At 32.6% G+C, this 116,177-nt stretch overlaps 3 protein-coding genes across 4 annotated transcripts; 1 reads left to right on the top strand and 2 right to left on the bottom strand.

Annotated features, from left to right (window-relative positions):
• Nucleotides 1-3,379: 3,379 nt before the first annotated feature.
• Nucleotides 3,380-41,892, bottom strand: LOC134274742 (uncharacterized). The gene is made up of 22 exons (XM_062756979.1): nucleotides 41,744-41,892; nucleotides 40,635-40,844; nucleotides 40,306-40,449; nucleotides 38,565-38,648; nucleotides 38,251-38,357; nucleotides 36,298-36,484; nucleotides 35,608-35,675; nucleotides 23,138-23,232; nucleotides 21,963-22,191; nucleotides 18,981-19,111; nucleotides 11,262-11,329; nucleotides 10,991-11,123; nucleotides 10,805-10,891; nucleotides 10,502-10,585; nucleotides 8,063-8,184; nucleotides 7,360-7,537; nucleotides 7,152-7,229; nucleotides 6,899-7,003; nucleotides 6,691-6,782; nucleotides 5,579-6,506; nucleotides 3,916-3,993; nucleotides 3,380-3,823 (listed from the first exon to the last, which is right to left on the bottom strand). The coding sequence occupies exons 1-22, from the start codon at nucleotides 41,783-41,785 to the stop codon at nucleotides 3,531-3,533; spliced, it is 3,543 nt and encodes a 1,180-aa protein (XP_062612963.1). The 5' UTR covers nucleotides 41,786-41,892; the 3' UTR covers nucleotides 3,380-3,530.
• Nucleotides 41,893-42,033: 141 nt separating this feature from the next.
• Nucleotides 42,034-63,806, top strand: LOC134274741 (E3 ubiquitin-protein ligase Rnf220-like). Of its 2 annotated transcripts, XM_062756978.1 has the most exons (15): nucleotides 42,034-42,153; nucleotides 42,863-43,408; nucleotides 52,676-52,802; nucleotides 53,485-53,527; nucleotides 55,111-55,188; nucleotides 59,132-59,174; nucleotides 59,692-59,807; nucleotides 61,503-61,617; nucleotides 61,893-61,989; nucleotides 62,308-62,394; nucleotides 62,683-62,714; nucleotides 62,907-62,967; nucleotides 63,206-63,317; nucleotides 63,430-63,504; nucleotides 63,709-63,806. In XM_062756978.1, exons 2-15 carry the CDS (start codon nucleotides 42,880-42,882, stop codon nucleotides 63,778-63,780), a joined length of 1,587 nt encoding a protein of 528 aa, XP_062612962.1. In that variant the 5' UTR covers nucleotides 42,034-42,153; nucleotides 42,863-42,879; the 3' UTR covers nucleotides 63,781-63,806. The 2 variants fall into 2 exon arrangements, with proteins under 2 accessions (XP_062612962.1, XP_062612961.1); XM_062756977.1 differs by lacking the exon at nucleotides 42,034-42,153 and having other exon boundaries at nucleotides 42,699-43,408.
• A 2,716-nt stretch (nucleotides 63,807-66,522) lies between these two features.
• LOC134274732 (ankyrin repeat domain-containing protein 66-like) lies at nucleotides 66,523-69,199 on the bottom strand. Its single transcript, XM_062756966.1, has 4 exons — nucleotides 69,046-69,199; nucleotides 67,481-67,644; nucleotides 66,851-67,079; nucleotides 66,523-66,607 (listed from the first exon to the last, which is right to left on the bottom strand). Exons 2-4 carry the CDS (start codon nucleotides 67,626-67,628, stop codon nucleotides 66,526-66,528), a joined length of 459 nt encoding a protein of 152 aa, XP_062612950.1. The 5' UTR covers nucleotides 67,629-67,644; nucleotides 69,046-69,199; the 3' UTR covers nucleotides 66,523-66,525.
• Nucleotides 69,200-116,177: the final 46,978 nt, after the last annotated feature.

The raw sequence follows: 116,177 nt of genomic DNA on the forward strand, positions 1-116,177 counted from the left end.
TGAACTCCTAATGATTAAAAATGAATTTCAAACACAAATTAAAATGGCCAATGTTTGAACCTCCTCCCTCTTAAATGAAAAAGGTGGGGGTTCAAAATTTTATTGAATGTTTTCAATATATTACAGAAAAAGTGAACCCGGGTTAAGCTGCATATTTCCAATCTTGCCAGTTTCAATATATCACAGAGAAAAATAGAAATGTACACCGGTAATAAACAGTTCAGCATGAGAATAACAGGGAAAAAATAATATGTGGCACAGTAAAAGTTGCTGACTGAAGGCAATTTTGTCTGATAGAACTGCATTTTTGCTTTGAAGTCATATGAAAGTACTCACTGACAGATGGAGTTCTGAAAAAAGTAAGCTTGATGTGCATAACTGACCAGAAGAAGAAAATCTGTCCTGCCCAATTATGGCATTATCTGGAAGAGATATGTGGCAGAATTCTCTCTCAATGCTTTAGTTGTTGGGCCATAGATATGTATATTAAAGTTATTTATAAAAGCAATCACTGTCTTTAGACAGTGAATCTTTATACATGACCGTATATATATGCTTATTAAGCCGTCTTAGCTGCTGACATTTTGCTTGACAATATTTACATTCAGGTTGGATTATCAAGAAATTAACTCTCCTTTCAAAGAGTTATCCCAGACAAAACAAATAGAAATGTAAATGCTAAATATTAATAGTGTTTCAAATATTTCAAACAATTGAAAGAAGAGAAGAGGTATATGTAAGTTTCAGCAAAACCCCGTTGTTTTGTACCTCAGATTACAAGGTTGACCAGAAATAACAAGGACTCGCTTGTATTTTACAACATTTTATTAAAAATACAAATAAATATCGAAATTTGTTTCTCATTATAAACAATATACATGTCGCATCTACTTACTGAGATACACTTTGATAAATACCGTCATCTCATGTCTTCTACAAATAATACCCGGTATACCTTTTGATTTTATTAAACTTTACCCAAATCATCTTTTCAATGGATACATTAATTTACAAAAAGCACTTCGAACAAAGTTTTCTTATAAATTAATTGCGTCTTCTATTATCAATCATGTAATACTTAAATCAATATGTCTACCTGTTTGTATGCCACTTGTATGATTTATATATACACTTATTTACTGGATTTGAATTGGCACCAAATTAGAAACTAAATTTTATGAGATTTGCATTGCAAAATCTTTTCCCCAAGTATGGCTGCCATTGCAAAAAAAGCCTTAAATATAGTTATTTTTTTTTTTAGAAAAAAAAACAAACATTTTAAGTACCTACACAATAATATCATATATAAATGCGTGAATTTTATTATGATTCTTACAACTGAATGTACTCAAAATAACACATATCATTCCTAAATATCTATGTCCCGTCTCAGTGGGGAACATAATCTTATAACAAAGTAAATTCAACAACCGAATTACAACATTAATTCACTAAGACGGATTCCAATCAATGAAATTGCACAATGGATAAATGAAAGAAACACTTAATGAAACAAGAGGCCCGTGGGCCTTATAGGTTACCTGAGTATCATACCGTAACAACTTTCCAACAATTGATTTTGGTTCGGGTTTTAAACCAAAGGCCATGAAATTTACAATTTCTAAAGAGGCACCATCGCTAATCATAACTATACAGGTAGCATGCTTAGTACGGTTACTTAATACCCTTCGGCAGGGAACGAATAATGCATTTCAACCAAGTAATAATCAGTAGTACTCCTACCCCACAGGAATCCCTGACCCTGGGGCCATCATTTCACAATTTTGGAAAAGGCACCATTATTTATGTTTGATTAATATCAAAGAGCAGATTTCAAAGCATTAATTCATTTTCATATATAATCATGACCCCCCTCCCCCTGCCGTGTACCCCGGTCCATTCAAAATTCTGAAAGAAGGACACTCGCTCATCATAACATGTAGGAAGTTCATATGCTTAATACCTGGGAACAGAGAAGATTTTGAAACAAATAATGCCATTTCACCATATAATCTATATAGCCAAATCATAACTATGTATGTAGTTACCCGGGAGCAGAGAAGATTTTTTCAAGAAATAATGCAATTTCACTATATAATTAATATAGCCCAACCCTAGCACTAGAATCCCTGGATAATGAATTTCATAATTTTGGTAAAGGACTCAATGCTTAATACAATCTTGACAACAGTTTGACTGCTTGATGTGTGGCCATGAAATTCACAAATGTCCCCCTTCACGCATATATGTCATATGCTAAAATTGGCTAAATGTGTTCAGAGAGGAAGCTGAAAATATTCAAATGTTTACGCACGACGACGGACGAAAACGGATAGCAATAGCTCACCTGAGAAACACAGGTGACCTAATAATACGAGAACTAATTTCTGGGATCGTTTTACAACATGCTAAAATTCAAATTTCTTCACAAGACACTTTTACATAAATAAGTACAATGTTTTATAACACAAAAAATAATATGGTATAACAACATTTGAGATGAACTTTGACACAAACTTCCCAATATCTTTCCACAAAATTTTGGCCAATCCATAAATCAAGTATAAAAGGAAATGAGAAAAATCATTACTTTTTCTCTGGGCATGTCAGCGCAGGAGGAATTTTCCCCAGCTTTAAAGAATGGGAACGTAAAAGGCAATAACAGTCCCCGTTTTGTTGCAAAATTTTTGCAAGCACATTAAAGTACATGGAAAAAAAGTTATAATGCCATATACAGTTTATTATATATATATATATATATATATATATATATATATATATATATATATATATATATATATATATATATATAAAATTAAATATGAAATGGTCGTCCCCATTCCATGCACATTAATGAATGCAATACTAAGTATCTGTTTTATCATTTCAGGGAAATAGCAACAATTTACTTTTTTTTCCAACATTACCTTTACTATAAGAAATGTTCAGTGAAAATTGGCCCCCCCCCCCCCCCCCACTTTTTACCATAGTATAGTGGTATAGTGATATCAAGGAATTGTAGGTAAATGTAGGGAAAACATGGAAAGAGAAAGAGTGAAAGTAACTTCGCAATGAAAAAGCAGCAGCCACCCCCCCCCCCCCCCCCCCCCCCCCGAAATAGGATTTTGAGGTTGGCCAAATTTTAATTCCCTTTTTTTTTTTCTTCTTTTTTTTCCAAAAACGATGCTACGTGCCTGCATTTTATGTTTGAAAAATGGAGACTGTACCTATTCTACGTGAAAATCGCAGGAACATTTCTGAAAATTTGTAATCTTCAACAAATTCTCTTTTATAAACAAACTGAAAAGAAATACTAAGTATACTGATTTTTTTTCTTTTTTGAACACTTAAGGATTACCATAAACTTTTAAAATAGAGAAATATCCTCTCAGATTGAGCAGTTGTCTTTGCTTGTACGTATCCATTCTTTACATCAGACAATTTTCCTCAACAGGGAATTTTAAAAAATCGGATTATAACGGGGAAAAACATGAACAATAAATTAAAGAATATATGTGAAGTCTTCAAAATCAATTGGTTGTGGGTGGGGGAGGGCGAAGATCCCGCGTCATCGGTGGACTAGGGGTATTCCACGGAGGGGGAGTTGTGCCCCTCATTTCGTGAAACATCCACGACGGGGTAGTTGTCGACCACATGCCATTAGATCTGCCCATTTCTGGATAGCCGCCACCCATGCTTGTAGATCCACCCATTGCATTGTCAGTGCAGGTGTCCTTGCAATGGCACGTGGCTATAACTTTGTGTGTAAAGACTTGCTGTATTGGATTGTGTGCACCTTTCATTATTTTACCATCGTCGTTTACTAAAAGTAAAAATATGGACGAATAAGTCAAAGTACTATATACCTTTTCATTTCTCAGGGTAATGAAATGAAGATTCTTTGATTGAACTCACCCATAAAATGTTCAAGAGGTGCATCATATGGCTCAAAGGGACTTCGCCTGCAATTTTTCGGAATCTTCTTCAAATCATCTGCAATAATTTATTAAGCCATCAACAGCCTCAATTTAGGACAGAGAAAAATTTAATCGACGGACAACGTTAAAATGGGAACAAATTTACATGCAGTTGTCTGTGATTATTGTGAAAATACCGATCTTGTAGTGTAGGCTTCCCCCCTAAAATCTTTCCCCCCGAAAAACTGGCTCTGGAGTAGAATCCCCCCCCCCGGAAAAGTAGCTTTATAGTAGGATTTCCCCCCCCCCCCGGAAAACTGGCTCTAGAGTAGGATTTCCCCTAGGATATCCCACACCAGAGTCAATTTTCTAAGGGGAAATCTTACTCTGTATAGTAGTTACAGAGTGCGATTTCCCCCAGTGCCAATTTTCCCCCCAGAGAAATATAATTGCTCTTCTTATGTTTTCAGAATGAGAATTATTAATTAAATATCGATATAAAACTTGTAATTTTCATTCCATAATTAAATACTTTTTCGTTCAAACTCTGCTGAAAAAAAAATAATTTAATTTTCATAAAAAGTTTCACAATAATGGGATCTAAGGAGATTTTATCTGACAAAAAAAAATGTATAGATTAATGAGGATGGTTACAGAAAGGTTTGAACACCATAGTTTACAATTTCTTTATATTTTAGAAAGTTTATCATTTACAACCAAAATAGGTCCAAAAATAAATACCAATCCAAACATCCATTTTTGTTTGTTTCATCATATTTTGAGAATACTTACATTTTTTGAATGCTACCAGGTATATTTTGGCTAAGATTCCATAAGAATATTGCGTCTGTGGTTTATATTGACTTTATAACAAAAGGGAAATTCTACTCTGAGAAAGAAAGAGGGGAAATTTGGTTCTGGTGTAAGATTTCCCCTCGGGGGGAAATCCTAGTCTAGAGTACGATTTCCGGGGGGAAAGCTGGCTATGGGGGAAATCCTACTCTACAACACCGGTCTACAAATCAGAAACAAACATAATGCAACTGACAGGTACAAAGTTTAATCCCTAGTAGCAGACCTTAATATCAATACCAGTGTATCGATATACTATTATTAATCCTGTTGTCTGTCAAGCAAAGGATTCTAAAGGTACTTCGTGGTTAACTTCTTCCTATCTCCAGTTTAACTTTTGACCTTGTGACTTAAAAATCAATAGGGATAATCTAATTTTAAGGAAAACCAATGTACAAAGTTTGATGTTAATCAAGCAAAAGTTTTTCAAGACAGCAAATAGACATATTCCTTTATGATTTTGACCATGACATTTGGCCTTGTGATCTCAAAATCAAGAAAAGTCATCTTCTGTTTGGGGGTACTGTACCAATTTGATATGAAAAAATTATATGACTTGACTCAATTTTAAACTGACAAGGGTCAAAATTCAACACCTTTGGTCTCTGTATTAGGCTTTGAAAAATGACCCACCCCCCTTTCAGGTCTCTTCTCCATCCGAGTCAAAATTCTACATTACACCGACCAGCAGGTGCAAAGCAATAATTAACCTGTATCCTTGTTTTCATGGATGACGGGCATAAAAAGAGTACCAGTGTACTATTAAGATATATTAATCAGTACGTATAAAAATGTTATTTCAGACGTACCAAGTTTCATCCCTTTTTCCATAAGAGATTTACGGAGAAGCGCTTTCCTGACTACTCTATGGCCACCTTTAAGCAAGAAGACTCGAAGCATGTTACCGCTGCACATGCCCATTTTAAGTTTCTCTTTCATTTGCATCGCCTGTTTCATCTCCTCGCCGTCCCATCCATTGGCAAACATCAGGATAGCCTTGGATACTATGCTGACCTGCTGGTCAAAAGGACAAGATGACATCTGCCAAAAACTGCTTCCTGTGTCATTAGACATGGATTCCATTTGCTTGTTCATCAGGTATTTTGTCATCTTTACTAAGGGCTTGGCTACATTTTCAGGTAGAATGTTTTTCATGTGAAGGTAAAAAGTTAGAATCTGAACCGCTTTGGCATACTTTAATACCTCCATACCGTACGTAGTAGTTAACATTGGATACATTTCACCCATATGGTTCATCTGTGCAAGACCTCTCAGCATCTGACCGTACATTAAACGTGTCGTATTTGCAGGAAACTGTTCATTCAATATCTGGGATTTCAATAACAATAAGTTGATACTTTGAATCATAGCCAGCCCAGTATAAGCTCCCATAATGAGTGATTTGTTGACTGGGTCTGACTCAGAATCCCCCCACATCTGCAAGGATTCCATTTCAGAACCCACATCTTGGTAAGTTCCCATTGCATTCATTATCCTTTGTAATCTGTTCTCAAGTCCTTCCATAGGCCTGGGCTCTGGTACCATCATTTTCTGTAGTTTCATCATAGTATCTTTTTCTGCTCGGCCAACAAACATACAAAGTCCCTCGTTTGATTGTGAGTAGAGTCCCAACAGATGGCTCTGCATGAGTTGAGACATTCCAGCATTTACCAGTTCTTTTCTAGTTTCCATGTCCATCATACGCAATTCAGTCCCCTTCCATTCATCGTCCATGCTCTTAGAAAATAATACAATGGGAATGAAACATTAATAAGCAGTGGCACCAATTTACTGAACACAATACAGTAATTTTTTTATTTTTATAAAAAATATGCAAAGTTATGCAAAGGGAAAAATCGGCAAGGTTTATTGATTTACATCAACTTCACAAGAATGTCACGTTGATTAACTTAGTACTCACATTATACTCGTAGAATGTCATGTTGCTAAATAATGCCCATGTTTTAGTATCGACGGGATTCGGACACAACACGCAGTTATCCATTTTGACATCTAAATAAAGAAATCAATTTTAATTTCATGTAAAGACGATGAAGACAACTTTCATTTTGTTTGTTTGTTTTACTCTTTTTTATTTTGCTCAATTTTTATGCTTTTGGTTCTCTTACTACTTGAGCACGTGACATAAACTGGCACTGTTGTAAAATCGTTGCATTCATCAACGTCGTTGTTTATCTTTAGAGGGTCGTAAAAAATGACCAATTCTGCGTCTCCTGTAGACAAACGTCAGAAACAAAATTAGCAGTGTACAGGAGTTTCAAATAAAAGAATAACATTTTAAGACCCCCCCTCCCAAAAAAAAAATAATAATAATAAGTAAACATTTAAAATTTTAAGGCCAAAAAAAAAAAAAATAATCACCGCAGACTGAGGTTTTTTCCGGAATATAATGTCCATGTAAGTGAGGAACTATGTTAAATTCTTCTCCCGGCTTAATTCCTGAAAGGCAATTTGCGAGAAATGTTTAAAATGAAACAAAATTTTATTTTAATTCTGTTCAAAATTAAAATTAAACAAATTTAGATTAGATCAAATTATTTTAAACGAAAGGAGTGTTCGTTTTGTTTACCATCTGTAATGGCAATATGGCCGATGAGTTGGTCGATGATTGTGTAGGTAGGCACCAAGCATTTCCCGCCCTGGTCATGCATCATCTGTTTTTGAGTTGTGAGATAGACAGCTACCATGTGAGGGGTCTCCATTGTCGCATTAGGTAACATTCTGTTTCCAAGGTTACGAAGAACTGCCTAAAATACAAAAATTAGTAAATTTTATAGCTACAGTGTACGCAATAAAATACGATATTCATACTCTTTGGTTACGGGTTTGGCGATAATTTTTATACTCTGCTTTGAACTAACAAACTTTGATCATCCTGAGAAATGATATGATTTTCTAGTTGCTTCGTTACAAAATAATGTATTAACAAAAGATCATTCATTAAACCTAGTGAGTGTGACCTCATCAAAATAATCCGTTGCAGGTTTTTTATTTATCCTCTGAATTTAATGACAAAAATATCTTTATAATTTTTCTCAAACCAATGACCTTGACCAAGTTGTTTCCACTTTGGGTCAAGATAAAAAACAAATTTGCAAGTCGCAGCAACCTTTATTATATGCCAGTTAATACACTGCAGAGTACGATTCTCAAACAAATAAACTTAATAATGTAGTGAATATACCCCGGGATCTTTCGATCCAGGGGCATAAAAACTATGTGTGCCACATATATTCACAGAATACTGGGCTTTAAATGAATGCTATAATTACTTTGTTGAAGTCCATGTACTGTGAAAGCTGCGACAGAAGATCGTTGGAGTACTTCCCGGTGTACAGCTGTGGTTTCACCGGAGTCTTCATTGTGGCATTAATATGGAGACTTATATCTATGTCTGCAACATCAAGCAAGATTTATAAATTTACAGACAAGGTTAAATAGATCTAAATGAATTTTCTAAACTTGTTTTGGAATTGAGATTTTGCAAATAGTTACACAAATGGGACGTGTTCAGAACAGAAACCTATATAATCTTCTCGATTGATCATGTCTTGAAAGTAATGTCACTTTTGAAAGTAATGTCACTTTTTAATTCGTTATTAATATCAAATATACATTTATTTACAGGTTTGCAAGTGCATACAGACACTTCTGAGGAATGATCATTACAGGTTACCGCAAAACACTCTAGAGATCATGTTCGTACTTGCAAGATACCGGGTAGTTCACCTCAACTAGTCAGTTCCATAATGAAATTTAATGCAAAAGAAAGGCATAAAAGTGACAACTCCATGGAAAAAAATATCAGTTATAACTTATAAATTAATATTCTGAAACCGTGATGCTTTTTTGTGTGTATTTATGAATATGATTGATATACATTGTTGCCTAATCACATACAGGGATATCTAATGTTTTCATAGAAATTAACAAGATGTGTTTGTGAAACACTGATGCCCCCGTATGGCGTGGGTTAAAGTTATTTAAAGTAAAGTCAAACTCCAAAGGTCAAGGTCAAAATTGTTTGTACCATACACCTGTAAAATTTGCAAGCCCTAGTGCTTTAACTGTTCAAAAGGTATGGCCAAGGTAAAGCGAGTCAAACTTTAAGGTCAAGATTAAAAGGTAAAAGTATGTGTACCCAATGAAAGGTCTTGTCACAATGAATAAATCTGGGAAATATGAATCCCATAGTCCCACCTACTCAAAAGTTATGAGCAGTGTTCAAGTTTTTACAAACAAACAGACAGACAGGCAGGCAGACAGACGGACAGAGCAAACATGTATACTCCCGAATCTTCGATAATGGGGGCATAAAAACCTTTTCTTCGTCAAATGCCTCAAGTATTTTAATACTAGAGGCCCACAGGCTTTAACGGTCACCTGAGTATAATGTATAACGATCCATAGATTGAAACAAAATGAGCTGAAAAATAAAGCTATGTTGCCCAACAGCAAGAGAAATGGGATCAGCAAAATATTAATTTGTCCTCAAAAACAAGTCTTTAAGTTGAACTTTTTATTTGCCTGTATTTTAACCTAAAATAGGATCGATGCATATGGCTTTATGGAAAAAAAATGTTTAAATTAACAATATCATTGTGTTAGTAGAAATATAGCCTATATATATAACAAAGAAAGACATTTTATTGTTTACATTTATACCTGTATAAAAAAAATTCGAAGTTAAATTGAAAATGAATATTGTACTATAGATGTCATTGTACGCATAAATGATGGAACCGCCATAGTTCAAGAAATCTATGCAGGGGGCTTGCTTAGTGTCGTTTATGACTGATTAACGGCAATGGTCTTTAAAACAAATAAAGGAAATAATATTCAGAGGATGTAAATATGTCATCTTGAATTTCTTAAAAGAATGGAGGCGTACAAGGCGAGGATAATCCCCCGCTCTGAAAAAAACATTTTTCAATTCTAAAAGGAGTATTTTTTCAAAATTTTCTGGTTTATATCATCTTTTACATATCATTGTTTTGATAATCTTTTAATAGTTTATTTTTTACTCATGTTTTTAAGGCATTTGAAAACAAAAAAAAAAAAGAAAAAAGCTTCGTGTATGACTCGAACTCTCTCCATAGCGCAGGTTTGGTCCAAGACCGACTGCTTTAACCACTTTGCTACGAAGTATATGAATTATCGACGTCAGTCAGTGTGATTTAAATGGACGGATTTGTTGAAACATACATTTTTTCAGAAATTTTTGATTTTCATATAGAATGGGTTCAGATTCCAATTTTTGGACAAATGAAATAGATTTCACATTTACATTTCCATCATTTAAGCGTTCAGGAAGAATGGACACTTGACCCATTCATGTTCAAAATTCGTTTTTTGTAGTTCTGTTAAACCCATTTTCCACTAAATATGCTTAACTATCAACTTTGAAAATAAAGATTATCAAATGATAAGTCGTTCAGTAAAATAATATGATAAAACGTTTTGAAGATGACATTACTGAGACCATGATTTTAGAAAAATATAACTTTTTTGTGAATTTTGAAAATTGAGACACATTTTGTCTCAGAGGGGGGATTGTACGAGTACACGCCTTATACGCCCTCTTTCTTTAAATTCATCTCTTGATTCTCTTCAAAGACAGCCAAAAATAAACTTCGAAGAACACCTTACGACTACTGGATACTCAATCAAAATTTATCTGTGCCATCTACGGTATGTACATGTGTAGTTACCTGAGTTGTCACACACTCTTATCGCCCTCTCGTACTCTGTTGCAATAACCTTCCCATAGTTCTGCACCTGAGCTCTGAGGTATCCTGTAAAGTAAAAAAAAACGTGAATAGATAATCATCAGAAAAACAAAAATATTTATACAGTTCATTCACCAAAAAGAAAAAAAAAGATTTTTAGCCGTCATTTTAGGGACTTCATATTCGCCAATCTAAGTACAATTTGGTGAAATAATGGTTGATTATTTATGCATTTGAGATACTCTGTCACATGAAAAAGGGATGTATTCAATGATCAGTTCTCACCACTTCCGCATGGCAAATGAGCATTATCTATCACCATGGAAACTTCTGATGGTTCCCACGTTGTATTTTTTGAATATCCACCAATAGCTATCGTAAAAAACGAGAAATTAACTAAACAACTGTCCGAATATTCATAAATATTTGAACACTGACAGAAAAATAACCAAGGTTAAAAAAAACACTTACTAAATTTCATGAGCATCGATTCGTTGCTTTTACTCATAGCAGTAGTGTTTTCCAGAAAGCAGATTGTGATTTCCGCCATGTTCAGGTCATCGTCCGCGACCATTGACAGTTCTGGACTGTCGCCACAGATTTTCTTGCAAAAAAAAGTGTGTTTGTCAGTGTTGTGGGCTTGTAGAATATTCATGTACAACTTTATTTCAAATAAATAATACAATGCAATTCCAAACAAATTTTTTTTTACAATTTATACGAGCAATATTCATAATATTACCATTATGTCGTAGCCATTTTCAACTGTAGCAGCACCATCATTACCCTGACAGCTAAATGTTAAATTAACTGGAAAAAGAATATCTTATAATTATTGATTTCTTATGTTTACGTATGTGGGGATTCATTTAATAACCTAAAAATTGAATACGAGCTCTCTTCTGTAAAGTGAGATGTACTTTACTTGGTTCTTTACTGTTATAATGAATACATGCTACAAAATCACGAGAAAAGGGTATATTGTACTTTTTCAGAGAGCATATTATATTTGTTTTGGGGTTTTTTTTGTCCAAGGTTACACAGTTTTTTTAATTACACAAAGATAGCGCTAACAGCAGATGTAATGTGCGTAATTGAAAAGTGAAAATTTGATCGACGTGTCACATGAAATTTTATAATTTTTTTAATTTATCGGGTTCCGGTGCAACAGGAAAGGAAAATATTTTCCCGAAATTGAGCTTTGATTTACTAAAAAATAACTTGAAAATTTGCCAGATCAGACATTTGGTACAAAATGGTACATTTTTCTAAAAATGTCCATAATTTTGAAACGTTATTTGTGTGTTACACAAAGACGGTACTTTTTCCCAAAAAAATCCAAATGTGTAATTTTTGTCCTTTTTAAATCATCTAAATTTTTTTTAAAGGTTTATAAAAGAAGTGCAAACAACCATTTATTTTGTCAGTTTCGTTCTGATGTATTAAAATTGCACAAAGATAGCGAAATCTATCTTCTACTATAATGTACATGGTGTGCATTAAATATTTTAGGTGTTTATTTTTTGTAAAATTATGTTATACTATAGTACCCCTAAAAAAATAGATGTTACAATATTACATGGTCTTTCAAACTAATTGAAAAAAAAAACTTATGGACGTGTTTGTGAGCTAAGCCAACCAAATCATGGACACTTAAACCATAAATGTTTCGTAAAAATGATTCCTGCAGATCACACGCCAAATGCACCCATCTTCTTTTGAAAAAAAAAACTAGAGGTACTGTGAGCAATGAGCTCACTAAATGATACCCAACCCCCATGCCTCACATATGAATATAATGGCAATGTCCATGTTTTGCTCTGGGAAACCCAAAATATGTGTCGGATCAAAAAGTAAAATAGAAAGTGCACAATGGCAATAAGTAGTAAAGATTCTGTGAAAGTTTCATCAAATTTCATTCAGTGGTATGAGAGGAGTTGTGGATAAAAGATGGGTACCCCAAAGCGTAACAGATCGACGGACGGATGGACAGACGGACGGACATACCGATTACTATCTACCCTCCCGCTTTTCAAGCGGGGGGTCGGGGGGAATAAAAAATCAAAACACGGGAATTAAAGAAAGTGTTACAATTTTCGACTCTGAATACAGAGTCTACATTACGTTGAAAAATCCCCCGAATTCGGGAGTTTGTCTTAATCACCCCCAAAGGAAGTGTGGTATTCCAGCTAAATTACTGCTCATCAGAAATTGTCCAAACTAGACAATTCTATTTCGGGGATGGTGGGGGTGTGACTAGGTGGAATGTTCTTCACATTCATTTAGGTATTACCCTGTTATTTGCCAATAACATTAAGTTCCACATATTAGAACAAACTTTAGTCCGAGAGTCATGTGGCAACATTCATACCCACATTGCCCTGATTTGAATATTCTGCCACTAAAGTTTAAGATCTTCAACAGTAAATCGTTTGGAAAAATATGCCCAACCCTCAGTCCTATCTTGATACAATGTGTCAGTATTCTGATCCATCAAAACATGTTCTATATACCCAAATACATAATTATCTTTGAACTGTGTAGATCATTCGGAGGACGATTCGAATAACTTCCTTTACTTATTAAAGCATATATAAATATTTGGTAGAAAATATATCAACCATCCACTGTCTCGAATAATTAAGTATGGTTGATTTATTCAGAATTAACATGAGGAAAGCAAAATTAAAGAAACGTATAAAAAGGTTGTGCCAAGTTTATGTTGGAAAAATACGATTCGTAGACGAAAAACATTCTTGGATCATCATATTTTTACTAGATTTTCCTTGGATGCATTGATTCTGTATCTAATAATTAAGGTGAAAAGAAAGAACCGACGGATAATCCAGAAATTAAAATCGATTTTGCAGTAGCTGTAACAGTTATTCAATTCTCAGGTCATTATGTGGGATCTCCATTTTGCAGTAGCTGTTAAAGTTATTTGATTCTCAGGTCATTATTTGGGATCTTCATTTTACAGTAGCTGTTAAAGTTATTTGATTCTCAGGTCATTATTTGGGATCTTCATTTTACAGTAGCTGTTCAAGTTATTTGATTTTCAGGTCATTATTTGGGATCTTCATTTTACAGTAGCTGTTACAATTATTTAATTCTCAGGTCATTATTTGGGATCTTCGTTTTGCAGTAGCTGCATGTAAGAGTTATTTGATTTTCAGGTCATTATTTGAGATCCTCATTTTGTAGTAGCTGTATGTTACAGTTATTTAATTCTCAGGTCATTATTTGGGATCTTCATTTTGCAGTAGCTGTAACAGTTATTCAATTCTCAGGTCATTAGTTGGGATCTTCATTTTGCAGTAGCTGTTAAAGTTATTTGATTCTCGGGTCATTATTTGGGATCTTCATTTTACAGTAGCTGTTCAAGTTATTTAATTCTCAGGTCATTATTTGGGATCTTCATTCTACAGTAGCTGTTACAGTTATGTAATTCTCAGGTCATTATTTGGGATCTTCGTTTTGCAGTAGCTGCATGTAAGAGTTATTTAATTTTCAGGTCATTATTTGAGATCCTCATTTTGCAGTAGCTGCATGTTACAGTTATTTAATTCTCAGGTCATTATTAGGGATCTTTATTTCGCAGTAGCTGTTACAGTTATTCAATTCTCAGGTCATTATTTGGGATCTTCATTTTACAATAGCTGTTAAAGTTATTTAATTCTCAGGTCATTATTTGGGATCTTCATTTTGCAGTAGCTGCATGCTACAGCTATTTAATTTTCAGGTCATTATTAGGGATCTTCATTTTGCAGTAGCTGCATGTTACAGCTATTTAATTTTCAGGTCATTATTTGGGATCTTCATTTTGCAGTAGCTGTTACCGTTATTTAATTCTCAGGTCATTATTTGGAATCTTCATTTTACAATAGCTGTTAAAGTTATTTGATTCTCAGGTCATTATTTGGGATCTTCATTTTGCAGTAGCTGCATGCTACAGTTATTTAATTTTCAGGTCATTATTTGGAATCTTCATTTTGCAGTAGCTGCATGCTACAGCTATTTAATTTTCAGGTCATTATTTGGGATCTTCATTTTGCAGTAGCTGTTACCGTTATTTAATTTTCAGGTCATTATTTGGGATCTTCATTTTGCAGTAGCTGCATGCTACAGTTATTTAATTTTCAGGTCATTATTTGGAATCTTCATTTTGCAGTAGCTGTTACAGTTATTTAATTTTCAGGTCATTATTTGGAATCTTCATTTTGCAGTAGCTGCATGCTACAGTTATTTAATTTTCAGGTCATTATTTGGGATTTCCATTTTGCAGTAGCTGTTATACAATTATTTATTTTTCATGTCATTTTTGGGAAGTTCTAAGTTTTTTAATTCTTTGGTCATTGTCTAGAAATCACCTATGTATTTTTGTCCTTTTAATTTTCAAAATTATGCATGTTCTGTCATATGATACACCATGCTGGTGATTTATACAATATAATACACATTTAACACGATACTAACAAATTTTATTAAATATCATCCTTATACAATGTGTTTGTGCAAGAGTGATATAAGTACTTTTGAAGGTTTTACGAAAAACAGTCATTAAACTTTTATGCTTAAAGAACATACTGCACATGGATAATGTGCAAATGTACTTTTTTAAACCGATTTTGATAAAAGTTTAATAAGAATAAAAACAAATATCAGATTTAAGCTGATAAAAGGTAAAAATATCAGATGTCTTTTTCTTAAATGTATAAAAAACATAAAATTATTTTATCACAAGTGCCCATCTAATATCACCCCAATGTATAACATAGTCTGGAATATCTGATGTTTTTCAGATTTTTTTTTTACGATTTTGATATTTTAGTGCCTGGCACGTTAAATATCAAAACCGTAAAAAGGCCTGGAAAACTTCAGATATTTCGAACTATGTATAACCCACCCACCTCCTTTGCTGACCTTCCGAGGTAAATCTTTCAAATGTACCATCCTGGTCACGGCACCAAATGTAAAGGGAGAAAATGTTACAGACCATACCAAAACTCTTCCATGACATATCTTTCAATTGTAAGTTGTAACATTATATCTAGACAAATGCTCTACAAAGTACTACCAGAATATGAGTTAAAAGGTTGGTAGCTCCATTTTGAACTACCTATCGAAACCGTTTCGCCTATAATTTTAAACTCTGAAAACTAGTATGCGAGTTCCATTCGCCCCGCCAACTTTATTACCTTGCTCACACCATATTAACTCTCAGTTCAGTGATACTATTAGGAGGAGCCTAAGTTGTTATCTCTGTGGAAAGGGGAGATCTTTAAAGAGGTAGGTATGTAGCGTCAAATGAGTTCGATCGCCAGTGCGATTTGTCTTTTTTCGTGAAGATGCAAATCAGACTCACCCATGGTAATCTTTCAATTGCAACATCCTGGTCACGGCACCAAATATAAAAGGAAGGGAGAAAATGTTACAGGCCATACCAAAACTCTTCCACGACAGATTTTTTAAGGTCATGACACCAAATGCAACAGGGAGGGAGAAAATCTAGACAGGTGTTCTACCAATGTACCAACCGCTAGGTTTCCTGAACTCTCTGGCTACCGGTGAACAAAGCTGCCAGAACGCAAAACTCTCTCCCCCTCCCTTTATGGTCCTGGATCATTATGCATGTATTGCTTACCGTGTTTTCTAGTAAAATATAATGTTGATATCCACCAACTCAAAAAAGGAGTCATTTCATACAATCAAATTTTACATATACTCTATGTTAAAAAATTTCTGCCAGCACTGTGATTTCTCTCTCATATCATAATGATTTTGTGATTATGGTCAGCTGTTACAATAGTAGCATGTAAAGACTCATTGGTTCAATAAATTGAAACTAAAGGTTTTTTTTTTAAATTGTTTACCGGTAAGTGACTGTTTTATTACAGACAGATAAACATTATCATTACTTCAGTTATCTTCAGTTAATCTATATTTTACATCTGTAAACCATAATTAACGCGATAATCTAGGAGAACCGGAGTTGAAGTACGTTAAAGGTAAAAAAAAAGGTGTATGCTTTGTGAAAAATGTAGAATTCGAGAACAGAACTGTTCGGTGTATAAAACTTACAAAAATGAAAGATCATAGCTTTGGACAGTAGAGTAATGATGAATTCGTGGCAAAGTAGCTGATACAAGAAATATACTGTATGTAAAAAAGAGACGTTTCCAAAGGTTGAATTAGACAATTATTGAATAAAATAAATCTTTAATTATAAGAAAAAAAAATACACGCTGTTTTCCCTATAATAAGTTGTGTACATTCATATCTGGATTATTTAACAAATTACGTAACAGTGAATTAAAACACTATAGTCCTGCTTACAACTAGATTGTGTTAAATATACGTTGAATATTATAAAACAACTTAAAGCATATTCAAATTCTTGTGTACCGATAGAATTATATTGAAAATACGTGTTTAATATTTAGATTTAATATTCTGCTTCACACAAAGTGCCATGAGGAGGCTCTGTAGAATTGATAAAGACTTTTCAATATAAAACTTGAAATCGGAAACCTGTTGCACGATCTTTTATCAATTAGCACAATTGTTAACAAGTATTTGATGTATTCCTATTCTTGCAAAAGGGTATGGAAAAAATCAAATGGTTTCCCGAGAAAAATTGTTATTTTAATTTTAAAGAAGAAAAATTAACATTTTTTCTCACCTTGCAATCCATTTGAATATACAAAGAATCCCCAAACCAAGATAAGATGCGGGATGAAATGAATTTCTCTCTTCATCGTCCTTTCGCAGTTGTTTTGACTAATTTTCCATACCTGTAGAAAGCAAGTTCTTGTCAGGTGCTATACCGGTATCTGTCGCCATGACAACCGGAGACTGACAGCCAAGCCCATTTGACCAGCATGCAGTAGCCGGCTGATATTGATCAGTAGACTTGACAGTAGTTACAGTACATACAATAGAGTAGACACGTATAAGTAAAAAAACATTGTACAGGTAATAACCTTGGAATTAAAGCTTTGTAGTATAGTATCCTCTTGCAGAAAAAATCAAAAAAAAAAAAAAAACAAAACAAAAAACAAAAAACAAAACAAAAACAAAAAACAACAAAAAAAAAAACTGGAGAGAAAGACAAATAAGGCGTCTATTCTACATATTGGATAAACACTCTGTGTAGGGTTCAGTACATCATACATGTATTTTATTTTAAAAAGCAAAATATTGTGCTTTTTTTTGAATATCTCACTTTTCCTTGTCAGCATAAAATATCTTGGTGAAATCAATTGGAAGGAAATAATTTTTACGTTGGTATTCTGTACTTTATATAATAATGAATCCTTCGCTCTGCTCTGTTACATAAAATCTGTAAAATTCTAACAAAATGCTTCTTTTAAAGATTTTTTTTTACATAATACCGTTATATGTGTAGACTACATTTGGATACTATGAATATGACTAGACCACGTACGTCTTTCCGTCGCGTTTTGCGCTTAGCTCAGTTCAAAGCTTACTTTCAAAGAAAATATATCTAAGCTATTTTTATCAAACTTTATAAGCTGATACAAATTGATGAGGGGTTTTCAACTGCATCACATTTTAAAACTTGTTTTCAAGTGATCCTGACCTGTTTTTATAAATTGGTGTTTAACTGTTTTTAATAAACCATTGGAGATTTTCACACTTCAAATGCTGATACAAACGGATGTAAACTTTTCAACTGCATTTAACACTTTTTGACCTTGACATTTCGTTTTACCTTCACCTCACTTTTCTTAAAACTAGTATTTAGTCCAATTTCATTGAAATCATTCAAAATACTGTTTTCAAACTTCATATATTAATATATACTGATGTAAACTACTAGTAATCAACATACTAGTACCTTTACCCTTTTTTTTTTACCTAGACCTCAATTTTTAGTGAGTGTTTAACCCAGTTTTATACTGGTGTAAGCTTTACAACTGCTTCAAAATGTTCACTTTGACCTTTCATTTTACCTTGACCTCACTTTTCTTAAATTTGGTTTAGCTCTTATCACTGAAAGGTATGAAATTACGACAATCAAATTTTTTCTGCAGAAAATTCTTTCATCAAAAATCATTCTGAATAAAAAAAATCATAAATTGTTCTCTATGGGTTTGAACCCATGTCCTGAGGATTAGAGTTTCAGTTTTACTCAGAGACTAACTACTACACTATACAGCTCATGATAATAGCGGCATTTTCTTGTGGTAAAAGTGTTGTGTGCAGTGAGTAGCCTTTGAAATTAGCCCTTCATAATAACTTATGTGTAACAATTTCATGTGCTTTCTCATTTCTTTATTCACATATCAGCTGTAAAAAAAAAAACATTTTCTGTCATAAAAACATTGATTTTCTCCTTAAAAATAAAATGACTTTTCATGAATATGCTGCATCATTCACATAAATAGGTTTCAGTCACATCAAGTTTTGTGCTTCTTTTCTTTCATCGTCTGCTTACTGTTTTCTCGTCTTCTTTTTGTGAGGGGATTACGAGGGTCGTAGATCTCATAACGATCAAGTTCTTGTACGTTGGCATCTATCACTTTTTTCTTTCTTTCTTCATCTTCAAAAATTAACTTGTGAGTCATCCTGAAAGAACAAATTAGATGCAGAATTAAAATTGCTTTCCCTGATCAGATATGATTCTTTGCCAGATCAAAAATACAGTAGAACTTGTATAACATTGATATTGTATAAACTGAAATCTTGTCTTTCACAATGAAAACTTTTATTTTCTTTTATTGAATTTCATCCTATAAAATGGTGTTTAAATAATATGGAATGCTTTCTGTTTGGAATCTGAACAAAAGAAAATTCACTGTATACAGTGCATTTATTTTTCTTCCCATTGATTAATTTTAAAATTTCTTAAATGAATCTTCTCTTACTGACAAAATAAACCATTTTCTGAAACCTTAAGTAATAAGAAAATAAAATTTGTTTTCTAAAAAATCTTTAATCATGATATGTGTACAGGTAGTCACCTTGATTAGACATTAAATACTATTGGTAGCAAACATCCTGTACTGTTTTATCTTTGCAGATAAAATGGCTGATTCGTGTTCTTACTATAAAAACCAGAAGTCTCTGTCGAGACTGAAGCTCTACTGGTTTGTACTTATAGCAAAAGAAGAGAAAGGTACTTAGGCAGTTGGGAATTGAAACTTTTCAACAGCAATTAATAGAAAAATGATCCTTGATTAAGTCTCTTTATGTTTTAGTGTAGTCTACTTGCATGCCACATTACATTATAATCAGACTAAAACTGTATTTGGAGTAGCATTTTGAGAGTATTAAACAGAAATTTCTATTTTTAGTAACCGTGGCAACACCGTTCATTGAAGTGAAAAACTATACACAGAATTATGTACCTTAGTGTAGTCTACTTGTGTGCCAAGTTATACTGAAATCAGACCAAAACTGTAGGAGGTGTAGCATTTTGAAATAATTTCAAAGAAATTTCTATTTTTAGTAACCACGGCAACACCGTTCACCGAAATCAAAAACCGATATACAGAATTATGTATCTTAGTGTAGTCTACTTGTGTGCCAAGTTACATTGAAATCAGACCAAAACTGTAGGAGGAGTAGCATTTTGAAAGAATTTCACAGAAATTTCTATTTTAGAACCACGTCAACACAGTTCAACGAAATCAAAAACTGATAAATAGATTTATGTACCTTAGTGTGTTCTACTTGTGTGTCAAGTTATATTGAAATCAGACCAAAACTGTAGGAGGAGTAGCATTTTGAAAGAATTTCACAGAAATTTCTATTTTTAGTAACCACGGCAACACCGTTCATCGAAATCAAAAACCGATATACAGAATTATGTACCTTAGTGTAGTCTACTTGTGTGCCAAGTTATATTGAAATCAGACCAAAACTGTAGGAGGAGTAGCATTTTGAAAGAATTTCACAGAAATTTCTATTTTTAGTAACCACGGCAACACCGTTCATCGAAATCAAAAACCGATATATAGAATTATGTATCTTAGTGTAGTCTAATTGTGTGCCAAGTTAAATTGAAATCAGACCAAAACTGTAGGAGGAGTAGCATTTTGAAAGAATTTCACAGAAATTTCTATTTTTAGTAACCACGGCAACACCGTTCATCGAAATCAAAAACCGATATACAGAATTATGTATCTTAGTGTAGTCTACTTGTGTGCCAAGTTACATTGAAATCAGACCAAAACTGTAGGAGGAGTAGCATTTTGAAAGAATTTCACAGAAATTTCTATTTTTAGTAACCACGGCAACACCGTTCATCGAAATCAAAAACCGATATGTAGAATTATGTATCTTAGTGTAGTCTACTTGTGTGCCAAGTTAAATTGAAATCAGACCAAAACTGTAGGAGGAGTAGCATTTTGAAAGAATTTCACAGAAATTTCTATTTTTAGTAACCACGGCAACACCGTTCATCGAAATCAAAAACCGATATACAGAATTATGTATCTTAGTGTAGTTTACTTGTGTGCCAAGTTATACCTATGTTTTTGTGATGAAAATCAGCGCAATCATTTATAAACACCGATAATTGCTTTATTCAGTTGTTCTAAATTTCAAGCGAAAGTCTCATTACGTCACGCGTGAACTGTCATGGCTGCTGAAGTAAACTAGCAGGAAACATGCAGAGTTATTTTACAAGTTTTTCGCATTTAACGGGGTCTGTTGTTGACAGTGAATAAAAATTTCGTCTTATTAGAAGTAAGTTGAATGTAAAAATAATTTATTTTGCCTGCAGTCGCTCCTATTAAAAAAAAATATTTGCACCATTACGGAGATGCTATGGAATTGTAGCCCTCTCCAGAAAATATCAGATAAAAAAAATCGGAGAGGGCTACATTATTGCAGCTATCTACTTGTGTGCCAAGTTATATTGAAATCAGACCAAAACTGTAGGAGGAGTAGCATTTTGAAAAATTGTTTACAGACGGACAGACAGACAGACGGACGGACGACGGACGCATTACTATCGCATAAGCTCTTCTGGTCTCTGACCAGTAGAGCTAAAAACCCACTAGTATCTTATTACACAGAATACACTGAAACTATGTCAGCATTTTTCAGGTCACTGCTAGTCTTCATTAGAAATATATGTATACAGTATCAGTTGATTTGCTCTTAGGTCAATGATGTGAACTACTTAAAAACTGAACTTGTTCTGTTTTGTTATTTAAAGTCACATTAGTTTATAGTTGAACAACAATGACTTTTTTTTTAAAAAATAAAAACTTGTTAGTTCAGGTCTATAACAAACACTTTTGAATGTTCATCAGCATACAACAATCTAAAGTGGGAGAAAATATGATTATTGAAATTAAGCTAAACAAATTCAAAATTCTATAAAAAATTCCCTTGCCTTTAGTGCTTCCATGAAGTACATTTTACAGTGTAAAATGATGAGTACTGAAGAAATTTTACAGTTATTTACCATGACATATCCCCTGGGGCCTCTGCAGTTTCAGTCTCCCCTTCTGGGGCCTCTTCCTCATCACTGTAGTCACCTGAGATTCTTTTGACAGAGTCCAGCTTGGACTGGAACTTTGCCAGCAGGGCGAGTGTAGCTTCCTCCCTGCCACTCCCTTTCTTTACTTTCGCTTTCTTGTATTTTTCTCGCTCTGCCTTGTAGGCTGTTATGACCTCATTCTTTTCCTCTGGTTCTAAAATGTCAATTTTCTCCTGGTTATAAGTACATGTATCTCTGATTAATCAAACAGGTTTTTAATCAGCTATTCATTTCAAATTTATGACTGGCTTTCATCAAAGACAATAATGTTTCTGCTGATCATGTTTCTAATTTTTTTCCCTTCTCTTTTGCAATTTTGTTTCTAACACAAATTAGGCCAAATGATTTCCTCCTGATTTTTCAAGGTAGACGAAAATCAAGGTAACCAATTCTTTTCAGATTCAAGAAAGAAAAAACCAATAAAATAAGCATATGTTACATAGTCCCCTGAAAATTACACGAAGACAAACCACTTTGCTTTTCAGTACCAAATAAAATCCCTTATATGGGGAGTGCAAATTGACTTTTCATTGTGATTTTGAAGACTGCCTTAAAACTCAAAGAAACATATAAATTTAACTTTGTTGAGATAAGTGTGCATGGAATTTGAAATCCTGATCTTGGCCTAAGTTTATAGTGCTCAAAATTTACAAGTGCAAATCTGTGCTCAGGTAGTGATTTGCATTTCTGTGCATAGCTTGATGGCAAGTTCGATTAAAAAAAAAAAAGATGTTTGGGTGCAAAAACTGACATTCTCCAGCTTCTTACAGCCTAAATATAAACACAATCAACTTTCTGACCTACTAGCAATGAATGAAGGAATACAATCATGTTTTTATCATAAAATATAATAAGTTTATTCTGGTGCAATAATATCAAGAGAAAATGGTGGACTGCTTAATTTTTCATGAATGACCAAAATTAGATAACGGTGGTTATAACTGGAAATCTGATTTTTTTGTCAGGCCTGGGGGCCATAAAACTTAGATGAGCTCACTTTGATCCAAGTCTCACTTTTCCACTATATATTCCTTTGGAAAAAGTGAGACATCAATATTTTTTGTGGTTTTGTCACTCAGGAAAACTTGAATTAAATTTACCTTCTTTAACTGTGTTCTCTTCACTTTGTTTCTTGTCTGTTTTCATCTCTCTCAGGTCTCTCTTTAATCGCTTTGCCTCTTGTCGCAATTCTTCACTACAAGCATAATTAATGGGGAGTTCTCTCATATAACATTTTACACGATAAAGTCTTTCACAATTAAGTCACTAAGGACAGCCCTAGATTTCTTACTTTCCTAAGATCACCAACACTTTCATAACTATCTCACTCATAGCAAAAAATGGATTCTACATGTGAATTCATTGTGAAGATGTTTTAAATAACCTCAAAACTTTCCATTCCAGAGCAAAGTTTGGAAAAAAAAATTAAGAGGTGTGAACTGATATTTAATGTTGTTTTGTGAACTGCTTTGTAAAACTTTATCTTTGATTCGGAATATGAAATGTATTTGTATTTATGATAACAAAATTATTAATTATTAAGGAACTTCACATATTTTTCAATGACATCTTTCTTATTTTGACTTATTATGTACTTGGTAAACCTGTGATGATGCAAAAATGTATTCAGTGGAAACTATAGCGTTTGTTGGTAGATCTGAGAAAACAAGTACAGAATAATTGACATCTCTTTATCACTTTTACAGTGAATGATGTAGTAAATAATTGCATCGCCCCTTTTTATCAAATATTACCTACAGGTAATCAATATTTGTTGTTATAGCGATAGCAGATACAAATATTCCTGTTCCATAAAGCATATATAATTAAATCATGCGAATTTTCTCAAAATGTACATTTACGTGTATATTTGGCTAAACTGGTTTATTTTTGTTTTCCTGTTCAGTGTATCTATGTATGTCTACGGGGGCAAATTAAGGAATGAATTAATAGCTACCCAAATTATACTGTACAATCTGGGTTGGGACCATCATGATTTTTACGCAATCTACAGTATCATTGTTTATGACATATTAGTCCAAAGGTTTGTGAGGAGTGTAGCAGATCATAAACCCTGGGCTATAATTAAAATCACTTTTTATTTGTGAAAACTTTATTTTGCACAATTATGCAAGAATTCTGCTCGTAAAAATTTCAGTTTTACATATAGTTCAACTATTTCAGATTATATAGAGCAATAATCAAAATTTGTAAAAAAAAAAAAAAAAAAAAAAAAAAAACACACCAGTCTAGGTAAAAGAAATTTCATAGAGCTTTAAAAAAAAATTGTGAATACATTTGAATTTTTTTTTTCTTATAAATATCAAACAATAATCTAACAAGGTGTCATGAAAATTTATTAACCTACTAAACAACTGTGTATTTAATATATGGAATATAAGAAAGAGATGTGTTTGTTGAAGTTTCTCAAAAGTCAGACTCCAGAGGTCATGTTCAAAATTGTTGTTACCCGAAAGAAGGTCTTGTCACAAGCAATATATCTGTGAAATATGAAACCTTATTACATTTTTACCCGTGAAATACTGTAATTTATTCATTGAATAAAAATGATATCCTGTCACAGTGTGAAAGGATATCAAAATGATATCCTGTCACAGTGTGACGAATATCAGAAGTGCGGGAAAACTCTCGATTTCCCTTCCCATAACGAAGATTGCTGTAAAAAATCTTCCTTGACCTAATATAAGACAGATGGAAATAAATAAACCATTCTGATAGCGAATAAAACTGTCAAAATTACCAAAAATATGTTGCTAAATCCATGTTTACAGTGTTTTCACCTCACTTAGCTATGACGTCTCAACCGCTCAACTTAGCTGCAATAATGTAGCCCTCTCCGATTTTTTTTATCTGATATTTTCTGGAGAGGCCAAAAAAAAAAAAAAAAAAAAAAAAAAAATCGGAGAGGGCTACATTATTGCAGCTACCGCTCAACTATGACGTCACGAGCCTATGACTGTATTACAAAAAGAAAGAGGCAAAGGAAAAATCAAAGAATTTTTTTTAAAAATGTGATAAACAGAAAATTCAATGTTTTGTAGTTGAATATGGAATTTATTTCACTCGTGAGACAGGATTTTTTGATATTTTCACTCGTGCTTCGCACTCGTGAAAATATCAAAATCCTGTCCCACTCATGAAATAAATTCCATATTCAACTACAAAACATTGAATATCCTCTATCTATTTCTAAATGTTCAAAAGTTATGCCAATACAAGAGGCCCATGGGCCACATCGCTCACCCGAGCATTGTGGCTAGGAAAAAGTAGTAATTGGTTTACTATTGAAAAGTTTGAATCCAAAAGTTTGGCCCCGCCCTACCCCCGGGGGTCATGATTTGAACAGACTTGAATCTACACTACCTGAGGATGCTTCCATATAAATATGAGCAATTATGGCTTTGCTATTCTTCAGAAGAAGATTTTTAAAGAATTTTCCTATATATTTCTATATAAAACTTTGGTCGGCCATTGTGGCCCCGCCCTACCCCCGGGGGTCACAATTTGAACAAACTTGAATCTACACTACCTGGGGATGCTTCCATATAAATATGAGCAATTCTGGCTTTGCTGTTCTTGAGAAGAAGGTTTTTAAAGAATCTTCCTATATATTTCTATATAAAACTTTGGTCAGCCATTGTGGCCCCGCCCTACCCCCGGGGGTCATGATTTGAACAAATTTGAATTTACACTACCTGGGGATGCTTCCAAATAAATATGAGCAATTATGGCTTTGCTGTTCTTGAGAAGAAGATTTTTAAAGAATTTTCCTATATATTTCTATGTAAAACTTTGGTCGGCCATTGTGGCCCCGCCCTACCCCCAAGGGTCACAATTTGAACAAACTTAAATCTACACTACCTGGGGATGCTTCCATATAAATATGAGCAATTATGGCTTTGCTGTTCTTGAGAAGAAGATTTTTAAAGAATTTTCCTATATATTTCTATGTAAAACTTTGGTCGGCCATTGTGGTCCCCCCCTACCCCCGGGGGTCATGATTTTAACAAATTTGAATTTACACTACCTGGGGATGCTTCCATATAAATATGAGCAATTATGGCTTTGCTGTTCTTGAGAAGAAGATTTTTAAAGAATTTTCCTATATATTTATCGTGTAAAACTTTGGTCGGCCATTGTGGCCCCGCCCTACCCCCAAGGGTCACAATTTGAACAAACTTAAATCTACACTACCTGGGGATGCTTCCATATAAATATGAGCAATTATGGCTTTGCTGTTCTTGAGAAGAAGATTTTTAAAGAATTTTCCTATATATTTCTATGTAAAACTTTGGTCGGCCATTGTGGTCCCCCCCTACCCCCGGGGGTCATGATTTTAACAAATTTGAATTTACACTACCTGGGGATGCTTCCATATAAATATGAGCAATTATGGCTTTGCTGTTCTTGAGAAGAAGATTTTTAAAGAATTTTCCTATATATTTCTATATAAAACTTTGGTCGGCCATTGTGGCCCCGCCCTACCCCCGGGGGTTATGATTTTAACAAATTTGAATTTACACTACCTGGGGATGCTTCCATATGAATATGAGCAATTATGGCTTTGCTGTTCTTGAGAAGAAGATTTTTAAAGAATTTTCCTATATATTTCTATGTAAAACTTTGGTTGGCCATTGTGGTCCCGCCCTACCCCCGGGGGTCATGATTTGAACAAACTTGAATCTATACTACCTGAGGATGCTTCCATATGAATATGAGCAATTATGGCTCTGCTGTTCTTGAGAAGAAGATTTTTAAAGAATTTTCCTATACATTTCTATATAAAACTTTGTCGGCCATTGTGGCCCCGCCCTACCCCCGGGGGACATGATTTGAACAAACTTGAATCTACACTACCTGAGGATGTTTCCCTATAAGTTTCAACTTTCCTGGCACAGTGGTTCTTAAGAAGAAGATTTTTAAAACATACCACCAAATTTTCACTAATTCTCAATTATCTCCCCTTGAATAAGGGCATGGCCCTTTATTTGAACAAAGTTGAATTCCCTTCACCCAAGGATGCTTTGTGGCAAGTTTGGTCAAAATTGGCCCAGCAGTTCTTGAGAAGAAGTCGAAAATGTGAAAAGTTTACGGACAGACAGACAGACAGACGGACGCCGGACAAAATGTGATCAGAAAAGCTCACTTGAGCCTTCGGCTCAGGTGAGCTAATAAAAATTTTAAAAGTGGGTCAAACACTAAGGTCAAGGTCAATAAGTCAAAATATTTATAACCACTGAAAGATCCTATTGCAATGAATACATATGTGAAGTATGAAAGCCCTAGCACCAACAGTGTAAAAGTTATGGCCATAGTTAAAGCTTGGGATTTTTTTGTTTGTTAAATGTAGGTCAAACTCAAAGTCAAGGTCAAGAAGTCAAATTTGGTGGTACCAAAAGAAAGGTCTTGTCACAAGGATTACACCTGTGAAAAATGAAAGCCATAGTCCCTTCCCCTTAAAAGTTATGATCAAGGTTAAAGTTCTTGCAGACAAACAGACAGCTAGAATATGGAAGGACATAGCTGGACCCCTGAATCTGCTATTGTGGGGGCATAAAAAGGGTTTTAGTGCATTAGGGTTGGGACAATATATCGAGATATCGATATATCGTGATATATGTAAGGACGATACGCATATCGATACATGAAGAAATATCGAAATATTGCCCATGAAAATCTGACTACTATTTTTCTTTGTTTATTTAACATTTTGGTTTTAATATATAAAATAGATAAGAATTAACACGCATTCTCTGTAAGCACCAACGAATTTACTATAGGGCTTGGAAACGACATGTCTCAGATTTTGATGAAATTTTTACCATAGGTGTGTCTTGGTACAAAACTAGTAAATATGATGTCGGAAGTTCCACACGTGCACTTGGTTGCCATGGAGACGGATCCATTGAATTCGGCCATTTTTTACCCATTTTGACTATATGAAAACATGAAAATTGAGGAAATGTAAATGAATATTTATCGGTATCTAATACACTTTAACAAAAATCATTAGATCATATGATAACATGACCTTTTAAGGTACACAGAGCATATAATCGTTTATTCTAGAAATATTCTTCCTGTAAGAAAAAGGTCATGCAAACTGACATGGTTTCTAAAAAATTGAAAAATGGGGAAATTGTAATTTTTTGAGATCTTTGAGGCTAAATAAGAAAAATTGTCCGCGGAAATTTCCCAAATCTTACGTGGGTTATTATACTTGGGAATAAGTAGTGTCATTTCATGAAAAAACATAAGTGGGCTTTTGCTCCTATTTTTAGTAACATGCATCTATAAATAGATATATTTTAGAAAAATGTGAAAAATCAAATTTTGGCAAAGTTTTCATTGTCATTACTGCATAATTAGAACGTATGTCGTAAAAATTGATATTCTAATGACAAGAGCTGGACACCACTAGCTGGTATGGACAACGGTTGATGGGAATTTCCATTTCTATTTTTAGTAACAGGTGGCTATATATAGATATGTCTCTGAATATTAGGAAAAATGGCATTTTTGTTCTAATTGGAAGCTTCATATAAAAAGTCCTAACAAAGATAAAGCTTTCTACAATATGCTTTCAGAATGTACAAATGTTTGTTCAAAAATTGCTCCAATATTGAGGATGGACTCTTGTCTCATTTAATGGCAACAACGGTCTAAAAATAGATTACTCGAATAATGAAGAAAATGTAGATTATTGCACCTTTTCAGGCAAATTTTGGATGTAGTTGCTGCATAATTAGGAAATATTTTGTAAAATTTTAGATGTAAATGACAGGATCTGGATATCACAAGCAGGTATGGTTAATTGATGAGGGGAATTCCCATTTCTATTTTTAGTATCAGGTGGCTAAATATAGATATGTCTCTGAATATTAGGAAAAATTGCATTTTTGTTCTAATTGGAAGCTTCATATAAAAAGTCCTAACAAATATAAAGCTTTCTACAATATGTTTTCAGAATGTACATGTGTTTGTACAATAATTTCCACAATATTGAGGATGAACTCTTGTTTCATTTCATATCAACAATGGTCTAAAAATAGATTATTCGAATAATGGAGAAAATGTAGATTACTGCACCTTATACCACTTTATAGATGTCATTGCTGATTACTTAGGAAGTATATTATAAAATTTTAGATGTTAATGACAACATTTAGCAGGTGTGGACAATGGTTGAGGGGGTTTCCCATTTCTATTTTTAGTATCACGTGGCGTAATATAGATATGAAGTACTCTTAATATTAGGGAAAATTGCAGTTTTATGCTAATTTGAATCTTCGTACAAAATGTCTTTATAAATATAATGCTTCCTACAATATGCCTACAGAATGAACACTTGTTTGTACAATAATTGCTACAATATTGAGGATGAACTCTTGTTTCTTTTTAAAGCAACAATGGTCTAAAAATAGACTCCTGGAATAATCGAGAAAATGTACATTATTGCACTTTTTTCTGGCACTTTCTAGATGTCATAGCTGCATAATTAGGAAGTATATTGTAAAATTTGGGATGTTATTGACAGTAGCTGGCCACAACTAGCTAGTGTGGACAAAAGTTGAGGGGGGTTCCTATTACTATTTTTAGTGTCACGTGGCGAAATATAGATATTTAGGCAATTTATAGGAAAACTTTAAAAATCTTTTCAATTGTTCTGTAAAATAATTCCTGATTGTCCTAATTCTAGTCTTTTACAATGTACCTGTATTTTCATCTACAAGTTTATTTTGTCCAAAGACTTTTAATTTTTTTAGACGAAGACTCAAAGAGCATATTCTATATGGCAGTTTCTGTGGTCTGCATTTTTTTTTTTTGATAGTCACCATATTTCAAGAACCTTTTGTCATTTTTTGTCAAAATTGTCAAAGAGAATCTAAGGATTTTTGTTAATACATGTACCAAACATAGGGATTTTCTCTTTAAACAAGAGGAGAAACTAGGGAATCTAATCTCTAATAACAAGACCTTGTTAAAATGCCGTTTCACCGATCTGTTACAGGGTTACTCTCATGACTGTTGATGCCCTCTGGTCTCTTTTATAAGAAGGTACGGTTTGAGCTTTATTGTCCCCTAAAAATTTAATGTTCTTAAAAAGATTTGAAATTGGCTTTAACAATCATTGAGTAGATGAATATGATAGATCATTAAAGAATATGACACGAAGGGGGGTCGTTCAGGATATATGACGTCATTAATTTGTTTTAAGTTTAATGCAGAAAAGCCTCAAAATGACTCATTTCTGTGCTGAATTTCCTTTAGCCACCGTCGCCCTCTTTAATTTTTGGATTATGTAAACTGCTATGAAAAATTACATATCGGTTATCTAAAAATCTCTCTGGGCGAGAGTGGCAGAGTATGTCTTCTGAAAGAAAATATTCCACTGAAAATTGATGTCTCCTGCAACTTTTTAAGAAAATACGGGAAAATACACAAGTTAATGACGTCACAATTAGCATTTAGGAGGTCATACAAGAAAAACGACTTGTGTATTTTTACTGCAGGGAATTCTTATGATTCAGAAAGAGTGAATTTTGATTTCCTATATCACTTTCATATATTAGAAAAATATAGAGCTTTAAATATTTTGTATTGAAACTGTACCTTGTTCTTTGTTTTTATAAATAGAACTGGAAGTCCTCATTGATTTCGCATATTTCAAATATAATAGGAACTGAATATCATCATTGTTTTTATGCTTGTTAGTTAACGGTAACTACCGATATTACATATAGTTTATACTTATCAGCCACATGATTATTTTGTCCCCCGCTTTCGCGAAAGCGAGGGGACATTAAATCTCATTCGTCTGTCCGTCAGTCTGTCCGTCACAAAAACTTTAACCTTGCCCATAACTTTTGATTTAGTGAAGCTATGACTTTCATATTACACATGTGTATTCCTTGTGACAAGACCTTTCTTTGGGTGCCACCAAATTTGACCTTTTGACCTTGACCTTGGAGTTTAACCCACTTTTACACAATAATTCCAAACTTTTACTTTGACGATAACTTTTGCATGGTAGATACCAGGACTTTCATATTTCACATATGTATTCTTTGTGACAAGACCTTTCATTGGATACCAACAACCTTGACCTTTTGACCTTGACCATGGAGTTTCACGTACTTATGAAAAAACTTTAAACTTGACCATAACTTTTGAACGGTGAGGACTAAGGCTTTTGTACTTCATATATGTAATCCTTTTGAAAAGACCTTCCATTGGATACGAACAACTTTCACCCTTTGATCTTGACCTTGGAGTTTTAACTACTTTTTAAACTTTAACCTTAGTCACAACTTTTAAACAGTAGCTACTAGGTCTTTTATATTTCACATATGTATTCTTTGTGGCAAGACTTTTCATTGGATACCAACAACCTTTACCTTTTGACCTTTGAGATTTACGTACTTATGAATAAACTTTAACCTTGACCATAACTTTTGAACGGTGAGAGCAAGGACTTTCGTACTTCAAATATGTAATCCTTATGAGAAGACCTTTCATTGGATACCAACAACTTTCACCCTTTGACCTTGACATTGGAGTTTTAACTACTTTTAAGAAGCTTTAACTTTGGTCACAACTTTTGAACGATAGATACTAGGACTCTCATATTTCACATACATATTCTTTGTGGCAGGACCTTTAATTGGATATCAACAACTTTGACCTTTTGACCTTGACCTTAAAGATTTACATACTTATGAAAAAACTTTAACCTTGACCATAACTTTTGAACGATAAGGGCTAGGACTTTCATACTTCATATATGTAATCCTTGTGAGAAGACCTTTCATTAGATTTAGCAACTTTGACCCTTTGATCTTGACCTTGGAGTTGACCTACTTTTAAAAAACCTTTCACTTTGGCCATAAGTTTTTAACGGTCAGGATTAGGGTTTTCATCCTTCAAAACAATCAACTTCAATGATAATTTCTAAATAAATGACATATGGTAGGGTGTTCATATTAGACACAATATGTCATAAAAAATAACATCTCACTCACAAAGACACCGAAAGCGGGGGACCACAATTCTTTGAGTTTGCTTGTTACTTTGAAAACTTTATTATACTCATGACATATTGAACATGTTGAATACAGCAGTTTATTATTTTTCTGTATTGTTCCAGCTATCTGTTTGGCTCAAACTGGATCACATGATCAAGTATAAAAAGTGTGACAGACTCGATGTTCATATTTTAAAAATTCATAAACCTGTCGTTTCTAAAATTGGAAACGTTCTTCTGTGAAGCAACAATAGTGCTGACGTCACAATAGTCTTTATAGACTGGATGTTTCTAAAAACAGGATACTGTAGCTGGTTTTTATTACTGTGACATCATAATGCAATGACATAACAATGCCTTGTATGAGAAGGTACTGAGTATTAGAAAGAAGGATTTTAAGACATTTCTTATTAACTGATAAAAAAATAATAAAACAATTGTAGCCTTTTGATTCGGTACAATCCCTCAATATATAAACCTTAGAGAAAGCATATCGACCTCGCACTTCGTGCTCGGTCGATATGCTTTCTCTAAGGTCTATATATCTAGGGATTGACCTCATCAAAAGGCTATAATTGTATAATATTTCGTAAATATGTTATCAATGAAGCTTCTTTAATCCTTTGTCATTTTTCTTCTTCTGCTGAGAAGTTGCTACATATAAGTGGATGTGCTATAAATAGAAAAGAGAGCCCCACGTACAGATAGTGTGCATTTGACTAAATAGATTGGAATTATTTGTCAGTCACACAACGTCTACTGTAAATCTGGAAATTTTTACGTCGTTTTTATTTTGCGAATTCAGGTCAAAATGGTGCTTATTAATTTTTACGTATCAAAATTTTGCGAATAACCACTGCTTTGTTAACATTTTCTTATTTGTTATTTATTTTTAAGAAAAATATTTTTGCAAATGCAATGAACTCGCAAATTTGCTAAAAATTTACCTACAGCAAAAATTTCCAGACTAACGGTATAACATTGATTTTTCTTTCCAACATTGCCTGAAAAGGTACAATAACCCATATTTTCTCGATTATTCTAGGAATCTTTTTAGACCATTGTTGATATAAAAAAAAGGGTCAGTCCTAAATATTGTAGCAATTCCTGTACAAACAAGTGTTCATTTCGAAGGCATATTGTAGAAAGTTTTATGTTTAAGACATTTTCTAGCAAAACTGCCATTTTCCCTAATATTTAGAGACAAATCTATATTTCGCCATTTGATACTAAAAATAGAATTGGGAAACCCCCTCAACCATTGTCCACACCGACTAATGGTGTCCAGCTTTTGTCATTAACATCTCAAATTTTACAATATACTTCCTAATTAAGCAGCAATGGCATCTATAAAGTGCCTAAAAAAGGTGCAATAATCTACATTTTCTCAATTATTCAAGTAATCTATGTTTAGACCATTGTTGCTATAAAATGAAGCAAGAGTCCATCCTCAATATTGTAGCATTATTGTACAGACATGTGCATTCTGAAAGCATATTGTAGAAATGAAAGCATATTGTAGAAAGCTTTATATTTGTTAGGACTTTTTATATGAAGCTTCCAATTAGAACAAAAATGCCATTTTTCCTAATATTCAGAGACATATCTATATTGAGCCACCTGATACTAAAAATAGAAATGGGAATTCCCTTCAACAATTATCCATACCACCTAGTGGTATCCAGATCTTGTCATTAACATCTAAAATTTTACAAAATATTTCCTAATTATGCAGCAACTACATCCAAAAATTGCCTTTAAATGAGACAAGAGTCCATCCTCAATATTGTAGCAATTTTTGAACAAACACATGTACATTCTGAAAGCATATTGTAGAAAGCTTTATATTTGTTAGGACTTTTTATATGAAGCTTCCAATTAGAACAAAAATGTCATTTTTCCTAATATTCATAGACATCTCTATATTTAGCCACCTGATACTAAAAATAGAAATGGGAATTCCCCTCATCAATTATCCATACCTGCTAGTGGTATCCAGATCCTGTCATTTACATCTAAAATTTTACAAAATATTTCCTAATTATGCAGCAACTACATCTAAAAATTGCCTGAAAAGGTGCAATAATCTACATTTTCTTAATTATTCGAGTAATCTATTTTTAGACCATTGTTGCCATTAAATGAGACAAGAGTCCATCCTCAATATTGTAGCAATTTTTGAACAAACACATGTACATTCTGAAAGCATATTGTAGAAAGCTTTATATTTGTTAGGACTTTTTATATGAAGCTTCCAATTAGAACAAAAATGCCATTTTTCCTAATATTCAGATACATATCTATATTTAGCCACCTGTTACTACAAATAAAAATGGGAATTCCCCTCAACCGTTGTCCATACCAGCTAGTAGTGTCCAGCTCTTGTCATCAAAATTTCAAATTTTACAACATACGTTCTAATTATGCAGTAATGACAATTTAAACTTTGCCAAAATTTGATTTTTCACATTTTTCTAAAATATATCTATTTATAGATGCATGTTACTAAAAATAGGAGCAAAAGCCCACTTATGTTTTTTCTTGAAATGACACTACTTATCCCCAAGTATAATAACACATATAAGATTTGGGAAATTTCCGCGGACAATTTTTCTTATTTAGCCTCAAAGATCTCAAAAAATTCCAATTTCCCCATTTTTCAAATTTTTAGAAACCATGTAATTTTGCATGACCTTTTTCTTACAGGAGGAATATTTCTAGAATAAACAATTATATGCCCTGTGTACCTTAAAATGTCATGTTATCATATGATCCAATGATTTTTGTTAGAGTGTATTAGATACCGATAAATATTCATTCACATTTCCTCGATTTTCATGTTTTCATTTAGTCAAAATGGGCCAAAAATGGCCGAATTCAATGGATCCGTCTCCATGGCAACCAAGTGCACGTGTGGAACTTCCGACACCATATTTACTAGTTTTGCACCAAGACACACCTATGGTGAAAATTTCATCAAAATCCGAGACATGTCGTTTCCAAGTTATTACAAATAAAACACAATTAATTTTTTGGTGCTTACAGAGAATGCGTGTTAACACCATTTTAGTAAAATATTTTTGTTTTACAACATATGAACAACTATTTTAAATAAACTCTTCTTATTTGCAAAAAAATAATTTGTTTATTTTGCTGAGTGCTTTTTGAATACTTAGGAACCAGATTGGGCAAAAGAGAGAGAAATTCTACTCCATAGAAGTAATATGACACAGAAAAGATGGATCAATTTCTGCAGCCAATTACCGTATAAGTTGAAATTTTAGCGAGACGCAAATTTAGCGATTTGTCCTTAAAAACTAGTATTTTATATTTAGCAAGATGTAATTTTAGCAATTTTAAAATGCTCACTAAAAAGTTATTACAAATAAAACACAATTAATTTTAGCGATATTCAATCTTAGCGATCTCGGCACCCTCGCTAAAAATGCCAAAATTCAATCCTCGCTAAAAATTTTGCTCAGACGGTATATTGGAGACCACGTAATGAAATAATTTTGTACTTACGTTCTACTTACTCTCTCTTGCTCCTCTTTCTGGTCTTTGTCTGGTGACGGGGATTTCCTCTTTTTCTCCTTAAACAAAAAAAGTAAAAATTAAATTTCGAAAGAAAAGGAGGAAAGAGAGAAAAAAAACATTTTAAAAAATTCTAAATGTAAATATGTTTTGACTGGAATGCATTCTCTAATGCAGAAAATAATATAACACATTAGAGGCACTCCTAAGCATCCTCTCCGAAAGAGCATATCTAGGAATCAAGGCATCATTCAGCACTGATCCCACTGCAAATTATGTCACTCTTGTTTTCACACTGGACAAACTTACACACAAACACATTACTATACGCTACCCTTCCAACCCCAACAAGAGACAGCAACATATCTATTGCTGAATTATTTTGACTTTTTTTCCAGTTTTTGCTTGAAATGCTGTGCATAATTTTAAGATTCCCAACCAAAAAAGGTACAGTGGATTTTCTCAATAATCCACTTTTAGTTTTCTCATCAAACATTTTGTAAATCACAAAGAAAAAAAAATGAAGTCACATTAAATTTTCATCCATTATGTTCTGTTTAAATTATTGAATTTTAGCTATAACTCTTCTACCCAGTAATCCCACAAAAATAGGATGTGGCAAATTATAAAACTTCATATAGATTTGGAAATTTTGTTGCCAAAAAAAGGGTTTTGCCAAACCTTTGGTGGCTGTGCTAGTCTCTGTCTGACTTCCTCCTGGTCTATCTCTGTGGTTTCTGTACTGAGGGAAGGGTCATCTATAAGGTCATGGCTACTTTTACTCTTCCCTTTGGAGTCCTTGGATACCAGATCTACTTCCTCTTCCTGTTCTTCTGCTTCATCTCCAAACGACAGCAATTTGTAATTTCTGAGAGGGGGGAAAAAGTCAATCACAGTTTAGTACATTTCAGAGCAGAACTTAGAAAATTATTAATTTGCATTACAGAGAAACTGCCGAAAATGGCTGTCTTCTGGACAAACAAAAACAGACACTCCTTCCAGACTGTTATGGGTCAGAATAACCCTAAATGCCAGCAAAGATCAATCACACAGTTTAAACTTAACAATAATTTATTTACAGTAATATACAAATCATTAAGTACAAACTTAGCAAAAATCTAAAAATACATACATCAGAGTGTCCGTTGCTGCACACAATGTCCCAGTGAAATTATATCCCAGTAATACCTCAATGATGCTTATACGACAATGTATTGTCCATGCATCGAATTGACAGGGTATTTATATAGTATCATAAATCTAGAATATTCTAGAAATTATTAAAACATGATATTACTGGAACAATCTGGACATACACAAAATTTAAGAATGTTCTAGAAAAAATGACCAAACATATTGACCACTCTGGAATGCTCAAGAAACTTAATGTTACTAATAATATACAAGATGAAACAATACACATCTCACAACACAGACCAGACCAAAGATTAGAAAGGTGGCTGCTTTTCTGAGGTTTACAAATCACTGACAGGGTCTTTTTATCAAAAGCCTGAAAGGCTTCAATGGCATCGAACAAGAAAAACAATTTCAAAAGATTTGCAAATAGGTCAAGTGAGTAACTCCAGTAACATAATAATAAAATTTAAAAAAAGTCTTAACACAAATACAGTATAGGGCCTGATAGCCTTGTGTCCTGGTCCGAATGAGTCAGGGTTCGAATTGACCAGACATCGTCAGAAATGTCCATCCTCTATATCAATCTAATTTCTTTTCAGTCAATCGAAGACATATGAAGGGTTTCATAAATTATTTTAATTAATTGCCATTGTCAGAGTGTTGTTCTGTTGTATAGTGATTGCATCTTAACTACAACCATGACTCTAATGTTACAAGTACGATCGACTTACGATAAGGTGCGGTAAACAAATGGAGGAAATGGATAAATACAGTAATACTGGCATTACTGGTCAATATCGTAGGTTGTTCGGCTAAAATTGGATTGAAGATCGTGAAAGTAAAGCTAAGATTAAGAAATTCAATCTTTATAGTCTTGTTGTATTCGTGTTTATTTTGTAATTATTTTACAGTATTTAAGATTGTTTGTATTACAGTAATCGGTCCCAAAATGTGATTCATGTCATTCGACGCACCCTATGTGTAGAAATTCATCCGCAACAACCATAACGTTTTTCTTGCGTAAAAATTAAACATAATATCGTTGTTTTGTAGTAGTATTAATTGAAGATACAATTGATTTAATTTTATATTCAAGCTTTCATTGTGAACGTTTTAAAAGAAATTGGTTTACAGCTGTTGCTATTTTCTATTGCGGATGCATCCACTGACACGTGCGGTCGCGTAAACCTGACTGATCGCTAGATGACGATCGGGCAAGCCCGACGCCATAATAATGATAGATTTGGAGGGAGTTTTCAGTGTGACAGTTTTGAGATGTTTCACTACATGTATATTTACTTCCAAAGAATATAAAAGATATAATAAACATTTCACTACTGATGATGATGATGATAAACATATCAAAAGAGAAAAGTATGTTGATTGTTTTATTAGAATTGCCTCAAGATGGGTAGTGATGAAATAGGATTTATCTCCCTTACACTACAAAATGCTACTCTGCAATTTTGTTAGATTGCATGTAAACTGATAGCATACTTTGTGGCTTTTGACTTGCTCTTCACTTTGTCTTCTTTTGATTCTTTAGATTTTCTTTCATGTGCAGATACTCTTGGAATAATGTCATCAAATGGGTTTGATAAAATCTGGAGTAAAATGTGTGAAAAAAAAAATTGAATTGTGTAATCACACTTATTTGCCGGTACATTCTGATGATCAATCAAAAAACAATACACCTCCTGCCCACCCCCTCCCAAAAAAGTGTGTGTGGACTTTCAATATTATTCAAACTATTGGTTTAATATTTTTCTTACTCCCATAGAATATGAAGCTTTATTTGATGGGGTACTTACATGTGTAGTTTTGAGAGGGTCGTAATCATGTTGAACCTCCACTTCCTGTAATTTTCCTAAGTTATACTGCGTGTTCCCTGTTATCTGGTAATAAAGAATATTGAATTATTTATGAATCATTCGTAAAACCAAATTTGAAAAACATAGCATCATACTTAACATCAAAGTTTATCACAGAAACATTTGCCTGTTGATTTTGCTCTCTGAAGAAAGAAAACCTTTTGAGTAAAAATCACATGTATAAGGTATGGAAAAAAGTTTACTGTCAGACACATTAACAGATATGAAAAAAGAAAATAAACTCTTTTCTTCTGATTCAGTTAAAGTTATAATAGGCCATTTCTACCTTGTATCATCAAGTAAAAAATAAAACCCATTAGGCCAAAGTTTTTATTTTTTTTGTTTACGATTTTTTGACACAAAAATATGCGTTGGGCAGTCGAAAAATAAAAATAAAAATAATTTGGAACCTTGACATATTTTTTTTTCTCCAGTAGCATTGAAATGTATTCAGATGCCTGTTTTCATTCTTCTGACTTTCAAGTCCAAGTTTTCATAATAGACACATTGCACGGGTAAAATTAAGTGAATCTGCTATTCTCTGGTCAACCTTTCCACATACGAAAAAGTTTTTGGAAACTCTGAAAGTCATGGACTGCTTTCACAACAAACTTTTACCTTTATTATACGTGTGTCCTTGACCAATAACCCAGACCCAGAATTTAAGGAGACATTTCTCCATCAAAGAAATTTAGGGAGAAGTTTTGAAATTTAGGGAGACTTCTTGGAGCGTATCACGGTATGTGGCACACATTAATTGTTATAAAACTATTTCATTGTTTATAAATTACAAACATTTCAATAATTTTTTCTGTATAAACATTGTATTTAAAACGATTTAATAAGACAAAAAGAATCTTAGAAGAAATTTCCCCAAATTACAAGGTATATAAATATCTAGAAAAAATTAATAGAACAACATTGACATTAAATAAAATTTACTACTACGTGAACTAAAATTAAAATGTAAAAGTTTCTTATCAGATTAATTGTTTATCAAACATTTTTTTTTTCATTTCTTACATAGTAGCACAACCTTAAACTTCTAAAATTTCTCTTCTCATTAGACTTCCAGACTTTTGGCATAGTCATAATTTTGTTAATTTCTCTTCAAGCTTTGTTTTAAATATAAAATTCATTTTCTAATAAAAGTTTTGACGCACTTCTGCATACCGATTAAACTACACTTATGTTTATATCCGATGTGTGACTTCATGTAAGAAGTTAATAACTTCACAATTTAACAGTAAAATATGTCTGTATTCACAGCATGAATTAATTATTTGACAATAAAAAGATCTAAAATCTTCTCCAACATCTTTGGCATGACATCGATAGCCGTCCAGCTGTTTTGCGTCTTGTGTATAACTTGCACGATGGACTTTTTCATACCCGGAAGTGTAAAATCTAGAGGAGTTCCGACGGAGTATTTGATGCATTGGTCATTAGTATAGAAACAGTCTGTAAGCGAGTCGCCCCCTAAGTTGGTCTTGCGCTGTCCCGCCATGTGGTTTGACAATCTGTGTTGTAAATTATAAAAACTGTCGTTTGGTCGAGAAAATTTTGGATTAAGAGTCCAGTTTCTAGAGTCAAACACATTATTTTTATTTTTGTAAATAGGGAAAAATAGGGTCGGTGGAATCGTAAACCAAGAGAAAAAAAAACTTTGGCCTTAAAATACCTTTCCAAATATTGTATGTTCCTTTTGTAGCTCAGGGGTTGGTCCCATTGTAATGAAAAACTGACTGCCATTATCATTTGCTCCAGCGTTCGCCATGGCAACTAACCCTCTCCTGACAAACCGTAATCGAGAGTGAATTTCATCCTGAAGTGTAAAAAAAAATCAGAGAAATAAACAATAAACTTCGTAAAGAGAAAAATAGGAAGTAATTTTATTGTTCAGGAAACTCCAAAAACAAATTACTAGCTTATTTCTTCTTACCCTCCATCCCATTTATGTATATTTATCATATCAAAACTAATTTTTCCTTTCAGTAGACGCGAATTTACTTTAAATGGCTTTCCATAAATTGATTCTCCTCCCGTTCCTGTTCCAGTTGGATCCCCTCCTTGAACAATAAAGTCCTTCACCACTCGATGAAATATAGTTCCATTGTAGTAGCCTTCCATGCAGAGCTGTATAAAGTTTCGACATGCTTTAGGTGCTTCTTTCGACCACAACTCAATGTCCAGGTCTCCAGCTGATGTTATTAATAGAACCTGTAAAATATGAGCATTTCACATATCATGAAATATATAACTAAGGAATAACCTTTTCAAGATTAAAGTTTTTTTTTTACTTCTCGGAAGATTCTGTATAGGGATTTCAAGGCTTGAAACGAAGTTAGAGACACTACTACTTCCAGACCATCCTTGCAAGTGACAGGGGTCCTGAAACCACATGCTACCATGGGATTCCTGTAACAATGTCTTTTGGAATAATTACGAATCATGATTGTTTTTTTTTCTTCTCTCAACTAATCACATCAAGCTGTAATCTATGATAAACAACTTTTAAGACATGCATTTGATCAATTGAATCCTTTCTGTTAACATTAATTATCTAACTATCTAGTTTCAATGAGAGAAGCAAGTCCTAAAATATCAAATGAAATTGGCCAGAGGTCCCACGACAACATACTGACACAAGACCCCTGGCATGGTGAGGATGATACCGATTCAGCACCAGAACATCACACACAAACTACATTAGTTTTTAAGGCTACATTTATTCCACAATTTCTTTTTTTGCTAAATGTTATCTGTTCTTTTGTTTATTGAAATAAATTATTACTACATTTAAAGAATATCTTGTTTAAATAAAAAGCCTGTACTGCCAACAGCCATTAAATTCAATTAAATTCAGTTAATCTCTGTGATATGGCATTTATTGAATCAGGGGCATGTATGACTAAGACATATAATTATACCAAGATAAGGAGTATAAATTGTGCTTACAAATCTTGAATTTTTAATTGGGATAAACTGGGGGGGGGGGGCATTATTGATTAAGTTCTGGTATTGCATATTGGCTGGATTCGATTAAGATTTAGCAGGAAATAACGACAAGCATCACCTAAGCATTACTAAGCATCACCTACAATATATTCTGAACATACTTTCCCATTGGTTGGGGGCTCTTGAATGTAAATATTACTCATTTCTTTGATTTCTGTCTTGAATCTTGTGGTCTGTTGACAAAGCGAAAGTAGACTTGCTCCATACCGAGGCTAAGGTTGCGGTAAACCTAGAACAGCAATGCGAAACGATGCTTTCAAATTAGATATAAAAAAGCAAATGATAGTATAATGTACTTTGTTGGATATTAAGTATGTTTTATTTATTTTTTTGTTTTTTTTAATAAGTGTTTGAAATAATTGAAATATATAAGCACAATGTATAGATTTTCCAAAGGTATCCCCCGAGTTATTTTTGTTGAGGTGTTATCCCACTAGGCTAATAATGGATTTAAAATTGAAAACGAGGCACAGACAGAGAGGGAACCTCTTGCAGTAATACTGGATTATAGGTAAATATTATCCACGAAAAATCGTGTCATCTTTCGATTTTGAGTTAGTTTGTCACCTGCGATAGATAAAAAAGGTATTCGTTATTCATTGCATGTTGTTATTTTTGTTTAATGCGATAGGAAATTTTCTAAATTCAAATTGCGATGTATAGAGGTACAACAGAATACTCGATGAAGGTATTAAAATGTCGCAGAAATATATCCCTTCACATCCTCAACTAAAGAAGTAAAAAAAGAAAACTTTAGAGTTATATGTAGTGTAAAAAAGCTCTTAGTTTATGTTAGTTACTATATTTTTCTGAAAGGTGTCCTAAATTTTGTTATTATTGAAGTAGGTGCTTTTGTTGACATTTTCCATATATGGCACAGTAGGAACACAACACGCATGCGCGGGTAATTGACAAGCATGTCACAATAAAAGTGGGTTGTCCTAAGAGTCTGTATTTAAGTATTTAACTATTTGACAAAAGCTACTGGAAATTCTTACTTCATTTATTGCTGGATTGGAAGGGAAATATGGCAAATATATTAACTGAAAATTGTGTTTTGAAATTTTTTTATATTTCATTTTTTTTTTGAGGATATGTTGAAATTGAAACACTGAATGTAGTTTTTTACCTGAATATGAGTGGAGTTTCTGACTTAGCAATGTTTCGATTTAATTTTTGGCAAAAGCCCTTTCTCTCTCATCATGCTGCCGTTCTTGCAGCTTCGCAGATTAATGCGATGGAGAATTCAACATATCTACCAAATCCACTGACATCACCAGCTCTTATGGTTCTGGCTTCGACTGCCGAGGGTCATGAGGGAGGTCGCTTGCCCGCTCCCCCTCACCCATACCCAACAAATTCTGATGGAAAGGATATGGTTTCACCGTATGGAAATCCTCCATTCACCATGTATAGACCAGGGGATCCATTTCCCCCACCCATGTATTCCGGTGTACCTCCATTTGTACGACCTGACCGAAACATGGGAATCATGCCACCCGTAGCCACCAGTGCATTTAGACCGGTCAGCACTGACTCGGAAAGTTCCTATCACTCAGCATTCGGACCGTCGGCCAAAAAACCTAAAATAGAAACTGGGTCGGCTGAGGAGGAAGAGAGGGAGGTGGGGAGTCCCCGTTCGGCTGCCTCTGCCCACATCAAGGAGGAGCGCCCCAATAGCATCAGCTCTACGACAAACTCCGAGGGCCTGTCGGACGGGGGAGAGTTTGACCGGGGAACACCTGACGAGGGGCGTAGTCTCAGAAGTAAGTCATTCAAATCATTCTAATTATTGATTTAATTATTTAATTCGTATTTTAATGTGTTTGAAAAATGAACAATGATTTGAAAATCAATTACTTTTCTTTTAACATCAGTTTTTTTTATAATTGTGGAATATCTGTAAAATAAATGTTTAATTTAGATTTTAAAGAATTGGAAAGAATAAATCATTATTATTATAATACAGCCTTAGATTTAGCAGTAAGGGTTTCATGTAGTCATTCAGAGTCCTTTGGCTATAAAGTTAATACATTAATTGTGTAACGTACCGCTATATCACAGAGTGTATAAAAACTATGAATATAAGTAACCCATCTATTTCTTGAGATTTCTTCAATGAAAATCTTTTTCTTACTATTAAAAAATTAATATTTTCAAACTTTATTATTTTGATTAATAATTGTTTTCATGATTTTTCACAAAATTATAAATTGTTCATTTAGGATTAGTTAATTGTATTCTTGAGTTAAAAGATAATTTTAAAGAAACGTATTTTGAGGAACATTTTTAAAAAATCAAATGAATTTGAAAATATATTTTTGGACAAATGATAACTGCTAAAATAAAGTTGAAGCCTTTTTTAATCAGTAAGTGGTAAGAGTATTAATAATTTTTATTTCCTGTGTCAAAGTGAAATTAATAACATTAAAATAATTAAAATTTGTAAAAAAATTATTTTCATGCCAAAAAAAAAAGAAGAAAGATGTGGAGCTACGCATTTCTTTTAGGTGTTTTGATGCTTCAAATTAATAAAATTCATTTTAATGAAGATATTACGTATTTTATTTGTCATATGACTTCAAAAATTGAAGAAAAAAGATTAATTTAAAAAGGATTTTGCAGATCAAAGAAGAAATATAAAAGAAATTCTCATATATAAGCTAATTAATTTATGTTAATGTATGTTGTCAATGAAATATTTTTAAAACAAATATGAAAGTTTCCTTTTCCCCTTAGCTGACTCAAACCATAATCCCCCTATGTACATGTAATAATTTATAAATTGATAAAAATATTTATTGTACCATAAAATTATGTTGTGAAAGGTAAAGTACAAAAAACGCAACCCTAGTAAATGTCAATTTGTTAAAAATTATTTTACATTGTCTGTCCAGTGAGGAGTGTGAGAAAAATAAAGATATATTTAATTTCGCCTTTAATGGGTGGTCAAGTATCTATCCAACAATGGTCTGGTAATCTCGGAAATTTAAGTTATCAGATTATCAACTGACCATTGATAGTGTCATAAAAAAGCTAATTGCTGTGTTTTGGGGGTACACATGAGCTTTATTGTTAGGAATTTTGACACGAAGGAGAGAAAAAATTCCCTGAAAAGAAGTATTGTTAAGAGGGGTGATTGTTAAGAAAAGGCCCTATACATAAAAAACATTGTAAAAGTTTCAGGATTTTTGAATAAGAAATGAACAGTGAATTTGTATGAATTTGAAGAAAAAAAATCAGATTGAACAAAATTGTTCCTACTGCATGTGATTTAATACTTTTCCGAAGTTAAGATTTTTTCTTAGTTTTATAAATGAAAATGTTTTTTTCCCATTATTTATGATAGTGATTATTTTCTCCATTTAAATAATTGTTCAGAATGGTTTCAATTTTTACCAAATGTATAATTTTCAAAAGATTTAAGAAAGTCTAGGAAATTTATAATTAAAAAAATATATATTCTAAAAATTTTTAATATATAGGAAGAGTTAATTCATAGATCATAGCAATAAGCAACATACATATAAATCAATCAGAGAGGAAAAAAATCTAGAAGAATGTTCTGAAGTACTGAGTAAGTTAGAATTAATATATCGATGTATTTAAGTGAAATACTATTTATCAATCAAATTCCAATTTGGAGGGATATTCATTTTCTCCCCTTAGAAAATAATCATATATTCTTTTATATTTTTACTTTTTGTTCTCATTTTAAATGTGACAGTGAGTAAATTTAACCATTTACCAAAACTAAATTCGGAACAAACTGCATTTGTTATTTAAATTTAAAGAAATTTATGCTATGATATAAATTTATTTGAAACATTTCCAGTAGTGTGTTTATGACGTGTGTAATATAAAATTATATGAAGTGTTTCAAACTCAATTTCAAATTAATGATAATTTAAAAAAAATTTAATTATTATTGAAAAGTGGTGTAAAGAATATTTAAAACAGAAAACTTAGAAATAAATTACTCTGTTTTCTCCCTTTATTTCTGGAAAGTTTTATGTTTGAAGTTTTACCCAATATAGTAATTGGCATTTTTTTTTAACTGAAAAAAAGAGAATCATTGGATAAAATGTTTTGTTAAATAATTATCAAATACAAAAAATAATAGGTTAATTAATGAATAAATGAAATTTTAATTTAGAGCATCTTCAGATTTCTCAAAATGGATTCACTATCAGACATAATTTCCATAGAAATTAATATTCCTTATTCTTTAAAAATTTAATTTATTTCAAAATAGCGTGAAGTATAGAAAATTAAAAGATTTAGTACAAAAAGATTGGGAGTGTATTTCTTGAAACTTTGAAACAATTGATTCATTTTAATAATTTTTATGTATACCAGTAAATTTGATAAAATACACTTTGAAAAAAACTTCAATTAAATAAGGATAAAAATTAACTTCAAAATAATTTCTGAGGAAAATTGATCTAAATTTCTAATCAGAAAATCCATTCAAAATTATAGTTTTGAATCACGAGTGACAAAGATCAGTCATATAAAATAGATCAAAACGTAAGGCAAGATAGTGACCGTACAAAAAATTCAACTGGTCCAGGGGCAGAGGTCAAGTAGTTAGTAGTTCTTTGTCCTGTGTTCAAGCAACCACAAGTCCCCCCACTTTCTAAAATCTGACAGCCAATTTGTCAGAGAGTGATTTAATTTCGATTTAAAGATTTAATCAAAAATAATCCCTGTTACAAGTGGTTCCCAAAAGCCATTTTGTGATTACTATCTCCCATTTAAATATTTTCAAGTGTCTCTTTCAAATAAAGATCTGAAAAATAAATGTGAAAATTGATTAAAACTTCATTACTGTCGTTGTGTAAAAGGAAAATGGCGAGGTTGGACAGAATAAACAAGTTACCTTGGTAATTTATTGAACTTCATGTTTTTTACAGCTAGGAAGCTTTATGGGTAAAATTGTGAAAGGAAGTGGGGTATTTTTTGGCTCGAAGAACAGCTAGAGAACTTAAATTTCAGTTATCATATTGATAAGCGACTTCACACAGGAGAGCTGTTCAAATGAAAGAAACTATTCAGGCCTCTTGTTTGATAACTAGAAATTTTCCACGTAGTCTGTTTGTCATAGAATTAAAATCATCTAAATTTCTTTTTGCAATGAGTTTATTACTTTCTGGGTGATTTAAGAGTACCAAATATGGAGTTATAACACAGAAGCTGATATATTGGAGTCAGCAGAACTAACAGAAAGTACCACAAGGACTGAGTGATAACAGAAAAGCTGGGATTTTCGGCAGTCATTGTATACACATTTCTTCCTGAGTCGGTCTGTTTCATATTCTTATAAAGGGATTTAAGAATGCATAGTTTTATCTCAATTTTTCCTGCTCACTCGGACAGTTTAAATGCAGCAATATTTATTAGACATCGTATTTCCGTTTTAGAAACCTGTTCGGGTAATAAGTATCCTAATCTTCTATTTGCTTAGGTTTAGCAAGAATGTATTGGAGAGGCAAGTAGGAAATTTATTTTCTGTCAGGCTAGAGTCCTGGTATTCAAATTTCAGGCTCTATCTGATGGGAAAGCACTTATTTATGTGACGATGAGGAATATGGGGGTTTAGTCATTATCACGACAGTGGGCTATACAGGCTTAGGCTCCAATAGAAACAAAGGTGATAGGACTAGGGCCTGTGTATTTATCACTTTACCAAATTGCGTAGGAACTCCAAAGACTTGTCAAGTCTAAAGCCTCTTGGAATACACCCCAACCAGTATTCATGACACAGGATTACGGACCCAAGCAGAGTTACCATTAAGTGCCAAAGTCAAATTGAAATTTTTTTCTAACAATCTTCCAGTGTTTATAAGCTTTGGCCCCGAGATCAATTTACAATTTTAGTGAGAAAAATGAGGAATAACACTTAATCTTGATTTTTTGTCAATGATTTTATGCATGAGTTTCATAATAGAGGGGTTAAAGGATTTGCTTTTCTTTTGGCAGACAGATTATGTGTCTCTCGAATATGTCTTCATAATTGTTTGAAGTGGACGTCATGTTTTTGTGTTCCGGACTCCACTCCATTCTGAACCCTGCTTCACTTCACCTAAAGCTTCTTTCCGTATTCTTCTTTTGTCCATTAAAACTTTTTTATGAACATTCAGAATCATACTCCTTTTATGTATGTTATCCATGCTGGTCACAGTTTCTCATATTGTTTAGAAATAAGGGCTTTCCGTGAATGGCTGAATGCAGATTTGCGCTCATTTCAGCTTCCGTCAGCTTTTGTGGTGTCGAAGCAGGCTGAGAACTTTATTGACTGTGCTGTGATTTAGTGAGTTTTGTGTCAGAACTAGGAACAGATGCAGGGCCATCAGTCCTCATCAAATAAGAATTTACCTGTTAACTACCTAGGCAACTTCCAGACAGCTTCCGAGCATTTCTAACGAGCTATGATCTCTCCATTTGTATGACAATGTGTTTATGTCTGTTAGGAACCCCTAAGCCTACTTCAGGTGTTCAATGGAACTTTAAAGATCCCTCTGATGTCGTATTTGACACTGTCACTTATTCCTGGCTGTTGTACAAGATTTTGCACTTCACACTCCCTCAAGAACTTCCATATGCCTTCCCATCCAAATATCTCTTCTGGAACAAGATTATAGAGCATCCAAATTAAGGAACACTAATACGGTAAAACACACTTAATAACAAAGTGCCAGGGTTATTAACTATTTTGCTTTTCTTAAAGTTATACAGTAAAATGACAAAGTCCAGAAAAGTTATACTTAAATTTATTTCCATCTATGTATGGCTAAGTCATATTTTAGGAACAGAAAAGTTATTATTAAAATATAACTTTTTCTTGAGGTACAGTGGATGGGCTTATAATGAAATACCTTTATAACGACCCATACCAAGTTGTAAATAAGTTAAAACTTTTCTGCATTTTTTTTGTACCTCAAGAAAAAAAAAAGATAGACAGAAAAAGGAGGTAAGGGTGTGCAAGTTTTAATACCAAGTGAAACGCTGTAGGAGAGAGGGGTTGATACTAGTGGCTTATACAGGCCTGAATTTTATGTAATAAGTTGGCTCCCCCATCTTCTCATTGACATTGTGACATCTTTAAAGCTCACTGGAGTGCAAGTATGCAGGAAGATATCCCTATTGCAGCTGTATGACAAGATTTCTGTTGGAAAACAACCATTTATCTTAATTAATCCCCCATTGGCTTTAAGTCACTGTCAGATATCTTCCAATCTCTTACCTGTTGTGTCAGGTGAATTGTGATGAATTTCTACCTTGGTATATCAAAGGTTATCCCCAGTATTAACTGAGTGAAGTATTGATTTCCAAAAACTTTGATGCCCTGAAGTATTATAGACCTTATTACTGAAAAAATTGTTTTTAGTAGAAAAAGGCAGTTCTATGGAGAATGTCTTGTTTAAATCTAGATTGGCTCAAATCTTCAAGCAATATGTACATTGTCCAATGAATTTTTTTATAGAAAAAAAATGAAAGAAAAAAATAGGAAGCATTTATCATTGATGCATGGAATGGTGATAATGTTTTTAAAAAAAGGATTATTTAATATTCATTTGGTAGGTTTTCATAAAAAAGGGAGACATAGAAATGTTGTGGTCTAGAGGTTAATTTTTGGTGAACTTGAATCATGCAAGAGTGAGAAGTACAGAAAATCTGTGGCAATTTTCAAAACCCATTAAGAATGATTGAAAACTATGGAATTCTAAATTCTGGTCCTTGTGAAGGTGTATTAAAGTATACACTGTAACAGTTTGTTGAGAAATCTGTGATTGACTTTTAATCTATTTCATGTTGGTTTTGACATCTGCGGACTTTTGTGCTCTATGTTTGATGTGGTTAGATGGCTACTGTATTGTAAGGTTGAGTTTACAGTCCCCCATAACGGAAAGCTGCCAACCAGCACTCCATTGTCAATTTAATATTTATTATTTTACTTTTAATGGGATTGGAAATCAACCTGCTTTCTATAGCTGTAAAAGCCATAGGGAACTCTTTTGTGTGGAGGTAGTTTATTGTTTGATTGCATTGGGAACTGCTATTTGAACAAGAGTTAGTACCTATGTGTTGATAGAGTTTAACAGATGGGAATCAATTTCATGGACTTGGAAGATCTTAGATTCTTTTTGAGTCATCGACTTTGGTCATGACCCAAGATTTATTTTTTCAAATTGTACTTTATGAGAGATAATTGTAAATGGATGACAGAATTCTTATAGTTGATTGATATATTGAAGAAAACAGGAGCAATAAAGGAACTGATCACTGAAAGACAACATTATTGAATGCTTTCAATATAAAGGTCTTGATAACTGGAAAGAGATTAAATGAAATTTGTTTTGAAATATTTTAGACCTTTGCCAGGTTGATTGTCTTACCAGAAAATAAAAAAAAATAAACTCTTGAAAGATTAAGATTTTTTTTTTGGTTAATTCAGCAGACATCATAGAATTTTCTGAATTTTCTATCTCTGGCACTCTTAAAAGGATTTTGATTTAATTCCTCTGATTGCATCAGTGTAAATGTAAGTTGAAGGAAAATTAAGTGTTGACATGTTAGAATAAAGAGAGGACCATTGTTTGCTGTATACATATGTATTCCTGATTTAGTCTTTGGACTACATAATGAGAGGGATTTGTCTAGTTCAAGACATACTACAGGGATCAGAAGTTGGCCTGGGCTTTGCCAGCCTAAATCAGTGGTAGTCCAAGATTAGGCACATCAATCCACTTATTACCTGCACCAAAGCTTCAACAAACATTTCTCAAATACTGCTAAGAACCCCGGGACAAGCTTCAAGTCTGTCTCCCCCACCAATAGCAAGTCTGACCCCGTAGAGCAAAGCCTAGGATCTAGCTGGGTGTGCCGGAATCTTGATCCCTTAGTAATCAGGTGGAACTCAATACAAGTCATCTATTGCCCTCTGTCTTTTTACATGAAGGCAAACTGAACAGAAAGGATATTTCACAAAGTAAAAAATTATGCATTGAATTAGGTATTGCATAACTTTATCATTTGATATCTGCCCATAAAAAAGGTATTAAATTTTTAAGATTTTATTTTAAAGTATATGTATGAGATCTTGAATTTAAAAATTGATTTTTTTTCCCCTTATGGCAGTGAGAGCTGCTTAACCATTTTGTGGACTGAAATTCTTTATCAAATCTTTGTCTGTCTGTTTGGGGCTTAATTTTTGATTTATCAGATAAGTTCCCACTATATGAAAATCAGGTGTTTGTTTTCATGAACATGTGTGAGAACAGAGGGAATTCACACAAGATTGAAAAAAATCAAACCTAATCTCTGGAAGTCATATATCATGGGACAATGGCTCGATTTTTGTCAATCAGTGTCACTTGGAAGCTTGTGCAAATCCTCTGCAAACAGTTGACTTTCTCCTTAATTTCCAAGCGACAGGAATACCATGCAGTTCTAGTGACTTTAAAGTTTTTCTGTAAATCCCCCCTAAACTCTCTTCAAATGTCCACCTTGTGAATGCTCCCCGCAAAATTGTGTCTTATCCATTTTTGCATGAAGACCAGATTTGCCTGTACTTAGTGAATTTTGGAGGTAGAAAATGCCTTGAAGAGAATTAAGAGAGGATAAACTTGTAATGTATAATACTGGTGGTGTATAGATCAAAGATCAATTTCTAGATAAAGTCACAGGTGCACATTTTTAGAGAGATTTTATTGATCAATGATCAAGTCCTATTGGTATCCCAGATTTTCGAGATGGTCTAATCAATAAAACAAAGAATTTAAGATCGCAAATAAGGGGAAAGTATAGTCAAACAAGTGCCATAGTTTTTTGAGTCAATAAGACCGTGATTTTGTGAAGAAGATTTCGTGCTACTCCAAAGAACTCTTTTTCATCACAACTTTAAAAAGTCTGAAACCACAAGATTTATGATCAGTCTAGTACCGTAAGAGTACCCAATATTTGTTTTCTGTTTAGAGAATTTGACAGGTTTATTTATCAATAGAGAAAGTACTTCACATTAAACAATTGTAATTTTATTATGTACTTTTAGAGTTCTTTATCAACATCTGCCTGTCTGATTGTCTGTCTGTGATTGCCTTGTATCACTTGCATTATTTTGATTTCACAGGTATAATATGTAATCGTTGTTATTATCAGAATTAAGATTGATACTTATTAATAATAAGAAGTGAGGATTTGAGGTCCAAGATTGAAACTCAAATTTACATAAAGACGGGGACTATTTACATACAAGCTTTAAGAAAATTCGACACTGTAATTTTTTTGAAATCTTGAGCTTATACTGGCACTTTGAAGAATCAAAAAAAAAAAAAAAAATTGGCAAGGTCCAAGCAAAAAATTTATTTTTTTGTCATGTTCTCCATTTCTCCCTCTTAATGTCTCTTTCTTGCCATCAGCTGCAACAGTACTTACAAAAAAATAGAGAATTTAAGCCTGACTTTTTTGAATGGCATATTCAGTGTGTCATCACATTTATAAGATGTGTATATAATCTTCTCTGTCTGTATCTCTAAAATACAGATTAGTGGTCTGTCTGTTTATAAACAGATATATTGTAGAATTGGAGTTTGTGAAAATCCGAGCAGTCAGATTTTGATTCAGTATTGTCAAACACAGAAGTGGCAATTTGATGAATTTTCCTCCTTGGATTATCTGTAGAATTGTGGAACTGAGGGGTTAGAGTTGATGCGCAGAAAAGTGTTGGGAAAATGCTGAAAGAAAAGACATTTGCAATTAGCTGATAAAACGGATTCAGTCTGAGCTTTGTTTGTATAGACTTAATATGATATTTACATATTAACCAGTAAGACATTGCTATTGTAAAACTTACAATTCAATTGTGTTGAGGGGAAAAATCTAAAACTTCAGACAAAATTCTAAAAGAAATGTAAAATATTTTAAAATACCAATTCTGGCTTCATGCAACAGGTAAGAAAAAAGGGAAAAAGTATATTTTCAGATTTTTTGCAAGTATAAAATATTCAAGAGTACCAATTGTATATTTTTAGAGCTAAGAAAGAGGAGTGCCTTAGATGGGCAGACCCCATGTTGTCCTATCTGTGGACTGACCCTGAGGAGTGGGGAGGTGGACACCCACATCGCTCTGGAGGTGGACAGACTGGAGAAAATCATGAGGTAATTTATAACACATAGTGTAGGACTTTATTTTTTCCCCTATGAATTTGAATGTATAATTTTACAGTTGAACTTTGTTATCTCAAACTTCAGTATATGGAATAAAGTACTTGTTGAATTCCAGTAATGGAATTGAGAGTTCAGTGTGGTCCAGTAATTGACCCACAAAATCAGTGTCTTCATCACTTAAACATTTGTAAATGATTACCTGGAAGAATTCATCATCACTTTCTTTCAGTCTTTCTTTATGTGGATCTATAACTATATAAGGAGTGATTCAAACTATATTAGGCTGCAGTTCAATCATACCCCCTACTGATAGGCATCAGTTTGGGTGACATTTGCAGAAATATACTCTTTCTGTAAATGTGTCTGCTGCTGGGGTAATTTGTTGATGGATGCTGAAAGGGTAGTTCAGAGATGACAAACCTGAGTAATTGTCAGTTGATCCAAATTGAGTTATGTTTACAATTGCAGACAAACAAACTTCTGTCTCTGCACTGGGCAAAGACAGAAGTAATTTTAGGTTGTCAGACTGATGGATTATTCCACCAATCAAATTAGGCTGCAACAGATTACTCAGCCAATCAAATCAATCTGATCAAAGTACTGCTCAGTGTATCTTGTTTCACTGCCAGTCATTCAAACCTAATTGTAAAGAGCTTTTTTCTTGTATTTTTAGAAGTGGTAGAAGGTCAAGGGACACAACTCCACAGGGAAGAAAGGTAATCATTGGATCCCAAACTTCATTTTGACCAAAAATTGTTTTAAATTTTGTCACCAATTTCATACAAATAATCTCTTGACTCCAATTTCCTACAAATAAACTTTTTTTGTCAGAAAGAAAATAGTTATATTTCAATATTTTACTTTTATTACATTTTCATCATGATATGTGCTTGCAACCATATCTTCTTTTATAAAATGCAAGTGGATGCTTTCATCTTTTATTAACATGTAATTCTTCTGCAACAATAAAAGAATTAAAATGAGAAAGCTAAAATATCAAAGAAAATTTTACATAATATGAAAAATCTTCTCCTTTGTATGGCATATTAGCAACTTCTGCATATCCAAGTGATGTGGGTAGAACCTTGGCACCCTTTGAGACAGTAAACAATCAGAATTGAATTACAGTCATTTTGCAGACAAGTTGCTAATCCCACTGAACTTAAATTCTACATAATGATGAAGGCTATGAGGAATTAGCAGTAGAAGACTAACATTGAATAGCTGTTCTGTATCACATTGCCTAATTAAGCATACTTTATAGGAGTTTTATTTGTAAATAAATGTGGACGACCTCCTAATTATAGTCTAGTGTATCTCAGACAGTTTTTATTTTCTTTTGATTTTGAATAAACGTGAGGTTTAGTTAGAATCCTATGCTTCAAACTGCATTCATTCTGTTTACAAATTTTAATCCATGTCATGGGATATTGGAAACTGTTGTCAAGACTTGTTGTAACTGTCGGCAAGCTAGGGATTAGGTTGTTGCAAATTTCTGAAAATTAAAGCTTGGTTCTTGTAAAGTTAGTCATCAAATTTGGTAATCAGATTCTATTGTGGTCATTTTAAAATCAAGCTTCTCAGGAATGCTCCAAGATAATTGTTGGATAATAGTTTCGGTGTTTAATACTCGCACTGCATATGATGAAATTGCATCTTTATGGATGAGGGGGCGTGACCAGGCAATAATTGATGGACAGGTAGAGTTACCCCGGTGTGTACCAATCCATCATGGTATAGAAATTTAGGAACTGATCTATGCTTAGAAGTCACTCTTCTGAGTGTGGAGATAGAAATAGTCTGATTAAATTTCATGTTAACCTTGTTATGACTGTAGTAGGGAAACCTATGTGTATCAAATGACAATGATGCACATCACATTAGTCATAGGAGAAATATTCTGATACCTGGGAAAAAGAAACTTATTTAGTTTGTTAAATGTACTTTGAAATGAAAATATACTAGTGTAATAATAGATAGAAGTCTGATTTTACAAATTAAAAAAAAAAAAATTATAGTAATTAAAGTGTGCTTTTAAAGAGTGTGAAAGTACATGTACTGAAATTACCGGTATGTCAAATTTGTTAATGTTGTAGGATTTGATTTACTTGTGACAATAAGTTAGTAAAGATTTAAGATGCTGATATCTTGCAATCTATAATTGTTAATATATGGTCCATTTCATATACTATAGTCCTATATATGACAAATATTACATGATTTGTCATTCTTAGTTATGCATGCTTTTGATTTATTTTTAAGATTCCTATTTTAATTGGTTTCCTCTTTTGTTATTCAGACTTTAACTTCTCCATCTGCCCACAGACAGAGGAAGGACTCCCCATCTATTGAGGCAGCATCCCAGTCCAGATATGATGTAAGTATTGGGTGTGCTGAGAGTGCTACAGTGCACAGATTATGTAACTTTTAATATGTATTGAAAGTGCTACAGTGTACAGATTCAGTGGCTGTTGGAATTTGCAAAGAGTGCTACAGTGCACAGATTTAGTGACTTTTAATTTCTGTTGAAAATGCTACAGTGCACGGATTCAGTGACTTTTGATTTGTGTTGAGGGTGCTACAATGCACAGATTCAGTGGTTGTTGGCATGTGCTGAAAGTGCTGTAGACACAGATTCAGTGGTTGTTGGTGTGTTCTGAGCATGCTACATGGCACACAATTCAATGGCTGTTGGCGTGTGCTGAGAGTGCCGGAGGGCACAGATTCAGTGGTTGTTGGTGTGTGCTGAAAGTGCTACAGACACAGATTTAGGGTTTTGTTTCTCAGTCTACATTTGATTTAAGTGTGGTGTGTGCTCTGAGTACCATAAGCACAAAATTAATGGTTATATTGTATATGTTGTGAGTGCTACATAACACAATTTCTGATTGTATCTCTCAGTCTAGATTGTGCCAAAGGTTTAATAATTTTCATGTCCTTTTCTTGATTCTTGCAAGTTTGGTTTTTTGTGTTTTATGTTGAGATCAGACAGAGAAGGTCAGTGCTTGGGGTCACAGATTCTGTGTATGTATGTGCTGATAATCAGGGGGGTTTTATTAAGATTAAAAAAGGCCCATCACTCCTACTCAATTTTACTCATTAAATTTGATATAAGAATTACTTGATTACGTAAATAAGAAGTCACTTTTATGTGAATCATTGTGCCATGAAATTTCGCTTAAGTGATTAATGATTTTTTTTTTTTAAGTTAACATTAAATTTTATTGATATTTTAGATTTTGGTCTTTTTAACTGTTTTATCATTTTTCAGTAGAACAAACAAATATGTGTATTATAACAAATAATTTTGATTAATTTAATATGACATAACATTTTTCATTTGAATGATCAGTCTAGATAAATACCAACTCATCAATTGAATTAAGAAAAATCTTCCAGTGCATATATTTTTTCAGGTACAATGTAAAGAATTACAACTGAAAGAGAGGAACTTGCAAATATTTCACCTTTACACAAAGATAAATAGCTTTAGCCCAAGTCAGAAGGGGTTTATATATTGATGGGGAGTTTAGTGTGCACTCCTAATCAGCTGATAATTACAGTGTACGAAAACTAGACCTGTTCATAATCAATGTACTCAGCATTCAAAGAATCAATATATAGAAATACGGGACTGTTGAAGAAAGGGATGTGTAAAAGACGAACCGAGAACATGCATTGAAAACTGAGAAAGTTCAGAGCATAATTGCTCGTTTTACAGTCATTGATTTGAGTTGTTATGGACAGAATAAACACGCTTGCTTATAAGGATAATTGTAATTTTGAAAAAATTTTCCACAAAAGATTTTCTTTTGTCATTCATTGTAAAGAGAGCAGTGAATAATAGAAAGGGGAGGGATCGGGTACCTCTGAAAAACTTAATATAAGATGTTTGAAATGAAGTGTTGTGAATTATTTATTTCTCTGTGAATTTGCCTCTCTGGTGAGGGCAGGTTACGGTTAAATCCTATTATCAAAAGGCTGTAATTAAACGATAATCAATCATATATTGGCAAGCAGTGCCCCTCGCATTCAAACAAACTTTTTCATCAATTATTGTAATTTTACCACTTTTAAGACTCAGGGTGTATAATACATCCTTCATGATACTAATTAACAAAAGCACCCTGTTTTACTTTGCAAATACAATTTCTAATGTTAGGGTCTGTCACTTGATTGAAAGTTTTATTGACACAACTGTGAAACGAGTTTGCAGTTACAAAGTGCCTGCACCCAATCCCAGGCGGTGAAATTCAAAAGGAAATCAAAAGGCCAAACAATGTGAAAACTTCACTTTGAGAAGTTAAGCAGTTGACAAGTACAAAGACATGCCAATTTGTAAGGGTATAGAGATGAACTTGGTAAAAGGAGTAAAAGTTATCAACCAAAAGAAGTTTTAAGTCTTTTGAAGCCCATGTGAGAGCTCATTGTCTTATAGATCCCCTAGTTCTTTTGAAATCCTGAAACCCCTAACCAAGTCGGCTTCTAGCTAATGGAGAAATAATGATGTAGATAATGTGGCCAGTCAGGCCAATATCCCCAGTCCATTGTTAAGGCATTGCAACACCTTATGGACCCTTTATCAAGATGGAATGGCCATGTTTGACTTCAATGAGGAACAGCCACAGTACAGGAGGATAACTTCTCTAAGCTGTTACTCTCCCAGTACATTATGGGATTACAAGGATTAGAGCCTCCATATTGTCAAACATAGTTGGTCAAATATTTTTGATTGATGTAGATACAAGTTTGATCCCATTGACATCAAAGTCATTTTGTTCCTGAGGGTAACTTAATGTCCAGAATTTTTAGTTACTTCAAATTTGCTAAGGAATTACTTAATGTATAAGTAATTTTTCCAGAAGATTTGATTGAATAAGTGGGAAGTATTATCACTATAGGGAAGAATGTAAATAATATCCAAATTCATTGTTTAGGTGATTACAAGTTTCAGTCACTGTTTATTTTGCTGTATACAAGGGTATATCATATCTCGCAGACTTTGATGGATTTCCTCATTATAACCTCAAGCCTTCTGCTCTATGGAGTGACATTTTATTTAAATTCCTATGCATTAGTCATAGAAATTTTGTATTTTTGAACTTTTTTCCTTGTATTTTGATAGCCGCTTTGAAAGATTTTCCTCATCTTTTGAAAACAAAAATTGATGACCATGTTGAAAACTATACAAAATTATGCAAACCCTCATATTTTATTTTGGAGATTTCTTTTGAAGAAAATTTTGGGGATACTCATCTTGTTTGAAGTTTTTAGTGGATGATTAATAACGTCATCAATTTTTGAACCCAGGTTTCTTTTTTTTTGTTTAGATGGCATGACTGCATCATAATTACACTTTAGCATGATGACATGTCCAAAAAGAGTCAAGTCTTCCCCTGCAATCTATAACACTTAAGAAGTTTTAATTTGAATATCAGGGAGCCGGTTCTTTGACAGGTATATAGATCACCCTGCTTAGGAGCTTTTTGTCCGATTTCAAACTAGGTACTCCCAGGTTTCTCTCTGCGACCAATTATATGGCAGCAACAGATGACGTGCCTGTCGCAGAGAGGCGGTAAGGAAATTCGAGGACGCTGTATGCCTTGGACGATCACCCACGGCCAATTTGATTCACATCATAGTGTCTCCATTGTCGATCTGTTCCGCATTTGATATTTTGATATCTCACCACTGATACCTTTTGGCTGTCATTTTGAGTGTGTGCATTTGTTTTTTTATCCGCAAATTCTATAGAGATGCTTTTGAAAATTTGAATAAAAAAACTCTAGCTGATGTTTTTGATATCATTGTTCCAATGTCATTACGCCCGAGATGTGTCAGTCGATTATGTAGTTTGTGCGATTGCTGTAGGGGTGAAACCTTCAAATGGAAAAATCACTTATAGTTTTCAAAATTTGACAAGTAGAAATTGATCAGAGAAAATAATTTGTTTTTGTGATTATTTTATTTATGGAGAAGTGAGGTTTTGTTTTTTGAATCTCTCTTAGGTGTAAATCATACGGTCTGCCTTGAAACAGTATAACCCCGTGATCTTGGTAGATTTCACAATAGTCCCAGTTCATTGTTAGATGATTTTTTGTCCTCACAGTTGAAAAAGATTTTTGGGGCTGATAGTCTATCAATGGTATCTCTTTCAAATCGTTGAAATGGAGACAGTCACCGTTGATCGTATATTTCTGCCTCATTGCAAAAAATAGTTGGTTCTCATTTAGAGTTAATTGCCGGAACAAATCATTATTGTGAAAGGTGTCGGGCCAGCTCATGCTAACCACATAAAGCTCTTTTTCTTTTTATTTCAGACATACATGCGAATCAAGTGCAATCGCCAATCAAGACTTAGTGGTGAGTTTTAAAATTCCGAAGAATTTCTATTTACCCTCGGAAGGCGTGTTCTAAAATAATATAATGGCTTTCATGTGATTTAACTGGCTGCCGTATTGCAGGGAACATTGCTTATCAGAAATAATAGGAAATAAAAACTAGATATTAGTCTGCTGTAGTATGTGTTGTTCTAATATTTTCTAGCCAATACAAGAGGAAAAAATGCCATGCATTTCATAGACTTCACTTACTTCACTCCAAGTAAAATGTAGCACAGAAAATAAAAATGTAGAATATTTCTTTTTTTAAATTTCAATGAAAATCATGAGCACTAGTCTTGCATCTTTCTGCTCAAATGAAAATAGAAATATATGTATAATGCTTGTTTCAGGTAGTTCAAATTACATAATTAAGTGAGAAAAAAAACAACCGAAATGAAAAACAATTGGAGAATCATAAGCAATAAACCTGAAATTTTTTTTTTGGTTAAAACAATCTCATCTCTGTTATAATAAAATTATTTTGATTTTGTTTGCAGCTAGAAGTAGGAACCGTAAGAAACGTCCAGATGAAACTGTTTGTCCTGTGTGTAATGAAAGAGTTGTAGGGTCACCAGAGGAACTCAATGCTCACGTGGAAATCTGCCTAAAAAGGGTAAGGACTCTGTTTATATTTGATACAGACCGCATAAAAATACATTGTATCTAAAAATGGTTTTAAATTTCAAAGGTTGTACATGGAAATCATTAGTACTGTTCGCTATTTTTTTTATAAATGTGATTATTGTTCCATATCACTTACCAGAAGTATTATCAAACGGTATTGTGGTAGAGGTTTTAATTACCAGACTGATTTATTAAGACTGTGTTACAAGGGAGATAACTCTTACAGCCCTAAATGATGAAAGTTTATTCTGTAGAAATCACACAGATGAGGGTGTGATGACCTTGCCGATGGATGTCAATGGAAGAAAATTTTCAAAAATCATGTTTGATACATATCTTTTATAGATAAAAGGTTCTCATTTCACACAAAGATTGCCCATGACCCAAGGATGTGTCATGAGCCCAAGGTAATGGAAAGTTCAAGGTCACTGGAAGAAAATTTTTAATTCCTGTCCGGTCCATATCTTTCTTATGGATAAACTTGGTAGGTTTTTATTTCACACAAAGATTGCCCATGACCCAAGGGTGTGTCATGACCTTGACCCAAGGTCATTTGGGGAAGTTCATGGTCACTGGAAGAAAAATATCATAATTCATGTCCGGTCCATATCTTTCTTATGGATAAACTTGGTAGATTCTCATTTCACACAAAGATTGCCCATGACCCAAGGGTGTGTCATGACCTTGACCCAAGGTCATTTGGGGTAGTTCAAGGTCACTGGAAGAAAAATATCATAATTCGTGTCCGGTCCATATCTTTCTTATGGATAAACTTGGTAGGTTCTCATTTCACTGAAAGATTGCCCATGACCCAAGGGTGTGGATGTGGGGAAGTTCAAGGTCACTGGAATAAAAATTTCATAATTGGTGTTTGATACATATTTTTATATGGAAAAACTCTTTGAAAAACCCACAGCCCTAGTTATGTGTTGATTTTTTATTCTGTAGAAATCAGATGAGGATGAGCCGATGGATGTAGAGGGAGATAACTCTTACAGCCCTAATGTTTGATTTTATTCTGTAGAAATCGGATGAGGATGAGCCGGTGGATGTAAAGGGAGATAACTGTTACAGCCCTAATGTTTGATTTTTTATTCTGTAGAAGTCGGATGAGGATGAGCCGGTGGATGTAAAGGGAGTTAACTCTTACTGCCCTAATGTTTGATTTTATTCTGTAGAAATCGGATGAGGATGAGCCGGTGGATGTAGAGGGAGATAACTCTTACAGCCCTAATGTTTGAATTTGTTCTGTAGAAATCTGATGAGGATGAGTCAGTGGATTTAGAGGGAGATAACTCTTACAGCCCTAATGTTTGATTTTATTCTGTAGAAATCCGATGAGGATGAGCCGGTGGATGTAGAGGGATTTAACTCTTACAGCCCTAATGTTTGATTTTATGAGCCGGTGGATGTAGAGGGATTTAACTCTTACAGCCCTAATGTTTGATGAGGATGAGTCGGTGGAGCCCTAATGTTTGATTTTAGAGGGAGATTACTCTTACAGCCCTAATGTTTGATTTTATTCTGTAGAAATTGGATGAGGATGAGCCGGTGGATGTAGAGGGATTTAACTCTTACAGCCCTAATGTTTGATTTTATTCTGTAGAAATCGGATGAGGATGAGCCGGTGGATGTAGAGGGAGATTACTCTTACAGCCCTTATGTTTGATTTTTTATTCTGTAGAAATCGGATGAGGATGAGCCGGTGGATGTAGAGGGAGATGAGCAGTGTGAGGAGTACACCTGGGCGGGGCAGACCCGAATCAGAGCCACATCACTGTTACAGGGGGGCCTGGGAGGTCAGTACTATAAATAGATACTGGGGAGAGGGGTGCTTGTAATGATAACAACATAATCAATATAACTGAAAACAGTATCTGGATATGTCAGTGTGAAAATATCAGAACTGTGGAAATTTTGTTGAGATAATCGTTGTGGTTCAAAAACTGATAACTAAATTTGTAATATTTTTAAAACTTGCTTAAATATTTAAACATGTCAGTAATTGAAGTACCCAAGCTCGATACTGCCAGTTGACAGTTTAGATAATGAAGCCCATTATTTAATTTTTCAGGTTCTGGTTTCCAGACGTATAGCAGTAAGCGACACATGGACGAAGATGTAGATTTAGATGTAGACGGTGATGATTCCAAACAGTACGGAGCACCTCAGTATCCTTTCATGTGTTAAAACACATGCAGTCTAAATTATAAAGGGGTTGCTTCAGGGGATGTAAGATTTTAAAGCTTCTTGTCTAAAATTAAACACATAAAATGAACTTTGTTACACAGCTCAATCAGTGTGTTGAGAACTATGCTATTACAAAGATGGCAATTAAATTGTCTCCCTTAGACTGTAGACTGAACTCAATGTGGAATGCTTTGGTCATAATACATTTGTTGTATCACTTTCAGAAATGAATTGAAGCATACATATGAAATTGATTTAATAGAAGTGCCCTATTCTTTGATTTGCCTTAATTAGATAAGATTTAGTGAGGCGGACATAATACCTTGCTCCTCTGAGGAACCTGGTGAGGACAAAGAGAGGGCGGCCCTCCGAGGAGCCATACTGGGGTAAGCATTGTAATATACATGTATTAAAGGATCTGAGGGGCTATACTAGGGTAAGAGGCCATACTGGGGTAAGAATTGTAATATCTTTAAGGATCTGAGGGGCTATACTGGGGTAAGGATTGTATGATATCCTAAAGGATTGAATCTATCACAGAATATCACACCTTGTTCTGGTTTTGAGTTATACTGCGGTAAAGATGGTATAAATATTGTAAGATTTGTATAAATTACAGAATATCACACCTTGTAATGGTTTTTGTTTAAAGTGAGCATCTTTTTTATTTACAGCTCCTCATCCTGGACAGCTGAGGTAAATACAGGTAAGTTTTATTATGAAATTTGATAACACAGGGGGACAATGAATCATATAGATACTGTACATGTATTTGAAGATATGATTCATATTAATGGTTCATATGAAAAAAATTTATATCTTCATTAGCATATTCTCAAAGAAAGTATGTTTTTTTGCTCTAGTTAACTTTATAGTACTAGTACCTATTTTTTTCTAGATTATCAAGTTGACTCGGACAGCCCAGATGAGGGTGGACCAGACATCTACACACAGAATAGGTCAGTCAGTAAAACCTACAGTAATTAAAGGCTTAGTTATAAAATATCTAAAAAACTAAATTGTTTAGCATAAAGTAGGATTGACAATGTTTTTGCTCTTTATAAAGGGTAATTTGTCCCCAACCCAGTTAAAACTATATAAAATGGGTAGCTGTTAAATTCATTCCTTAAATGTCGTCCATTTGTATTACCATTCAAATATTTTTAAACCCGTTATATTCTCCATCTTCCATTGTAGTGCAGAAACATTCTCCGGTTCTGCATCAGAGGTCATTGCTGCATTAAAACTAAAAATCAAGGACCAAGAGAGAGCAGCAAAGAAGGATAAATCAAAATGTCTTATTTGTATGGTAAGGCTTCTTAAACATTTTCAATTTCCTGGTAATGTTGTCATTGCCCAGTAGAAAAGGTTTAAATAAAACATTGATTTCCTCGAAATATAGATGTCTTTTCCTGTTTTAGGAACCATACACAAACCCATTGGCTTCCATTCAGTGTTGGCATGTGCATTGTGAAAACTGCTGGCTAAAAACTTTAGTAAGTAATTTATACATGAAAAAGTCCCTCGGACCTCAGTGATTTTATCATTTTTAGAATATCATCAGGTTGAGTATTTAAAACTTTCTAGAAAAGGACATTAATTTTACCAGTCTAAAATTCTTTGATTGATTCAAAAAATAAATGAAAAAAAACTTTGTTTGGATATGCAATTAATGTAGTTTTTTACTATGGTTTTTTCAGGGTGCAAAGAAGTTATGTCCACAGTGCAATATGATAACAGCAGCTCGGGACCTGAGAAGGATTTATCTATGAGAAAGTTGGGCCCTGGATAGAGAAAGTTATTACAAAAAAAACTTGACTGGCATGAGCCTTGGTACAGCTGTGATTATATAATATAGTGCTTGTGAATCATGTGCAAAGACACAGAATTCACACCTCAGATTTTAAATTATGCAAATTAAGTATTTAAAAAAAGAAAATAAAGTGTAAAATGTCAGAGTTTGTGATGTATGGGTGAAAAATAACTGAAAAAATTGCTGATGTAGATTTCCATCCTTTGTCATCATTGTAAATTTTGTTTTGTTTAATGAAATGTATTATCTTTGAGATATTTTAGGTACATGTATAAGATTTTGAATATCGATTATCAAGAATAAAATATGAACTATAAACCTGTTAATATTTCATGTTCTTTTTATGGCTTCAGGCAAGTTGTATGTGTGACATAGTTCCTCTTCTTTGTCAAGATGACTTCAGTTACTTATCATCATAAGTTAGTAAATGGAACTGTGTGCAATAATTGTTGACTTTTAAATTAAAATCACAACCTCCATCCCAGTTTCTTTGTTTTATAGATTATATATTAGGTTGTCCCTGCATAATTTATATACCCCCTCCCTTCCCTTTAACTGGCTTGAAAAGTAGGGGTATATAATGAATAACTAGTAATGATGGAGGATTATTTCAAGAACATGCAATAATTGGTTTCTATCTCTTATCTGCAAATCCTATACCAGTGAATAAAATTTAATAAGGCTTTCACAAATTATTTCATTATGCCATTGTGCACCTCATATATTTTGAATTGATTGGACAGATATTGGGGGTTTCCCTGTGGTGGTCAGCTGGGTTCGATCGCCGGTGGCCAGATAACTCAATTGGTAGAACACCTGACCGGAGTTGCAGGCGGCCTGGGTTCGAATCTCGGTCTGCTCTGCTGCATTTTCTCCTCTCCTGTTACATCCCAAAGCAAAACATGGACACTGCCATTTTACTTATAGGGGCACCCATCTTATCTGGTTCTCCTTCTATAGCATGACACTGAATCAAATTAAATGAACCTTTCAAAGAATCTTTAAAACATAGTGCCATTGTGCACCTTGTGTTTTACTTAACAAACAAAAGGTATTTGGGGTTTCCATAGCTAAACTTCACCATAGCTAGACTTCACCATTATACTCGTACTTCTTAGTACACTAACTGTGCTGAAGATAAAATGCAACAAGGAGTCTCTAACTACACTGTATGGAGTGATAAAGGTAGACATGGCAGACAAATTGATATTGATGATGGTAAAAAATGCAAAAGCAACACAGAGTTACTGACTATAAAAACGGATTTTAAGCTACAGAGTATCAAAGGCAGACAAAAAGTTGCCGATAAAATTTGAAAGTGATAATAGTGGCCAATGATTGAATTAGGCCTCCAACAGCCCAACTGTAAAAATATCCAAGCTTGTCAAAAAGGGGAGGTAAATCTGGCAGTAATTTAAAAGTCTAATGGCTGCCAGTTAAAAAATTAAAAAATAAAACTTGACGTTTTTATTACAAAATCTCAATGAGATGGGGAAAATACACTGCATAATAACTGTTATAAATATAAATAAATAAAAGTATTAACAAATGGATAAAAAAAAGTATAAAATATTTTATATATTTATATTACATGTACATACAGCAATTTGTGATTGTGTGCAGAAAATGCACTATGTACTCGAGGAACACCATTTCTATATTACACTCATGACTTGTGTAAAGATTTTCTCAGTTGAAAAATTTTCATATTTATGCTTCATATAAAGCATCAAAATAATAATTACTTACTTATAACAGAAAGTTTCATATTGGTATATAATATTAAATAAATGCAAGAAAACCTGATAATGAAATTTTCATCTCAAAATTGGTCCTTCCTCAAACTATTTGCAACTGTACGTCATTACACAAACAGAGCTCAAACACAACATAACACACATTGAATATACAGTAATTACTTACCTCAATAATTATTTTCAATCACTGACTTTTTTGTGATTGTATAGTAAATTACAAATCTGTGAAAATTAAATTCAATAATTGACTTGTACCAATTATTTATTTATAAAAAATTTCAAATGCTTTTTTTCATAGCCGTGAAATTTTAAAGTTCGATAATTATTATAACAATAATCTTACATAAAAGACAATTTGATATATAGCTTGGGCAATTATTAATTGAACAAAGAGTATTTAACATTTTCATCGGAGATGTGTGTAGTGTGTGTTTACAATTCGCTATTTCCAATATATTTCATTTTTCCAATTTATTTTAATTAATAATCTTTCAAAAACACTGTGCTATATATATATATATATATATATATATGAAATTAAATAAATGCTCCTCGAATAGTCGACCATCGTTCGAATAATGCAATCGAATGTTCTAAGGAAAATTAATATTTTGACATCCCTACTTATAACAGAAAGTTTCATATTGGTATATAATAGAAATGACAAAACCTGTTGCAAGTGGACAATTGTAACCGCGACCATTACACAAACAGAAACATATTACACACATAATGCCTTTCCGGGCTCATGTATCAAAACAAATCTTGAAAAAATATAAAATGAGAAAATAAAATTTGATTTTTTTTCTCTGGAATTCGTCACACATTTTGATTTCAGTTTTTCAACATATGCAGCACTTTTTTGATAATACACTGTAATACCATTTGTGAACACAATTTTTTTTTTATATATACAGTATAGCTCCTCTATACCATGGTCTATATAATCACGGTTCTGAAGAGGACTCGTCATCTGAATTGTCTGGTAATCCTTTCTGCACTCTTTTCTGTTTTTGATTTAACTCTTCTCTGTAAGAAAAAAAATCTATATAAAACGAACAGAACTTTGTCTACAAATCATACTTAAGGGTTTTCTCAAGTGACAGAACATTGAGTTTGGGACAGAGTAGTACCCCTTCCTTTAAATAATTTTTTTTAAAAGTTGAAAAGTCAGTACACACTTTTCCTATCGCATAAACATAAATGTTATTTAAGTTTTTAACTTTTTATGGTGTAAATATAGTCTTTAGTAGCAATGTTAGAGTGTCTTACTGCTGCAGATATTTGACACAGTCCTGAAATCCGTACATCCTAGCCACATCTGCAGGTTTATCCCCGTACTTATCCCGCTTGTATATGGGTACATCTGCCACCACGAGGGCCCGTAGTACCGTCAGTTTCCCGGTCTCGGCCGCGAAGTGTGCTGGGGTCCAGTTCATGTCTGCTCGGGCTAGTCCATCAGCGCCGTGGTCCAGGAGAAGGCGCAAACATTCAACGTAACCTGCAGGGATCGAGGTATACATATATACAAGTTTGAATAAAACATTTATGTCAGAAAATTTAAATACAAAAATTTAAATAATGTGATAGAATTTGGGGAGTGAAAGGTAGTTAATTGACGATGCTGGAAAAGAAATTCTCCCCAAAAGTGCGCAAAAAATAGTTGGTTGTAAATTGCAAAACTTTTTGCATTGTTGAAATTGTTATGGTCATAAAAACAAATATATAAAACCATAACGTTACACATCTGCAGCTATGTAGTAATGAAAGTTTTTTTTTTTTACATATTAAAAACATTTTGATCTTTAATCACACATTTTTTTTTTTTTTTTTTTTTTGTAAAACAGGTTCCAGAAGGCGCAACTCCAGGGAGGTATATTAAATTGATTGCATTTGTGATACCTTTAGCACTGGCCCAGTGCAGAGCTGTTCTGTCCCTCCATTCAGGGTCCCTCAGATTTATGTCAATCTTCTTGCTAAATATAAGCTCCTCTAATGTATCATAATCACCAACAGAGGCAGCTTCATGAAGTTCTAGTCCGGATGTCATATTTCTTAAGGATTGGCTTAAAATTTACATTAAAAGCAATTTATGGGACATAACAGGTATAATAAGTTCTACTTTCTTAGTTTGCTATTAGGCAAGGGCGTACCTTGTCATGCAAAGAATTTCTTCTCAAGAACAATTACTGCGGAAGTGAAATATCAAACTATAAGAAATTTTTTATTAGTAATATTAAAGTGTGTTTATAATCATTTGAATGTTTTACGTAAGTATTTTCAATATAATATCTTAGTTTTTAATAAATTTTGTTTATAAACAGAGTTAATTTATACTCGTATATAAAAGTTTTGAAAATTATAAGAGTTTAAATGAAAATTTGAAATAAATTAATATTTATTTAACTAAGTAAGATAGATAACTCATGCTCTATTTCCTATTTTTCTTGTATCGGTTTGCATAGAGAATGATCAACCGAGATTGTTTTAAATATTCGACCTACAAATGTCGTCCTTTATATTATAAGTAAAGTACTGTAGTATTGTGAAAAACTTGCAGTTTCAATAAAGTAACAGCGCTTCGTGAATTTGGACATTTTAACCAGCATGGTCTCTATTTATGTTTTTACCGATGACCCGATCCTTTTCCTATCGATATACCCATACTAGTTGTCGTAACTTTGATAATGTGCCTTCTGTAAATTGCATGTCCCTAGGCATAATATACCATCATCCATCATATTCATTCTTCCGTTTTTTATTTCTTTGTTTAAATACACGTTTGAACATCTCAATTGCTACAAATTGGGATTAAACTACATTCGTCCCTACTGTCTCTATCGTAAATTCTTTCCACTCTTACATTGTTCTTGATACTTTAGCCAGCGGTGTTCCCGTTGGCGTTCAAAAATCACTTCTTCTAGAACCACTATTTATCGTTCAAGTGGTTTCGCGTATAAATTATAATTAAAACGAGAGTATAACAATAAGTGTTTAGGATTTTTCTTCTCATTAATTTAAATCTAAACATATTCAAATTTTCTTTATTTTACTGATAAAATTTTAAAAGGCCTAAGTTAGTATTAATTATATAATATTGTTTAAGCTATTTTGCTAATAAATTATTAATTTGAGAAATATACATTAATTTTGGATATTTTAAAATTATTCAAGGGAGGTAACCTTGCATGACATTTTTATATGATAAATAATAGTATAAAAATATTGCTACACCAGTGCCTTCATATTCGTATTAAAATCTAGAACCGACTGCAGAATTTTGCGGATATATATTAATTTATCAAGCAAGCACGGAGGATGTAGATTATAAATTGAAAATCAGTATTATTTACGAAAATTACACGTAATGTTAACACCTTAGCTACATGAGTGAATTGTTTACACCTGTAATAATGACAACAACAGTTACAGGTGTGTCGGGAAGTGTACCAAGTTATCTAACTTACCAGCTGTTTCTGGCTGCGATCAAGTGGATCGGTTAATCATTATCACTCTAGTACAAAAATATGAAATAAAAGCAAAGCGGAAAGGAAAAGTAATTTACAGTAAATCCAGATCGATCCCGAAAGATTTAAAAATAAAACAAGCCAGGTCTTGAATGTTAGAAAAACCTTTAAATAAATTATCGATCTATTTTTCCTCCATCATATACGATTGATTACGTTATTAAAAGGATCGAGCATTGAGTATTTAAAACGACACTGGAAAAGTGCCGAAACCTTGATACATTATATTCATGTATAATTTTTCAGCAATTATTAAATTTATAATTTGAATAAAATTATGATTTTATTTTTCAAATTCGGTATAAGTAAAAATGTAGCAAATGAATGAAATACGAGAGTTAGAAAAGCGCGCTATTTCCAGGAAACCGGTAAAACTCTCCAGATAAAATTTTTACCTAATTTCCAATAAATATATACAAAAAAATGGTGTTTTTCGGTGATCCTCAGAAATATACAGCTATTTTATTTTGATAAAACATCCTTCACAGAGCATGAATTTTGAATTAAATTGTAGGGTATATGACCGTTTTATACCCATTTATAAATTATTAACGCGTTAAAACAAAGCCAGGAATGGAAACTCTATTGAACGTCATGGAGCACCGTGCTACTAAAAATTATGTGTATATAGGAAACTGTCTATATAAAAGAGAATAGATGCTACTTGGAATTGCCTATATGTACAAAGGACAAAGGTTTTCAAATGGTAGTATAAGAATGGAAAAATTAACGTTTTTAATGATTAACTCCTGCAATGCCTCAATAACCCACTTATCGCTTGGACATTGCGCCTATGGATTTTGCATTGTTTTCATACCTGTTTGCTTAAAGCTGACATGAACTCTTAAAAAGCCCTCATTTTTTCATCTTTGTACGACTTACTACATTCCTGTACGCCTTTGTCCGCCATATTTCTTCGATTCCGCCATATTTAATTGAAAAATTTTGGTCTCCTGTACCTGCTATATATAGCCTTGTACGATTGCTTCACTTGAGTGATTTTCTAGCCTGACTGTCGACATGTACACATCTGCAATAACAAAGTTTTTAGAAGTCCATAAACTGACCGTCACTGACCAAATACATGTTTGAAAAGTAAAAATTCAACAAAAAATAGAACTATACCGAGAATTAAATTATTTTTGAATGCATTTGCTGCAATATAGAAAATAAACTAACACGGAATACATACATGTACATCAAACACCCATGCAGGTCGAGAAAACGCGTCAAACGCAGTGATAAAAACATTTACCTGACTACTGCTATCGTTACAGGGATGTGCACATGTCGAAAGAATTATCCTATTTTACTTTTATTGAAAAATGCATCTCAGAAGTCATGTAATCCATTGCTAACTCAACAGTAAAAGATGCTTGGACACACGCGGCCCATGCCGATCATTTTATTTGGTCAGGGAAAATATCAAAGGTTGAAAGCTCAGTGGGGTTGATTGAAAAAAAAAATGCAAGTAATTTTTTCAAAAATAAACATTACTCTCGTCTGTACATGTTGTAAATAAAATTTACGATTAAGTAAATGGTTTAACTTCATCAAATTCATAAAAAAGCAGGCATTATTACGAATCATTCACCTTTTGAAGATATTTTCCCGTGATATGAGGGGGGGGGGTGTGATAAAACATGCATAACACTCTCATAAAAATAATGTAAGAAAAACGTCTGAAACAGATTGGATTTCTTTATGATCAATTATTATCAAATAAATACTGTGTATTGGCTTTATTAGACCTAATGTAATTTGATTTAAAGTTATTTATAATTTTATGCACTATGAAAGAAAAAGTGAGCACGTTCACATACCCTAAGCTCCCCCAAAAGTCGAAGGGCTGAAATTCCCAGAAAAAAATAAAGGAATCGTAATTTCCTTGTAATATGCACATCTATACACAATGTATCCTAAATATCTGCAAAGTTTGACGAAATTGTGTGCAGCGGTTTATGAGGAGTTGCGCTGACAAACTGCTCACCTCTATATTCAAGATATGGCCAAAATCTAAATGTAAAAGTGCGGAAATTCCCGAAAAATAAAGAATTCGGAATTTCCTGGTGATGTGCAAATCTACACACACATTGTCTCCTATAAATATCTGCAAAAACATTATACCTCACGCGTGGGATATAATAAACGAGTTTGATTCTTTGGTACAATGATAATGAAAATAGAATTTAATGTGAATTAAATTTCTAGACATAAATAATTAATAATTATTAGAAAAAGCATATAGGAAGAGAGAGTAAACTCCTCGTGAGAATTAGCTTTTTAAAAATTCTCTTGTCTGTTGTCCAAGTTCGACACATACGTTTGAGAAGGTATTCGAGAAAGTTCCCAATGTTCCCATTCCTGTGATTTATATATCCCCCGCCTGAAAAGTGGAAGGTAATCGTTATGTCCGTTCGTCTGTCTGTTACGCTTTGGATAACCATCTCTTATCCGCAAATCCTCTTACACCACTTAGAGAAATTTAATAAAACTTTCAAAGAATCCTAAGTTTATTACATATTACCATTATGCACCTCCTATTTTACTTTTTGATCTGACACGTATGGGTTTAGCGAAATATGGACTTTGCCATTATAACCATGTGGGAGGCAGGGGGTATTATTTAGTGAGTTCATTGCTCATAATACATGTACGTCTAGTTTCTCTTTCAATTTGGGCGTTTGGATTAATTTTCTGTCCAAAGTAAAATTATTATTCAATTTATGAAGTTTCGACATCCCGCCTGAAAAAAATCGTTGATCTGTCCTAAGGCATAATAAATGGTACAGCACAAAGTGCGTTTGATTTTATACCTATCATTGGCCCAACGGGTGGTTACAGACAGAAAGAGAGAGAGTTCAATATACAAAAGAATAAATAATAATTATCAGTATTCAACCAGTGTCAAGTATCCCTACCCTAACTTTTAAAATTATCTCCCAAATTCACCTATTGAAATTATTTATATATGTAAAAAAAAAAAAATACCTAGACTATCGGGCAGGGATGCTGAAATCTCGAAATACTTCCTGTAACAACATAGGTATAAAACAGTTACACTACTCAAAAATGCACATACTTTGTGGTGAGTGACACATTTTTAAAAAATCTCAGAACTGAATTCGGCAGAAATGTCTGTCTTCCAAGAATATTTAAATAACGGTCATGTCAATTATTTTTGTATGCCCCCCCCCCCCCGTCCAAAAAAATCAAATGCTTAAATGTCAGTCTGAACAGGGGATGACCTTTCTCCGTGTGTGTATGTGTTAAAGAATGTATAGATGTACACATAAAAATTTGTAATCTGGTTAATTGCTTTTAAGATTTAAAGTAAATTATAGCCGTACATCAAATTACTTTGTTTAGATTTGAGGTTAGTACTAAAATAATCAGTTATAATTGACAAATGAATTTTGCGACGCAAACCAACTGCAGACTATATACATGACTTTGTATAGAATGTATATTAGAACTACATGTAGATAAACAATTCACAATTATAGCTTATGAACATCAGTTATAATACTAGTATCCCCCCCCCCCTTTCAGCTGCACAAATACCAAATAACCTCTCTTTCCACTTTTGATATTTTCCCTGACCAAAATCTGATCAGCACGGACTAAGTGTATCGTCGTGCTAGTGTGTACGGAGTAATGACAGTGTGTTTACTATTTAGCTTTTATGGAGTTTATTTCTTTTTTGTGATGCATATTTCAATAAATGGAATTCAGGGTGTATTTCACTTGACTTGTGCACATCTTCGAACCGATGCAGTAACCTTATTACCAGGTATGGGTACGTTTACAGCGTTCGATGCGTTTTCTCGATATGCATCAATTGCACAGGACCTGCAAATCAAAGACGTTGGTTGTTTTGTTCCATTCAAATGATATAATTTCAAAATGTGTTTGCAAATTTTACTGCTTTTTATTTCAAGTTTATTCTGCATAAATTGGCGCACTGTAAAAATACGTACTCATGCATCTAAATTCCTCTTCCCAACTTGCATTTTTTTCTTTTGATTCAAATCAATAATCATTCAAAAATATGATTACTATGTTGTTTATTTTTTTTTGAAATGTCTTGATCACCTCATGTGTTCTCATATGCTTTACCATCGGAGATGTGCACAAGTCGATACCCAATCCAAAAAATCATTCAAGTGTAACGAGCGCATTTGGGTATACATCGTTACAATGAGACAAGGTATCTGAAAGAAATATGGCGGAATACGGCTATAGTTGGTATGAAACAAGTCGTACATAGATGAAAATGTAACGTTTTTAAGAATTCATGTCAGCTTTAACTGCGTCGACATTTATTTTAAGATCTCACTTAAATATCCGAAACAACATAGAAGACACCATAGAATAAAAGTAAATGTCTTGATATAGATGTTCAATTTTTAATCAGAAAAAGACAAGAAAAGTCTCAAGAAATGAAAGATTTTTAGAACTGAAAAATTGAAATCTGGTTGTCACGTCACTTAATAAGTGATTGCTCCATATATCCTATGACCGCATAGTAAAAATCGTTGTAAATTTTCAAAACTTTAGTAAATGGACCTGTTTTTTTTTTTTTTTTTTTTTTTTTTTTTTACATACTAATAAACAACAGATACGAATTTAATCAGACATAGGTCATACTTCACAGTACACATGAGATTTTCCGTAAATCAAAGTGTCCACAAACTTTTCTAACAACCCTCTTATACTGATTATTTTTTGAGATTTTCGCCGTAAATGCAGTTCCCCCTCTGAAATTCCTAGATCTAAAAGAAACCAACACAGCAAATGAAAAACGAAAATTAAAACTTAAAGGTTACACATTTTGTTATACTTATAAATGAATTCGAAAATTTTCGCACTTCTTGCGCAGATAAATTATGGAATATTTTCATCGAACCGTGTGGATGATCGTGGATGATTTTCAAGCGGGGGTATAATATGAAGGAACTTGTATTTAAAATTAATATTTTAGGAGAAAAAGGTGAGTATCGAGTTAGCCAGGTGGATATCCCGCACCAGTGAGTGAACCCACCGATACGAGATAGATCTAACAGCTTTTGTCTCTGTAGAAGGAAGTTTTTGTTTAGGAATCAAGCCCACCAGGCCACGGCTCACCTACAAACCTGTGATGAAAAGTTGTAATTAAAGGTTTGCTTATGGAGTGGTGCAATACCCGAAAGATGAGTAAAGGACGATAACTCTGATATTTTCTCTTACCTGTACCTTTTCAGGAGGGAGGAGGGGGTAATTTTTTAACCCCTTCTCATATACTAGTATTTCCAATCGGATCACTTCTCCCTTTTCCATCGTAAGCTAGAAAGACGCGAATCTTTTCTAGCGTGCGGAAAACGGCGAGGTGATCCGATTGATATCTTTTCTTTTTCTTTCCTTGCCAAAAGGAATATACGTGAAATATAAAAGTCATAGTTCCAAACAACCAATCAAAAGTTATTGTCATCTCCCTCGGGAGATGACACATTAAGATTGTATGCCGGAAGCGAAGTCCCAGTGTAAGCCTCCATTAATCTTTCGGGAATCTTCGAATTTTTCAATATCTCAAGTGAGAATCTACACAAGGAGTTCCAAGTAGCCTGTAAACTGGTTTTCTTTTAGAAGAACAAGCTTAGAAAAGTGTGATCTACTTTCGGTTTAGGCCTATTTTAAAATTTGAAAAGAAGTATGATGCTTATAAATATCTATAGTTTCGGTGTGTCGTATGTATATTGATCCTCAATACTATGCCTTATTAAATTGGCAAGCCACACACGGAGAACTGACAATACAAAAAGTGCGAGGCCATCCGAGGATCACCGGCTGTCAGTTTGATGATGATGCGATTTTCTAAATATAGATTGAGATGTAAACAATTAGCGCTCTGCCTTATTATTCAGAAAGAAAACAAGCTGCACAGAAATCATAGAGAGTCAGACACACATCGCCTGGATGCACTGTACATGTATGTTCTCTTGTTCTTCTTGGCTTTTACGTAAATGATGGTCAGAACTTGATAGAATCTCCTAACTAGGTCAGCGCGTGTGTAAAGATCCTCTGTGGATCCAAGAATTCACAGATAAACAGCATCAAATTTAAAACATTCATAAAAGTAATCGCATTAACTGATATGGATTGATGGTGAAAACTCTAATTTTTTGGTTCGTTAGTCATTCTATAAAATTGCTGTAATTTTTTAAAAATAATACAAGTCTGATTAAGCGATCGAATGTATAAGAACAAATTAAGAAACTTAAGAAATTAGAAGCACATACATGTATTGTAAGCGGATATATTGATGTCGATAAGAAACTACATGCATTGGAAGATTAAAGATCACAAAGAACCATTATGAGTATTTTCTTGCATGTCTAATCTGCTCTTTTTTAAAGAGTTTTCATGTTTATAATTAAAGAACTTGCAATTAATCATTTTCTTTATGCAGTTTTATTGCATGAATGGCAACAAAAACATCAAATCACTTCTTCTATATTATTGAAATGAGGCCAAAATTATAATTATACAGAATTGTTTAAGTTTAGTATGCAGAAAAAGTTTACTCTCGTAAGTTCGGAGTTTCCAAATGAGGACTCTTTCCAGATAATTTGAAAATACTTAATTTTGGTAGAGAGCATTTAAATGTTATTATTATACTTGCCTAATTTTAAAAGCACGTGTGCGTTATTTCTTTGGATAAGCTAAGGGTGTATAAAACGAAGGTTTCATACTTTAAGACTTGTGTGCTTTGCAAGTTAATTACGTTGATCATGTTGATGGCAGTTTTCACTCTCTTATGCTTTATTTCGACAGTACCGTGTGCATGTGCTTATATTTTATAAAGCGTTTATTAACAAAGGTGGGTCCAGAAGTCTTGAAAAGGGTAGGGTCCCACCGTCACACCAAAAACTGAATTATTAAATCTTATGGATATTTTGGACACAAAATTTTACAAAGTACAAATGACATTCGTAAAGTGACAAATAATTTCCTTATGAAAGAGTTTTTTTAAAAAACATATTAAATTATTAAATTTTAATAGTTCAGTGTGAAATGCTTTTGGAACATATGAATCATTATATTATTAACTTTAAGATAATTGAAGAAAATCGGATCTACAAATCTGTGCCCTAGCTCTTTTAACCCTGTATTGTTGTAAAATTTTGTTCACTGCAAGCCCCCCCCCCCCCTTACACACTGTTTGTTGCAGTATAGTCATGTACTTCCCCCCAAAAAAGTTAAAATATTTCCTTCCTATCCACAACATAGGATTTTGGAGTTTGATCATTACTCTTTTTTCCCAATCTAAAATTGTTCATATAAACTGCCACTCCCCTTCCCTAAAGAAATAGAAAAATCTGTAATAACTGAGAAAAAAGTTACACTTCACTGTTTATTCTTTGACAGTAATCACGGGCACTGGAAGTTAATGTAAATATATAGTATCTGTATGTATACATACACATACTATATATTTACATTAACTTCCAGTGCCCGTGACAGTAATGAAGCCAAAGAGATGACATTTCAGGCTTTCTAGAAAGCCAAACTTGTGTACAAGGTTAAGGTTAATGCATATATAAACAAATAAGTAGACAAACAGCCAGACAGACGAAAAGAGAAAAGAACTATACCAGGTTATATCCGCGAATCTTCGATTACGGGGGCATAATAAAAGATATTTTACAATTTTTTTTAAATATTTAGGGGGAAAAAGAAGGTGAGTATCAAGTTAGCCCAGTGGATGGATGTTCCTTACCAGTGAGTAATCCCACAAATACGAAACAGACCTAACAGTTTTAGGATCTGTTGAATCAATTCCACAAGGCCACGACTCACACAAAAATATAATGTTTAAACACCCCTGTCAACGCGCGATCGGCAACGCGGATGCGATCGGCAACGCGGATCAAAACATTGAAGAAGAAAGTATTGTAGGGGGTAAATTTAAATAGTTTTGTATGTGCTGGAGTGTAACCAGCTGAAAATAAAATTAAAAGACATTTAATTTAGATAATTATCTACAGTTTAGGATTTACCGAGAGTAAATTTGGTTCACAGTTTCTGTGCAAATGCTACCGATCAAATCGACAATGTTCAAAATATCAAATTTTCATGCTTTGAAATAGTTTATTGTTGTTGTGACATGACCCGGCGAGTTTTCCTTTGAAGTCAAGCATACTGTAACTGCGATACAGAACACTTTTTGTGGGCGTTTCTTATGCAAATGAGCAGAAACTGTACTGTATCTGCAAAATATCAACGATACAGTACGGTTTATTTTTAACCATGACAGAAAGCTGTATCTGTATATACAAACACAAAATCGTTCAATTAGCATGATACATGTAGCACTGTTAGTATTCACTCAAAATTTGAGGTGAATTAAGAATAAAACTTTGCAACGTAAATTTATTTGTGTCGTATTTAAAAATTTAAGAAAAGAGGGAGTGGGGCAGTTCGTAAATGAATACTTTGAACACCCCCCCCCCCCCCCCTCAAAAAGAAAACAATCAGTGGAAAATCGTAATTTGTGGGGTTAGATTTATATCCAACCAAGACACCATGTGCTTGATATCGTTAAATAATGATAAATTAAAAGCGTACTTATACACGTTTACCAAAAATCATTTACGAAAGCGAAAAAGAAAAAAAATCAAGGAGGGTGGGATGGGGGGCACCAGTGATTTCTCGCATTCCCTTTGGTTATACTACATTTTATTAAAAATATGAAGTTAAATATGGATGGGCCCCCTTCCTTTCATCTGTTTATTTCAGTTTTGTATATGACGACCGGAGGAGGACATTGTCGGACATTTCTCTCAGATTACGTTCTCCCCGAAGAATTTTTGTTTCAAAAATACTCCTGCACGATTCTTATATATTAAAATCTTTTGCATTAATTAAGACGAGGCTTAAATTAAAAAAAAAATGTCAGCAAAAGCTGAATAGAGAAAAAAGCACCATGTAATTAAATTTAAATTTTATTTTTTTGGAAAACAAATTATATTATCAATCCCCTAAATAATTATTTTAAATTGATAAATACCTGCACGTCCACCTCACTCGGCATTTCAGTTGCGAATGCTTAAAATGGGATACTAAATCAGCTTTCTGCAAAATCATCTGATTGGTTGAGTGATAAGTACCCAAATACTCATGTAAATTAGTGAGGTCATAAGAAAGGTCATGTCACAAGTCATTTAGAATACTCGTTTCCTATTGTATCGGAGATACAGGGGGAGGCCCGGCTCGAGCTATCGCTCTCGCCTCAAGCCCCGCCCTGTATCTCCGATACAGTAGGAAACTCGTACTCTAAATAATACATATACAACTGAAAAAGAGTTTGATGGCTAACAAATATGTAAAGTAGATTTTTTACCTCAATTTTCATAACAGTGTCACCCCCCCCCCCCCACACCCCCCCAAAAAAACCTAAATATCTTAGATGGTTTATCATGCAAAGTGTAAGTAAAGGAATATTTTCTAAACTCAAGATTCAATTTCGGAAATGTGTTGTGTGGGATGGCGGGAGGGGGTGTTATGATTCAAGTTCTTGAACAAACAAATTTATCCAAAAATTACCAGCTGCCTTACCCGGATTTGACCACATACTGCAAAAGGGGGACAACCAGTCTATTGGTTTAGCCCCCCCCCCCCCTTCAAATTAGCCCCCCCCCTTCAATTTGCTTCCGACGTCTATGAAAGTAAAGTTTTCACCCCACCCCACCCCCGATTCTACATTGTACATGTGCGTGCATGATATTAAAATCGGCAATTAATTTAAAAAAAAATAATACTAATAATGATAACAGTTTTCAGTAAATAAGAAAATACACTGTAATACATATAATGCTGTTATATTAACGTGTGCGTGTACAAAACATTTTTACTGAAAATATTCGGTAAAGTTGCTAGGTATGCAAATTCCTTTGATCGTTATTTTTATAGTATTGATACATATCTTTTTTTTTATTTTCTGAAAAAAATTCAGTTTTTGATATGTATGCCAACTCCTGTAATTGAACTGCCATATCATAGACAATAAAACCTTTTTTCTATATTGCTAAAATTCGGTCCTATAACACTCTATAGGTGTCTGTTTTAAACAATAATCAAATAATATCAAGAATTTAAGGTTCCATGGAGTTTCAAATTTTGTTCTCTTAAAATACGGACATTATTCAACTAATATACAAGATAAATTCGCTCTTTCCCTCTCGAAAATCAAATGCTCGGTATCTCGTTCTATTTCGACAGACTTTCCACCCATACCACATAGCTATCTATTACTTTATTTCATTAAAAGTATTTTATAAATTTCAAGTTGCACGATCGCATGTTTATCATATTTTCTTTGTTGTACGATCGCATATAGAGTCGTTGCCGATCGCCAAAACGTTTGGCATGTGTTCACTTCAAACCGTTATTTCAACGCTTTCTATTTGATGAAGAACTTCAAATCGGATTTAAAATTTATTATTTACCTATTTACAATTCAAATGTGCCTTTTGGACTGTCGGGTATACGTATTAAGGTAAGAAATACTACTTAAACGAGCTTCATGTGTCACGTTAGGGCAGTCATGTTCAAGGAAAACTTAACTTTAACATAATATATGGCGATTTTTAATGCTTAGAGGACTTTTATGGTGTTAAACATGTCTAGTGGCATTTAAAAAGTCAGAAATGTTGAAGGAAAATTGCGAGGAAATAGGACAAAATAATGTTTTATTTAACCTCATCTTCCTCATGGAGTTGAATTTAACTATCCGCGTTGCCGATCGCATCCGCGTTGCCGATCGCGCGTTGACAGGGGTGTTAAAGTAGTATCAAATTTTCAAAGGTGTGTTCACGGAGTGGTGCAATACCAAGTAGAACAAATTAAGAATAATAACGCCGTTCTTGTTCATCAATATTATATAGCAAAAAATGAACATGATTTTGTGAATAAAATTTTGTATGAATCTAAAACAAAACAGAACAAAAAAAAAATTGTAACTTTATGAAAATTAAATAAATTAATCTTGTATTTTCCTGTCAGATTTAAGTGTCATCTGTGAACACATTGGTAACTTGGAAAATCTACTGTACTTCCCCCCTCTACGTTATTTAATGATTAAGTTTTTTTAATTAAAAAGATGTTTTATATAAAAAAAAATATTTCCAAAGTTCGGAGGAATTCAGATTTCACTTTTCAGAATTCATCCATCATTATGTTGAGATCAACCAATCGATATTGATTTTTTCCAGAGATTATCCACATTAACCAAAACTTTTAATTTTTTTTTCACCGAAATATGACAAATTTGACACTTGTTTTTCTTGTACGTAAAAGCATGTGCTTTTTTATAGTAATAAAAATTAAAAAAAAATTAAATAGTGTATTTCCAACAATCTGATTACAATCAGATCCTTTTTATTTAAAACGAGCGGATTGATGATCTCATTTTTATCAGATTTGTATATGTCCACAAAATTGGGAAATGTTAAAGGTGACTAGAAATATTTTCGAAATGTAAAGACCAAGACAAAATATTTTTCGAAAAGACGGGATGAACATTGGATTTGAGTGCTATTTACAAAATTATAAAAAAAAAAAAAACCCACCACATTTATGAAATAACTCAAGTTTTAAAATATACACAAATATAAAATATAAACATTCAAAATATTATTATGAAAACACCCGTAAACCAATATTATATTTTCATTTTTATATTTCAGGAGAGAAAAAGGTGAGTATCGAGTTAGCCAGGTGGATATCCCGCACCAGTGAGTGAACCCACCGATACGAGATAGATCTAACAGCTTTTGTCTCTGTAGAAGGAAGTTTTTGTTTAGAAATCAAGCCCACCAGGCCACGGCTCACCCACAAGTATCTGATTTAAAGTTGTATTTAAATGTCTACTCATGGAGTGGTGCAATATCCGGTGGAAAAGTAAAGGACAATAAGTATTTGTTGACTTGATCAACAAGCGTTTTTTACTTAATTTTCTAAATATAAAAATGTCAACAAAGGTATTTTCAAGGAATTTTAGAATCCATTATCTCATAAAACACTACAAATTTTGCTTCATTTTTTTTTCTTATTCTCAAAACAAGATTAAAAAATAAAGTCGACATACATTGATAGTAATAAAAATTAGACTATGGTAAACTTAAAAATTCAATGGTGTACATAATTCGACCAGAAATGGCACCAACACAATGTCGTTCTTTAAACGAAAGAATCAGCTACTAAATTTAGAATGGTTTTAAAAAATATATCAAGATTCCAAAACTCCTTCCATTAGACAGAAAAGAAAACATACATTTTTTTCGAACCTATACCACCGGTAGATAAACTTTCTTTTCATGTAAAATTCAAACATTTTTCCATAAATAACAACTCTATTTATCAGGTTCAAGTACCAGAACATCAAAAATGTCATTGAAAAGGATTTTCTTGATACGCTATTTTATGAAATGATTTTATATGGGAAACAACAGAATTAATTGTATTCTAAAATCGTAAAATATATATATATATATATATACATGTCGACGTTGACCCTTACAAAAGGAGTTGTTTGAAAAAGAGATGTTAGTTGTTATAGCTATTGTCACAAGATTAAAAATTGCCAGTCATGAGTGTGTTTTGTTTTCATTCAACAAACCTTCAATTCCTTCTACAAAATTTATTTTGTAAATATAAAATTTAAATTTTGTAACATATACAAACTGATTTTGCATAACGGCAGTTGATCTCACTATGCAAAATATAACGTTTTTTTTTAACTTAAATATATTGCTGAGTTCAAGATGTGATTCCAAGCCCACCTTCAACAGATCTAACTTAGTTTACTTACCAAGACGCTGGAAGAGTTCTACTTTCTGCATTCTTAACAAATTAAACTTTCTGTTTTCTACAACCCTAACAAAGTAAAAATTCAACTTTCTTCAGCACTATAAGACCAAACCTAATATAAATCCAACAGATTATACTTTCTACTTTCTGCAACAATAACAAACCAAACTTCCTATTTTCTACAACCTCAGAAGATCAAAAATTTTATTTTCTACAACCCTAGCTGAGAAAATAGTCTACTCTCTACAGCCCTAACAGATCAAACTTTCTACTATCTACAACTCTAACAAACTAAACTCTCTACTACCGAAGCAGACCAAAATTTCCACTTTCTACAACCGTATAAGACAAAACTTTCTACAACCCTAACAGATTACATTTTCTACTTTCTACAACCTTAAGGTACATTGATTCTCTGATAAGAGAGATAACACTTAATGACACAAATGTCTATTATTCCTTTATAAATTTGTCAAGTTTAAGTGCCCTTTTTGTCAAATTCTGCCCCGCATGCCATGCTATAATTGTTTGTTTTTTATTCAGCATATACATTTGCTTTGGAAAATCATAAAAGTTAAAGAAAAATTTCATATGAGTGAGCAGAGGGTTTATGAACCTTAACAGATCAAATATTCTACTTTCTACAACCCTAACAGACAAAAAGTTCCACTTTCTACAAACGTTATAACTTTATACTTTCTATAACCCTAGGAAATTAAACTTTCTTTTTTTTGTACAACCATAGCAGTGCAAATATCCTACAACCCTGGAGACCAAACGTTATACTTTCTACAAACCTAACGGATTACATTTTTACTTCTACAACCCTTCGAGATAAAACTTACTACCACCCTATCAGAAAAATCTTTCTACGTTCCACAACTCTAGAAAACCAAAAGTTCGGGTGGTTTATTTTCCTCGAGAGAAGCGCCCGAAGCGATGGACATTGTTTTAAAAATTCTTTGTAGTGTCTAGAAAACAAACAAATCTATAATGATATTAGCATTATATTGAGTATGATAATTATATAAAATCCTTAACATCAAAGCGACATGGTGTCTGGAAAGAATAAAACACTTTATGAATAAATTCTGTCACTATTCTATATTATTTTCCATCAATTCTCTTATACTCAACACATACATATAAATTTAAAAGTAAAATTATACAGTAAGGCACGGTTACAGCAAATGTAATTATTATGAATTCATGCTTAAAGTGTTTCCATTACGTTTTGAAACGTATTATGAAATCAATGGATATTCATATGAAGAATTACATTATTTTTTTCAGTTCGTCCAAAGCTATAAATCAGCTATACTGCAAAAAGACCAAAAGTCATAATGGAGCAATACAATTATTTTTTTCTCCAGTAATTAAGAAAAAACAAGGTGAGTATCGAGTTAGCCCAGTGGATATCTCGTACCATGAGTAAACCCACAGAAACGAGACAGATCTAGCAGCTTTAGGCTCTGTAGAAAGAATCAATTCCATTAGGCCACGGCTCACACACAAATACTATGTGTAAAGTATTATTTAAAGGTGTGTTCATGGAGTTGTGCAATACCCGCTAGAACAATAAGATTAAGGACAATAACTCTGTATTTGTTCATCAATACTGTATATGGCAAAATATGAGCATAATTATTGCAAAATATAAACAAAGCGTAGATTTTTTTATATTCGAGTGATTGAATATTAAAAAAAAAACTCAGGAAAAGTAAAAATGAAATTAATATGTTATTGCGGATTTTTAAATTCGATTAATTGAAAGCTCATATTTTTAATTAAATCCAAGAAAAAAAATGAAAATTTGATAAATATAAAGACATTTTCTTTTCTTATTATTTATTAGTTTTATTATTATTATATCATGTATTTAAAATTTTTTTTTTTTATAAAGATGTTATATAAAAAGCTTGAAACAAAAACGAAAAGGGTAAGAATTAATAAATGATGATTTACATTTGTAGAAAAAATACATAAGTAAAATGAAGAATACATTCTGGACGTGATGGAGACAAAAACAAAACAAAAGTAGCGAAAGAGCATGTATGTAAATCGAATTTCACTAAAATATATAACTTTCCTACCGAAAACTTCTCATATTTTCAATATTTCATGTTGACCACTTTAAACGTTGTAACAAGGTTAGGAAAACATGCAATATCTTCACTAATTTGGTGGAGGTGACAGGAAAGCCCTTATAACATTTTATGCAAAAACTGTCTCAGAATCAGTCTTTTAAATAGTTTGGGTAGATAACTACCAGATACTTATCAATTAAATAAATGTTAAAGCAAATTTCGTATATATTAAGAAAAAATAATTAGGTACCAGGCTACAAAAAATAGATCAATAAAAAAAATTTAATGGAAATAATAATTAAGCATCTTCATAAAATTTAATTAAGTTTAATACAGCTACAGGTATATACATGTAATGCTTTGAGAATTTTGAATGGGATTATTTAAATAAGAGGAACCCAGAAAATGTAAACGTTAATAAAAATAGATCACAATGAACAAAATTCCCATGTTTCATTTTACAGTATTGAAAGAAAGGAGACATACCATCTCTGAACACACTTGTTACTTGTATGGAATCTACTTTCATAGAAATAACCCATCATCATCCTAAGTCTTCTCAATCAACACTGATGATTTCTCTATATTATCTTTAACTTTTTAAAAAAATTTTCCATGCTTTTCTAAGAAGAGCGAGCTTTTGTTTTTATAATAAAATAAGAAAATAATAAGTTTCAACAAAATTTGGATATGTTATTTAAAGATGACCCAAAATATTCTTGAAATATAGAGTCAAACGCTCAAGTCAAAACATTTTGAAAGAAAAGATTCGTGGGGAACATGGGATTTGAGTCTTGGTTTCAGAACCTGAACTGTATCTTTATTCATTAAATAACAATAAATAACAATAATGAGTAAATATACATGTATACACAAGTATATAAAGATTCAAAAACCATCATTTGGTTCTATAGCTGGATACTTGTATATAATTTGCTTCAATTGATATGTAATTTTTAGTTAATTTTTATTGAGAAAAAACCTGAATATCCTTCCGCATTTTTCTTGTAAAAACCTTGTCTCATTCTCAGCAATGCAAAACAGTACTAGACCCATATTACTTTGTAAAGACGTCCATTGCTTAAGTCCTTTGAACCTTTTTGATCAAGTTTTGAAACACATAAGTAGTTGAAGATTTTTCATTGATAAATTCTCTTTTAAAAAGTATATAAATGCCATCTAGAAAGACAATGAGAAAATAAAAGACCGTTTACCAATATTGTATTTTATATCTAGAGAGAAAAAGGTGAGTATCGAGTTAGCCAGGTGGATATCCCGTACCAGTGAGTGAACCCACCGATACGAGATAGATCTAACAGCTTTTGTCTCTGTAGAAGGAAATTTCTTTTTTGAATCAATCCCACCAGGCCACGGCTCACCCACAGGTATCTGATTAAAAGTTATATTTAAAGGTTTGTTTATGGAGTGGAGCAATATCTGAAAGATGAGTAAAGGACGGTAACTCTATTTGATGACATTTTCTCTTACATGTACCATATAACAGACAAGTACTATATAGTAAAGGAGGGAGATCACTTATACAGTGTACAGCTGAATGATAATATGAAGTCTCAGAGCAGCACCGTTTTAAAATGCCAATAAATGTAAAACAGTTTTAAAAATAGTATAAAATGTATAAATCTAAAACAAAACCTTAAAAAAAAAAAAGAATTTTCTAACTTCATGAAATAAATTAATCAAGTATTTACCTTCCAGATGGTAATGTTATCTGTGAACACATTGGTACATGTAACTTGGAAAATCTACTGCACTGCCTGCCTCTAGGTTATTTAATAATTTTTTTTTGTTTTATTTTGTCGATTTTTGAATAGAAAACATTTCCAAAGATGGGAGAAATTCAGATTCAATTCACCCATCATCGTGTTGAAACCTATCATTTCAAAGATTATCTACATTAACCAAAACCCTTTTTTTCATTTGACGATTGTTTTTCTTGTATACGTAAGATCATGTGGTTTTTTTTAATAATAAACAAATTAAAATAATGTATTTTCACCAATCTGATTAAAATCAGATCTTTAATCCGCTCCTTTACTTAAAAGAAGGTGATCGATGATCTCATTTTAATAAGATTTGTATATTTCCACAAAATTGGGAAATGTTAAACAGGACCTGTTAAAGGATACTAAAATTATTGTCAAAATATAAAGACCAAGACAAAACATTTTGAAAAGACTCGGGAGGAACAATGGAGTTGAGTGCTTTTTACAGAATTGTAAAATAACCACATTTATACAATAAACGTTTAAATTTACAATATTTTTATTTGTCCTCCCACTTTTCAAGCGGGGGTATAATGAAGGAACTTGTATTTAAAATTAATATTTTAGGAGAAAAAGGTGAGTATCGAGTTAGCCAGGTGGATATCCCGTACCAGTGAGTGAACCCACCGATACGAGATAGATCTAACAGCTTTTGTCTCTGTAGAAAGTGTTTCACCAGGCCACGGCTCACCCACAGGTAAATTATTAAAAGTTGTATTTAAAGGTCTACTCATGGAGTGGTGCAATATCCGGTGGAAAAGTAAAGAACAATAACTCCGTATTTGGGCGTACCTTTGCTTGTTAAAAAGTTCATTTTTCAAAAATATAGAATTCATAATTTTATGAAACATACTTCATTTTTTTACGTAAGCTCAAAGCAATGTTGAAAGAGCCTTACTACGAAAAAAAAAATCGAAATACACTGTCGTATATACACTGTACATGATTCTGACTTTTTTTCATGTAAAATAAAAATAGTTCATTTGTAGGAAAAGTGAAAAGAAAGTATTATATCTAAGTTGATGTACATGTATACAAGAATGCTCTCTATCAAACATTATATTCTTTGATGTTGACCTATATTATTAGGTTTTTACATTACGAAATGAACTTACATTAATGGACTAGACCCAGAATAAACTACATCAAAAAAGAGTTACTTTGATAAAGTATTTTGAAAGAAATCGACATAAAACACTTAGAAAAAGAAAGCTAGCTCAAACATTACATTTTTAAGAAATATATCATCAAGACATCATATAATGTTTTTTACTGCCAACAATGTATGTCTTTATTAAAATACATTTATATTGGTTCATGTCACAAAGAAAGTTTTAATTGATGTTTGAAAAGAATAATACACTCGAAGAATCAGTTCTAGAATATGTATCAATAAATTCTCTTACTAAACACAAAGAAATATTTTTTAAAGAAATTAATACAATAAAACACGTTAACATCGAGTGCGCTTATTATGAATGCTTAATTACACCCAGATGTTTCCATTTAACCATCATGTAAGAAATAGCGTATATAACGAATCAAAATTGTCCTCCCATAGCTGGCACATCACTATAAACATCCTTTACGTAATAAAACAGAAACAAAATAATCTGTACAATTTTTTTATTTTTGGGAGAAAAAAAAATAAGGTGAGTTTCAATTTAGCCCAGTGGATATCCCATACCATGAGTAAACCCACAGATACGAGACAGATCTAGCAGCTTTAGGCTCTGTAGAAAGAATCAATTCCATTAGGCCACGGCTCACACATACATATCATGTATAAAGTAATATGTAAAGGTATGTTCATGGAGTGGTGCAATACCTGATTGAGGAAGAGTAAGGGACAGTAACTCCGTATTTATAAAATGAACAAGTATTTGTCCATACGAATTGTAGAACTTAACGTATGTTTGGAAAAAATGTTGAAAACGAACTTTCAAATGAGCATAAACTTTTAAAAAGAGATCCCTTCCTAGGAAAGCTAGGAAACATGATCAGTTATTAATCGACCTTATATAACTGGTAGGCAACCTTTCTGTTGTGTGAAATTCACATACCGTATAGCTGGTTTTCTTGGCGGGTGTAAAATTTGGCGTCCCATGAAGAAAAATTCCAACATTTATCATATTCAAAATATCACACGCAATTTTTATTTGGCAATAATAACATGAAAAGCTTTCTTAATGAAATGATTGTATGGGTACTTCCGCACATTTTGTTTTGCCAGCTAAAATTCTGTAATATACAGAAACTTATTTTGCATATCGGAAAAATTTACATTCAACAAAAACATTTTTTCCGGACAAAAAAGTCTACACTTTCAGGGTTATAGAAACCCCAAGAGACTAAATGTTCTACTTTCTACAACCCTAGCAGACGAAAAGTTCTACATTCTACAATACTAAAGCTAGGACCAAAAGTTCTACTTTCTACAACACTATAGGACCAAAAATTCTACTTTCTTCAACATTAAAAGACCCAAAGTTCTACTTTCGACATCCCTTATAGACAAAACGGACTACTTTCTACAGCCCTAACAGATCAAAAGATCTATACTTTCTACCATTTTACTTTCTACAACCTAAGCAGATCATTCAATTTACCTTTCTGTAACCCCAACAGACCAAAAGTTCTACTCTGAAGTTTCTTAAACACAAAAAGACAACAAGCTTTACTTTGAAGTTTCTTAAACACTAACAGAAAAAGAAGATTTTCTATTTCCTACAACATTAAAAGACCCAACGTTCTACTTTCTATAACATTAAAAGACCCAAAGTTTTACTTTCTACAATATTAAAAGACCAAAAGTTCTACTTTCTACAATATTAAAAGACCCAAAGTTCTACTTTCTACAATATTAAAAGACCCAAAGTTCTACTTTCTACAACATTAAAAGACCCAAAGTTCTATTTTCTACAATATTAAAAGACCAAAAGGTCCACATTCTACATCATTAAAAGACCAAAGTTTTACTTTCTACAATATTAAAAGACCAAAAGTTTTTCTTTCTACAATATTAAAAGACCAAAGGTCTACCTTCTACAATATTAAAAGACCAAAGTTTGACTTTCTACAACATTAAAAGACCAAAGTTCGACTTTCTACAATATTAAAAGACCCAAAGTTCTACTTTCTACAATATTAAAATACCAACGTTCTACTTTCTACAATATTAAATGACCAAAGTTCGACTTTCTACAATATTAAAAGACCAAAAGTTCTACTTTCTACAACATTAAAAGACCAACGTTCTACTTTCTACAATATTAAAAGACCCAAAGTTCTACTTTCTACAATATTAAAAGACCCAAAGTTCTACTTTCTACAACATTAAAAGACCCAAAGTTCACTTTCTACAATATAAAAAAACCCAAAGTTCTACTTTCTACAATATTAAAAGACCAACGTTCTACTTTCTACAATATTAAAAGACAAAAGTTCTACTTTCTACAATATTAAAAGACCTAAAGTTCTTCTTTCTTCAATATTAAAGGACCCAAAGTTCTACTTTTTACAATATTAAAAGACCAAAAGTTCTACTTTTTACAATATTAAAAGACCAAAAAGTCTACTTTCACAACATTAAAAGACCAAAGGTTCTACTTTCTACAATATAAAAAGACCGAAAGTTCTACTTTCTAGAATATTAAAAGACCAAAAGTTCTACTTTCTACAATATAAAAAGACCGAAAGTTCTACTTTCTAGAATATTAAAAGACCAAAAGTTCTACTTTCTACAATATCAAAGACCAAAGGTCTACTTTTTATTAAAAGACCAAAGTTCTACTTTCTACAATATTAAAAGACCAAAAGTTCTACTTTCTACAAAGACCAAACAGTCTACTTTCACAATATTAAAAGACCAAAGGTTACTTTCTACAATATTACAAGACCAAAAAGTCTACTTTCTACAACATTAAAAGACCAAAGTTTTACTTTCTACAATATTAAAAGACCCAAAGTTCTACTTTCGACATCCCTTATAGACAAAACGGACTACTTTCTACAGCCCTAACAGATCAAAAGATCTATACTTTCTACCATTTTACTTTCTACAACCTAAGCAGATCATTCAATTTACCTTTCTGTAACCCCAACAGACCAAAAGTTCTACTCTGAAGTTTCTTAAACACAAAAAGACAACAAGCTTTACTTTGAAGTTTCTTAAACACTAACAGAAAAAGAAGATTTTCTATTTCCTACAACATTAAAAGACCCAACGTTCTACTTTCTATAACATTAAAAGACCCAAAGTTTTACTTTCTACAATATTAAAAGACCAAAAGTTCTACTTTCTACAATATTAAAAGACCCAAAGTTCTACTTTCTACAATATTAAAAGACCCAAAGTTCTACTTTCTACAACATTAAAAGACCCAAAGTTCTATTTTCTACAATATTAAAAGACCAAAAGGTCCACATTCTACATCATTAAAAGACCAAAGTTTTACTTTCTACAATATTAAAAGACCAAAAGTTTTTCTTTCTACAATATTAAAAGACCAAAGGTCTACCTTCTACAATATTAAAAGACCAAAGTTTGACTTTCTACAACATTAAAAGACCAAAGTTCGACTTTCTACAATATTAAAAGACCCAAAGTTCTACTTTCTACAATATTAAAATACCAACGTTCTACTTTCTACAATATTAAAAGACCAAAGGTCTTCCTTCTACAATATAAAAAGACCAAAAGTTCTACTTTCTACAATATTAAAAGACCAACGTTCTACTTTCTACAATATTAAAAGACCAAAGTTCTACTTTCTACAATATTAAAAGACCCAAAGTTCTACTTTCTACAACATTAAAAGACCCAAAGTTCACTTTCTACAATATAAAAAAACCCAAAGTTCTACTTTCTACAATATTAAAAGACCAACGTTCTACTTTCTACAATATTAAAAGACAAAAGTTCTACTTTCTACAATATTAAAAGACCTAAAGTTCTTCTTTCTTCAATATTAAAGGACCCAAAGTTCTACTTTTTACAATATTAAAAGACCAAAAGTTCTACTTTTTACAATATTAAAAGACCAAAAAGTCTACTTTCACAACATTAAAAGACCAAAGGTTCTACTTTCTACAATATAAAAAGACCGAAAGTTCTACTTTCTAGAATATTAAAAGACCAAAAGTTCTACTTTCTACAATATCAAAGACCAAAGGTCTACTTTTTATTAAAAGACCAAAGTTCTACTTTCTATAATATTAAAAGACCAAAAGTTCTACTTTCTACAAAGACCAAACAGTCTACTTTCACAATATTAAAAGACCAAAGGTTACTTTCTACAATATTACAAGACCAAAAAGTCTACTTTCTACAACATTAAAAGACCAAAGTTTTACTTTCTACAATATTAAAAGACCAAAGTTCTATTTTCTACAATATTAAAAGACCCAAAGTTCTTCTTTCTACAATATTAAAAGACCAATGTTCTACTTTCTACAAAATTAAAAGACCCAAAGTTCTTCTTTCTACAATATTAAAAGACCAATGTTCTACTTTCTACAAAATTAAAAGACCAAAGGTCTACTTTCTACAATATTAAAAGACCAAAGTTCTACTTTCTACAATATTAAAAGACCAAAGTTCTACTTTCTACAATATTAAAAGACCAAAGTTCTATTTTCTACAATATTAAAAGACCCAAAGTTCTTCTTTCTACAATATTAAAAGACCAAAGTTCTACTTTTTACAATATTAAAAGACCAATCTTTCACTTATTACAAAATTAAAAGACCAAAGGTCTTCTTTCTAGAATATTAAAAGACCAAAGTTCTACTTTCTACAATATTAAAAGACCAAAGGTCTACTTTCTACAATATTAAAATCTTCTACAATCTAACAGATCAGAAGCTTTTCTTTCTACAGCCATATTACACCAAAAGTTTTGCTTTCTACAACCCAAACTGACCAAAAGGTCTACGGTCAACAACACTAAAAGACAAAAGATACTTCTTTTTACAACCTTCATAAACCAATCGTTCTATTTTGTACAACCTTAGAAGATTAAAACAACTGCAACTCTAACAGAGTAAACGTTCCATTTTCTACAATCTTAAAAGTTTTACTTTCTGTAGGAACCTTACAGACCAAAAGTTCTTTTTTTCCTACAGCCCAAATAAACAACAGTTTTACCTTCTACAACACACCAGACCAAAAGTTCTAGTTCTATAACCTATATAACAGATGTTTAATTTTCTATAGCCCTAATATACCAAAATTTCTAATAATATGATTCTAAGTGACAAATTGTTTTACTTTATATTGTCTTTCTACAAACCTAACAACCAAAAGTTCTACTTTCTATAACTCTAATAGACTATGCTACTCTACTTTCTACGGACAGAAAGCTTAATTTATTATAAGCCCAAAGTTGTTTTTACGTTAAAAGTTCAAAAGTTATGTTATATTTAGAGTACGAGTTTCCTACTGTATCAGAGATACAGGGCGGGGCTTGAGGCGAGAGCGATAGCTCGAGCCGGGCCCTGCCCTCTATCTCTGATACAATAGGAAACGAGTATTCTAAATGACTTGTGACATGACCTTTCTAATGACCTCACCAATTTACATTCATATTTGGGTACATATCTCTCAACCAATCGGATGATTTTAGCAGAAAATTGATTGATTATCCCATTTTAAGCATTCGCAACTGAAATGCCGAGAGAGCTGGACATGCAGGTATTTATCATTTTAAAATAATTATTTAAGGGATGCATTATATAATTTGTTTTCCAAAAAAATAAATTTAAATTTGATTGCGTAGGGTTTTTTTTCTCTATTCAGCTGTTGCCGACTTTGTTTTTTAAATTCAAGCTACGATTTAATCCAAAACATTTAAATATATAAGAATCATGTGGGAATGTTTTTGAGACAAAAATACCTCTGCGAAACTGTATTCTGAGAAAAAAGTCCGACAATGTCCTACACCTGTCGTATTATTAAAAGAATGAAATAAACAGATGAAATGAAAGCGAGGGGGGGGGGGGGTATTTTACCTTCATGTTTTTAATAAAATGTAGAGTAACCAAAGGGGATCCCAGCACTCACTGGTACCCCCACTCAACCCTCCTGTGAGTTTTTGTTTTCTTTTTCGCTTTCGTATATGATTTTTGCTAAACTTGTATACATACGCTTATTAATTTATCAACAAGAAACGATAACACTACATAGTGTCTTGGTTGGCTGTAAATCTCCCCCCCCCCCCTCACCGTGTATAATATTTCCATTTATTTTTTTTCGGGGGGGGGGGGGCGTAGTAATCATTTGTGAACTGTCCCACTCCCTCCTTTCTAAAATTTTTGAATTCGACACTAATAACTACGTTGTAAAATTTTATTCTTAATTCACCTCAAATTTTGAGTAAATACTACCAATGCTTTCATGGAAATTGAACGATTCTTGTGTCTGAATATGGATACAGCTTTCCGTCATGGCTAAAAATAAACCGTACTGTATCGTTGATATTTTGCAGATACAGTACAGTTTCTGCTCATTTGCATAAGAAACGCCCACAAAAAGTGTTCTGTATCGCAGTTACAGTACGCTTGACTTCAAAGGAAAACTCGCCGGGTCATGTCACAACATTTATCAACTTTAATAACCAGACTGATTTTATTTTTGATAGATTTATAGGGCTCAGATAATTGAATATTTCTCGAACATCATAAAATAATGCACAAATCTTTGTATAAAGTCCTTCAAATATCGGTACCTTTTTAGCATTTGTCTTGACTAGTTTAGTGTATCCTAAACATGTCGAGTTTTTCAAATGTTTATTAAACGTTTTCTAAATCTTCCATATTTCACTTGCATAGTAATAAAAATCTTTCAAAGAGTGCTAAGTCTGTTAAGATAGTTTAAAATGACAGTGGCTATAATGAAAAATATCGAAGAAATTCGGGGATTAAGAGTATGAGATACTATTGATAATATTTTTAGTTTGTAAAAGTTTCACAAAGAAGATATTCCTGAGTTCAATAATACTGGGGTTATCAAGTTAGAAAGGTAGGGAAAATTATCTAGGATCGGAAGACCTGAATTTATTTTTAGAATAATTAAATTAAGGACAATAACTCCGTACTTGTTCATTAATACTGTGTAAGGCAAAATATGAGCATAATTGTTATATTGCTTATATGTTATATTTTTATTTAAATCACAGAAAAAAAATGAAATTTGAATAAATGTAAAATAATAATTCTTTTTCTTTTCTTATATTATTATTATTATTATTATTATTATTATTATTATTATTATTATTATTATTATTATTATTATTATTATTATTATTATTATTATATTATCATGTATTTTAAGATATAGTTTTTATAAAGATATGATACAAAAAGCTCGATAAAAAAACGAAAAGGGTAAGAATTAACAAATGATAATTTACATTTGTAGAAAAAATACATATTAATATGTTTTCACATTCTGGAAGACGAACAAAAGCAAAACTAGTTAAAGAGCATGTATGTAAATCGAATTTAACTAAAATGTATAACTTCTTCCCAAAAAACTTATCATATTTTCAATATTTCATGCCAACCATTTTAAAAGTTGTGACAAGATTAGGGAAACAGGTTATATCTTCACTAATTTGGTGGAGGTGACAAGAAAGCCCTTACAACATTTTGTGCAAAATCTGTCTCAGAATCAGCCTTTTAAATAGCTGAGGCAGATAACTACCCCATTCTTATTAATTAAATAAATGTTAAAGCATATTTTCATGTATAATAAGAAAGAATAATAAGGTACCAGACTACGAAAAATAAACAAATCAATTAAAAAAATAATAATAATAAAGGAGATAAGAATTTAGCTTCTTCGTAAAATTAAACTAATTTAGTACAGCTTTATATAATGTTCTGAGAATTTTGTATGGGATTTTTAAATAATGAGAACCCAGAAAATGTAAATTTATAGATCTTAATGAACACAATGCCCATGTTTCATTTTACAGTATTAACGTAATATAAGGGAGACATACCATCATTGAACACACTTGTTACTTGCATGGGATCTACTTTCAAAGAAATAATCCATCATCATCCTAAGGCCTATGAATCTACATTGATGATTTCTCTACAATATCTAAACTTTTTAAAAATTTTCATCGAAGTATGACAAATTTGATATAGCTTTTATAGTAAGAGCGTGTATTTTTTAAAATAAAAAAATAAAAAAATGTATCTTCACAATATTTGGAAAAGGTTAAAGTGACCCAAAATATTCTCGAAATAAGTTTGAAAGAAAAGATATACGGGGAACATGGAATTTGAGTCCTGATAACAGAACCTTGAACCGTATCTTTATTCACAAAACAACAATAAAGAGTAAAAATGTATACAAAAATATTAAAGTTAAAAATCATCATTTGTTTCCATAGCTGGATACTTGCACATAATTTGCTTCCTTTGATATAGTAATTTTTGTTTATTTTTTAATGATAAAAAATGTGAATATTCTCCCCATTTTTATTGTAGGAAAATGCTTGTTCCATCTCAAAGAATGCAAAAGAGACCAGCCTGATTTTACTTTATAACAGTATTCCACTCCTATGATAAATATTGCTTAATTCCCTTGAAACGAGTTTGGGCAAATTTTGAAACACATAAGCAGTTGTAGATTTTGCAATAATAAATTCTCTTATACTATAAACAAGAGGCCCAGGGGCCACAGCGCTCACCTGAGCACATAGGCTAGGAAAAAGCACTTACAGATCAGAACTGAAAGTTTACTGAGGTGTGGGGGGGGGGGGGCTTGAATCTTAACCCCCTAGGGAATCATAATTTGAACGAACTAGAATCTACACTATCTGAGGATGATTCCATATAAATATTACTAATCATGGCTTTGAAATACTTGAAAAGAAGATTTTAAAAGGTTGCCCTTTATATTCCTATGTTAAATTTTGATCAGCCATTTTGGCCCCACCCTACCCCTGGGGGTCATGATTTGATCAAATTTGAATTTACACTAACTGAGGATGATTCCACATGAATTCCATCTTTCCTGGGCTGGTGGTTCTGAAGAAGAAGATTTTAAAGGATTTTTCCTATATATTCCTATGATAAACTTTGATCAGCCATTTTGGCCCCACCCTACCCCTGGGGGTCATGATTTGAACAAACTTGAATCTACACTACATGAGGATGATTCCAAATGAGTTTCATCTTTCCTGGCCCAGTGGTTCTGCAGAAGAAGATTTTTCCTATATATTCCTATGTAAAACTTTGATCGGCTATTTTGGCCCCACCCTACCCCTGGGGGTCATGATTTGAACAAATTTGAATTTACACTAACTGAAGATGATTCCACATGAATTTCATCTTTCCTGGGCCAGTGGTTCTGGAGAAGAAGATTTTTAAAGATTTTTCCTATATATTCCTATGTAAAACTTTGAAAAATGAAAAACGTATATATCCATTTTGCCCCCCCCCCCCCTACCCCTGGGGGTCATAATTTGAACAAATTTGAATCTAAACTACCTGAAGATGATTCCACATGAGTTTCATCTTTCCTGGCCCAGTGGTTCTGGAGAAGAAGATTTTTAAAGATTTTTCCTATATATTCCTATGTAAAACTTTGATCGGCCATTTTGGCCCCACCCTACCCCTGGGGGTCATGATTTGAACAAATTTGAATCTACACTACCTGGAGATGATTCCACATGAGTTTCATCTTTCCTGGCCCAGTGGTTCTGGAGAAGAAGATTTTTAAAAAATGCCATTAATTTTTCTCTAATTCATAATTATTTCCCCTTGGAAAAGGGCGTGGCCATTCATTTGAACAAACTTGAATCCCCTTCACCCAAGAATACTTTGTGGCAAGTTTGGTTGAAATTGGCCCAGTGGATCTTGAGAAGAAGATGAAAATGTGAAAAGTTTACGACAACGAAGACAGACGACGGACAAATTTTGATCAGAAAAGCTCACTTGAGCCTTCGGCTCAGGTGAGCTAAAAAGTAAAAAAGCCATATTACGAGACTATAACAAATTACACCATTTTCATATATTGTATTTTATATTTTAGGAGAAAAAGGTGAGTATCGAGTTAGCCAGGTGGATATCCCGTACCAGTGAGTGAACCCACCGATACGAGATAGATCTAACAGCTTTTGTCTCTGTAGAAAGTGTTTCTTTGAATCAATCCCACCAGGCCACGGCTCACCCACAGGTAACGGATTAAAAGTTGTATTTAAAGGTCTACTCATGGAGTGGTGCAATATCCGGTGGAAAAGTAAAGGACACTTACTCCGTATTTGGGCTTACCTTTGCTTGTTAAAAAGTTCATTTTTCAAAAATATAGAATTCATAATTTTATGAAACATACTTCATTTTTTTACGTAAGCTCAAAGCAATGTTGAAAGAGCCTTACTACGAAAAAAAAAATCGAAATACACTGCCGTATATACACTGTACATGATTCTGACTTTTTTTCATGTAAAATAAAAATAGTTCATTTGTAGGAAAAGTAAAAAGAAAGTATTATATCTAAATTGATGTACATGTATACAAGAATGCTCTCTATCAAACATTATATTCTTTGATGTTGACCTATATTATTAGGTTTTTACATTACGAAATGAACTTACATTAATGGACTAGACCCAGAATAAACTACATTTGCGAAAAAAGAGTTACTTTGATAAAGTATTTTGAAAGAAATCGACATAAAACACTTAGAAAAAGAAAGCTAGCTCAAACATTACATTTTTAAGAAATATATCATCAAGACATCATATAATGTTTTTTACTGCCAACAATGTATGTCTTTATTAAAATACATTTATATTGGTTCATGTCACAAAGAAAGTTTTAATTGATGTTTGAAAAGAATAATACACTCGAAGAATCAGTTCTAGAATATGTATCAATAAATTCTCTTACTAAACACAAAGAAATATTTTTTAAAGAAATTAATACAATAAAACACGTTAACATCGAGTGTGCTTATTATGAATGCTTAATTACACCCAGATGTTTCCATTTAACCATCATGTAAGAAATAGCGTATATAACGAATCAAAATTGTCCTCCCATAGCTGGCACATCACTATAAACATCCTTTACGGTAATAAAACAGAAACAAAATAATCTGTACAATTTTTTTTATTTTTGGAGAAAAAAACAAGGTGAGTTTCAATTTAGCCCAGTGGATATCCCATACCATGAGTAAACCCACAGATACGAGACAGATCTAGCAGCTTTAGGCTCTGTAGAAAGAATCAATTCCATTAGGCCACGGCTCACACACACATATCATGTATAAAGTAATATGTAAAGGTATGTTCATGGAGTGGTGCAATACCTGATTGAGGAAGAGTAAGGGACAGTAACTCCGTATTTATAAAATGAACAAGTATTTGTCCATACGAATTGTAGAACTTAACGTATGTTTGGAAAAAATGTTGAAAAATGAGCATAAACTTTTAAAAAGAGATCCCTTCCTAGGAAAGCTAGGAAACATGATCAGTTATTAATCGACCTTATATAACTGGTAGGCAACCTTTCTGTTGTGTGAAATTCACATAACGTCCCATGAAGAAAAATTCCAACATTTATCATATTCAAAATATCACACGCAATTTTTTTTTGGCAATAATAACATGAAAAGCTTTCTTAATGAAATGATTGTATGGGTACTTCCGCACATTTTATTTTGCCAGCTAAAATTCTGTATTAAATATACAGAAACTTATTTTGCATATCGGAAAAATTTACATTCAACAAAAACATTTTTTCCGGACAAAAAAGTCTACATTTTCAGGGTTATAGAAACCCCAAGAGACTAAATGTTCTACTTTCTACAACCCTAGCAGACGAAAAGTTCTACATTCTACAATACTAAAGCTAGGACCAAAAGTTCTACTTTCTACAACACTATAGGACCAAAAATTCTACTTTCTTCAACATTAAAAGACCCAAAGTTCTACTTTCGACATCCCTTATAGACAAAACGGACTACTTTCTACAGCCCTAACGGATCAAAAGATCTATACTTTCTACCATTTTACTTTCTACAACCTTAACAGATCATTCATTTTACCTTTCTGTAACCCCAACAGACCAAAAGTTCTACTCTGAAGTTTCTTAAACACAAAAAGACAACAAGCTTTACTTTGAGGTTTCTTAAACACTAACAGACAAAAAAGTTTTTCTATTTCCTACAACATTAAAAGACGCAACGTTCTACTTTCTACAACATTAAAAGACCCAAAGTTTTACTTTCTACAATATTAAAAGACCAAAAGTTCTACTTTCTACAATATTACAAGACCAAAAGGTCCACATTCTACATCATAAAAGGACCAAAGTTTTACTTTCTACAATATTAAAAGACCAAAAGGTCTACTTTCTACAGCATTAAAAGACCAAAAGTTCTACTTTGTACAATTTTAAAAGACCAATGTTCTTCATTCAATAATATTAAAAGACCAGAGGTCTACCTTCTACAATATTAAAAGACCAAAGTTCTACTTTCTACAATATTAAAAGACCAAAAGTTCTACTTTCTACAATATCAAAAGACCAAAGTTCGACTTTCTACAATATTAAAAGACCCAAAGTTCTACTTTCTACAATATTAAAAGACCAACGTTCTACTTTCTACAATATTAAAAGACCAAAGTTCTACTTTCTACAAAATTAAAAGACCCAAAGTTCTACTTTCTACAATATTAAAAGACCAAAGTTCTACTTTCTACAACATTAAAAGACCCAAAGTTCTACTTTCTACAATATTAAAAGACCAAAAGTTCTACTTTCTACAATATTAAAAGACCAACGTTCTACTTTCTTCAATATTAAAAGACCAAAGTTCTACTTTCTACAATATTAAAAGACCCGAAGTTCTACTTTCTACAACATTAAAAGACCCAAAGTTCTACTTTCTACAATATTAAAAGACCAAAAGTTCTACTTTCTACAACATTAAAAGACCCAAAGTTCTACTTTCTACAATATTAAAAGACCAACGTTCTACTTTCTACAATATTAAAAGACAAAAATTCTACTTTCTACAATATTAAAAGACCCAAAGTTCTACTTTCTACAACATTAAAAGACCTAAAGTTCTACTTTCTACAATATTAAAAGACCAACGTTCTACTTTCTACAATATTAAAAGACAAAAATTCTACTTTCTACAATATTAAAAGACCCAAAGTTCTACTTTCTACAACATTAAAAGACCAAAAGTTCTACTTTCTACAATATTAAAAGACCAAAGTTCTACTTTCTACAACATTAAAAGACCCAAAGTTCTACTTTCTACAATATTAAAAGACCAACGTTCTACTTTCTACAATATTAAAAGACAAAAGTTCTACTTTCTACAATATTAAAAGACTAACGTTCTACTTTCTACAATATTAAAAGACCAAAGTTCTACTTTCTACAATATTAAAAGGCCAAAAGTTCTACAATATTAAAGGACCTAAAGTTCTATTTTCTACAATATTAAAAGACCAAAGTTCTACTTTCTACAATATTAAAAGACCAAAGTTCTACTTTCTACAACATTAAAAGACCCAAAGTTCTACTTTCTACAATATTAAAAGACCAAAACTTCTACTTTCTACAATATTAAAAGACCAACGTTCTACTTTCTACAATATTAAAAGACCAAAGTTCTACTTTCTACAATTTTAAAAGACCCAAAGTTCTACTTTCTACAATATTAAAAGACCCAAAGTTCTACTTTCTACCCAAAGTTCTACTTTCTACAATATTAAAAGACCCAAAGTTCTACTTTCTACAACATTAAAAGACCCAAAGTTCTACTTTCTACAATATTAAAAGACCCAAAGTTCTACTTTTTACAATATTAAAAGACCAAAAGTTCTACTTTCTACAATATTAAAACCAAAAGTTCTACAATATTAAAGGACCTAAAGTTCTTCTTTCTACAATATTAAAAGACCCAAAGTTCTACTTTTTACAATATTAAAAGACCAAAAGTTCTACTTTCTACAATATTAAAAGGCCAAAAGTTCTACAATATTAAAGGACCTAAAGTTCTTCTTTCTACAATATTAAAAGACCAATGTTCTACTTTCTTCAATATTAAAAGACCAATGTTCTACTTTCTTCAATATTAAAAGTCCAAAGGTCTACCTTCTACAATATTAAAAGACCAAAGTTTTACTTTCTACAATATTAAAAGACCCAAAGTTCTACTTTCTACAATATTAAAAGACCAATGTTCTACTTCCTACAAAATTAAAAGACCAAAGTTCGACTTTCTACAATATTAAAAGACCAAAGTTCTACTTTTTACAATATTAAAAGACCCAAAGTTCTACTTTCTACAATATTAAAAGACCAATTTTCTACTTTCTACAAAATTAAAAGACCAAAGTTTTACTTTCTACAATATTAAAAGACCAAAGTTCTATTTTCTACAATATTAAAAGACCCAAAGTTCTCCATTCTACAATATTAAAAGACCAATGTTCTACTTTCTACAAAATTAAAAGACCAAAGTTTTACTTTCTACAAAATTTAAAGACCAAAGTTTTACTTTCTACAATATTAAAAGACCAAAGTTCTACTTTCTACAATATTAAAAGACCAAAGTTCTACTTTTTACAATATTAAAAGACCAATCTTTCACTTATTACAAAATTAAAAGACCAAAGGTCTTCTTTCTAGAATATTAAAAGACCAAAGTTCAAAGTTCTACTTTCTACAATATTAAAAGACCAAAGGTCTACTTTCTACAATATTAAAAGCTCTATCTTCTACAATCTAACAGATCAGAAGCTTTTCTTTCTATAGCCATATTACACCAAAAGTTTTGCTTTCTACAACGCAAACTGACCAAAAGGTCTACGGTCAACAACAATAAAAGACAAAAGATACTTCTTTTTACAACCTTCATAAACCAATCGTTCTATTTTGTACAACCTTAGAAGATTAAAACAACTGCAACTCTAACAGAGTAAACGTTCCATTTTCTACAATCTTAAAAGTTTTACTTTTTGTAGGAACCTTACAGACCAAAAGTTCTTTTTTTCCTACAGCCCAAATAAACAACAGTTTTACCTTCTACAACACACCAGACCAAAAGTTCTAGTTCTATAACCTATATAACAGATGTTTAATTTTCTATAGCCCTAATATACCAAAATTTCTAATAATATGACAAGTGACAAATTGTTTTACTTTATATTGTCTTTCTACAAACCTAACAACCAAAAGTTCTACTTTCTATAACTCTAATAGACTATGCTACTCTACTTTCTACGGACAGAAAGCTTAATTTATTATAAGCCCAAAGTTGTTTTTACGTTAAAAGTTCAAAAGTTATAACATTTATCAACTTTAATAACCAGACTGATTTTATTTTTGATAGATTTATAGGGCTCAGATAATTGAATATTTCTCGAACATCATAAAATAATGCACAAATCTCTGTATAAGGTCCTTCAAATATCGGTACTTTTTTAGCATTTGTCTTGACTAGTTTAGTGTATCCTAAACATGTCGAGTTTTTCAAACGTTTATTAAACGTTTTCTAAATCTTCCATATTTCACTTGCATAGTAATAAAAATCTTTCAAAGGGTGCTAAGTCTGTTAAGATAGTTTAAAATGACAGTGGCTATAATGAAAAATATCGAAGAAATTCGGGGATTAAGAGTATGAGATACTGTTGATAATATTTTTAGTTTGTAAAAGTTTCACAAAGAAGATATTCCTGAGTTCAATAATACGGGGGTTATCAAGTTAGAAAGGTAGGGAAAATTATCTAGGATCGGAAGACCTGAATTTTATTAAGTTCATATAAAGTTATAAACAAGTGGATCCTTCGTAAATAGAAGATAACACTTTGATATTTCGATATAAGTAAACAAAATCACCCTTCCTAATAGTATTCAAATCGTAGCTACTAACCAACATCATTGTGACAAACAAACCTAATGATTCAATAAATAATCAGTTCAGCTCAGGGGTGTGCTACTGGAGTAAACCTGCACTCAATGTATGTCTCTCCTGTCTATTACGCAGATCCTTCTACAATACTCAGGACTGAAATATATGTAGTAAATACAACTAAATCTACCTTTATTTTGCAATTTCGATCTGTCTTAATTATGTTCCCCAAACGAAGTTGGGGAACATATTGTTTTTACTCTGTTTCTTATTATGTTCCCCAAACGAAGTTTGGGAACATATTGTGTTTACTTTTTTCTGAATTTTCTTCTCCGGTACTTTTTTTGTCCGCGAGTGTTCTTGTAAACTACTCATCCGATCTAGGTGAAACCTTTTTAGGGTCACTAGGTATGTAATGTAGATGTGCGGAACGAAGGTCATTTTGCGCGCACGTGCGTGCATGTGCGCACACGTGTAACGCGTGAAATGACCAATATGATAGATATAGCCGTAACCTTTTAAATTTTTGATGAAATGCTTTGAAACTCAAAACATAAGGATATAATAGTAGTATAGACATGATGACATGGTCAAAATAGCAAGATCTCACGCGCATGCATGTGCGCTTCGTTCTGATTGGCTGAAACTAAAGTCTTTATATCTTTTTTGTTTTCTGACAAAATCCTTTGAAATTTTGAACATAGTCATACATTATAAAGATCTACAGCATGATATATAAGAATAATCATGAACGCACGCACATGCACGTGTGCTGCAATCTGATTGGCTAAATGCCTAAAACTTTCTTAGTTCTCAATAATACAGGGTGAAATTTCGAATATATGAATAGATATAATGAATGCCTGCATTATTCTACCATCAAAAGTAAATGCAAGGACGTCATGCACGTGCGCGCACACGCAATGCGTTAAACGACAGTATACTTAAGTCTTTTGATGTTCATGCAGAATAAATAACTTCTAAATGTAAAGACATGTAACATACTGAAGCAGATCTTTTTACCCTTGATCTTGATACTTAGGTCAAGGTCACTAGTAACCTGAATAAAATGTTGATATTAGCTATTTACCAAAATGACCTTGACCTATGAACTTGAAATCGACCTTAACCTTTGACCTTAACCCAAGGGTAGAAAGACCCCCCCCCCCCACACACACACAAAGTAAAGAATCGCTGTAAAGCTCAAATTACACCTCGGACCCACATAACATCTCAAGGAAACTGCAGAAAAGAGCTCGAGGAAAGAGTATTAAAATATTTGATGTGAGTTTCCAAAGTATATAGAAATTATTAATTTAATTAATTACAAATCCTGCCGTGTTTGAAATTAAAGTACAGATGAACAAAGTTGGTATATAAGCCTTCTATGTTTACATGTATTTATTCGGATGTCGTTAATAGCATTCAATTCTACTGATTTGAAACAATATTTTAATACCAAGCATCCTTTGTTTATTTAACCTTTGAAATTAAATTGATTTTTTTTAGAATTACGCAATCCCCAGAAATACAAAATCAATATACATGTACGCTCCTTCGTAAGAAAAAATAATATCAGGTATTTGCATTCATGAAAAATATATTAATAAGAAGGTCTTAAAGAATATTGGTCACATTCGCTGATACGAATATCTTTAAAAATATCTTTGTAAACCCCAGAAAGTAGCCTCCTATGCATTGGAAAAAATAAATAGTTCCGGTCAAAAACCTTTACATGTATATATTTATTTACATAGTATATAAAATTTGCTAGGCACAGATACCAGAGTTGTCAAAATGACCAGAGAGGAAATATATAAAAAAATCTGAACAGATTAAAGGAAAATCCCTTTTCTATGCATGGAACTAAAATTGACTAAGTTCATTTTGATTGGTTAGCCATCGACGTGATATCCTTAGTCGACTTTAACACTGCCTTGTCGTTGGAATAAAACCAACTTTGAGCCCGAGGTTAAAATCAGTAGCGAATTTAAATGTGGAATAGGTATTTCAAAAAATGATATATACTTGAAATGTGGTAACTTTATATCTGTATTTTTTCTATTATTCGCGGGATAGAAAGATGTGTTAATCGCTTAACTAGCATGCCATGATCATCTTGCATATGCATGTACATGTACGTGTGCGCCCATGCAAAACGTTAAACGATATATAGTTAATATCATTGTAACGTTTATATCTTTCAATGAAATCCTTAAATGCTTAGTATATTTATAAAAGGTCTTACAGGAAAAGGGACATGGGGAGCGTTTGGGGAACATCTGTAACGGTCCCCGTTACAATTAGCCCTAGTTAAGGTCTTCCGTCTTCACGGAAGACCTTATAGTTATTCTACTGTTTCTTATTATTATTATTATTATTATTATTCTTTTTATTATTTTTTTTCCAAAATTTTGTGCACGCGATTTCTCGAAGACTACTGGATGGAATTACATGAAATTTTCAGAAACGATGTATCGTAACATGAACTTGATCTATCTGAGCGATTTTTTGAAAATTCTTATCTGGTGCCAAGTTAGGGGACATTTCCTGATTTTAAAATGACATTTTGTCTGTGGTTAATCTCAAGAACGGTAAAAGATATCAATATGAAACTTTCAGGGATTATAGATCGTGATAGATGCTATCCAGGACGCGACCTTTTGTTCGTCGTCAATACTTCCTGTCGTTAGGAGATGCGAATTGAAAAAAGCGTATTTTCTAACTTTTTTGTTTTCCAATATTTTTTATTTATTTTTGGAATATTAATAGAGACCTTTCTATTGATGCTTACTATATAAGTTGTTTGATTATTGGTTAATCTGAACTCTAGATATTAATATTTGAAAATCTGAATACACAATACATGATAAAAACACCTCTGTCAACTCCGCCATTTCGCGAGTAGGGGTTTATAGGCAGCTGAGCGTTTGATTAAACCATTCTGACATAAGGATACATGAAATGTAAAAAACTACTTCGACTCTCACGTAGTAGTGAAATGGTTGGAGGAGTTACGTCCCGTTACTTGTTTATATTATAATAGCTAATCAATGTAAATATTGTAATTAATTGGTCAATTGACAAAAAAATTATACAAGTATTATTGATAAATGATATTCTGTTAGAAAATAATAATAGTGTTGCCAAAAGAAAGGCAGTGTTGTATTTTGTATTTTATCAATATGATATCTGATAACTTATGATCATTGATTAAGTTGAGGTACAAGGGGGCAGTACAGCCAACTGGTTTGTGTCTTCACTTTGGTACACAATCCAATTGGTGTAACGATCAAATTGGATTGTGCGAAGTTACTGTAGTTAGTGACTAGTTAAAATATAGTTGCGTGACATTAGCTATAGGTTTGTGAATAGGACAGAGAAGCTCTTACAAAGTTAAATCATACTGTGTAAGTATATTGTAGCCACTTGACTAGAGTCATATAGGCAACTTGGTAAGCAGTAATACACGAGGCAGGTGTTAAAGGCTAAATCAAGAGGCACCAGGCAGATAGATGTTGACTTATATAGTCAGTTATACGAGTATAGTGAGGCAATTATCAGATGGCACAAGGCAGGTGCCGGTATTAACTGAAGATATATAATTATACAAAGCACTTAGGTCATTTGATTTAAAGACACCAGGCAGGTGTCATATTATTATCTGTATATATTGCATTCAATCATATCCCTAGTAAAACTCGGTAATCCGAGCACGGACCTACTGACCGCTCAGATCCGACACGTTACAGTAGTACGTTGCAATTGAGTGTCAATCTTAAAACTTAATTTCCGTTTCACTGCTTTAGTGTAACTGGGCTAGATACGATATGTAATGTGTATAATGTGTTACATACATGTATACTTTCTTAACGTCGAAATAAAATAAAGGCGCTAAGAATGTTTTATTTTTAAAATTTAATTGATGCTATCATACCTATCTAATAGATCAGTCCAAAGAAAAGGCGCGAATATTTACTCGTGGCGTTTGGCGCGAAATTATGAATGCTTTTTATAACTCTTAGACAGACTGTTGCAAAAGTACCGTGGTATACACAAGTATATTTAGAGCAGTACTCCCAATAGCTTAATGGTTAGCGCGTTGGGGATATAAAAGTAAAAAAAAAAGCGCATTCACGTTGGCAACATGGTTTCAATCCTCCTTGTGACCAAAATTTTGAATCTCTTTTCAGCTCGATTTTACGTGGGTTTCTTTTCCTAAAACGGACGGAAGACCTCTCGTTGCTCGCAACGAGATCGTATCTAGTTATTATTATTTTTCTTCTTCTTCCTGGGTACTTTTTTGTCCGCGAATGATCTCGTAAACTATACATCCGACTAAGATGAAATGTTTTTAGGGTCAGTAGACATGTTATGTAGATTTGCGGAACGAAGGTCATTTTGCGCACACGTGCTTGCAAGAGCGTGCACGTGCAACATGTGAAATGACCGATTTAATTGATATAGGCGTAAATTTTTTAATTTTTGATGAAATGCTTTGAAACTTATAATATAAGGATATATTAGAAGCATAGACAATATGACATGGTCAAAATAGCAAGATCTCACGCGCATGCACGTGCGCTTTGCTCTGATTGGCTGAAACTAAAGTCTCAATATCTTTCTTATTTTTTGACGAAATCCTTTGAAATTTTGAAAATAGCCATGCATTAGGATATCCTACAACAAGATATATAGCAATTATCATGAAAACACGTGCATGCACGTGCGCTGCAATCTGATTGGCTTAAACTTTAAATAGCTATAACTCCCTTGATTTTCAACCAAACAGGATGGGATTTGGAACATAGATAGATATACTGGACTACTGCAAGAAAATATGGTCACCATGCACATGCATACACGTGCATGTATGTGCGCTGCAATCTGATTGGTTGAAACTTTAAACAGCTATAACTCCCTTGAATTTCAACTAAACGGGGTGGGATTTAGAACATAGATAGATGTAACGGACATCTACAAGAAGATATGGTCACCATGCTCATGTATGCACGTGCGTGCACGTGAAATGAGCAAAATAAAAAAAAACACTTGAATGAGCGTATCTTTTTAATACTTTTGGATTAAATGCTTTAATATTTAGTATATAAAAATATATAGATTGTGTAGACAAGATGATATGGTCATTACGCACATGCATTCATATGCCAAAATTTGAATGAACAGAGTTATTATTTATGAAAATATTTGCAGTAAAATGATTTTACTTTGTACACTTCTGGGTAAACGTTGTTTAAGTCTCAAATGCATAGAGTTTGTCTTATTTAATGAAGCTTACAGGGGATATGGCACCAAAAGGGAGTTGGGGAGCGTTTGGGGAACATCTGTAACGGTCCCCGTTACAATTAGCACTAGTTGACCTTATCATCCAAATGAAAGCTAGATGCAGCTTAATCAAAGTATTCGAACACCCACCCCCAAGGAAAATTAATATAAATTTTCATATTTCATGTTTACAGAATGTACGTGTTACTAAAGTTAAATATATAGCATATCTATAAGATATAACATGAATTACGTAAATGTTACTGCAATTGGTTTGTTTAAGTTAACCCCAGAGATAACATTTTAACATTGATTATTTTGACTGACAAAAACGGGGGGCTTCAGTACACACGCCCGTCCTCTTTCTTTAACTTTGTTTCGTAATTGTTATCCTGGACGATTTTGAACTGTCTTTGTTTATTTTTTGATATCTATATTTATACATACATGTATATGTTGAGGATGGAAACATATGATTCGATCTAGTTTTTTAAAATTAATCTTTTACAGAGACTTACCTTCAATATTGTCAGGTATATACCGCGTTAATTGGCAGCTTCATATTGGAAAACAACCCAAATTAATAAGTAAAAAACAGTAAATAAGTAATAAGTTTTGAAAAAGTTAAATAATTCTTATTTTCAAATGATGTGAGACTATGAAAATTGAAAAGAAAGGGGAAAATGCTCATTAATAACATGCAGAAAATGAGATTTTTAATTACGAAAATGTAATAAATGGGCAGGGTAGTGGGGATGTCTTTCCTGAATACATGTAATCTAAAATTTTTCGAATAACCGTTATAGATTTATTTCCAAAACATTTGCGTATATCTGCGGAACATCACCAGTCATGTTCCAAAACATTAATTGTCTAATGTCTGAAATGTGACAAGTTATTTGTTTTTTTTTTCAATTTGTAGAAAGGCGTCGGAGTCTTTATACCTCGATGGTTTCCTCTTTGTTAATGAAAATTTCAAAATCTTATAGCACATCTACTGAACACAAAAATACATTTTAAAAAAAGATTGATTTTGCATTTAATTAAAACAAGAATTCTTGGGATTTTTTTTTAGTAGGAAAACCGTTCTCGGCATTTCAAATGCAGACATGAAACCCCAGTGCTGATTTACAGAACACCACCAATCACACCCCCAAGACTTTTCTTCTGTTTAAAATGAAAGAGTTCTCGATACCAGAGTTTTGTAGGAACCCGATGTTTCTCGACCCAGAATTGACCTCCACGATGACAATTTAAAATCTGAAAATCTTTTCGCACATTTGCATAAAAGTAATAAATGTTCTGTATAGTTTCAACTTATTCAGGACATTAAAAAAACCCACAATCATTCAATATACACATGCATGTCTGTATTTTATCTATGACGTAATATTGTCACCAACATAATTATATTATCTAGAGTAATTGCGTATACCGACCTCTTTTTGTTTATTTAAGGGTACCAGGTATCTTTAAACACATATTGATAACGAAAAGTATGTCATTCTAAATTTAGCTTCATATTTACATGTCAGTATGATGACTGAACCTCTAATATAAATTTGATTCGATGGTATTGCTACAAGAAACAAGATATTTTATTTACCAATTAAGGGCCCCTAGAGGCACTTCAACATTCAAAAATGCACAATTTAAACATTTTTTACATTATATTTTTTTATAAACAGTTATATAAATGACCAAGTTACACTGTATTCAGTGTCAATGATCATAGACAATACAAGTATCCAGAAGAATGTCTTTATTTTCGTTATTCAAAATCCATTTATTTTTCTGCAGGTGTTAAAGAAGAGAAGTTTGGGTTGATTTTAGAGATTGTTTGCATTAATTTCAACCTTTCAGTTTTATATATTGGACAAATAAGCAAAAAATGGTGTTCGTCTTTAACTTCCTGTATATGACATTGACAGCACTTTCTAGCTTCAGGGGGGAACTCTTGCATATCATCCCCTTTCAATATTTAATTGATGTGTAGACATGCAGAGTTAAGTTATATTAATTTTATCCTCTGATCATTGTTATTGACAACGTTGAAATAGTGTTTTCTTCAAAAATTGGTTTTGAAAGTGGAGTAGGTTCTTAGTTTGCCATTATCTTGCTGTTTATTTTCTCTATACCATTGGTTTATAAAATACTGTCTTATAATACATGCTGACTTTCTTTTAAATGAATAAGTTCTTTGTTTTGAAATGTATACGTTTTTGAAATCAGAAAACTGACCTAAAATTAGTATATTTCAAAATACACAATACATGATAAAAACACACGTACATGTATTTTCAAAATCTATGTTAGAGGGTATATACATATCATTTACAATAAAGAATCGCATTAACGGTACAGGACAGAAATCAACAGAATTTGTTGGGGAAGTTTGGTCTGTTTAGATTATTATTTTGCTTGTCAGATTTTTGGGGAACTTGCCCCCTTTTTGAAACTATTGCTACCGGCCTGCAATCTTTTATATAATGCCCATATCAAACGTCATAAAGATCTATAGATGCCAAAGATTCAACTCAATGTACGTACTAAAACATGCGCCACACAAAATATTTTTTGGGTAAATTGTGGTTCACTTTGGTGACAGTGATACGATAATTAGTTCAAATGTCATTTAGGGGCAAAAATTGATACATGACACAACATTAAGTTTATTTTGCTAAGTCATATGTTCAATGGTTACATGATCAGGATTGACATTAAGTCGGTTGTACTGCACATATTTATACTTCTCAGTGCAAATTCGGGCTTTTTGACATTTTGACATCATAAACAGAATATGCTTTTTCGTTAAAAATAAAATTAAATTTACGATCCATTTGCCTTGTTTATGGTCATTTGCGAAACTATTTTGCTGAAAAGATGTGATTGTACACACAAGTACTCTGAAGTTGATAGTTGATATTAAAAGATACCTGAGTTTATGATTGACAATATCTACTTACTTTTTTGAGATCAGTCTTCCAAAAATATGTCGGGTTGCCATAGGTACCAATTGTGCCCCACTCCTAGAAGACCTTATTTTTGTATTCATATATTAAAGCAGAATTTATTTTTTTTTAATCTGTACTTGAGAAGAAGAAGAAAATACTTACTAAGACCGTCAGAAAGATACATGTATCTTCGACGTATTATCAATTTAAAATAATTACTTCCTTTCATATACTAGTACATTGTACACCATATCCCAGTGATCGTGAAATTAAAGATACAATAGAGTTAGACTCAGTTGTTTCATATTTGAATATTTCACTAAGAAAAAAAACAATTCAATGGTAACTTAACGACAAAACTTTATGACAAACTTGATGGCTTCAACTTTTCTATCGTCAGTTTCCTAACTTATGTAGCAATATACCCTTATCACCTTCATACGAAGTTAATGATTACTTGTTGATTCGATACGCAGGAGCATACTCTACGTACAAATAATTTCTTAAACGAGGCAAACTATTGAGAAACATATTGTTTAATTGTTGTTAAACAGTCTCGTTTAAAGGCACTATTTTGCCAGTTTTATGGTCGATACAATAACCTTGTCAGAAAATGCAATCTATCATTGAGTTGAATGGTGACTGACGTTGCTTTATGTTAGGTCATTATTCACAGACTGAATTGTCAACAGAATTTTACGTTTTTCCCGCCAAGAGCACACAGCGGGTGTGACTGGTCAACAAGGGATGCTCACTCCTCCATGACACCCCATCCAACCCCTTACAGGTCTGTGTTAGGTCTGTCCCCGATTTGTATCGTTTCAGTGGACATTTTAGCTTGATTACCGTTCGTCAATATTTGACGAAGGAAAAAAGCTAACAATATTGGTATATAAATCGGCAAAAAAAGATAATTTTGCTTTTGGTCGAAAACAGTTTAGAGTGTACATACATGTATAGAAGCGCCACGCAGGAAGAATCATGAAAATTTTTATTTTGGCATTAAAGTTGCATCAAATTATACCTCAGTTATTAGACAATTACGCTGTTTAAATTCTTGAGTAAAAAACACGTAACAAATTATTTATCCATTATGCTGAAGTTCAAAGTTCAGAACAACTACCTTTAATTAAAAAAATGTTTAAAAGGGTATGATGAAGCAAAAAAATCATTACGTGTTAATTCTCAGTAAGGATTTTAGTTTTCCACTTTTCTCGTCATAAATTTGGAATTTCTTTTGACCAGAACGTATCAATCATGATGTAAATGATAGATAATCAAGCGTAAATTCCGCCTGATTTTGCATCAGAGTTATTCTTTATGAATAATATTTCAACATGCAGTAATGACACTAAAGTAGTAATATTTTATGCTTTGTATCTAACTACCTGGGTACATTTCAACAATAAAGAGTTCAAACTTAGTGCCATCCGGTATAAACTAGTATATATACGTCACGCGAGGAGGATAAACCTGTTGATAGACCACCGTATTAAAAAGGCTTTAGAATTGTGTAATATTGACACCTTTAACAAATAAATAAAGACTTCGATAATCTGATCCGAGTATTTACTTTACAGGTGAATATTTCTAATTGTCACCCTCTGATTATAATATCAAACAAGTTCAATCACTTGATTACTGTCATGTTTTATTAGGATGCTTTTTAAAACATTCATTCTTTTAACTTTTGTAGTACATTTAATTCTAATACTACTCGGTAGATCGGTTTATTAGACTAAATCTTTAGAAAATTCTCCTCTCTCTCTCTCTCTGAGTGACAATTGAAATTCAAATAAATATCATTATACCTTTGATTAAAAATATTTCATTCAATACTTTTCTTAGATACATTTTTATTTTGTATGCGTGATTGGCATTTTTTTTTCTTCATTTTTTATCAGATGTTCCAGAGCCTAAACTCTCTCTTTCTCGCACATTTTAGGAAGAGGTTATTAGTGTTTCTTGATTTAAACCAGGTTCATCGAAAAACATGCTGCAATATTGCAAATGCTTTTCATATATTTAGTTCATAATTATTAATGACGCTATTTACAGATGTTTCATCCCTGTTTCTGATTGGAGATGATGTAAATACAGCAGCCATCTCTCTTGTAGTTCACTTTAAATAAGATGAATAAATATTATTAAAGGAAAAAAATTAAACTCAACAAGACCGATTTTTCATAGGTATCAGTGGTTCAAGTATTGTTTTGCTATTCTTTGGTTGGTACTAGATGATGTTAAGGTGGAATGTATTTTGGAACGGTCAACATATACGTACTATCAGTGGTGTCTCATTAATATTAGCGTATTTTTAAAAAGAAAAAAAAACGTATAGTGTAATACGATGTTTATTTTCCTGTTTTTCAACTTCGAGATATCTATTTTGACAATGTCACATTGTGCAATGCTTTTTTCTCTCTTTCAACATGCAAGTTTAATAAATCGTGCAAATGTTAAGCAGCCTTAAAGTATCTATGAACTATTATTCATATCGTGTAATTTAATCTTTGCGGAATTCCTAGAATATAGTTCATAAATTCTTAAAGCGCTAACATGTGATGTTTCCACCAATGGTACCCATTGTTTACACACACGTTTATCAATTGAAAGTCAAATATGGGAAATGCAAACATTTTTCTACCAGCCACCATAGATCAAGAATAAATCAACTTAAAGAGACATATTTTGATGTTCTTTTAAAATATCTGTTATGTCGTTTGAAGTTTTTTTTAATACATACAACATGCATTCTTAGTTTTGTGTTTATTTATTTCTGAATTATTCATTTGTTTGTTTTACGTGTTGTTTTAAAAGGCTGATATAAGACTTTTTCAACAAGAAATTAATTCTAATGTTGGTAGAAGTACAATATGTTAGATTCATTTTTTCACTGAAAAAAGGACATTCCTATAGATGTCTTTTGAAATATCACGTGTAGCTATAAAAGATATAATTTCATATATAGTATTTACAGTATATGATAGGAATTAGGCAAACAAATGTGAAAACTTCTAGTAATCGTTTATGTTTTAACGCATAATAAAATTAGATTAAAGTTGATAATCCTAGCTATAATCTCAATTTCAAATATAGGAATTCCTTACTATGTAAGGTTATATCACCTGCCTCTTATGAGCGTCTTTTAAAATAATTTGAACTTTTGACATATATTCTTACACTTGTTACAAGATATTGTATAATATGATTATAGTATAAATGACGTCAATAATGAACTATGGTTATAATCCCAGCCCCTCCCCCATTAACTCATTTTCTGATTGATACAGATCGACTAAATAAATCTGAAAACACATTTTCAAATGTACATGTTATTTTCTAATTTAATTTTTAGAAGATATTAAGTGTATGTTTTATGCATGTAGTGAGGTGACAACTTACAGACTTGACAGTCGTATAGATCTCTGTAATTCTCTCAAACCAAAGAATATACTTTGCGTCAACACACGAACACCCCCCCCCCCCCCATCACGCAATTATTTCTCTTAATGACCGTAATTTGAGAGGAGAGAGGGACTTTCAGATTATTGTTAAACTTGCCTCCTGCACTAATAATTTTGTTTCATGAAAGCAAGGATGGAAGGCATTATATATATTTGCCCTATTGGTACTCTTTTATGCAGACGACACTGTAATTTTGACTGAATCAGCTGATGAACTACAACTTGCACTAAATGAATTTCACACATATTGTTCACAATGGAAATTGCATGTAAATGTTGAAGAAACAAAGATTCTTGTTTTCTCGAAAGGGCCAATGTTGAAAAGAAAATTTTTTATGACAATTTAGTTATAGAAAATGTGAAAGAATTTAAATATTTAGGCGTTGTATTCTCACGTACTGGTTCTTTTTGTAAAACAAAAAAAAACATCTGTATGAACAAGCACAAAAAAGCTATGTACGGCATTATCAGAAAAATCAGACAATTTAAATTATCAGTCGACTGCCAATTTGATCTTTTTGATAAAGTTGTTGTGCCAGTTTTATTGTATGACTCTGAAATATGGGGTTATGAAAATCTAGATGTTATTGAACGTTTACATTTGAAATACTTAAAGCATGTATTTAATTTAAAAAGTTCCACGCCATCATATATGGTTTATGGTGAAACAGGTCGTTTTCCTCTTTATATCTCAATATACAGTAGAATAATTTCTTACTGGGCAAAACTTTTTTCCGGCCCGCAAAATAAAATTGTAAATGTGTTATACAAATATACACTAAAACTTTATTGTGATGGAAATCTAACAAATCCTTGGTTAAACTGTATAAAGAAAATATGTAACATGTGTGGCTTATCAAATGTATGGAACCTACAAAGTGTTTGTATTAATTATGAATGGATAAGTGCTACTGTTAAGCAAACACTACAAGATCAATTTATTCAAAATTGGTTCAGTGATATAAATAATTCCTCAAAAGGACAAAATTACAGAATCTTTAAACAAATCTTTGGATTCGAAAAATATCTTTGTAAATTATCCCCTAAATTTAGAAAAATTCTATTGAAATTTCGCACCACAAATCATCATTTACCAGTAGAAACTGGAAGGTGGTGTAGTATACCACTTTCTGAAAGACTTTATACACTTTGTAACAAAGGTCAAATTGCTGATGAATTTCATTACATTCTAGAATGCAAAGCTTTGGAAAATGAAAGGAAAAAATACCTAGGTAATTATTATTCTAGTAGACCGAATATAATTAAATTTACAGAACTTATGTCAACTCAAAACGAACAAATTCTGAAAAAATTATGTATGTTTATTCTAAAAATTTATGACGCTACCTGTCCTCCTTAATATGTTACTTATTGTCTGTTTCTCCCTCTTTTTTCATTTTTTCTTCATTTTGTAACATTTTGTATTGTATATATTATATTTTTTGTACCTCTGACCAGTTTGTTTAAAATGTATATATGTTTTACTGTACCCCATGTACCAATATTTTGGCTTGGGAGAATAAACTGAACTTGAACTTGAACCCCTCGGGCTGAAAATAAAGACACTGAACACGTCTAAGAAACCCCGTTTAGGCCTATGTATTTAGTACGAGGGGACATGATGCCTACTACGTGTATATAAGACTTTTTCTTAGATGCTCCAGCTGTGCAAAGATTTGAATTTTCCATCCAGAGGCCGGTTACCTGCTTTTTTCCCCCAGTAAATTTGTAAAATGACCTCCCTTTTTGTC

The sequence above is a fragment of the Saccostrea cucullata genome, unplaced genomic scaffold (assembly GCF_032062105.1).
Source record: "Saccostrea cucullata isolate Sc308-1 unplaced genomic scaffold, CSIRO_AGI_Scuc_v1 ctg823, whole genome shotgun sequence".
Taxonomy (NCBI): Eukaryota; Metazoa; Mollusca; class Bivalvia; order Ostreida; family Ostreidae; genus Saccostrea; species Saccostrea cuccullata.

What these genes read in the sequence shown, in the direction of transcription:
- LOC134274742 (XM_062756979.1), bottom strand. Translation starts at nt 41,785, where the DNA reads ATGAGTAATATTTACATTCAAGAGCCCCCAACCAATGGGAAA. An exon ending in GCCCCAGGGGATATGTCATG is followed by an intron (nt 19,112 to 21,962) that starts GTAAATAACTGT and finishes TTGTTCTTTCAG; the next exon opens with GATGACTCACAAGTTAATTT. An exon ending in AGTACATGGACTTCAACAAA is followed by an intron (nt 7,538 to 8,062) that starts GTAATTATAGCA and finishes TTTGTATTTTAG; the next exon opens with GCAGTTCTTCGTAACCTTGG.
- LOC134274732 (XM_062756966.1), bottom strand. Translation starts at nt 67,628, where the DNA reads ATGACATCCGGACTAGAACTTCATGAAGCTGCCTCTGTTGGTGATTAT. An exon ending in GCACTGGGCCAGTGCTAAAG is followed by an intron (nt 67,080 to 67,480) that starts GTATCACAAATG and finishes CGATCCCTGCAG; the next exon opens with GTTACGTTGAATGTTTGCGC. An exon ending in TGTGTCAAATATCTGCAGCA is followed by an intron (nt 66,608 to 66,850) that starts GTAAGACACTCT and finishes TTTTTCTTACAG; the next exon opens with AGAAGAGTTAAATCAAAAAC.
- LOC134274741 (XM_062756977.1), top strand. Translation starts at nt 42,778, where the DNA reads ATGAGTGGAGTTTCTGACTTAGCAATGTTTCGATTTAATTTTTGGCAA. An exon ending in AGACTGGAGAAAATCATGAG is followed by an intron (nt 52,803 to 53,484) that starts GTAATTTATAAC and finishes TTGTATTTTTAG; the next exon opens with AAGTGGTAGAAGGTCAAGGG. An exon ending in AAACAGTACGGAGCACCTCA is followed by an intron (nt 61,990 to 62,307) that starts GTATCCTTTCAT and finishes TAATTAGATAAG; the next exon opens with ATTTAGTGAGGCGGACATAA.